The sequence below is a fragment of the Microtus oregoni genome, unplaced genomic scaffold (assembly GCF_018167655.1).
Source record: "Microtus oregoni isolate MIOR12 unplaced genomic scaffold, Mior012 000017F_ref0000208, whole genome shotgun sequence".
In the NCBI taxonomy this organism is placed as follows: Eukaryota; Metazoa; Chordata; class Mammalia; order Rodentia; family Cricetidae; genus Microtus; species Microtus oregoni.
Genome location: NW_024543076.1, coordinates 22,841,218 through 22,947,799, shown reverse-complemented (window position 1 = coordinate 22,947,799; position 106,582 = coordinate 22,841,218). Strand labels below are relative to the sequence as shown.

The 106,582-nt window shown below is 40.1% G+C and overlaps 2 protein-coding genes across 5 annotated transcripts; both read left to right on the top strand.

The window, feature by feature from the left end:
* The first annotated feature begins 960 nt into the window (after positions 1–960).
* Usp45 (ubiquitin specific peptidase 45) lies at positions 961–64,728 on the top strand. Of its 2 annotated transcripts, XM_041667522.1 has the most exons (18): positions 961–1,007; positions 4,459–4,568; positions 8,960–9,132; positions 10,725–10,828; positions 11,972–12,072; positions 24,754–24,896; positions 25,502–25,597; positions 29,257–29,387; positions 36,536–36,623; positions 43,692–43,773; positions 47,043–47,134; positions 48,915–48,971; positions 50,355–50,498; positions 52,520–53,183; positions 53,978–54,075; positions 58,534–58,620; positions 60,689–60,842; positions 62,545–64,728. In XM_041667522.1, exons 2-18 carry the CDS (start codon positions 4,469–4,471, stop codon positions 62,673–62,675), a joined length of 2,445 nt encoding a protein of 814 aa, XP_041523456.1. In that variant the 5' UTR covers positions 961–1,007; positions 4,459–4,468; the 3' UTR covers positions 62,676–64,728. The 2 variants fall into 2 exon arrangements, with proteins under 2 accessions (XP_041523456.1, XP_041523457.1); XM_041667523.1 differs by lacking the exons at positions 961–1,007; positions 4,459–4,568; positions 8,960–9,132; positions 10,725–10,828; positions 11,972–12,072 and having other exon boundaries at positions 24,865–24,896; positions 29,325–29,387.
* A 12,881-nt stretch (positions 64,729–77,609) lies between these two features.
* Positions 77,610–102,554, top strand: Pnisr (PNN interacting serine and arginine rich protein). 3 transcript variants are annotated; one of them, XM_041667530.1, is made up of 12 exons: positions 77,610–77,741; positions 84,577–84,675; positions 86,287–86,475; positions 88,252–88,436; positions 90,127–90,298; positions 91,295–91,485; positions 94,449–94,586; positions 97,325–97,424; positions 98,143–98,196; positions 99,288–99,458; positions 100,899–101,985; positions 102,221–102,554. In XM_041667530.1, exons 2-12 carry the CDS (start codon positions 84,588–84,590, stop codon positions 102,249–102,251), a joined length of 2,406 nt encoding a protein of 801 aa, XP_041523464.1. In that variant the 5' UTR covers positions 77,610–77,741; positions 84,577–84,587; the 3' UTR covers positions 102,252–102,554. The 3 variants fall into 3 exon arrangements, with proteins under 3 accessions (XP_041523464.1, XP_041523462.1, XP_041523463.1); XM_041667528.1 differs by having other exon boundaries at positions 88,213–88,436; XM_041667529.1 differs by having other exon boundaries at positions 77,611–77,741; positions 84,574–84,675; positions 88,213–88,436.
* The last annotated feature ends 4,028 nt before the right edge of the window (positions 102,555–106,582 follow it).

Here is a 106,582-nt window from a genome sequence, read left to right as displayed (position 1 = left end):
CGTCTAATTGTAAAGTGAGTCTTAAAATATGATATTTTAAAAAGGTCCTATTCTGATGCAATTTAGTTGAAAATCCTTTAGATTTGCTCTTACCTGTTCATCTTCCATTTCAAATTCAACATCAACATATGAAACTTTGTATTTATACAGACAATTTTGACTTTGAAATTATAGCACAATGCAAACTGTTTTTCCCCATGCAATATTTACTTTTTTCATCCTGGAAGAGAATCTCTTAAAAGGTAATTATGCCTCCCCACATCTAGCACCTTGACGTGCATATTTGTATTCCATTGTGTTTGTCCAATTCACGGTTTCTATAAACACAATGTAAATGAATAGCTAGCCCCTTTGGCAAGTTTTCCCATAGTAATGGATTAGAATTTTTAAGTTAACCAGCAGTCAGCTTTTGGCTCTTAGTTACAATCTTTTAACTTCTAAGCCATCAACTTGTCCTTTGTGTAAAAATGAGACTTCTAGGACCCATCAACCAGTGCTTGCAACAAAATAATTTCAAACCAACTATTTTTACTCAAAAGCAAATTGTACATCGCTGTTACAGATGATTGGACTCTGAAGAATTAAGGGTGTGATGCACTGTCTAGTTCAGGAGAGAGAACCACATGAAAAAAAATTCATATACAGTGAATGTCAGATTTAATTCTTTAGAGGTCCCAGAACGGTGATGAGACACTGGAGGCCGTTCCAAACGGTGCTCAGCGAGACAGGCCTGAAGGACCAGAGCAGCTCACCCAAGCCAGCACCTGAACTTAGGCCTGTGGCTGGCATTGTACCAGCCGGCTGCAGGGAGTCACCCCCTCATTACACCTACACCTACTCCAGTTCGCTCAGACCTCTTCGCCGAGGGAAGGACGACCGGGGACAGAGCCTAGACTCAAAGTCCCGCCCCTGGCTCCACCCAGGACGCCAGGCCCCGCCTTCACCGGGTTGCCTGTCGCGCAGGCGCAGAAGCTCCTGTGTGTGGAAGCTGCGGCCCGGCGGGCGGGGTGAGTTGGGGCCCAGGCTTTGGGGTCACTGCAATCCTTGTGCCTTCGCTGTGTTTTCGCTTGAGCAGCGAGGCTTCCTTCTAGGTGGACCAGCCTAGGAAAAGAGGTTTCCCGCGTGCCCTCGCGTCCACATTCGCAGGGGCGCCGGGCGGCTACCGGGCCGAGACCTGGTGGCTGCGGGAAGAGCCGGGGTCGGGGAGGGAGCCAGGCCAAGTTCAGTCTTCTCGCTGACGCGGGATCTCTTGTCCCCTCGCATTCCACTCTGCTAACTTGGAGTGCATCAGTGGCCTGAGGAAGAGAGCCTAACTATGGCTTTCTGGCAACACCGAATATTAGGTTAGGGTCGATCCTACCTGAGTCCACTTCTGGCTCCCGGACTTCTGCAAGTCACTTTACCTCCATCCAATTTCATGTGTCAAATGAGGGTGATGATAGTGATGATAAGAGTAGTTGGGAGAAGGAGCTTGAGTGTTTTGAGCCCAGGTATCTAAAAGGAAGATGTTTACGTTTCCTCTTCTCATGCTGGAGAATAGCAGCCCAAAACTTAAAAGAACAGTATTTGGACACGGGTTGCTTGTAGCTAGTTGAAAAGCAAAATATTAAATATGCTAGCTGTACATCCTGTGTTAGACAAAATGCAGGTGCCAAGTACTGTTTAAGTTAAAACCTGAAGCTGATGGTTCGGCCAGTAAAGGCTTTGACTGCCAAGCCTGGTGGTTGAGTCTTCAGGACCCACGTGGTGAAAGAGAGATCTTCAGGGATGCAAAGCAAAGCACATGAACACATGTACACGTGCACATCCTCACACACAAAATACATAAATAAATAGATTTTTCGAAAAAGCTGTAGCATTTGATGTTTAGAAAACGACACGAAATAACAAAATAGCCAGCACATATTTATGATGAAGAGTTAGCAATCAGGCCTGAGGCTTCTTCTGTCCTAGGTCCGGTCTCCCTGCAACCATGGCAACCTTGTTTGGCACCTGGAAACCCGGAGTTTGGGCGTGTCCTAATGCAGCAAATTTTCTATGCCTAACGTTATATTTTATTCCAAAATTACCAATTACCGTACAGATCCCAGGCTTCTGTTATCTAATGGGTTCGTTCCCCTGAGCTCAGATTTATAGCTGCTTATTCCTCGTGAGGAGGAGAGGGAGAGAGCTTGTGGAAGTTATGGTAAAGCCCCCCGTCCATTCTAATTACGTGTATGTTCATTCAAATGCTCTCTGAAATGTCCATGAGTACAACCTACAACCATGTGCTGACACCTTTGAGTCCTTCTGCTGACACCTCAGTTCCAGACACAGTTTTGATCATGGTAAATTCATGGGTGCAGGTTTGTAAATTGAAAGGTAGAAAGAGCAGATTTGCCGTCTCATTGTGGGGAGGTGGGAGAGTGGGCCATTCGGGAGATTGAAAAGGGTTTGAAATGGGTAAGTTTCCAGCAGTTGTACAGAGAGGTGTGCTGGATAAGGGTAGGCCAGTGTGCTGCATGAGAAAATGACGACTTCGTGTTCATCTCGAATTGACTTCTGCTAAAATGGGTGATGGTAGTGTTGCTTGCCTGAAGTTCAGTGTGACCATGTGATTTTTTTTCTTTAAATGCAGAAAAATATCCGCTTAGGGCATTTATTGAAGATTCTTATTTTAAAATTGTTTTTATTGAGCTATACATTTTTGTTTGCACCATGTGATTTTCTTTAGTCTGCCAGTATGAGCTCCAGGCAAGGCTTTAAGAACCAGCTCTGTGTTAGAATCTTTCTCCCTTACCCTGCTCTGCTGTAGGAAGCCTTTGCTGAGATGTGTTAATAAGACACCTGCATATACCACCCTCCACACATATACTTTTTAAAAAAGTTGTATAGGAAAGCAGTATTAAAAAAGAATAAAGAACTGTAACATATGAAGTACGAATAATGTTTGAGTCTTCATCCACAAATCCCCTGTTGAATGTACTTGAATCAGAAAGGGAAATCAGAATATGTTAGGATAAAAGACATTAGGAAAACTTTTCCTACATATGATAGTGGTATCATGTAGGAGACTTCTTTATTTTGAAACACTGTGCTTAAGTATTTAAGGACAAATTTTCATTATTTCTACAACTTATTTTCAGATACTTATCAAAAATAATCACATATATATTGTGTTGGAGATATGGCACAGTGCTTAAGAGTATTACTTGTGAGGAAGACCAGAGCTTGGTTTCCAGCACCCACACTGGGCAACTCAAAATTGCCTGTAACTCCATGCAGGGGATCCGGTGCCTTCTGCCCTTTGCAGACCTCTGCGTCAACATGCACATACCCATAGGCACACTCATTCTTTAACACTTTTTAAATTGTATGTTTCTACCGTGGTGACTACCTAGGTGTGGTGGTGCACACCCTTAATCCCAGTACCTTGGAGGCTGAGGCAGGAGGATCTCTGAGTTTAGTGCCAGCCGGGTCTACAGAGTTGAATTCTAGGACAGCCAAAGCTACACAGAGAAATCTTCTCCTGAAAAACAAAACAGCAACAACAAAAGCTGTATGTTTCTATTACTGATATTTAGATAAAACAAATATAGCAAAAATGGTAATACATGGGTAATCTAGACACTGTTTGAGAACTCATGATATGGTTCTTTTAACTTTTGTAGATTAAAAAAAATTTTCATAATGAGAACTTGGAGAGAAAATATGGCAGCTTTTAGTAGGAATTAATCTGTCAATAGTCCACTAGGTAGTGCAGCCACTGGGGCTCCTGACTACTAGGTTTTACAGTTTCCCTCCCTGGCCCACTCTTCCAGCTGCCACTGTCAGCACTGATGACAGGGTGAGGAAAGAGCCCATTATAAGAAGCTCTACGTATTTCCTTGATGAAAAATTCCCTCTGACATGTCATGTATACAGGAATGTGGTGGGGGCATGTCTTAGTTCAGGGGGAAAAAAAATACTGTCCACTGAGTGTCTTAACAACAAACATTAGTTAGTGCTGAAGGCTGGCAAGCCCAAGGTGCTGGCAGATCGGGTCTATCCTTGGCACAGCAAGGGTAGTGTAGACTTCAATTTTAAAGAGATCTATTTATCTTGCCTTTCTTCTTGCTACCGCATGTAAATGCAAGGTTCACTCTCTCATCTCCTCTTGTTCAGGCTCATCTCCGAGTACTGTCACATTGTGGATGAGATTTCAGCAGTCTATAACAGAGTACTTGGAATGTGTGATTTATGTATTGGCCTTTTTGTGGGTCTTGCAGTCCTGGGACTGGGGCCCAGTGTTTCATGTGTGCTCTACTACTGAGCTGTACTCTCAGGCCTCTGTATTAGTTTAAAGACTTATTTAACCCGATTTGTTTAGCTTGTTTTTTTTTTTCTCTGTTGATTTATAGACCAGTCGAGTTTGAATATGCATTAAATACATGAAAATTTAATTTTAAAAATTATTGTTATGTTTCTTAAACTTTTCAGTAGATAACAGATGCGGGTAAAAGATCCATCAAAAGACTTACCTGAGAAAGGCAAAAGGAATAAACGACCATTGCTACCTCATGACGAAGATTCTTCAGATGACATTGCTGGTAAATTGTGATCTCTGGTGTCTCAGAGAGAGGGTGGGGTTCTTTAGTGGATGCTTCGGTGCTTTATTTTCACAATTTTCTGCATAAAGCTGATAGCCAGCTTGTCTAGTTCCCTCCGCCCCAACCATTGCTGGTATTCATACTGGGATTTTAAGTTATAAGTATATTAAAATTGTTGTATTCTTCTTTGTCTTTTCTCAGGACTCATTAAAATTAAGTCTCTAAACTACCAGAAATGGACATGGTGAAACTCTGTTTAACTGTAGGACTCACTTGGTCTACCCTCCCCTCACTCCCTTCTTTCTCCTTTCTTTCCTTTCCTTTCTATGGTGATTTGGTTGGAATGAGCCACATTCCTAGTACCCCAGGACCTGCACGTGTTAGCTGAGTACTCTAGCACTAAGCCACATGTTTTTTTCCCCCCACATACTAACCCCATATTCACTCTTAGAGGGTAAGGCTTCCTTAGGGAGTCAACAGAGTCTGGCACATCAGTTTAAGGCAGGACCAAGCCCCTCCCCACTATATCTAGGCTGAGCAAGGTATCTCTTCAAAGAGAATGGGTTCCAAAAAGCCAGTACAAGCAGTACAGATAAATCCTGATTTCACTGTTTGTGCCCTACAGTCTGGCTCACCCATACAACTGTCACCCACATTCAGAGGGCCTACTTTGGTCCTGTACTGGTTCCCTTGCTGTCAGGTTGGAGTTGGTGGGCTTCTGTTTGCTCAGGTAGGCTGTTTCAGTGGGTGTCCCCATCATGGTCTTGACCTCTTTGCTCATATTCTCACTCCTCCCACCCTTGACTGGACTTTGGGAGCTCAGTTCAGTGCTCCGCTGCCATCCACTTATTTCTAAGGTTACCAGTGATTTCAGTTTTACAGTGAATGGCAGCATCAGAAAAATTGTGTTATTCTGGTCAGAACCCATCCCATGGATTGTGGAGAAGATTTGTAGAATAGAATGACTTTTCACTTCATAATTTTAAACTAAAGATCATATAAAGTAATGACATTTTTGTAAGCTGTTGCTCTGACTGGCTTGTCACTCATCAACTTTTCCCCAAATGTTCCTTCTTTTAATGACACAGGTCCTTGCTATTTGAATCTATATCAGAATTCCTCTTTTGTCTTGTTTTGTTTTTCTCTTGTTGAGCCATGATCTCTAGCCCTGGCTAGCTCAAACTCACTGTGTGGCTGAGGCTAATTCGGAACATCTTATGCTTCTACTTCCGGAGTGCTTAAATTATAGGCCTATGCGACTGTAACTCATTGTAGGGTAGTAAGGTTCCAACTTGGGGCCTTGTGCATGCTAGGCAAGCATTCAACTGAGCTGCATTCCTACCCTTCCAGAATTATTCTTTCATGTCTGTTTTTGTGGTTTGCCCTTGATGTAAAATTAGGAATTTTAGTGCTTCACATATTTTATTGTAAATCCCTAGTGAGGAATGACATTCATGCCTGAATAGAGTTATTGCATAGCTAGCTGCACAACCAACCTTTCTAGTTAATTTCCAGATGGTTGTGGATTTGTAAATGTGAAATGTCGTTTTGATGTGGATATCTGAGGTAGAGAAATTAAAGTGTCCAGGTATTTGGGGACAATGTAAGTATTAACTGGACCCTTGGGAAGAGAATAAAATTATTTGAAGACTTTGTACTTGTGCTTTGTTTTAGCCAATTATCGCCAATACAGTGGAAGCTTTTATAAATGATATTTAGAGACCAGACAAAAAAAATTTATCATGTGTGAATATTCGTAAGAAGAATTCTGGGGACTGGAGAGATGACCCTGATGACATCTTGACCAGATGACTGGTCAAGAGCACTGGCTGCTCTTCCAGGGGTCCTGAGTTCAAGTCTCAGCAACCACATAGTGGCTCACAGCCATATATAATAGGATCTGATGCCCTACTTTGGCATGCAGGCATATATGCAGACAGAGCACTCATACCTAAAAATATTCATAAATAAATAATTAAAGAATTCTGAAGCTGGGTGATGCTGGTTCACGCCTTTAATTCCAGCATTTGGGAGACAGAGGCAGACAGATCTCTGACTTTGAAGCCACCCTGGTCTACAGTTCCAGGAGAGACCTATACAGAGAAACCCTGTCTTGAAAAACAAAAAAAAACCCCATACCACCACCAAAAAAAAAAAAAAAAAGTTTTGTTAAATTATGTCATCATTTGTTTTTCTTTTTTTTAAAATTTATTAAAACTTTCTACCTCCTCCCCTCCTCCCATTTTCTTCCCACTTCCCCCACTCCCCCTCCCTCTCCAGTCCTAAGAGCAGTCAGGGTTTCCTGCCCTGTGGGAAGTCAAAGGTCGAGGAAGGTGAGCATCCAAACAGGCAAGGCTCCCACAAGGCCAGTCCATGTAGTAGGATCAAAACTCAGTGCCATTGTCCTTGGCTTCACAGTCAGCCCTCCTTGTCCGCCACATTCAGAGAGTCTGGTTTGATCACATGCTCTCTATCCTAACAATGATGAAAATAGCAATATAGCAAAACTAATGCACATAAAAAGATTTTATGTATCTTTCTATTTTACATACTTATTGGTACTAGCATATGAACCCAGAGCTAAGCACCAACTCGACCTCTGAGCTTCACTCCTAGTCTAAATACGTGTCTTCCTGCTCTCTCTTGCAGTAATGGGAATGACCACATGAATACACTTTAAGATAATTTTTTTTTTTTCGAGACAGGGTTTCTCTGTGGTTTTGGAGCCTGTCCTGGAACTAGCTCTTGTAGACCAGGCTGGTCTCGAACTCACAGAGATCCGCCTGCCTCTGCCTCCCGAGTGCTGGGATTAAAGGCGTGCGCCACCACCGCCCGGCTAAGATAATTTTTATTATTTTTATTTATATGTGTGTATTTGTCTGTGTCAGTGAATGTCATATGTGTATGGGTGCCTTTGGAGGCCATAAAAAGGTGTTGTGTCCCTTAGAACTGGAATTACAAGATGCTGGGAGCTTCCTGATGTGGGTGCTGAACTCCAGTCCTGTGGAAGAGCAGGAAGTGCTTAATGAACAGAAAAGACATTCAAAGTGCTTGATACATTATAGCTGTTCAGGAAATGGTCTTTTAAAAATACTCTTTGCTTCCCAAGGGAGTCTCACAATGTATCCCTGGCTGTCCTAGAACTCATTATGTAGACCAGGCTGACCTCCAGTTCACAGAGATCCACCTTCCTCTGCTTCCAGAGTGCTGAAATTAAAGGTGTGAGATACTACACCTGGCTTAGTAAATACTAATCTTAATTATATTTCTAGTTTTGAACTAATTTTAGATTGACATGAAGGTCTAAAGAAATGTATAAAGGTCTCGTTTAACCTTCCTTTGTCCTTTCCTAATGTTAGCATATGGCATTGCTATAATACAGTATCAGAATTGATGAAACTGTCCCTAACTTATTGAGCTATCACCAGAGTTACATACACTTTGTATTTGTGTTGGTGTGTGTGCTGCTTGCATTTTTATTGATTGTAGTTTTGTATATGTCAGTAAGCTGTGCTTATCACCATCTTGTATGTTACCTGTTTATATTCATACCCCTGTCTTCAACCATAGCTTGTAGCAACCACTAATCTCTTTTGTAATTACTCTATTTCAAGAATGTTATGTATATGCCTTTGTGGAACTATATATCCTTATGAGTTACTTTGTTTTTGAATTTGTGCTTTTTCTTTAGTATCACTTTAATGATATAGACCTTCCTGTATCATTGCCCTGGTTTGCTTTCTGTGCCGTGATAAACACTAGGACCGGAAGCAACTTGAGGAGGCAAGGGTTCATTTCAGTTTATAGTTTGTAGTTTGTAATCTGTCATGATGGAGGTCAGAGCAGGAACATGGAAGCAGGAACTAAAGCAGAGGCCATGGAGGAACACTGCATACTGCCTTGTTCCCTGTGGCTTGCTCAGCTTGCATTCTTATAGGACCACCGGCCCAGAGCTGGCACTGCCCGTGTGGACTGGGCATTCTCACATCAATCATTAATCAAGAAAATGCCTACAGACTTGCCTACAGGCCAATCTCGTGGAGGCAGCATCTCAGTTGAGGTTCTGTCTTTCCAGATGATTCCAGCTTGTATCAAGATAATAAACTAGGGGCTGGAGAGATGGCTCAGTGTTTAAGAGCATTGCCTACTCTTCCAAAGGTTCTGAGTTCAATTCCTGGCAACCACATGGTGGCTCACAACCATCTGTAATGAGGTCTGGTGCCCTCTTCTGGCCTGCAGGCATACACACAGACAGAATATTGTATACATAATAAATAAATATTAAAAAAAAGAATTATTAAAAAAAAGATAATAAACTAACCAGCACTCTTGCTACTGGCAGTACTTTGGCCTAGCAGAGAAAACGTTTTCATGTTGTCCGTATCATTCAGTAGGTTTAACGTGCCAGCACATCAGCTATGCTGTCAGTGTGAACCATGTGAAGAAGGCAGTGGCTGAGAACCTGTGGGCAGTTTGTGCAGAGTGTCTGAAAGAGAGAAGATTCAGTGATGGACAGCCAGTGCTTCCTTCTGATGTCTGGCTGTGCCTCAAGTGTGGTTTTCAGGTAAGAAAGGTGTTATTTATATGTGTGCCTTCTATTATTTGTAAAATTCTTACTGTGAGTTGAATGTCTGATGATATAGGCCTTGAAATAGAGTCATTTCATGTTTATATTGTCATGCCAAGATGGACTTAGAAATGTTTAAGATTAAGTAAATATATGCTATGTTTAGAAGGTAATCATGTGTAGTTCATAAATAGTTTGAAAAGGAATCTGACACACTTGTTCTTTTTTCTGGACCTTTTTTTTTTTTGCAAATTCTATTTATTATACTACCATAGAAAATGTCAAAATCAGCTTCAAATTATACATTTTAGCATGTTGGAACTTTTCCCCCCTTAAATTTAGGAAATGGATTCAACCTTTTGAATTTTTTATCCATTCCTTTTTAACTTCTTTTTTATTAACTTACTCTGTGTGTGTGTGTGCTCATGTGTGTGTGTGTGTGTGTGCGCGCGCATGCATGCCACGACACATCTGTGGGTCTCAGAGGACAGTTCTCCAGTTACCCCCGTGTGTGACCCAGGGACCAAATTCAGATGGGCAGGATTGGCAGCAGGTACCTTTATTCATGGTCCACCTCACCAGCCCTAATGATAAATTTTTCACTGAAATAAAAAGTTATGGAGCACGCTTTTAATCTCTGTCATCCGGAGACAGAGGCAGGGAGATCTCTGAGTTTGAGGTCCATAGGACAGCCAGGGCTACACAGAGATACCCTGTCTCAAATAAGATAAAATAAAATAAAATAGCAAGACGGTGGTGGTACATGCCTCCTTTAATCCCAGCATTTGGGAGTCAGAGGCAGACCAGGCAGATCTCTGTGAGTTCGAGACCAGCCTGGTCTACAATGTGAGTTCCAGGACAGCCAGGGCTGTTACACAGAGAAACCTTGTCTCAAAAAACTGATAAGTAAGTAAGTAAATAAATAAACAAATAAATAAATACAGAAATTTAGTTACTATAGAGCTAGTGATTAATTCAAGAGAAAGAAACTCTCAAAGTTAAGCCTTCTTTTTTTTTCTGTATTGTCTCCAGCTTCCTAGCTTCAGAGACTGGAGATGCTTCGGGCATTATATGTCACATGGCAGTGTGCTAAGCTCATAAGGAAGGAACAGTATATTCCTTTCTTTCTGCAGATATACAATGCCTTCCTAGACTCTAATACTCATTAGAGTATTACCCATTCTGTGTAATTCTCATTCCTTTTCTTATCTAGTGAGGGATTTTCCCACACTGGTCCTGTTTCCATGTTCAGTGCCCTTGGGGTGGAGGAGTGGGAAATATGTATTTGGGGTAGGCACCCCGGGCTAGCAGGATGCTCAGTGTCCCACAGTATATAATAGACAGGACAGCAAATGCATGCATTCCTAAATGACAGAGAAATAAATCCCCTGTGGTTATTGTACGTAAATACATAATAAACAGTAAGTTATCTACTTTACAAATAATGAAATTTGGTAAAAATTTTATCGCTCTTTGAAACTGTTCCCTCTTGTTTGAAACCAAACCTGTGCTTAAGTACAATGTAAGATTTGCTCAGTTTGAAAGAAAGGTGTGTGTGAATCATACATGTAACATTTTTTCATCTTCAGGGGTGTGGTAGAAATTCCCAAAGCCAGCACTCACTGAGGCACTTCAAGAGCTCTGGGAGCGAGTCCCATTGTGTTGTCATTAACCTGAGTACGTGGATCATATGGTAAGTTAACTTTTGCTGACACTTTATCTGGAAAAAATGCTGAGCTTTACAAGGCAAAATAAAACTAAAATAAATGTATCAATGTATACATTTTTCTCTTGTGTATAATCCGTGGTAATTTAAGAAAAATAATTTTACTTATAAACATAAAGCTTAAATTAAAAAAAAATCTTATCTTTCACATTTTCTTTGTACCATAAAAAAAGTCTGTCTGGTTGAATTTTTTGTGAGGAACTAATGCCGAATTCCAGCATCCTAAGAGAGGAAGGTACTTTAAGCACTCATGTGGGTCAGGGATTCTCTCACTTTCACAGTGATGTTTTTAAAATATTATTGGAACCAAGTCTGTTGCTGTACAACTGTAATCACAGCGCTGGGCAAAAACAGACAGGTGATTCTGAGTTCCAGGCCAGCATCCACAGTGGTCTTAACTCCAGTCCCAGGGAATCTGATGCCCTCTGTGGGTACTGCCTGCATATGGTGAACAGACATGGAGTCAGGCAAATACTCACACACACGAAATAAAAATAAAGAAGACTTAAAACAGAAACCGAAACCAGGCATGCTGATGCACACATTTAGTCCCAGCATTTGGAAGGCGGGGGCAGGTGGATCTCTCTGAGTTACAGGCTAGCCTAGTCTATGTTGCAAGTTCTAGGACAGCAAACACTAGATAGAGAGATCCTCCCTTTGTTGTTGTTTTGTCTTGTTTTTTGAGACAAGGTGTATCTACATAGTGCTGACTGTTCTGGAACTCAACCAGACTGGCTTCAGCTCACACAGATCTGTCTGCTTCTGCCTCCTGTGTACTGGATACTGCCTCAAAGAAACAAACAAACAAAAAACTGCACCAATACACCTCACACACACACACACACACACACACACACACACACACACACACACACGAATTGGTCTGTATAACTGCTCCGCCTGAAACCTTGTAACATTCTGTTACATTTAAGACATACTACAAAACTTGACTTGAACAGTGAGGATCTGTGTGAACCAGGCTTACTTGCCCACCTTCCCCGATGAGTTCCCTGTTTCTATTCAGTTTAAAGTCAGAATTGTTAAGTATATACCTTATATGTAATGATTGAAGGTGCTATCATAACATGACTTGCATTTTATATTTTTCAGGTGTTACGAATGTAACGAAAAATTATCAACACAGTGTAACAAGAAGGTTTTGGCTCAGATAGTTGACTTTCTCCAGAAACATGTTTCTAAAACACAAACAGGTAACTTAAGCAATTTGCTAAAGCAATGTGGATTAAAATATGGCTCACACTTTGCATAAAGAGTTCCTGAAGAGGGGCTGGAGAGATGGCTCAGTGGTTAAGAGCATTGCCTGCTCTTCCAGAGGTCCTGAGTTCAATTCCCAGCAACCACATGGTGGCTCACAACCATCTGTAATGAGGTCTGGTGCCCTCTTCTGGCCTGCAGGCATACACACAGACAGAATATTGTATACATAATAAATAAATAAAATAAATATTAAAAAAAAAGAGTTCCTGAAGAACACCTTTGACCCCTGCACTCAGGAGGCAGAGGCAGGTGGGTCTCTGTGTATTCGAGGACATCCCAGTCTACGAAGGGTTTTCCACGCCAACCAGGGCTCTGTATGGAGAACCTATCTCAAATACAAAACAAATCACATCTTTGATTTCACTAGACTTTTCTCAGTTGTAGTTTGAGTTAAAATACTGTCATATGTTCTTAGCCAGCAGTCCCATCTTGCTGTCATGTAAGGTGTGTATGTTTCTAATATGAGAAACAGATGCGTATAGCTAGCCCGAGTTGTACAATACAACAGCCCTAGTTTGAATTTAGTCTCCTGCATTATCAGCTATGGGCTTCCCCTCCTTTGTTTTCATATGGTAAAATTAGGGTAAGAATTCTATTTTGAGGAGTGTTGTGAAGCTTGACAGTAATGCTTTGTGAAGATTTAGAAATAATGTTTGTGAAAGTACCGGCCTGGCTCCTGACACACATTTTTGAAACTGCAGTGTACGATTGTGTGTAGCGTGGATTGCAGTGCCGTTCGGCTCCCAGCCACTCTGATGTAGGCCAGACTTCACCACTCAGGGATCAAGCTGCCAGTCGGCTTGCTGGCCCCAATTTTTAAATTTTTAAAGGTTTACTTTTATTTGGGCCTGTAAGATGGCTCAGTGGGTAAAGATGCTTTCTGCCAAGACTGATACATTTGAGTTTAGTCTCTGGGACCCTCATGGAGGGAGGAGAGTCAGTGCATTTATGGGTACACATTTCAGGGCACCTGTGTGGAGGCCAGAGGGAAACCTGTGAAAATTGGCTCTTCCTTATGTGGATCCTGGGGACCAGACTATGTCATCAGGCCTGGCAGCATGTTCTGTTACCCCCTGAATTACCTAGTTGGTTCTTTTTTTTTTTTTTTAAATATTTATTCATTTGTCATGTATACAATATTCTGTTATATTCTGCAAGCCAGAAGAGGGCACCAGACCTCATTACAGATGGTTGTGAGCCACCATGTGGTTGCCGGGAATTGAACTCAGGACCTTTGGAAGAGCAGGCAATGCTCTTAACCACTGAGCTATCTCTCCAGGCCACCTCGTTGGTTCTTGAGATGCCTTTGAATAAATGAACTACTTGGAATGTAGCACCAGCAACTGAAAGGGTTTATGAAAACATAGTTATGATAAAAAATGCTGGGGTTTAATCCCAAGGCCTTGTACAGGATAGGAAAACAGTCTACCACTAAGCGATACCCTCAGCCCTTTAGTTGTTGTACAAGACAAAAACAAACAACAACCACAAAACCCCCATAGTTTCCTATTGTGATCCAGTATGTAGTTGTCCTTGTTAGCTTCCTGTCACTCTGCAGAGGTGGTTGTGGTAAAACCAGAGGAGGAGGAAGAGGAGATAGAAGCCCAGGCTTCTGGACAGCCAAAGAAATCATTTTATTGCTTCTCTGTTTAACGTATTCCACAAGCATTTGTGGGATTCCTACTTTCTCTTAGGTATGCCAGTCATGGCTCAATGTCTGCTGACACAAGGGACCAGGGTGATGTGGCAAAAGACCTCGAGTGCTTCAGCACCTGAAGTCGGCCCAAGTGCTGTCTCTTAGAACTGCACAGTGCATTTGCTCTGTTGCCGTGAGGGCACATGCAGTCATTTGATGCCAGCAGGGAAGAGGAAACTATTGTTTTCTGCATTTCTTACTTAAGTTCCCTAAGGTTAAGAATAAAGCCATCCAGTTGTTCAGATATCTTGAATACTCAATTGCAGGAAGAATATTAGGAAGAGACTATGTTAGTTTTTCACTGCTGTGACAAAAGCCGGAGCGAGCTGGGCAGTGGCGCACACCTTTAATCCCAGAGGAGGAAGAGGCAGGCAGATCTCTGTGCGGTCGAGGTCAGTTTGGTATACAGAGAGAGTTGCAGGACAGGCAGACCTACATAGTGAGACCCTGTCTTGAAAAACCAAACCAAACCAACAACAACAAAACCCTGAGAGAAACAATTTATGGGAAGGATTTATTTTGTTCCCCTATTGTCTTAAGATGTCAGAGGTTTTGTCTATGATCAGCTTGTTCCATTGCTATGGACCTATGTTGAGTCAGAACATCATTGTAAGTTTTTTTTGTTTTCAAGACAGGGTTTCTCTGTGTAGCTTTGGCTGTCCTGGAACCGCTTCTGTAGACCAGGCTGGCCTCGAACTCACAGAGATCTGTCTGCCTCTGCCTCCCTAGTGCTTGGGATTAAAGGTGGATGCCACCAAAGCTCCAACACCTGGCCCCTTTTTTTTTTTTGAGTCAGAACATCATTGTAGTATGAGTGTGTGCCACAGCAAAGTTGTCTGCCTCATGGTGACTGGCAAGCAGAAAGAAAGAGGGAGTGAGTCAGGAGGAAACAGGGCAAGATACAGCCCACAAGGACATGTTCACAGTGGCCTTCTTCCCTACTAAAGTTTCTGTTACTGGCCCATCACAAATAGCAACACTAGTGGGTACAAGCCAGGTGCTCGAGAGTTTGGTGAGAGTTTCATTTGGATAGTTATTTTTCTGATGTTGTGATAGAATGCCATGACCAAAAGCAGCTTAGGGAAGAAAGAGTTTATCTTGGCTTATGGTTTCAGAGGGGAAGGAGTCCATCATGGGAAGGAAGCATTGACGCGAGTGGCAAGATCAGGAACCAGAGATCACATCTTCCACTGCAGACACAAAGTAGAGAGTAAAGGGCTGGAGAGATGGCTCAGCGGTTAAGAGCATTGCCTGCTCTTCCAAAGGTCCTGAGTTCAACTCCCGGCAACCACATGGTGGCTCACAACCATCTGTAATGAGGTCTGGTGCCCTCTTCTGGTCTGCAGGCATACACACAGACAGAACATTGTATACATAATAAATAAATAAATATTTAAAAAAAAAAAAAGTAGAGAGTGAAACGGAAGTGGGGCCATGCTGTGAGCTCTCAAAGCCTACCCCCCGCTGACAGACGTCCTCCAGTGACTCTGCCTCACTTCCACAGTGCCACTCACTGGGAACAAGTGTTCAGATATCTGAGCCTGTGTGGGCCATTCCCCTTCACACCACTGTGGTCCTCAGACCACAGCAGAACATGAGCTCTGAGTCAGGGGCCTGGCATTCAGGCCTGTCAGTCACTATCTGTGTGACCTCATTTTACCCTTAGCACGTGGTTGCTTTTTCCTGGGCTACTTTAGAGTCCGATGGGTAGCAAATCTGATCCTTAGGATGGAAAAGGACTGGAGGGATGCCCGGCAGTTAAGAGCACTGACTGCTTTCTGCAGAGGAACTGGGTTTGGTTCCAGCACCTATATGACAGATCATAACTATCTTGTTACTGTAGTTCCAGGAGAGCTGATGCCTTCTTTTGGCCTCTGCAGGCGCTGCACTCATGTGGTGCACATATATGAAGCAAAGCACTCATACATATTCAAAAATTAGTGACAAATAATTTTTTAAAAGACAATAACAAAACTTTAGTGGGAGTTGTAGTTGGTGTTCAGAGCCCTCCAGGTGCTCATAAGCAGGTGTGTTCATTAGAAAGAAAAGCAGTAATGGATGGTCACGGTTTTCTGCTGATCTCTCAAAGGATGGATTGTGGCCAGAGGTGATGGGAGACTAATCCTTAGTTATGTTTCAGGAACCTTGAGTAGCACCTAGGAAATGGGACTTGGAGATAGTTTGAAAGTACGCAGTCATTTACAATGAGACGGTTTTGAATTCATGGTTTCCAAAAGTTCCAGCTACGGTGTTTCTCAGTAGATTTGGTTTTGAATGAGATCCATGGCTTGTTGGAAGAAATCTGTCATACACCTGTATGAAGTTTCAATGTATTTTAAGAAAATACTTTGGAAAAAAATGTGAGAATGGCTGTTAAGGAAGAATTTAGAAGGATGGTACCTCTGATCATGCAGTTATTAAATAATAATTGTGAAGTCTCTATACAGTAAAAACGCCACATCTCATAATTCAAAAGGTTATGTGCAGCCGGGCGGTGGGGGCTCACGCCTTTAATCCCAGCACTCAGGAGGCAGAGGCAGGCGGATCTCTGTGAGTTCGAGACCAGCCTGGTCTACAGAGCTAGTTCCAGGACAGGCTCCAAAGCCACAGAGAAACCCTGTCTCAAAAAACAAAACAAAAAAAAAAAGGTTATGTGCTTGGGTAGGAGAAAAAGAGTGGTATTTTTTCTTTTTTGTCTGTTTTTAACATTGTATATTAGTTACAACATTTCTCCCTCCAAACCCTCCCTACACCCCTTCAAATTCATGGCTACTTTCTTTCATGAGTTGTTATTGAATGCATATATGTATTTGTATATACCATATATATTCCCAAGTATGACCTTTTGAGGCCATATAAGGATACTTGTATGTGTTTTCAGGGCTGACCATTTGGCACTGGACAGCCAGTTGGTGTATTCTTCCCTGGGGAGGACTTCTTCCTGCTCCCAGAGTTCCTCAGTTCTTGTCATCCTTTGTGTATGATATTAAAAAATTTTTATAGTTTTGCACTAAGAAAATAATCACCGAGAAGAAAGCTGGTACCGGCTCCGCAAGCGCACCTCAGTTATGCAAGGCCTCCTTTGTAACACTTTTATTGTTACTTAGAGGAAATCTAGGCCAGTTCCCTATGAACCTCTAAAGACAAGGAGCTCTTTGAGTCTCAAGATTTTTATGTCACTGCCTGTTTGCACTTTTAAAAATGTTTGAGGGAGCCGGGCGATGGTGATGCACGCCTTTAATCCCAGCACTCGGGAGGCAGAGGCAGGCAGATCTCTGTGAGTTCGAGACCAGCCTGGTCTATAAGAGCTAGTTCCAGGACAGGCTCCAAAGCTACAGAGAAACCCTGTCTCGAAAAACCAAAAAAAAAAAAAAAAAAAAAAAAAAAAAAAAGTTTGAGGCTCAAGGAGCTTTGGTTATGTAGCTGTCTGTCAGTCTTCATTAGAAGTGAAACTAAAAAGTTGGAATGTTCAGTGAGAAATATCAATAATTTCATGACAGTTAACTTAAATACTATCTTTTAGGAACTATAAATACTTTTCAAAGTTGAATGAGTAGTATTGTTTACACTTTTAGGGGGTGGATTGGCCCTAAAAGCCTTCTGTGCTTTGTTTGTTCCTCCCACCCTGCAGGTTCTGCCAACTTTATTCATTCTTCTACTGTTTCCAGGTGTTTGAGCTCTCTTTCTCTATTAGACAGACTCAACGTCACATAGCCCAGGGCAGCCTTGAACTCACAGAGATTCCTCTGCTTTGTCTCCCACCACTGTTTGGCCTCTAGTGGCTTAGCTCTGCACTCTGATCTTCAGGCAAGCTTTATTTGTTAAAACACAAACCAAATATCACTACAGTTTTGGCTGCCTCTAAAATGGCTAGGCAGTAGTACCCGCTGATTAGCCTGAACTGAACATAAACAGTTGTTGTTGAAGGATTAACAGAAAACCTTTGTTATTTCCATCCTCTCTAAACCCTGAATGTTAGCATCAAAGTTATTTTACTTACCAATGTTTTATTATGTTTGTGTTTCTGGTTTTTGCATGATATCCATCTGTTCAAGGTGAAGCAGTGAATGGAAGAAACCCACTTCCCGGTTACTGTCCTAGCCAGTCTGTTGGTATTATGAGGGATGTAAAGAAGTGACTTCTCGTTTGCTTGTGTATGTGGGGCTGTGATTCAGTAAGCACAGTGGGCTAATGGTTTCTTACCTCAACTCAAAGAGCCAAGGGTGTTTATTTAGAATTGCTTTCTAAGCCAAGAGCGGAAAGTTATTTAATTATAGTATGACAAAAAAAGAAAGGGTGTGTGTTTGAGGCAGAAGGAACAGGTTGCTGGTGAGGGTTTCTATAGAGTAGGAAGATGGGTTTGGTGGTACTGGGGGCTCCGATAGAGCAGGGAGAATGGGTTTGGTGGCGCTGAAGATGGTGAGAGGTGAGATCAAAGTAGGAGAAGATGTTTAAGGGCCTCCTACTTAAAGACTCTGTCCTTAGGACAGTGAAGAACCACTGGTAAGTTTTCAGTGGAGAAGTGAATGGTCAGAGTTGTATTTTGGACAGGTTATTTGACTCAATATAAGACAGGTAGAAGTGGATATTCCAGCTATTATTGATGACATTTATCACATGACTACATAAATGCGTGTTTCTAAGGCTGATGATTAACTAGGAATTAATTATTATTCACTTTGAAAGTAGGGGAATTGTGAAAACAGTTTTTCTTAAAACTTCTTTCAGCTGTAGAAATGGGCAAATTAGCATTAGTACTACATGACTGGTTTAGGTAATTGCATTAAGCAATTGAGATGAATCCAGTGCAGGTTCCCAGAAGAATGCTTACAGCTGTGTAGAGTTCACATCTGATGTTAGAATTTGTGTGTATAGTGGGGGCAAGCTCACCCTTGTCATATGCATAGTGAAAAGGTCATATAAAACAAAAAACTGAAAAACAGCAAAAAATATCCTTGCAAGATCCAACCAGAATGATGTTAAGAAGTAGACGAAAGACCTGGAAGCAATAGAAGAAGGGATAAAGTTGGCAGAGCCTGCAGGGAGGGAGGAACAAAATGCAGGGGGCTTTTAGGGCCATGGGACTATCCCACAGGAAAAGGGCGGCTATCTGTCATTATGTATTTGTCCAGCTGAGAGGAGCATCCACCACCAAGAGGAAACCTAATGTAAGCTATGAATGCTGGCTTATAATCAAGTGTCAATGTAGCTTCATCATTTCTAACAAATGAACCATCTTGGTGGCGGATGTGGATAATGGAGAGGTTTTGAGTGTGCGGGGGTGGGGTGTGTGGCTGCATTTTGCTTTCAACCTAAAATCTGATTACAGTTTTTTAAAAACTGACCCATGTACTCTGAGAAGTTCATTAAACTTCAGTAGACACTAGAATATTGTACAAACACCAAATGCAGGAATTCCTAATGGAATACTGAAGAATATTGATTTGGTTTTTGTTAACTACACAGAAGATTGAAAGTTCCATGCTCTTTCTAGAGAAATTTAGCTCAAAATGTCAGTACTGGCTCAGTGCTATTTTATTAGAATTAAAGAAAATCATGTATATCATGTTGAGTTCATTACACTAATACTTCTTGGGGTACCAAAGACCTGAAGTATGTTTGTTTTAGAAAGTTTTGTTTTGTTTTGAGACAGTCCTAGCTGTCCTGAAACTAGCTCTTGTAGACCAGAATAACCTCGGACTCACAGAGATCCTCCTATCTCTGCCTCCCACATGCTGAGATTAAAGGTGTATACCACCACCGCCCACTTTAGAAAGTGTTTTTACATCATCCCCCAACCCGTATATTTTTTGTTTTTAAAATGGAACAGTATTAAATGGTTTGATTAGGTTCCTAAGATGAGGATTAAAATACTGTGACCTAAGCCAGGCCGTGGTGGCGCACGCCTTTAATCCCAGCAATTGGGATGCAGAGACAGGCAGATCTCTGTGAGTTTGAGGCCAGTCTGGTCTTCAACTGTGTTCAACGCTCTTATGTTTCAAGCTCCTACAGAACAGCCCACTGAACTCTTAACACTCAATGGCTTTTCTAGTCCAAATTTCCAAAATCCTTCCACAGTCCTCCCAAAGCAACATGGTTAGGTCTGTCACAACCATACCCCGTAATCCTGGTACCAGTTTGTCTATGTTAGGGTTACTGTTGCTGTGAGAAAACATCATGACTAAAAGCAATTTATAGAGGGAAGGGTTTGTTTCACCCACAATTTAATAGAACAGTTCATCATCCACAGTAGTGAGGCAGGAATTCAAGCAGGGAAGGATTCTGGAGACAGGAGCTATTGCACAAGCCACGGAGGGGTGTTGCTTACTGGCTTGCTCCGCTTGCTCCCCCTGGCTTGCTCAAATTACTCTTTGTGTATGTAGACTTTAGGCTTCCAAGGTAAGGTACGGAATTATTAAAAGAGCTGTAAGAAGACAGGGCTACACAGAGAAACCCAGTCTTGAAGGATAAAAGAAAAGCAAAGGTTTGTTCTCTGGGTTGTGGCAGCACACGCCTTTAATCCCAGCTCTCAGGAGGCGAATCTCTGTAACTTCAGGTCTCTCATTCTGAACAGTAAGATCAGATCTACTGTCAGTTCCAGGACAGCCAGGCCCACCACACAGAGAAACCCTGTCTCTGTGAAGACATGAGAGTTGCTAGAGGAGGTCTGGGCTCATATGGTTCAGTACCCAATACAGCAGCCAAAACAAGCAAATAAAAAAACTAGAATGGCCGGGCGATGGTGGCGCACGCCTTTAATCCCAGCACTCGGGAGGCAGAGGCAGGCGGATCTCTGTGAGTTCGAGACCAGCCTGGTCTACAGAGCGAGTTCCAGGACAGGCTCCAAAGCCACAGAGAAACCCTGTCTCGAAAAACCAAAAAAAAAAAAAAAAAAAAAAACTAGAATGGCTGATGTCTGTTCTTTGCATTCTCATTCTATATAATTCTGTTAATGTGAGAATATATGATACTATAGCTAGAATATGCTTTTAAAATAAAATAACCTTGAAATACTAGACTTACTCTTTCTAATAATCGGTATCATTTGTTTTAATTGTGGGTTAAACAAGGTAAAAATGAACAATAATAAAAAATTTGCATGAAAAAAAAATTTGCATGATCTTTTAAGTTATTAATTTTTTGGAGCAGATTTGCAATTTTCATTATAAAACGTTCAAAAAAAATCTTAGAGTTCAGTCTTTAGGCTATTTGGTTCTGTGTTTATAAAGGAGGTAGAAGGACCATGGCACAGCTCATTTTCTAGCGTGCTATTTGCCTATTTGCCTAGGGGTTGAAACCTGGGGCCCAGGCCCCAACAGCTCATAAATAAGACATTGCAGCAAAAACACACATACCTTTAGGTATTTAATATTTGACTAATTCAGACACATACACACCCCATTTTAAACTAGAATCTTGGATCTCTGCAGACAGTTCATTAGTGAATAGATCCGCAAAATGTAGGTCCTGAAAGTTCTCTGCTGAGATAACACTATAAACTCGAGGCTTTCTGTACCAGCTCTATACTTTCTGGTCATAAATCGTAAGTATTCTATATAATATAAATAGTGGTTCATATAATACCTAGCAGACTGTAGGCATTCCATAAACTGACTGTATTATAAAAAATTTCCTATTTTTTATTTTTTTTTTAAATAAAAAAGTAGCTTTCAGAAAATATTGCTGTGTTTTCTGGTTAAATTCTCTGATGTATTTAATGCCCAAGCCTAACAGCATTGTTACATCCTGGCTATTTTCTCCTAGACTTACCGCAAAAGTGAACAGACAGACCCTTGCCACTTGTGTGAAGTGGCTATTTAACCATGAAATCCACTGTGTTTATTGCTGCTGCCCTCTGGGCATGTTCTTTCTGGCAGTGCTGTCCATATTTGGTGGCTGTGCATGGAGAGCCAGGTGGTGCTGCAAAGCATCGTACAGTGAAGCATGGCTGTCTCCAGATTTGACATTTGCCATTCCTTCCTGCTGAAGGGGAGAGGAATCTGGTTTTCCATATGTTTATGCTTTTTTTTCTTGCCTGCAGTTTTGTCCAGATGGTCTTATGAACATTGTTTACTTTGGGATGTCATCCCAGATGTTTTAAAAAGTGATGGATGAACGAGGTACAGAGATACATAAAGGGTATATCGAAAATTAAATTATGTTACTTATTTCTAGGACTATCTTTCCAAGTGGATTTGTGTATTATTTATCTCTGTGTAGTTACTTTCTGTAACTTATTTCTTCCAACCATTGTTTTTTTGTGTGAAAAGTTCAAAGAACAGGGCTGGTATGTAGTTCAGTTGATAGAGTGCTTGCCTAGGGTATAAGAGTCCTGGGTTCAGTCCCCAACACTTAAGAAAACCTGGCACGTTGATAATTGAAATCCTGAACGCTGGAGGGGAAGCAGGAGGATTTCACCCAGGTGAGCTACATGAGCCCCCGTCTCAGATATGTTACATAACAGAACAGCTCTTATTAAGGATGTTAAAGAAAGGAAAATCTTTTGAGGATTCATTGGTTCAGAGCTGCATACACCCAAATCTGTACGAATCTTAACCGTCTGTCTTTTATAGTTGTTTTCTTTGAACATGGGTCATTGATGTGAATTTAGGTTGTAAAGACATGGATTTATAATTGGAATATTACTGCTATGTCCTTGAGCAGATCACTTAGCCTGTGTGAGACAGTGCTGGACCTAAAGGCATGTGCCACCACACCTGACACAGAGACATTTAGTGGCACATCCACTTGTAAGTAGCCATCGCTTTTGTAAATGATTCCTCAGCTGGGATCTTGTAAGAAACATTGAAAAACGGGTCACCAAACAGCACCTCTGACAACAAAACAACATGGGACATAGAAATGGGATTGACTGGGAAGCGGGGATGAGCAAGGTTATGAGGATGGGGATAACAGAAACATATTAGATACATGAAAATGTCACAACAAAACTCATTATTACATAAAATTAATATATGTGAATAAAATAAATAAGAATCCATTATCAGTGAATATCCACAAGATCAGACAGCAACACTAGTAGAAATCTAGTCTTTTTATTTGTATTTGAAGGACTTGAGTATTTGTGTTCTAGGAGTCCTAGAAGTGTGGTCTACCGTGGGTGTATCAAGGGATGACTAAGTGTTTTTGTTTGTTTGTTTGTTTTTACAACAGGGTTTTATACTCCCACTTTGGTCTCTAACTCGCCGCAGAGTAGTTGAGGATGACCTTGAATTTCTGATTTTCCTGCTTCTACCTTCCAAGTGCTGGAATTACAAGCATTTGCCTCCAGCCTGGTGCTCTGTAGTATAGGGAATGAGAGGGAATGAGCCTAGGGCTTCCTCTATGCTAGGCAAACAGTCCATGAAGTAAGCTACATTCATAGTGCCCTGTATGATGATTTTGAGTCACAGTAATCTATTACGTAGATATGATCGACATGTCAGTTTGTAAATGTTAGAAACTGTTCTTCATTCTTACATTGTCATTGGACCCAAACTAATAATGCAGTTTTCAACTGGGCATGGTGTTACATACCTTTAATTCCAACCCAAAGGAGGCTGAGGCAAGTTCAAAACCACCTCATCTACATAGCAAGTTCTAGGCCAACCACAGCTACATAGAAACTATCTCTAGACCTATACAGACCCTATTTCAAAAACAAATAAAAATCAAATGCAATTTTCAGATCTATACTAGTTATCTGAATTATCAGTTACAAGGCTTGATATTTTACTTTTTGTGGTATACTGTGATCCCATTAACTGTTTTAACTTTTAAATTTTCAAACCTATAGAAAGTTGCCAATTTTACCAAAGGACGTCACTGTAAGATGGTAGTTTCCTACCTGGTTCTATCTTCTGTTAACTGGTTGTTGGCTTTTCATCAGAAGTTTTCCTTCTGAGCATGGTGTAATGATGCTTTTCTTTAGTCCCAGCACTCAGGAGACAGAGGCAGGCAGATCTCTGTGAATTTAAAACTAGCCTGGTCTACAGAGTGATTTCCAGGACAGCCAGGACTACATAGTGAGACCTGTCTCAAAATGAAAGAAAAGTTTTCCCTTGTGGAGCTAAGAGATGGCTTAGCCATTAGGAGTACTTGCTGCTCTTTCAGAGGACCTGGGTTTGTCTTTCCCTGACCCACATGGTGGCTCAGAACCATCTCTAACTCCAATCCCAGGCACCTAATGCCCTCTTTGGCCTTTGTGGGCATCAGGCTTGAGTACACAGGCATACATGTAGGCAAAATACCAAAGCACATTAAAATGTTTTTAAGTTAAAAAAATTCTTCTCACCATTTGATCTTATAATAAAAGTTATTACTAATATGACTTCATTCTGTAATCATCTATTTTACTACTCTTGCTTACTTTGATGTTCAAATTGTACACCTTGGACTGATGTGCTGTGCAGCCTGAAGCCAGTGGTTTGTTTGCCCGTTGCCCAGGCTGAATTGAACTCTCTGTGTAGCTGATGACCTTGAATCTCTGATGGCCCTACCTCCACTTCCCGAGACCCAAGTGTTCATTACCATTGTGAACCCTTGTGTATCCTTTGGCACGACAACAATTTCATAGCTCATTTCTCATTTTTCCTTCCCGAGGCTTAGAATAGCTTGTCTTAGGCACTCATTTCTTTTCCTGTGGGGAACTGTGTTTACAAGGAAGGTCTTTTCTGCTTGTTTTCACCTAGTTCCCTTAAAGCTTTTGAATGCGTCAGGAAATTACTCTGTAATGCCATGTAAAGGTGCAGATATCTACATGAGAACGAGTTCAATTCAATAGCAGTAAAATATAAAACCAAAGATACTGAGTTTGTGGTCTTGTCGTTCAGGAACACTAAATTCAAAGATCCAGTCTTAATTGATCTTAAATGATATATCTAAATTATTAAGTGACACATTTAATTTTGTTTCACAGGTGCATTTTCTAGAATCATAAAACTCTGTGAAGAAAAACGTGAAACAGGTGAAACAAAGAAGGGAAGAAAAGGCAGCTGTGTGCCGTCTGTTAAAGGAATTACAAATCTAGGAAACACTTGCTTTTTTAATGCAGTCATTCAGGTAAGAGTCATCAGAATGATCTGTACACTGTAAACAGTTATTTGAACTAGTTAATATGAGCATAGACACACTGCAGTGGAGATTGTCCAATAACTGTTAAATGTTATTCTAGAAAGTTCTTTCTGTTTTTCTTTGTTTGGGGTAGTTGTTAGTCATTATCGTATGTATACGCCACAGTGCTACTTGGATGTCTGTTGTCTTGTAGTATCATACTGACAGAAAACATAAATTGTAGTCAGTTAAATCTTTAAGATTTTAAGTGGACATGTTTTGTTGTGCTGAATAAGAGTGGAATCTTTGAGAGTATTCACATCATCACATCAGAACCACACACTGAGAACATTTCATGTCATTACCATCAGAACCACACACTAACTGAACACTGACCATTCACGTCATCACATCAGGACCACACTAACTGAACACTGACCATCACCTCATTACATCAGGACCACACTAACTGAACACTGGCCATCCATATCATCACATCAGGACCACACACTAACGTCATCACATCAGGACCACACACTAACTGAACACTGACCATCACTTCATCACATCAGGACCACACTAACTGAACGGAGGCTTGATTCTCTATTGTTTAGAACTTGGCTCAGACTCACATTCTCTTTGAACTGATGAACGAGATAAAGGAGGACGGCACCAAACTCAAGATCTCTCTTTCGTCAGCTCCACAGCTGGTGAGTAACAAGTATAACAGCTACAGAGACATAATAGCCTGTTGTCAAAATATTTCTTTTCTGTTTCTCTAAGCTACCAAATGGGACTGTAGTCTGAGGGCTTTAAAACATAATTCAAAAGTATTATAAAAATAATCAGATAAAGTTTTCAGAAATTGTAACTTTAAGGTATGCTATGGTTCAGAAATATTGTGAATCAAAAAATAGATATTGAGGCAATTTTTATTTGCAGATACTAGAGAAAACAAGTCAGAACTTTTATTGAACAAAACGCCTAGGAGTCTGGTAGCTAACAGTAACATTTATTTAAATTTAGGATTTGTTGTTGTCGCTGTTATTTAAACTTAGAGTTAAATATTTAATATCTGAAGGTTTAATTTCTTTCTTTTTGTTTGTTTACTTGAGTCAGGGTATCACTGTGTATTCCTGGCTGTTATTTTTTTTTATATTTAAAAAAAATTAATTTATTTTTTTCCTGTGCACTGGTTCTTTGCCTGCGTGTGTGTTGGGCATCAGATGCCCTTGAACTGGAACTATACACAGTTGTGAGCTGCTATATGGGTTCTGGGAATTGAACCCAGGTCCTAAGGAAGAGCAGCCAGAACTCTTTTGTTTTTCTTTTTATTTATTTATTTATTAAAGGTTTCTGCCTCCTCCCCGCCACCACCTCCCATTTCCCTCTCCCTCCCCCATCAAGTCCCCCTCCCTCGTCAGCCCGAAGAGCAATCAGGGTTCCCTGCCCTGTGGGAAGTCCAAAGACCACCCACCTCCATCCAGGTCTTGTAAGGTGAGCATCCAAACTGCCTAGGCTCCCACAAAGTCCTGGCTGTTATTGAACTCACCCTGTAGGCCTTGAACTCACAGAGATCTGCCTGCCTCTGCCTCCCGAGTGCTGAGATTAAAGGTGTGTGCCACCACCGCCTGGCCAGGTTTAAAGTATTTTTATTAATAGTTTAGTTATTTGGTGTGTATGTATGTGTGCCATGACACAGGTGCGGGTCAGAGGGTAACTTGTGGGATTCGCTCCTTTCCAGTGTGGCTCCTGAGGATTGAGTTCAGGCCATTGGGCCTGATGGCGGTGCCTTCACCTGCCACGCAGCCTTGTCACGGGCTCTTCTTGGAAAGGGAGTTGAAGGCTAGTCTGATGCGGGAATTTTCAGCTAATGTGAAAGGAACAGAATAACAAGAAGAGCAATCACTGGCATACAGAAGCTGGCCTAAAATACCCAAAGTCAAACCATGTTATTCACACAGTCAGGCAACCTCGTGCTAGGTCTCCGAGACTGGGACAAAAAAGAACAAAGTAAGTCCATTTTGTAATTTATCTATCAAGTTTACTCTGCCATCTAGAAAACCCAATACCCAGCTGGGTAGTATTGGTGCACACCTTTAATCCTAGCACTTGGGAGGCAGAGGCAGGCGAATCTCTGTGAGTTCAAGGCCAGCCAGGTCTAAAAGAGCTAGTTCCAGGACAGGCTCAATAGCGACAGCAAAACCCTGTCTCGAAAAAACAAAAAAAAAAAAAAACGAAAAAAAAAAAAGAAAGAAAAAGAAAAGAAAACCCAATACGTAATACCCACATTGGGTAACATGAGAGTAAATGGCAGCCATTGTAGCAGGCCTACCTCAGTCCTCTCTAGCTCTCTGTGGATTGGACTGAGATAGTCAGTGGTAGAATTCCTGTCTGCTGTTGGCATCTGTGCCAGAGTTAACCAAAGTCCAAAGTTGTATAGATATACACCTATACCACCCCTACTGACACACTCGTCATAGTGAGAACTTCTACTCAGGACAATAAGTAGTTGGCTTACTTTATTTAATTGTATGTATATTTTGGATGGCTTTGTGCCAGAAAGGGCTGACACTAGTAGCCAGAAGTAGTTATGGAGAGCTAGTGTAGTATTTGTGTTTGTAGTACCAGGCAATTAGGCTGAAGCAAGTTCCAGCAGTTCAAGGCAGCCTAGGCAGCATGCTGAGACCCTGTGTTTATCTTAAAAATAAATAACAAAAGGCACAGGGTGTGATTGCTCCTATATGGGATTCTAGGTACTTCGGAGGCTAAGATACAGGTGTGCTTGGGAGCTGAGCAAGACTTCAGAACTGATTTTTTTTTTTTTTAAGACAGGGCTGGGTATATAGCTCAAAGGTGAGTGAGTGCTTGCTTAGCATATGTTCAGTCTCTAACACCACACAAATAAAATAGAAAAGTAATTGCTTTTATGTATGTGCACGTGATGCAAGTAGTTACAGGAAGACAGTGTGTGGTTCACAGCTAGCTTGTGAGAGCAGTTTAGGAAGTGTGGTCCAGTGTTCTGGATCACACCTCCCAGGAGGCCGAGAGGGATTAACAAGAGAGCAAAGTTTGGTGGGGGAAAAAGACCTAAAATGGGTTAGTCCTTAACACAGTTGCTATTTACTGAGCTTTGTATCTCCTTTAAAAGAAGAAATAACATACCATTCTGTCATGTAATTCCCCATCCCTTCCTTTATTAGTAAAAGGGGGAAAGTATTAGAATTTTAAAAAATGAAATAAAAGGAGGAGGACATGACTTCTCCTAAAGTATGGAGAAGAATTTTGTAAGGGAGAATGCAGACAGAGTCCAGGCTGATCATGACCAACAGACTAAACCAGACCTTGAGGTGGGGAGGGAGAGCAGGAGAGGAGCTGCTGACTAAGGTGGCTTAACCAAGCGGTGAAGAGCTACAGGAAGTGGAAACCCAGCCCCTGGGAGGGAGAGGTTTAGGGTAAGGGGTGGAGTGAGAAGTGCCAGGAGGAGGCACAGGTGCTGAGTCGTGCTGGGAAAGCTGGCCAGCATCCTGTCTGATATGTTGTTGATAGGCACCTCAGTTAGCCATTTATCCCTAACAAATGAGACCCAACAGTAAAGTGAAGTTCTAGTAAATATAATTTGTGCTTATTTGTGAATTTGTACAAATACCAAGCAGATTTATAATTTTGCTTGTAGAAAAATTTGCAGGTTGAAACAACTGAGGATTGATGATTCCACCAGGCTTCTGATTAAGTAAAAGGCAGAAGATATTGAAAATACTGGTTTTTTTTAAGCAAGGCATTGTTATCAACCTGGGGATCACAACTTGTGTTCCATATCAGGCCCAACTAGTTGTCCTTCTCAATACACCAACTAAAAAAGAGCCAAGTTTTTGAAAATGGAAAGGAGGAAAAAAAGAGTTATTCAGTATGACCACATTTGGGAAGAAGGACCAAAGAGATCCAGCAAACCCTTAACTCCATCTTTGGGGTTCTGAAGTGAGGAAAGTGTAAATAGAAGACCTAGGATACGCAATGGCTTCAGTCCCATCCTGTTAAGTGGTCTGGCAAGGAATTAGAACTGTGTAAAATCAATTTTCCCATCTGGCTGGCACAGGTCCTGTTTCCCAGCATGAGATTACGGGGAAATTCCTAGTTCTTTGGGGTCCATTGTTCCAACTGCAATATGGTCAGATTGAGTGACTCAGTCTCTTACAGCATTTAATCCTATTTTCTCTTTTTAAATATTTTATATATGAAGGACTAAAAGTTAATACACTTGAGACAATTTAGTTACTATCAGTTAAATAAAGTATAGCTTTAAGATTCTTGATAATATTTTGTTTTAAAATTATGTGTTTCTGACAAAGCATTGATCATGTTTTCAAAGGACCCGTTAGTGGTGGAACTTTCAAGCCCTGGACCATTGACTTCAGCCTTGTTCCTGTTTCTTCACAGCATGAAGGAGGCGGAAAAAGGACCCCTTTCTCCTAAAGTTCTTTTCAATCAACTTTGCCAGAAGTGAGTGTGTCTGTATTCTTAATATGAACAATGAGGTCATAAAGTTCTGATGCATTCCCACTTAACAAGGGTTTTATTCCCGCTCTGTTGTTTTGGTTGCTGCCCAGACTGACAAGACAAAGAAGCAACATCTGTTAGCTACATCTGTGTGCTTTATGCACATGTTCCCCATCCTCTAGAAGTGAGTGTTTATCCCCATTTTCTGTGTTTTAGGAAACAGAGACTCAGAACTTAGGTAGCACCCCTAGTATGGGGGTGACAAAATGGAGAATCAAATGAAGTCTGTTCTGACTCAAGTCTATGATAAAATGTTATGTACGTCTGTATCTCCTAGGAAGTTACAGCCTTTTTTGTGGTTTGGCTAGGAGAGTTGCTTGTGCTACCTGGACATACTGTTTCTGAGGTGGAACTAAGTGGTCAGGCTGGGGAACTAAGTGGGTCAAGCAATTCTTCATAGCTTGGGGCTATAGCTGAAAGTTTTCTGTGTCCCGACGGTCTCACTGGACTGATTCTCTCCTGCCTACTGCTCCCTGCAGCTAGCTATAAAATAATCATTTAGAGGCTTAATATTAATTATAATTGCTTGGCTAACTCTACATATAAATCAGGCCATTTCCAATAATCTGTGTATTCTATGTGACTTTGTGGTGTTACCTGTTCTCTAGTACATCTTGTTCCAGCAGCTTGCCAGCTTCTTCCTGCTTTACCTACATCTCTGCTTGGATTTCCTGCCTAGCCATATTCTGCTTTGCCATAGACCAAAGCAGTTTTATTTATCAACCAATAAAAGCAACACATATTCACAGCACACAGAATACGCTATCATGGGGTTATCGCTCAACTGTAAAATCTAGAAAGGAACATAACAAATATAAGTTTCTTCTGTTGGTGCCTCCCATGTGCCAGGCAAAGTCCACCACCAAGCTACATTCTCAGACCCTTAGCTTCTTTATTTTAAAGATGGGCTTGGAGGCAAATAGATCTTATATGATTTCTCCAGGTACTAGCATTTGCATAAAAGTAAAATCTTCATATGCCTCGAAGTGAAAAGTTGCCATAAAGAGCTTACCTAAGTTGATGTTTGTAAGAAAAATAAAGCAGAGAAGCAGACGGCTGCTTTATTGAGACAGCGATGGGCCTGACCCCAATCTTTCCACGGGATGAAAGTTTAGCTCTTTTAGAGAGGCTGAGGAACATACTGTTAATCCCATCAATCAAGAATAAGACCACTACCACAATTTTTGAGCCAAATTTGAAGCAAGTTTTAATTAAATACTGGCCAGGATGATAGACTCTGGCTCCCAGAAAATGGCTACGAGTCACATTTTGCAGAGGCTTATAAAGGCAAACCCGTAAGATACCATATTTCCCATAATCAGGAGCAAGCATAAATCCTAACATACTTCTTCCCTGCCACCTCCAACCACGCAGAGGCAAGCATACATTCTGACGTACTTCCTGCCTGTACACTTTCTGCCTACATACGATCAAGCACATCCAGTGCAGTTTGGTCAAACAAACTTGTTTAGGGGAGTGAAAACATGTGTCTTGTTATCTTCCATAAACAGTAGCCTCCAGCATTTCAGGAAGTATATGTCCTTAAGGGGCTTACAGGTTAGAAGTATTTTTGTTTTATAGACCTCTTAGGCACAGTAATTAAAACTTAAAACATCTGTGCATACATGCATGTATGTATCTACCAGGAATTTACAGCATTTTTGAGGTTTTGTTATGGGAACCCACCAGAAATGAACACTCAGTTACAGTTTATAGCCAGTTAAGTCTTTATTCTTGCTGGCTGGGACTACACTCATGTATTCAGGACCTCAGTATGGCACCACACGTTTAGACCAAGGGGATTTTAAAGGCACAAACCATGTTCTGGCTTGCTTGGCAGTTGCAGGGAGGACTTTTTCAGAGAAGCAGCAGTTTAACAGAAGCTAAGTGGTTAGCTAGAGGGGGTTCTGCACAAGAAGCTAAGCTAAATTAGCCAGGGCATCTTGAGCATGGGTTCCTAGAATAGAGTTGGGTTCTCCATCAAGGAGATGAGATTCTAGTTAAAGCTGACATGGCCTCAGCAAGAACACAGGATGGAGGAGCCTTTGTGGTGTCTTGCCCTGTCACAGTTTGGCAAGCTGAGTTGCTTACTACCTGGACATACTGTTTCTGGAGGTGGATCTGAACTGAACGGTCAGTCTGGGGCTAAGCAATTTTTTTTTTGGCTTGGAACCCGATACAGCCTGATGTAGTTCCTCATGACCCAACATATCCCAATTCTGGAAGGGTAAAAAGAAAAAGGGGAAGAGTCATAGCTTTGGGGCAGCTGCTTCCTACTAGAAGAGGACTGTGATCTCAGTGGTAGAAGGGTACATTAAGGTTGCTTCCAGGTTGGATAAGGGCTAGTCAGTTACCTCTGGGCAGTAAAAGCTAGTGTAGTAGTCTTTGTTGGAGGGACTTGGTGAGACAGCTTGGGAGCCAAGTGGGTACAATTTGTTTCTGGTCCTATACAGTCTACCTCTCTGATGGCGAGAGCTGGGAAACTTCAGCCTGGCTAACTTGAGCTTGTGAGACCTAGAGATGTGGAATGAAATTGTAGGGGAGTGTTTTTGAGTATGGAAAGGTGAAGCCGGGAAACATTTATGGCCTATTCATTCTCTCTACTTCCCCAAGGACTGGGGCCAGTAAGACAGGTGGAATTTCCAGGGGATTTGGAGACAGGTTGGGTAGTCAAGAGAGAAAGAAAGACTGCAGAGGACAGAGGTTGGGATTAGCATTTGTCTTTTGGTCAGACTCACAGGACTTGGTTTTTCTTTTTAGGAATAATCCGTCAGAGGATGAGCAGTAATGAACTGCGGGGGAAGGAAAGAAGGGTGACTCAGGGAGTACAGACAGTTAGGCTCCAGTTATGGGGAAAAGAGCGTCTGTGTGGACAAGATGGCTCTGGGGATGAGGTCTTGTCGTAGAATCAGGGTGTGACAGGGCGGACTTTGTCGGCTTTGTTACTGAGAAGAGAGAAATCATTTGTCCTCTTCATGTCCACTGTAGTGGAGAATGGCTGCTTGGGTGGGAAGGAGAGCTGCTTCAAGGAGTTTCTGTATTAAAAGGGAGTTAATAATTGGGATGAAGGTTGGGTGCATTCAGAGAGGCTTGGGGACATGTGTGTGCGCACGTACGTGCACATGTGTGTGTGTGGTTTGGCAGGGTGAGTTGCTTATGCTACCAGTGCATATTGTCTCTGCAGGTGGAACTAAACAGGCTAGGACTAAACATTGTTTGTTTATTTCTGACATGGTCTTTCTATGTAGCCCTGACTGTCCTGGAACTCCTTCTGTAGACCAGACTGACCTCTAACTCACAGAGAATCCACTGGCCTCTGTGTCCCTAGTACTGGGATTAAAGGTGTGGGCCATAAATCCTGGCTTGCTAAACAATTCTTTATAGCTCAGGGCTATTGCCAAAGACAACCTGACACAATTCCTCATGACCTGAGGCTATTACCCAACGCTGCTAAAATAGTCACTCATTTCTTTTTCTGAAATGATGGGATGATTATATGTCAGGTTAGTGTATGTAACATTAAAACTGGTCCTCTTCTCCTGGACCTAATAAACTAGTTCGGTCCAGTTACTGAAGTGTGAAGGAAGCAAATTCCTTAAGTAGAGACTTGCATTTTATAGTATTTACAGACTTCACGATTTTGTTTAAACTTAAACGAGCCCCAAATGTAGAGGGTTTGCTATGCTTCAGTAATTCGGCACATACCGTTTCTTTGCTCCGTGAAGGCCAGAAAAGACTGTGAGAAGCTTAGAAATCTGACTGCTGTGTAAAGTTAGAGTTTTAGGGCATCACAGGCTTTACAAATTTGTTATAATTCTGTCCAAAATAGCTTCATTTGTTTTCATGTTTCCTTCTTTTATTAAGAAGTCAAAAATATGTTGAAATAGTTGAGTACTCCTAGACAAAAACTCAGGTTCTTGTCTGCCCTTTTCTTCAGGATTCACTACAGGGTTATACCTTTCACCTGAGATGCTTAGGGGCAGAAATGTTTTACACTTGGGTTTGTTCAGATTTTGGAACATTTTCATATATTATGAGCCCTCTTGAAGAAAGGGTTCAAGTACAAACACAAAGTTGACTTACGTTTTATATACCTTGCAAGCATAGCCTGCCAATAGGTTTATTAATTTTTTAAAATGATTTTTATTATGTATATGAGTGTTTGCCTGCATATATGCATGTGTGCCCCATGTGTGCCTGATGCCCGTGGAGGCCAGGAGAGAGAGAGAGAGAGCATTGGATCCCTCAGACCTCCAGTTGAGATGCTTGTGGGTCTTGGGATATGGGGGCTGAGAAACAAACTCGGAGTTTACAAGCAGCAAGTGGTCTTAATGCTGAGCATCTATTGGACATTCTCGGAATATTTAGGGCAACATTTTAGGCAGTTCTATAAAATGCATTTGAAGTGAAGCTAATTCATACCCTTGCTATCTTTTCTCTAGACTTCTTCCTATGCTTGAATTTCTCAGTTCATAGGCTTACTTGGTATAGTTTTTTTCCTTATTAATGTTCCCTCATTTTGTTCCCACTTCTTTCTTACCTCCTTGCTTCATCTGTTACTCCTATACTTTCTTCCTCTTACATCTCCACTCCCTGCTTATTAATTTTAAATCTTAAGTTCCTCTCACATAACCCTCTGGCTGGCCTTGGAGGTAGCTTCCTAGTGCAACATTTACTTTATGACCATGACTTGGGTGTGTGGTGTAAAGGCTCAGCTTTAGGTACTCAGGCTATCTTAGTCCTTTTGTGGCCTTGGAAACATTGTCCAGGGACTTTCTTTAAAGTTTAAGGAACTGTCCCTCATTCTTAGGCACCTTTCCAATGAATGTTCCTCTTATTTAATAGGCTGAATGTCTTCATATGTTTGGTATCTGCTAACCTTTTTAAAAGTAAGTTTAAAGGTACTTGATATTGGTACCTCAGATAGGATCCTTCAAAAATTTTATAAATTAATGTATTACATTTTCCAGTTCTCAGTAGAAGAATGAAAAGAAACCCCTAGGTTTGTTTTTTTCAGTGATTATTTAGAAGGCAACAAACAGTTTATACATTATGGAGATGGAGATAGGCAGCTTCTTTGTTCAGAAATGATCTCCACCCTATGTGTCTGTCCGTTCCCAGGGCTAAGGGAGACTCTGGAAGGATGCCTGGTTCTGTCCTAGTTGATTTCACTAACGTTGCTCGATATGGACAGCACAGGTCTGTTATGTAATCTCTCCCTCTTGTGATGCCAGCTGTAGAGGCTCAAGCAACTCTGGGATCTGTTTCTAGCCTGAGTTTCTCTGACCTACTCCCACAAACCTTTTCTAACATAACGATGCTATTTGCAGCTACTGAGCAAAAGACTAGCTGAACCGGTGTTTCCTCTTCTGTGGTAACTTCACTGCCAGCTCCCTTAGCTTTGTGGCAGGCACATCAGTGCACTGTAGGGTGGATGCTAATTATGAGACTCTGAGGAATACTATTTAAAGTACTAGATTCTGGGTCATAAAAGCCGGATTGGTATTTAGTGACATTTAACTTGTTCCTCTTCAGTCTTCTCAAGTAGAAAAATGTAGTTCATTTTTACAAAGTCTTTAACAGTGTTGTTTATATTAAATGATATTACACACACATCATAGTGAATTATTATAAATTTGTTTTTATATAAATTTCATACCATTTCAGGTGTTACATTAAAGTCTTTTATGCATTTTGTGTTGTTTTTTAGAGGGTGAAGGATGACATCTGGTTTTATTCTTTGCCATGTAGATACAAAGTTTTCTCAGCACTGTTTATTGTTGAAGTGGCTGTCTTCTCTCCAGCATAGGCCTTTGACACCCTTGTTGAAGTGTGTGTTTGTATCTGTGTTGTCTGTTCTTTTCTGTTGCTGCACATGACTGTTTTTGTGCCACTGCCTGCCATATGGCTTTGTTACTATGGCTCTGTAGAACTGATTGAAATCAGGTATTGTGATCCCAGAACTGATCTTTTGCAGACTTTAAGTTACCAAAATGAGCCAGGTGGTGGTGGCGCACGCCCTTAATCCCAGCACTCGGGAGGCAGAGGCAGGTGGATCTCTGAGTTCGAGGCCAGCCTGGTCTACAAGAGCTAGTTCCAGGACAGGCTCCAAAGCTACAGAGAAACCCTGTCTCAAAAAACCAAAAAAAAAAGTTACCAAAATGAACTAAATATTTGCTATTGGTATCTCTGTGCATAGCACTTAACTACCTCATTTAGTCACACAGGAGATCTAATTATTAACTCCTTAGAAGGAATATATTCACATAGTTATCAGTGTAAAATGTATAAGATACATTCTGTAACTGTGTGACTGTATTTCTCCTAATATAAAAAGCAAATAATATTTATATTTAGATACAGAATGTATCTTAATCTTTTTATTCTTTGAGATAAAATGATAAATCACAGAGGCTTGGGTTGCTGTTTTTCTTGCTGACTGTATGACATTACATATTATTTTAATATTTCTTCTGATCCCTTTAGTTGTACCTTTTTGTTGGGACTAACAGGTCCTCAATAATGACATGGAGACTTATGATTAATTATAAAAGCTCAGCTGATTACTGAGACTTGTTATTAACTAGCTCTTAAAATAACCCCCTTTTTAAAAATCAATCTACTTTTTGTCTTGTGGCTTTATTACTCTTACTCTGTACCACCCAGGCTGCGTCCTCTCCACCTGTCTGGTGATGCCCTCCTTTTTCTTCCCAGCTTCCTATGTGCCTGAAAATCCTGCCTAGCTATTGGCCATTCAGCTTTTTATTAAACGAATCAGAATGACACATCCTTACAGTGTACAAAAAAGATTATCCCACAACAGGTCGCTCACTTACAACTTGAGAACGCAGCACATCTCAGTGAGATTGTTGTTAGCTGTGTAAAGTACGTGTGTGACATGCCTGGTAAAGGTAAGTGCCTACCCAGTGGACTAGTTTGCACTGGAACACGAACAGCATCTTGTCTGTTTAATTGAAAAGCAGTAAACTGACCATTAATTTATTTCAAGGTGGTCTTAAATAAGCTTGACATGTCCAGTGATCTGTAAAATGACTGTTCCTTTTTTTTGCTTCTCTGTTTTAAAATCCTAGGGCTCCTCGGTTTAAAGGGTTCCAGCAACAGGATAGTCAGGAGCTGTTGCACCATTTGTTGGATGCAGTGAGGACAGAGGAGACAAAGGTCAGATTTCTTAATATGTGTCACATGTTTTCTTTAATGCAAGGATATTAATCTGGACAAATGTTTGTAATTTTAAAGAATAGTGACCAGTCATTTTTACCTATATTTTTGCCTTTCTTCAGTAACATTGTTTCTCTTGTAGCCCTCTTTTTGCTTTTTCTTAATGTCCCTCAGCTCTTAAATCAACTCAAAATAGCTCAGAGACAAAACTCATTATGGTACATATCTACTGTCTCAGCTACTCAAGAGGCTGAGGCAGGAGGATTACTCAGACCTGGGAGTTTATAGTGAGAGACCTCTTAGGAAAAGAGCCAGGCATGCTTTTAATCCCAGCACAAGGGTAGCGAAGGTCTCCTAGTCTGAGGCCAGCCTGGTCTACATAGTGAGACTCTGTCTCGGGAAGGAACAGGGGGAGGAAGACATAAAAAGAAGGGTAGAAAGGTTGTTTTAATTATTGAGGCAAGGCATATAAATACAGAAAAAAAACAACAGTCTAGAAAGCAGCCCCCGTCCCCTCATCCTCCTTTTCTCTAGTTTCTTCAACTCTTGGTCTCTTCACTTCTGTAGAAGACTGAGCGGTGTTTGCTTCTCATGCCGAAGTCAGCACAGTGCTCATCATAGTTTGCATGCTTCAGTTTCACATATGCAAACCATAAACTGACCGCTGTGAGTTTGGAGTTCTCAGAGTAAACCTCATTGCCCTGTACTGGGTTAGGCTCCACTCATGGGCTGGGGAGTAGAACCTCAGCTGCGTGAGTCCGGAAAGGTCTCCGAAAAGAACAGCTGCTAATGGAGGCTCCTCAGGCAGTGCTATTCCAGTCCTGTACTTTGGCGCATTGCTTGTCTATCGGCTTTAATATGGCATCAGTGAAACTGAACTTCCTGGGGGCCTCTTATGTAGATAGAATATAGATAGTATATCAAGAGGGTACAGAATATTAAAGATGTCAGATACACAACACAGCTTCTACATTGCTGCACCTGTGATGTATTTGAAAGTACACATGTTAGAACGTAATCACTAAAGTCCCGTGTTGATGGTATTTGGAAATGGGATCTTCGGGGGTAATTGGAGTTAAATAAGGTGTGAGAATGAGGAGGAACCCAAGCCAGCACACTTGCTCTTGTCGCACCCTAAGGTGCCTCCCATGTCAAACACAAGAGACCTCGTAGGATGCTGTTGTTCTCTTTTCTCCCTTGACTTTGAAAAGATGGGTCTTCTCTATAGCGTAGGCTGGTCTTAAACTTGAGGCTAATTTCATGTATTTTGTTACAGAAACAGAAAATGGACTAACACTCTTTTCTCCCTTTCTTACTATACCAGTCATTGCTAAGTGTTTAGAGCAGTTGGAACCCTCCTTTAGCTTCAGAATTATTGTCTGGATATATAGTATGGGCCACTCAGTTATAGATAATAAGGTAAAAACTTCTCCTCAAAGTGAGTACACTTTTCAGTCTATGTAGTAATATGAAATATAGTGGTCAAGTATAAACAAAGCGTTTCCGTGCTTGCAGCAGGTGTTACTGGGCAAGGTAGGATCCCTTCCTCCCTCCTTCACTCACCCACGGCCTACAGAAACTGAACAAGCGCTCTTAAAAGCCCAGTTTCTTTGAACTGTGTTAATGGCCAGATTTTAGTGGGGCGAGGTAGGGTTCTAATATTTTATTAAAAGTTATTTCAGCACAACAAAGAACGAGTTGATGTTTGTGTTCTACAGAGCAGTGTGTGCTGTAATTGTGCCCTTTGCTGACTGCCTCACTGACTGCGCTCAGCCTTCAGACCTTCAGAATCCCTTCTTCTTCAGTTCCCTTATGTGTGTTTTCACTTTTGAACCTGCTTACCATCTGTTAAGATTTTTGTCATGATTTGGCGTGGATAGTCTAGTAATTCTAGCACTCTGGAGCCAAGAGGATGGAGGGTAGTAAGTTCTGGCAAGCCTAGGCTATGTAGTAAGACCCTGTTTCAAAAACCAACAATACAAAAGAAAGATTGTATCCTCTCTAACACCTTTCCTAAGTCGGAGAAAGGTACTGTTGTTTTGTTTCCCTCTTTATACCTGGATGGAGTTCTCTCAGTCCTGTTGAACAGGTTTATTACAGCTCCCAGTGAGAATCTGAGTGGGAAAGCCACGTCACCCATTATGTAGGTTATTCCTGGTTTCCTGGGGATCTGCAGCTGTTTTGAATGTTATCATTTGAATAAGTCAGTGGTTAACTACCACATCATATTATACCTATTTTATAAAAAGATAAATTAAGAAATTTATAGTTAAAATTTGGAGACATTAACATTCCCATGAGCTAAAATTTGATCATACTTTCTTACAGCTAGATAGCTTTTATTCTGCAGAAGTATGTTTATTATCTGATGATAGTCATACATCATTGCAAATTAAATTTTTCCATGCATTGTTTTTCTCCATCATACAGTATCATAAAAACTCAGGAAGTATATGCTGCTCTTATTCTGCCATTTGAGGGCCATCGCTAGTTTGACAAGATTGACATGTCATGTCTGTGGATGTACTTAGCCTCACAAGCGGATCAGCCGTGCTGGTTGGTTGCGGTGAGGCTGCAGACAGGAGCGGCATTGTTTTGCCTGGGAAGGAGCAGATGCTAAGTGTGCTGTGGTGCACACGTGCCGCTGCCTGGGCTTTCTTGATGGAAGAAAGGCTGCAGCGTTATGTCTTCCACCAGATCGTGGAGAAATGACTTACAACTACTGACCTCTCATACTGTCTCTGTAAAGGGTTTGCTTGTGACTCTAAGGTTGAGGAATATACTATTACTAAAGTGAATACAGTGCTAAAGGGAACATGTGGTCAAATCATACATATTTGTGTACGTACAGAATTTATAATTATATTTACTATAAGTAGTTCCTTTATGGGCAGCCTTTTCACCTTCAGATCATGTTTTCTTTGCTTTTGTTCCCTTCTAATTTGAGCTTTCGCTAAGATTTATGATGGAGGAAGGCCATTCTTTTTTTTTTTTTTTTAAATATTTATTTACTTATTATGTATACAATATTCAGCTTGTGTGTATGCCTGCAGGCCAGAAGAGGGCACCAGACCTCATCACAGATGGTTGTGAGCCACCATGTGGTTGCTGGGAATCGAACTCAGGACCTTTGGAAGAGCAGGCAGTGCTCTCAACCGCTGAGCCATCTCTCCAGCCCCCCATTCTTTATTTTTAATAAAGAAACTGCCTTGGCCCATTTTATTGGTTAGAACATAGGTGGGTGGAGTAAACAGAACAGAATGCTGGGAGGAAGAGGAAGTGAGCTCAGAGACGCATTCTGTAGTAATAGGAGTGGCGGGGCTGCATCCCCAGCACCCCGGCCGCCTGGCTAGCTTATGCCCCGAAATAACAACACACAAATTGTATTCACTTAAACATTGCTTGGCCCATTAGCTCTAGCCCTTACAGGCTAATTTTCATATCCCGATCAACCCATCTCTAATAATCTGTGTAGCATCAGTCTTACCGGGAAAGATTCTAGCCTACGTCCATCCTGGGTCTGAGCTTCATGTGTCTGCCTCAGAGAGCAGAGCTATCGCGTCTGCCCTGGAGAGGGGAACATGGCATCTCTGAGCTCACTTCCTCTTCCTCCCAGCATTCTGTTGCCCAAGTTTATTAAGTTTCTCTCGAACGCTTTTAACCTCTTGATCCATAGAAGCAGATGAAAAAGAAACCTTATCTCTTGTCTTCTTTTGATAATCAGTACTACCAGACGTTTTACAAACTTTCTTATAAGGTGGATACTTTAAAAGTCCCAGGCGGCTAGGTTGAGTAAGCTCTTCCAAAATAAGCCTTTCAGATCTTGAAGGATTGCAGACATAGTCAGAATTTTCACTCGGACTAACACTGGACAACTCTTCTCCTAAATTCTGTAAACTTTTTATTTTTATTTATTTTATTTTTTTTTAATTTGTTTTTTTTTCTTTTTTTATTGAGAAAAGGAGAAAAAAAAACAAGTTTCCACCTCCTCCCAGCCTCCCATTTCCCTCCCCCTCCTCCCCCCCTACGCCCCCTCCTCCCACCCTTCTCCCCCTCCCCCCACTCCTTTCCCCCTCCCTCTCCAGTCCAAAGAGCAGTCAGGGTTTTCTGCCCTGTGGTAAGACCTAGGACCTCCCACCTCCGTCCATATCTAGGAAGGTGAACATCCAAACTGGCTGGGCTCCCACAAAGCCATTTATTTTAAAGATACCTCGTTTTAATCCAGTGTTGAGTAAGAGTATGTTAAAGGCAGAAGTCTCAGCTGCACTCTGTCACATGTGTGTGTAAGCAGCTCCATCCCTGGCCTTCCCTTTTCCACTAACGTGAACATTTAGGTGAATGTGTGTGTGTGTGTGTGTGTGTGTGTGTATGCACACGTGCATCTTATGAGTTTATTATAGATGTGTAGGTGGGAGCGTAAGAGGGGAGAGCCGTGCTGACAGAATGAGGCCTGGAATCAGCAGTGCTAGCCAGGTGGCCTTTTCATGCCCCCAGTACTGTAGCTTGAACGTAGGGCCTTGTGTTTGTCAGGCAAGCACTATACCAAGTGAGTTACTTCCTCAGCTCTCTCGAGTCAGGTTTTAGACCTTTACTATACTGCATAAAATTGGAATCTTTTAAAAATGAATTCTATGCCTTTAAAACAGGTTTGGTGATAATCTGTGAAATATCTAGGCTTTTATTCTTTCTTTTCCTTCCCTCCTTTCCTCCTTCTGGCACGGTAATGATTTTCTGCCTCTCCTATAATTAATTTTAAAAATTGTATTTTCCTAGAAAATTACCTACTATATTTTTTTCAAATGTAATTATATTAGAAAGTATTCTCTTGGGGTTATTTAAATTTTATTTAACTTTCTTAGTGACTTATTTAAGTATGATATTAAACTTCCCTTTATTGTATTAAGATTAGCTAGTACTTTTACTTATCCTATACTGAAGGAATTAGCTTTGGTTTCATGTATTATTTCTCTCCAGTTTCTGTTTTCATTTCCTTTGAAGCTTTTCCTTCTACTTTTATTTGGTTTTAGCATCCCTTCTCTAACTTCATGGTTAGTTTGACTACTTAGTCCATTTGCTTTTATTGTTTTCACTTTATTTAAATATTTAAGGTATGAAATTTCTTCTGAACATTGAGAAATATCTTAGATCCTGATATGCAGTATTTTTATTTTCTGTTAAAGTGTACCACATAGTGTCTCTATGGCATTTTTTTTTAAAATAGAGAAATCTGTGTCATTTTCACAGTGTAAAAGCCATTTTAGGGTTTGGAGAGATGGCTCAGCATTTAAGAGCACTGGCTATTCTGGTAGAGCCAAAGATGGGTTCCCAGCTCTCATACTGGGGTGTTCACAAAGACCTGTAACTCCAGCCTCAAGAGATCCAGTGCTCTCCTCCAGATTTTTGGGTTCCTGCAAATCACACATACCTTATACATAGTTGCAAATAAATGAATAATAAATCTTCTTTAAAGTCTGTTTCAGGCAATAGAGTTGGGTTTCAGTGCGTGTGTGTGTGTGTGTGTGTGTGTGTGTGCATGTTCTCATATGTGAGTGCATGTACATTTTGCATGGAGCCCTAAAGTTGGCTTTGGTATTTTCTTTAAAATAGTTCCTCACCCTGTATTTTGAAGCACTGTCCCTTACTGAACCCAGAAATCGTCCTCTCAGCTAGTCTAGCTAGGCAGCTTGCTAGAGGAGTCCCTGCCTACATCTTTCCTACTCTGGGATCCCAGGCAGGCCCCCACACCCACCTTGGCTTTGTGGGAGGCAGGGTTTCTGGAGGTTCATATTTCTGGCCCTTGTGCTTACATGGCAAGTGCTTTAGCACCGAGCTGTCTCCCAACCCTTCTGCCTCTCAGACAGTAGTTAGAGAGTAAAACCTGTGAGCAATATGTAGAAAACTGTCTGTGGAAAGATGACAAGCTTCCCTTTACCCTATGTAACATCACAAATTACATTTGATAAAATTCACCTTAATTAGAGGCCCAACTAACTGAAGGCCAATAATTTGTTGACTTAAATGAATATTTATTATTGTAATATATTCTTTCATTCTGTTTCGAAATGTCTTTTTTGGAAGATTTAGACTTGCCTAACATAGAAGATGGAGAAATAAGGGCTATGAGTGTGTGACTCGGTGGTAGAACTCTTACGTAGCATGTGTGGGCCCCAGCTTCAGAGCTCAGCATCACGTATGAACACATGCACACACAGGTGTGGAAATAGAAACCTCGTAACTTGCTGTAAGCAGCTGAAGACATGGTCATTGTTGACGACTACGTGTAATGATGACCATAATTGTGATTTGGGAAATTCTTGGTAGATGTTAGTTGACAGTCTGGACTTTAGGGTCCGTGTGTGTGCACTTTCTCTGGAGAGACTGCAGCGACTAGTCTCATATAGCTTCTTATATATTAAGGTTTCTTCATAGACAAGAAATTCCATGTGATCCGATCTTTTTTGCCTTTTTCATATTTATATCTTGATAAAGAATGCCAGTTTAGATAGAAGGAGAAGGGGCAGAGGGATCTTATTCTGAACTGAGGAGAAGCTGAACTAACTGGGGTACTTGCTTTTGTAGCTGGTAAGAATGCTTTAAATCTGAGAGGAAACCTAAACACAAAGCTGCCGCTCATTTAGGAAACTTTGCCATTAGGGAGCTTGTAGAGCTTTGCCTTTGCCTTTGTTTTTGAAGTTGTTGTAGAAGCAGGGTTTCCCTCTAGTCCAGACTGGTTTTTCCTCACAGTCCTGCCCCTTCCTCCCATTGCCGAGATTACGGGCATGCACTATCATCTCCAGCTAGAGGGTTTGTTTTTTTGTGAAGTTTTATAACTGAAAGATAGAATACACTTCATGTTTCTAAATGTGTATAACGTAGGGAAATCTCAATCTCACAGAAATCTTTCAAAACAAATAAAACTTCGTATCCCAACAGTAAGTACCTATTTAAGATTCAAATATCTTATTTTCATGGTAGGAACCCTAGTGTATCTTGCTATTTGAAAGTCCTTTTTATTGAGAATGAGATCTTCATTGACCACCACTAGGTTCTCTTATCTTTGTTTTACAGAGGATACAAGCAAGCATTCTAAAAGCATTTAACAACCCAACTACTAAGACTGCTGATGATGAAACTAGAAAACAAGTCAAAGGTATGTCGACTCTGTTAAAGGTACCTTACAGATAGCCAGGCAGCACTGGTGCATGCCTTTAGTACCAGCACTCAGGAGGCAGAGGCAGGCCGATCTCTGTGAGTTCAAGGCTAGTCTGGTCTACAGAGCAAGTTCTAGGACAGGTTCCAAAAGGTACAGAGAAACCCTGTCCCAAAAAAACAAAAAGAAAAGTACGTTATAAAGCAATATAATAAAGGTTTCATCATCCCAGAAGACTCAAGGAACATTGCAGAGGGCAGCATCTAAGAGCTGAGGGGGGCAGGGAAGGGGAGAGTGTTGGAGAACACTTTCCTCTGGACGTGGCCTACCTTGCACCCCGGAACTCTCAGCAGCTGTGATTTCCCAGTCCCTGAACAAACGTGTTGTGAAGAGTGGAAGGATCAGAAAGCTCACGCTTCCCTGAGAGGAGAAATGCTGCTCGTGGTTGCTAGAGGGAGACTCTTTTTCAGAGTCTAGCCACTGGTAAGATGCCATGCATCTGTAAATGCCAGTCTGTACTCATGCTCCTGCAGGGATGAGTAAAAGGGGATCAGTGGGAATGGGGGTCACAAAAGACAGTGGTTCCCTCTTTTCCAGAATCTAATGTTCAAAGGTAAGGCCCCATGAATGTCTTGATTTGTTGATAATGCTGGTCCTGTGTGGTCCTGCTGTAATAACTACAGTTGGTGTGAATTGATGATTACGGTAGTTGCATCCTATCTAGGAAATAGCATTCTATAGCGCTTTACCCTTCTTCTGGCTCTTACGTACTTCCTGCCCCTCTTCCGCAGTGTTCCGGGCCTTAGAGAGAATGACTGCTGTAGGTGACTTGTTTGGGGATGGGCCCACACTAGATCTGTTCTCTGCATCCTGGGGCAATCATGAGTGTGCACTCACCACTATTCATTTAGGGAGGGCTTCTCTGATTTAGGCTGGGAGACACTTGTCTGAAGAACGCAGTTTGCTGCTCTGTCTAGTTCACTACCAGAAACATTTCCCCATTTGAGTCTACATCCCTGTACCTACATTGTTCACCTACATCGATGCTTTCAGTATCAGCCATTGGTTTGCCACCTCTGTAGAGAGGGTATTGAGTTCAATTCAGAGGGCAGTTCCATTACCTTGTTTTTTTTTTTTTTTTTTTTTTTTTTTTGGTTTTTCGAGACAGGGTTTCTCTGTGGCTTTGGAGCCTGTCCTGGAACTCGCTCTGTAGACCAGGCTGGTCTCGAACTCACAGAGATCCGCCTGCCTCTGCCTCCCGAGTGCTGGGATTAAAGGCATGCGCCACCATCGCCCGGCCCATTACCTTGTTTTAAGTAGACAAAATGACTCTGTGCTTTAAAGACATTGAAGATTCATTGTTTATTTAAGAGACTACAAATAGCAGCACATCCTGCCTGCTCCAGCGTTTGCTATATGCCTGTCAATGTCAGCCAAGCTGGTGATTTCTAGACATACAGTTTGAGTGTGTATCCTGTGACACCCAATTCCTACTGTAGTATGTTCTGCTTTGGAATACTATATTAGCATGACGTTGTCATTATAAAGGACACTTACCTCTGAATTTTATTTTGTAGTATTAAACTGTTTATAATACATGACTATAATTGATAAGTAAGTGCTCTAATGTTCTATTGTAGTTTCAGGTTTAAGACTTACTTTCTCAGCCAGGTGTAGTGGCACATGCCTTTAATCCCAGCACTTGGGAGGCAGAGGCAGGTGAATCTCTCTGAGTTCAAGACTAGCCTGGTCTACATAGTAAGTTCCAGAACAGCCAGAGCTACATAGTGATTCCCTATCTCGGAAGTGGGGGCAGCTGGAGGACATGTCTCCAGTGTGTGCCTTGTTGCTGTGTGCTGTGATGCTGCCATATAGTGCATGTTGGCAGCAGCAGCCCTGGTTTCTTTCCATCTGTCAGTTCTCTTTTTAATCCCTTGTTCGATTTTTCTTAATGACACATTGTATTTCTTAATAGTTTCTATAAAAAATGTCTTTTGGTGTTAAAGAATATCTTCTCTGTTATTAAGTGCTTTGAATGATGCTTTTAATAATTTTCAACACTTTCTCTGAAGGTAGAAGCTTGCACAGGATAGGAGTTTGAAAGCAAGATGAACAGAACAGTTTTGTTAATATACTTTCTGTCTCCGAAAACTTTAAACATCTGTCCAAGCAGAAAGATTAGCACAATGCCTCTTCTTGTGTGTGTGTCACCTAACTTAGCTACATCCATAGCATATTGTTTGGTCAGTTTCCTCCAATACCTGGCTATTTTAAAGTAAACCATTAGCACAGTTTCTTTTGATCTGTAAGGACTTCATAAACACAATAATTTCAGCTTTTAAAAGCAATCACCAGGCACATGTATGTACGTGTTCACGTGAGTTATTAATTGCCATGGTCACTTTTCACACTGTGCTTCACATACCTGTTTCTTACATCCCCTTTTCATAGCCATGGCTCTGGAATCTTTAGCCTCAAAAACTGTTATTTTCCCTAGTCTGTCTACCTCTACACTAGGAACAGAGGCATCCAAAAAGCTTAGTGGGAGCAGCTGGGGTGTGATATAAGTTAGTAGTTATTGTTTGCTGCAAGGAGCCGCTTGTTCGTCATGGCCACTCAGAACCGAAATAATCACACGGAAACTGTATTATTTAAATCACTGCTTGCCCCATTAGCTCTAGCTTCTTATTGGCTAATTCTTACATCTTAGTTTAACCCATTTCTATTAATCTGTGTATCGCCATGAGGTTGTGGCCTACCAGCAAAGTTTCAGCACGTCTGTCTCCAGCTGCAGCTCCATGGCATCTCTCTGACTCTGCCTTCTTTCTCCCTGCATTCAGCTTAGTTTTCCCCACCTAGCTCTGTTCTCCCCTATAGCTCTGCTATAGGCCCAAATCAGTTCCTTTATCATTAATGGTAATCCCAGCATACAGAGGGGAATCCCACATCAATTGCTCCACTTATTTTACCTCTTAAAAGTAGTTTGGGCTGACAAGATGACTTAGCAAATAAAGGTGTGTGCTGCCAACCCTGATAACATGAGTTCAGTCCCTGAAACCTGCATGAGGTTTATTCTTACAGATCATGGTACTTAATAAATACAAAATTATAAAGGAGAAAGATGCAGCATAATATAATAAATATATTATTGGATATAATATGGAAGCTATACTTTATCCAGATAATTTTTGAATAAACAAATAATGGCATGTAACTGTTGGATCAGTGTTTTGTGAATTTTTTAATTAAAAAGTGGGTGCTCTTTACAGCCTATGGAAAAGAAGGCGTGAAGATGAACTTCATAGATCGGATCTTTATTGGTGAATTAACGAGCACAGTCATGTGTGAAGAATGTGCAAATGTATGTACCTAGAGTTCACTTCATGGGCTACACCTCAATCGCAATGTTTCTGTTGTGTTTTATTTCTCCAGTATCACAGTGATTATTGATAGCTGTTTGATAAACTGATAGACTTACTTTCAGTAACAATTATTTTTCAATAACAATTCAGATTCCCAACCTCACTTCACAGACAACTAAAGCTACTTCAGGGACATTAGTGGTGTCCTAGAAGTGACAGTTTTATGTAAGTGAACTGCTTTTCTTTATTAAGACTCAAGTGCTTGCTCAAGCTCAAATGCTAAAGCTTCTGGCACACAAGACCTGTTATTGAGGAAAGCAGAAATGCCTGTTATGGCGGCAGCCAGCACAGTTAACTTCCCTGTAGCGATCAGATAGGTAAAGACCACAGCAACTCAGGTAATCCTGAGGAGAGTGCATTTCTCATGTGGCCAGCTTGCTGTTCACTTTCTCTGACTTACAACAGCAAGTGGTAATGGCAGCAAAGAGGTGTTCTTCTACATGCAGTGTTGAAAGTCATTAAAAAGACCTGTGACAGGTGGCTACTAGTAATTCTTGTAAAATACTAAAAAGTAACTTCTAAAAAGTAAGCCCCTTTTTAAGTTTTTCTACATAAACATGTTTGTTTTTATGACTTACCCGAGTCTATTCTTACTTCACTTCCTTTGACTCCCCTCCCTGTTTTGCTGTGTATATGTATCCCAGGCTAGCTTTGAACTGGAGTTCTCCCCTATCGGCCTCGCAGGCGGTAAAAATGCAGGTATATGCCACCATGCCTGATAAGCCAGCCAGCCAGCCACCTCAATATAATCGGATATATGACCTTCTAGTTTAGGTTGAGGAGAGAAAGACATTTCTGTGCAAACGAGTAACAGTCACAGTGCGGTGCCCTAAATTGTGGTGATTAAGAAGACTGTCACACTTGATTTAGTTTGTGTGTGTACTCTTGACTCAATCTTTGAATTTAGTATTCTTATTTTAATACTGTCTATAAGAACATAAAACATGCCGGGTGGTGGCGGCGCATGCCTTTAATCCCAGCACTCGGGAGGCAGAGGCACCAGCCTGGTCTACAAGAGCTAGTTCCAGGACAGGCTCCAAAACCACAGAGAAACCCTGTCTTGAAAAACCAAAAAAAAAAAAAAAAAAAGAACATAAAACATTCATGCATTTTTGTAGATTTTTCAACTGCTTGATAAGAAATATTTCTAAATATGTGACTGGTTGATAGGTTAAACAATCAGATTTTAATAGAGAGTCTGAATGTTCAGGTTTTTCTGCCCTCCCTAGTTTTATAAAACTAGGATTATTGTATCTCCTTTTGCCTACGACATGAAAACATAGAGTATGACTATGTTCTTTTACTAAGATTTATAGAACTTTGGGTACAGACATTGATTTCTCTCTTACATAGATATCTTCGAAAGCAGAATTGTCCTAAGAAATTGGTCAAACATTGTCATCTCTGCTCTCTCTCTCTCTCTCTCTCTCTCTTTCTCTCTCTCTTTCTCTCTCTCTCTTTCTCTCTCTCTTTCTCAGGGTTTCTCTGTGTATCCGTCCTGGCTGTCTTTAAACTCACAGAGACCACCTGCCTCTACCTCCCAAGTGCTGGGGTTAAAGGCGTGCTCAGCTTTCTGCTTTTTCCTAATACTTCATATTTTGTCTTAACTTGAGACTTGAAGTCACCTGGGAAGTTAGATTTATTTTGCTCATTGACAACAGTGTGTATCTATGCTAGAATCATAACTGACGTTCTCAATCTGCTTTTTCTTTTTTCAAGGTCTCCACCATGAAGGACCCCTTCATTGATATTTCCCTTCCTATCATAGAGGAAAGGGTAAGGAGAAGAAGCCAGGAAACTCCCGTGAAGGGCGTGCATTCATTCTTCAAGCATCTGTTGAGCTTATTGTCTGTATCTCAGAGTCATGTTTACACAGAACTGGGTTTGTGTGGTGTATTTGATTGTCAGGTTGTGTACATGTGCATGAAGTGTACGTGTCTCCTTACTGAAATTAGATCTCTAATGGACCACCAGCTCCTGAATAATGACACAGAGAGTTTTTATTAATTATGAAAGCTTGGTCTTAGCTTAAGATTGTTTCCAACTAGCTCTTAAAACTTAAATTCACCCATTTATATTAATCTACATTCTGCCGCGTGGCTCGTTTCCCTCTTCAGGACAATCTTTGCCGGGCGGTGGTGGCGCACGCCTTTAATCCCAGCACTTGGGAGGCAGAGGCAGGCGGATCTCTGTGAGTTCAAGACCAGCCTGGTCTACAAGAGCTAGTTCCAGGACAGGCTCCAAAGCCACAGAGAAACCCTGTCTCGAAAAAAAAACCAAAAAAAAAAAAAAAAGTGAGGACAATCTTTGCCTAGAAGTCCTGCCTGTCCTCTTCCTGCCTAGCTATTAGCCATTCAGCTCCTTACTAAACCAATCAGAGTGGCTTAGACGGGTGAGGTAAAACAGAGACACATCTTTATACAGTATGCAAAAAGATTATTCCAACATTTGTATCTTGAAATTGTTAAGAAAATTACCTTTTTAAGTGGGTTGGAGAGAAGGCTCAGCAGTTAAATTACTGGCTGCTTTTCCAGAGGACCTGGGTTCAATTCTAAGTACCCACATGACTTGTGAGCTTACGATTGTCTTGTCTTAGTTAGGGTTTTTATTGCTATGAAGAGACACCATGACTATGGCAACTCTTATAAAGAAAACATTTAACTGAAGTGATTCACTTACTGTTTCAGAATTTCAGTCCATTATCATGATAGCAGAGAACATGGCAGCATGCAGGCACACGTGGTACTGGAGGAATATCTGAGAGTCCTACATCTTGCAGGCAACAGGAAGTTGACTGAGACCCTGAGCATAGAAAACCTCAAGGCCCACCCCCACAGTGACACACTTCCTCCAGCAAGACCATACCTCCTCCAACAAAGCCATACTTCCTAATAATGTCACTCTTTATGAGATTATGGGGGCCATTCAAACTACCACGCTCTTCAACTCCAGTTCCATGTCTAGGACATCCATCGCCCTCTTCAGGCCTCTATGGGTAATGCATGCAAGTGGTCCACAGACATACATGCCAACAGAACACTCATTCTAATAAAGTAATTTAACAATTATTTCAAAAAAAGAAAATTACCCTTTGACATTTCTAGTAAGTTAGGAATTTTGAAAATAATTTATTTGCTTAAAATTTTTTATGTTACATAGGTTTCAAAACCTGTACTTTTGGGAAAAATGAATAAATGCAGAAGTTTACAGGAGACAGACCGAGATCATAACAATGGCACTGTTACTGTAGAAAATACCCATCACTCCAGAACTGCCAAGAAGCATTCCTCACCTAAAGAGAAGGCAAGTGAGACTATGGGGGGGTATGTTTTTAGTACTTTTATTTTGAAAAGTCTCGAGCATGTTAACAGATAGAAACAGTAGTATCTAAAAGATACTCCCCCTCCTTTTTCTCAGCTTTACAACAACCAGTTCATGACTGATCGTGTTTTTACCATATATATATATATATCACTTCCTCTTTCCCCAGCCCAGGTTATTCTGAAGGAAATCTCAAAAATATTATGTACTTCAAAGTATACCACTAAAAGTTATTTTTGGGGAGCCCAGGATGAAGTCCTGCAAGTGCTCAAACATTCAGCAACACCCAGAACAACAAAGCAAAAGATGAAGATGCTATCTATAAACATTACCAAAGTACCAGCATATATTTTGAAATCATCAGTTGACTCATTAGTAATATCAAACATGCTTTAAAGTTTGGATTTATGATCTAAAAGTAGGGTCAACAGATTACATTTGATTAGCACACTTTTAATCTATTTATAATCTACAGATTCATTCCTTGAATCTATCCACTGAAGCAGTATAATCCTTTTAATAGTTTCCCACATTCAACAGCAATTCATTTTGCTACTGAGTTTCGATGGCTCTGGAAGGTTCTCTCTTCGTTACCTTTTCTCTACTGCAGTTAGATTTAGAGGCCAAATTTTAGTTAATTTCATTTTCAGCAAGACAGCTTCCATCCAGACATGGTTGTACATGCTTATATTTCTAGCACTCAAGAGACTGAAGCAGAAGGACCCCAAGTTGAGCTTCATAGTGATTCCAGCCTGGGCTGAACTACAGTAGCAAGATTTGTCTCTGAAACTGTAAACAAAACAAATTGGGGTAAATGGACAGAAGGAGGAGATGGATTTTTACATGGTTGTCGATATTCCCACCAAGTAGGGATATATAGTTTTTGGTGTCTCTTTCCATATTGCTAGCTCTTCAAGCATCTTGCCAATACCTTATTTTTCTAGAGACATGTCTGGTTGTTAACTATTCTATTAAAATAGAACTCACTCTGAATTTGTATTTTATTTAAGGAGACTGCTTTTTATATGAAATAATTTGTACTGACTTGGCAAACCTTTAGAAGTCTTATCAGAGACAAAACTATAAAAGACAGAATGTGTGGTTTTCTCTTGTTATTTTTATCTTACTTGTTATCTGTCCATCTGTTTGTCTGTCTGGACTGTTTTTTCTTCTTCTTCTGAGACAGAGTCTTGTATTATAATTCTGGCTAGCCTGAACCTCACTATTTAACTCAGGCTGGCCTGAAACTTGCTTCAACCTCCTACATTATGGGATTGCAGGTATAATCTTTAAATAAAGTCTGTCATTTCTACCTCATAAGATTCTTAGCGTGGCTAATCTACTTGAACATGTTCCTTTTCTAACAGTGGAGAACAGGAGTGATTTGACAGGAACCTTGTGGGTTGGAAGTGACGAAGGTACTTCAGGTTCTGATGCGCTTTCCTAAAGCGCTGGCTAGTAAAATTGAGTGTGTAATGACTTTTAGCTTTTGGTGCTTTGTTTTGGTTTTGTTTGTTTGTTTTGTTGTTGTGAGACAAGGTCTCCCTATATAGTCCTGGCTGTCCTGGAACTTGCTCTGTAGATCAGGCTGGCCTCAAACTCACAGAGATCCTTCTTTCTCTTTGCCTCCCAAATCCTAGGATTAAAGGTGTGCACCACCACTGCCTGGCTATTATTCATCTTTTACTATGGGCTCTTTACTAGACCAAATACATAATGGTGGATATGATGTCTTATGTCTACATGAAAGGTTTAAGTCTCCCTTGTATCCCTTCTACAGAAGTGCCCTTTCCTTCCTCACACACGGCAGCCCCTGTTGTTAGTCTCCTGGGTAACAGTTTAGCTTTAAATTAGAGCAAGTTAGTCTATCATCTGCTGATTCTCGTTAAGGTAGATTTTGAAATGGATCTCAGAGAATTGTTTCTTTAATAATCATGGAAAATTAAATAGAACTTAGTGGCATTTGTTTTCCATAAGGTCACAAGATTTCTGTCAACTTACAGAATCCACTGAGTCATGACAGAAAACCTTTAAGAGAATTGCCACCTGGAGAAGAGAGAACTCTTGTAAAGCATCAGAAGGATGAAAACTTTGAAGGGAGCCGGTTTGCCAGCATCGTGAGTACCGAGTCGTCACTGAACGAGAGCCCCACTGACGGCAGTGAGAAGGAAGCCGGCCTTTCCGAAAGCAGTGTCGATGCCGACAGCGAAGCCTCTGAATCCGAGAGCACGTCCCAGCAAACCGTGCTGTTCCGACCCGGTGGCGATCCCTGTGGGCATCCAGATCAGCACCCGCACCTCTCATTGGCAAGTGAATTGCCACACACCACAGAGACTCACAGTGTTGACGAGGAAATGGCTGAAGCGGTTGCTGAACTTCATTTGGGCAGCCCTGTGATTGGAAATAGAGATTTTGACAGGGAAAAACATCCACTAAATGTCCCCAATAATTTGTGTTTTTCAGAGGGAAAACATATGAGGTTTCATAGCGCCCAAAATGCTTTTCAGACTCTTTCTCAGAGCTATGTAACGACTTCTAAAGAGTGCTCTGTGCAGTCCTGTCTCTACCAGTTCACGTCCATGGAGCTGCTAATGGGCAACAATAAGCTGCTGTGTGAGGGCTGCACCGAGAAGAGGCAGCAGTGCCAGAAGGAAGCCAGCTCTGCAGGTGAGCCTCTCCTTGCTTTGCTCCTGCTTCCCGGTGGAGGGTAGCCGGCAAGTGGCCCATAGTTCCCTAACCGGGCCACTCCAAGAACCTGTGTGCATTGAGCCACTGTCACAGGCCTTGTCCCACTTACCCATGTCTCTGCACTCAGGACACTGGCCAGGCAAAGTAGATTCCCAGTAGACGTGGCAGTCACTAAGGAGAAAGAAGTATCTGAGTCTTGAAAATACAAACCGATGTATTCTCATCTGAGGGATTTGAAACTTTTCCAAAATGCCCTTAAAATTTACAGTTGACTCTCTAGTGGGATTTGAGATTACTGGCCTTTTCAAAGGCCCTCAATCGCCTATAAACATGTTTATGCCATGAATCTAGTGTTTGCTTGGTTAAAGAGGGTGTTCTCACTTGATGAATTTTCACTACATGACTAACATAAATGACTGGAAAGACTACTGTCAGTGACGGCTGCGCTATTGCGCAGGATGAGAGAGGGCTTAGAAGGTAAAGTGTTTGCTGAAACAAGCATGTCGACCCAACTTCTGGTCCTTGCCCCCGTGTGAAAGCCAAGGGACGCATCCTGAAGCCCGAGCACGTGGGAGGCAGAGGCAGGCGGATCTCTGTGTGTTCAAGGCCAGCCTGGTCTTCAAGAGCTAGTTCCAGGACAGACCCCAAAGCTACAAAGAAACCCTGTCTCGAAAAACCAATAAAAAAGGGTGCACACTAGCACAGATGTCTATCACATTCTAAGTAATATGTTCAATGGAATTTTACAAGTAACTTGTTTATATTTTATGCAGAAAAGAAAGAAGGAGGAGTTTATACTAATGCCAGGAAGCAACTACTTATATCAGCTGTACCAGCTATCCTAATTCTTCATCTTAAAAGATTCCACCAGGTAAGAGTCCATTTACTAACACTATAGTCAGTTTCCGTATATGTTTGCAGAGCCCTGAGTCCTATGGGAAATGGTTCAGCATTTCCTTGAATCAAAAGAATTGTCATGTGAGATGACCTGCACTGGTGGTGGTTGGGCTTGATTAACAGTTTTGAAAAGTATTGCAAGATTTAAGTGGTAGGAACTTCAGTGACGTCTCTAAGTGGCGTGTGGTCACAGGTGTGTTTAATGGAGACTAAATGTTATCAAGAAGAACTAAAGGAGCAAAAAGGCAAAGCCCACACGGCTTTCTGAGCTGTCATGACCAGGCTGAGATTGTGTTTGGGCTGGGCAGTGTTGACTAGGGACCCAGGAAGGCTTCAAGGGAGGCTCTACAAGATTGCTGGATGGGGTGGGGGTGGGGGGAGGGACACAGGACGGGACACCTAGATGTTTTTAGTGTCTAAGAAAAGATGGCTTACTCTCATTGTTTATCATTTTAACTTTGTATCTTGTTCAGTGGGGTTTTGTTTTTCTTTCTGGTGTTTGGTTTGAACACAGGGTATTGTGTTTGCAAGGCAGACATGCTCTGCCACTGATCTACATAGCTTGCTATGTTTTTCTTTTCTATTTTAAGTTAAAAGCATGGTCTTGGGAAGTTGCCCAAGCCAGTCTGAAATTTTCTGGGTAGCCTGGGAAGGCCTTGAAATTGCAATCTTTTTGCTCTGGCTCGTAGGCAGCTGGATTATAGGCTGTGCCGTCAACCCTGACTACTTTCAATTTCTCTGGAAGAAGAAATAAATATAGACTCCTAAGTATCTTCTTTTGTTTTTGTTGTTTTGAGACAGGATTTCTCTGAGTAGCCCAGGCTGTCCTGGAACTCGCTTTGTAGACCACCCTGGCCTCAAACTCAGAGATCTGCCTGACTCTGCCCCCCAAGTACTGGGATTGAAGGCCGAATCCACCACTGCCAGCACTAACTTCTTTTTTTAAATTAGAGGGTTTTTTTTGTTTGTTTATTTTATATTTTAAAATAAAATTAATGCTTTCAGCGGTAGTGGCGCATGCCTTTAATCCCAGCACTTGGGAGGCAGGAGGAGCTCTGAGAGTTTGAGGCCATCCTGGTCTACAAGAGCTGGTTCCAGGACAGGCTCCAAAGCTACAGTGAAACCCTGTCTCGAAAAACCAATCAATCAATAAATTAATTAATTAAAATAAAATAAAGTTAGTAATCGAGGACTAAGGAAATCATTCAGTTGGTAATGTGGTTGTAAAGGAAGGAGAAGGGGAGGGAGGGAAAAGGAAAGAGTTAGATATTTGTTAGTGATTAAAGCTCACGCCTTGAATCTCATCACTGAGGTGGGGAAAGTGGGGGGAAATCTTCGTCAATTCAAGGACAGCCAAAGCTGTCTCCAAAGGTATTGGAGAGATACCTTGTCTCAAACAAAAACAAAAGAACCAAAACACAACCAAAAAAAGCTCCTGATTCTCCAGAGCCAGAGTTACCGGAATAGGCATTTCATTCCAGTGTTGGTATAGTTGACCTCCACAGACTGTGAGCAGAGAAGGGCTTGCCGAGTGCAGAGACTAACTTGTTTTGTGTTTGGTACATTTATCCTCTTTAGGAACAACTTAAAAAAACTTGTGTGCTTCAGGGGGGCTATTTATGAATACTTCAATCCTTTTTTGTTCTGAAGCTAAATGTAACCTCAACAAAGCCACAGCCTTGTTCCCAAGGGTTGGGAATGGTGGGGACGAGTTCCTAATAATATCTAACATTTTGTTTCATAATATCCCTAAAATCTTGTTTCTCTGTATTAAATTAGAGCTATATTTCAGAACCAGTCACAGCACTTAAAAGCAAACCTCTATTCAAGATCTTTGTCATAGACATAGCAAATAGATTATATAACTACGCGACAGCTTTTAAAGAGAGATATTGACCCCAATAGATAGGTATTGAGCGCTAGAAGAGAGAATACAAACTTCAGTAAAGTACGAAATAGCTTCTCAACAGCCTCAGACAGACTAGGGAAAACACACAGTTATTCACTAGTGTGAATAATCTCAATGCTGGTATTGGTTGCTTATATAGGTCACTTGATGAAAAAAGAGGCAAAGAAATTGAATATAGGTTGAATTCCTGGATACGATTTCATGATTACGTATTGGCTGTCATGTGAATCCTTTTATCATGATCATCTGGGGACTGTGGAAATGGCTTAGTCCATAAAGGCCTAACATGTAAAGGAAGCACCTGAGTTTGATCCTTAGAATCCATGTTTAAAAAAGAACTCGACATGATGGCATATGTTTGAAATGTCATCTGAGGGGAGGCAGAGACAAGCTGATCATCCAGGGAGTCTAATTGGTGAGTTCTAGGCCAGTAAGACACTATCTCAAAAAGCAAAGTGATGGCCAGGTGGTGGTAGTGCAGACCTTTAGTCCTAAACACTCCCGAGATAAAGGTAGCAAGCAGATCTTTGAGTTCAAGGCCAGCCTGGTCTACAGAGTGAGTTCCTGGACAGTTAGGGTAAAACAGAGAAACCCTGTCTCAAAAAAACAAACAAACAGAAAAGCAAAGTGGTTACAGTTGAGGAAATGACATCCAAGAAATGACATCAGAAGTTGTCCTCCTATCTCCTTGTGTATTCCCAGTACATGTACACATGCCTGTTCATGTCTACATGGAGGAGCACACCTACATGAAGGAGCACACTTACAGGAAGGAGCACACCTACGTGAAGGAGCACACCTACATGAAGGAGCACACTTACAGGAAGGAGCACACACACCTACATATCACCTGGGCAACATTAGTTTATATATATATATATATATATATATATATATATATATATATATATATTGTTTGTTTGTTTGTTTTTTCGAGACAGGGTTTCTCTGTGGTTTTGGAGCCTGTCCTGGAACTAGCTCTTGTAGACCAGGCTGGTCTCAAACTCACAGAGATCCGCCTGCCTCTGCCTCCCAAGTGCTGGGATTAAAGGCGTGCGCCACCACCGCACGGTTTAGTTGGTATATTTTTAACTAATTTTTTTTTTTTTAAAGAAAACTCAGAATACAGTGTGACAGATACAGTGTGAATTGTTTGCTTGGTATGCAGTGAGGAGACCGGTGATGTCGGGGACCCTGCACAAAAGGTGGCATCTGCTAACGCTTGTCCGTGCACACTGCAGACTTAGTATTTTTCTTTTGTAAATTATAGTTTTACCTGTGTTATTTGTGTGTGAGCACACATGCACAGCTCTAAAGAACCACTTTAGAGTTGGTTCTCTCCTTACACCGTGGGTTCCAGGGATTAAACTAAGGTCATCACACAGTAATTGCCTTCTCCTGCTGAACCATCTCACCAGCCCTCCACTAGTTTTTATTACCACATAATAGAGAACACACATTTTTCAAGGTTAGCTTTGGAAAGTAAGAATAGAAAAAGAGGTAGAACTGATGAACATGAAAGTTCATTGTAACATTTACTTTTATTGAAAAATATTGCAAGTGTTCTGTAGCATGAATAATAAAACCCAGAGACAGATATAGGGGTTAAAGCTGAAGGTCAGAGAAACAGAGACCTTTACCTCTACCGGTGCTCGGGCCAAAGGGGTGATCCTCAGTCTGCCTAGACTGCACTGTGTCTCCACCACACTCCAGCAAGTGTCTCTTCCTCTTTATAGTCCTCTCTCAGCCAGCCATATCACTCTTGTCTCCACCTCCCCAGTGCTGGGATTAAAGGTGTGTGACTCCCAAACACTGGGATTAAATTTGTGAGCCACTATTATCTAGATCTGTCTCTGTGCAGATCTGTAGTGCAGAGAATAGCCTTGAACTCACAGAGATCCCTCTGCCTCTTTCTCCCCAGTCCTGGGATTAAATGTGTATGCCACCTCTCCCTGGCCTCTAGTGGCTTATCTTTGCACTCTGATCTTCAGGCAAGCTTTATTTATTAAAATACAAATAAAATATCACTGCAGTGTTTGAGTTCTTTCATAGTGAGTGAATTTCATTGAATTTTAGAAATGAAAAGAACCTAATAAGATCCATTTGTACCCATTTTCTGACTTGACCTAGATGATTGCCTACAGTCAAGTTCATTTTTAACTAGTCACTGAGTTAGGTTCCTTGACCCTTTGCTGACCACATTTTCATGATAGTATGTGTCAGGATTAGCTTTTAGCATATTAAACTTATTTTTCCATTAATTGTTGTAAAAACTACAAAGTAATTATTTACCTTATTCATGGCAAAAAAGATCCCCTGTGAACAAATAACCTTTCTAATAACAATAGATGACATTTAATTTTTAATATGTGAAACTTGATATGACTATTATTAATCATATTGATCATACTTTATTTATATCTATGAGAATAATAACTTCTAGAATTCTACTTTTGGTTTTAATTTACATAGTACTTTAAACTTAAGATTGTTTTACTAAAAATATTATTTTGTCTTTTTCAGGCTGGCTTGAGTCTTCGTAAAGTGAACAGACACGTAGATTTTCCACTCACCCTTGACTTAGCACCGTTCTGTGCTGCAGCCTGTAAGGTATGACATATTAAGACATGTTGAGGTTTTGCTATTGGCTTTTTACCTTCACCCACCACCCAGCTCTCAAATAAGTCATACATGGATGCTTATTCTTAGTTATGAATGTCTGGCTTTAGCTTGGCTTGTTTCTTGCCAGCCTTTTTTTTTTTTAAACAAACTCTTTTTAAGATGTATTTATTTATTTGTCTGTTTGCTTATTTCTTATATATACAGTGTTTTGCCCTCATGTATGCCTGTTGGTCACAAGAGGGCACTACATTGTAAATGGTTGTGAGCTATCAATGTGGTTGCTGAGAATTGAACTCAGGACGTCTGGAAGAGCAGCCAGTGCTCTTAATCTCTGAACCATCTCTCCAGCTCTCTTGCCAGTTTTTCTTAACTTAAATTATCCATGACTACCTTTTACCTCTGGGCTTTTCCCTTTTCTTACTTGTGTATATGTTATTTTCACTCCTAATCCCTGGCTCGCTGGGTGGCTGGCCCTTGACATCCTCCTCCCCTTGTTCTCTCATTGTTCCTCCTCTTCCTCATTTTCTCCTCCAATTTATCCTCTCTGCGCGTCAGCCCCACCTATCCTTGCTCCTGTCTTCCAGCAAGAGTGAGGCAGGGACAAGCAGATCTCTGTGAGTTCAAGGCCAGCCTGGTTTACAGAGCACCTTCCAGGACCGGCTCCAAAAGCTACAAAGAAATCCTAACTCAAGCCGGGCGATGGTGGCGCACGCCTTTAATCCCAGCACTCCGGAGGCAGAGGCAGGTGGATCTCTCTGAGTTCGAGGACAGCCTGGTCTACAAGAGCTAGTTCCAGGACAGGCTCCAAAGCCACAGAGAAACCCTATCTCGAAAAACCAAAAAAAAAAAAAAAAAAAAAAGAAAGAAATCCTAACTCAAAAAACTGAAAAAAAGAATTGAGACTTTTTAAGCTCAGTGTTTAGGTTTTGAGAACATTGTGTTTTTGAAGTACCCATTCTAAAGAATGCCTGACGTATTTAAAGTAGACAGAACAGTACAGTGAACCTCCACCATCCATTCCTAAAAGGCTCAGGCTGTGGCCAGTCCTCATTCATATGCCCTTCTACCTTGTCTTCTGGTACTGCTTTCCTCTTTTACAGGTCAGCTGTCCTTTCATTGTGCACGTCTAAAATATAATAATTACTCTGTGTTCTTTTTCTGTTTTTGTTTTGTTGTGCTTATCTTTTGAGATATGATCTTGCCCAGACTGGTTCTGAACTCATGAGCCCCCTACCCTAGCCTTACAAGTGTTGCTGGGGTTACAGGCTTGTACCACCCTCACTACCATATATTTTCCTATGTAGATTGCTTTCTTTTTGTGGGTGGGGGTGGCAAGTGAACCCAAGCCATCTCACATGCACTGGGTTCCTCGCCCTCTCCCATTTTAACACAACCACAGTGTCATTTAATATATCCTTCATATATTAGTGTTTATGTTTCCTGCTGTCTCATAAATGTGATTTTTTCTCATAAATGAATTGTATACTAACTCATTTTAAAAATCAATACAGTAATTAAAATGAATTAGTTTACAAATAAATCAAAGATTCCTATAATACTATTTTAATGCATAATTTCTTCTTTCTCCTTTTGGAATCTTTCTTGTATTTTGCCATGATTTAGGTTTTGATGATTATCTCTCTATCATTATTGTTTTCTACATACAAACAGTTGTAATTAAAATAGATTGGATAAATTTGGGGTTGATAATCTCCCCTCTGTTTTGTTTTCTAATGCTGTTCCATAGTGGGCTTTCTGTTTATTGAGAAGCATAAGTATCTCAGTATGTCAGTATGTTTTGTTTTGGTTTGGTTTTTGTCGTTTGTGTTTATTTCTTCGAGACAGGGTTTCTCTGTGTAACAGTCCTGACTGTCCTGGAAGTCAGTCTGTAGACCAGGCTGGCCTCAAACTCACTGGGATCCAACTGCCCCTGCCTCCTAAGTGCATGCACCACCACCGCCCAGCTTCTCAGTATGGTTTTAAGAATGTTTCTCTTATGCATTTACTTTCCCATGCAGTGTTTAACTGAATTTTACTAAATCTATTTTTTTGAAAGAATATAAGTGTGGGAGAGAAAGTTCTTTATGGTCTCTACGGTATAGTGGAACACAGCGGCTCAATGAGAGGAGGCCATTACACTGCCTACGTGAAAGTGAGAGTGCCCTCCAGGAGACTGTCTGAATATATTACCGGGAGGAAAACTGTACCAGGTAAGTATCCTAAGTAGAGTTTGTTCTTTCTTTCTTTTTTTTTTTTTTTTTTTTTTTTGGTTTGTCAAGACAGAGTTTCCCTTGTACGTATATTTTAGTCTTCCAAATGGAAGAATTCTTTTTTTTTTAAGAAGTAAGTTATAGATTCATTTTATTAATCTTAAGTCTGCTTAGATAATCTTTAAGACTCTTAATAATCACAAAGTAGTATCCTTTTAGGTAGTATGAACTGACAGGTGATTTTTTTTTTAAAGTAGTTCAGAGAGGGGCTGGAGAGATGGCTCAATGGTTAAGAGCATTGCCTGCTCTTCCAAAGGTCATGAGTTCAATTCCCGGCAACCACATGGTGGCTCACAACCATCTGTAATGAGGTCTGCTGCCCTCTTCTGGTCTGCAGACATACACACAGACAGAATATTGTATACTGTATACATAATAAATAAATAAATGGATAAATAAATAAGGAAATAAAGTAGTTCAGAGAGATCGTAGTTTTATGGTTTGTTTGTTTTTAAACAGTGTGTGTGTGTGTGTGTGTCAGGCCTGGGGACTTCTGGGTGACCTTCATTTCTGCCTCCCATCTCCCCATAGGGCTGTTGGGATGACTCATATACAACACTGTTCTCTGGCTTTTTTTGTTCTGGCTTTGGGATCAAATTCAGATCAGCAGCTTGTGTGGATGGTGCTTCTGACCACTGGGCCACTCCATCAGCAGCACTACCCAGTCTTCTGAAGCTGTACGAGGTCCTCAAAAGAGAGGGGTGTGGAAATTTGCTAGCTGTGCTCAAAGGCCATTAGATTTGCTTCCCCATTCCCTGTATTTTTAAGGTGTGTTTTTATGGGTATTTGTGTGTGAGTATGCAGGTGTGTGCATGTGCAACTGTGAATGCAGTTGCTTATGCAGTTCAGAAGAGGTATGCCCTGGGGAAGAGTTATAGAGGTGGTTGTGATTTGCCTAGCATGGGTGCTGAGAACCAAACTCCGATCCCCTGCAAGAGCAGTACATGACCAGTGCATGCTGAGCCATCTCTCTCACTTCCCCGTTATTAGTTTTTGCTGTTGGTCAGTTGGTTGTTGTTTTTGTTTTGACATAGGGTCTCACCACACAGTCTGACCTGGAACTCACTGTAATAGGTCAGGCTGACCTCACAGAGATCCACCTCCTTCTGTCTCCCTCATGCTGGGATTAAAGGCATGCACACCACACCCTTTATTAGTTTTTTAAATGTATTTATTATTTATGTGTCTGTGTGTTTACTATATGTACATGTGCATATGTTTGGAGGCCAAAGAATAGTTTTGTATAGCTCAGTTTTTCCTTCCACCTTTGTGTGGGTTCCAGGGATCAAACTGGTGGCCAGGGTGGTACAGCAAGCACCTTTCCTTACTATGTCATCTCTCAAGCTCCTCCTTCTTCCTTGTTGGTGAAAGTGAATCTTTTCTCTGGGAAATTAAGTATTAGAAGTATTTTACTAAATATTTAAATTAAAATTTTGTTAACTGGAAGTAATTATTAGTATAATTTATTAGACACATTGGTGCCTTGGAACCATTAGTTCATTTTGGGTAATACTTAATCTAAGAAAAAAACTCTTAAAACAAGATGTTAGAAATAAATATATTTTATGATGTATGTGTTGCTGCTTACAATTTAGAGGATGTAAACACACTAACTGTAAAACTGTTCTTTTTGTTCTGCTAGGTTTGAAAGAACCTGATAGTGAATTGGGAGGCCATTGGGTCCATGTCAGCGACACTTATGTGCAGGTGGTTCCAGAGTCAAGAGCACTCAGTGCACAAGCTTATCTTCTTTTTTATGAAAGAATATTATAATCATCTGTCAACTGTTATTTATCTCATTTTTATTTTAGTGCTGCAATGGTAACCATATATGTAATGTGCCTTTGTGGTCTTAGGAATAGTGCATCCTTCCAGTGTTATTGAACTTTTCTATCACATGATGAATCCTTTGAAAACAAATTAATGTCACAGGCGGTGGTGGCACACGCCTTTGATCCCAGCAGAGGCAGGCTGATCTCCGTGAGTATGAGGCCAGCCTGGTCTACAGAGTGACGTTCAGAATAGGCAGTACCACACAGAGAAACCCTGTCTCAAAAAATTAGACAAAAGAAATAAGTTAATGCTTTCAAATCTATATTCTTAAATGTTAAAATATATTTCATGTTAATTTTCATGTCCTTGGAGATCCCTTTCTCAAAAAACAAATCTTTTTTTGATAGTAGTAGAAAGGTCCCCTTTATGCTGTGACTCGCCATTAGACATTCAGAGAGGGTGGTAAACGGACTCATCCTTTGATGTGCTGTTTCCTAAATGTAACACAGCCTTCCTGCGTGCATGTACTGCATCTGGTGTTACAGTTCGCTTTCTGTTTTAGCCTTTTAAAATCTTGCCCATTTTGAATCACACTTCACATTTTTATGTGCTTGTTGTTTTCTAGTAAAATATTGAAGTCAGTCTATAACTCTGACAGGAAAACTGTTCATCCTTGTACCCACTCCACTGGAATCATCTCAGGGCTTTGCAGCGGTGTCTGTGTGTTACTGTACAGGAATACTATACAGTTATACTATAACAGTCGGAATTAGTGCCTAATGCAACATGATCACTTTTTCATAGTTCATCAGATTCGCTCATATAAAAAGGAGCCACTGGAATTTTGGTAGTGTGAGTTTACAAGTAATGTATCGATTAGCTTATTGCTTAGAAAATTTGAAAATATTAAAGCATTTCATAATCATGTGTGGTCTGTTAAAGATAATTTATAAGTGACTGGCTAAGGCCAAAATGAAATTATAGGTAACTGTAGCACATAGAACTGGTAAATAGAAATTGATAATCCATGTAGGACATAGGATACTTTAAGGAATTATCTTTGATTATAAATCAACAAATTCTATTTATAAATGGTAGAAAATCATATTCTTATCATTAGCAAGGGAAAATAATACATTTTCTACTTCTATACTTCAGTAAATATTAAACAGGGTGTTGTCTTCATCAGCATCATTTAAAGTGCAGGTGGATAGTTGGGATGTAGTTCTGTGACTGAGCACTCACCTGGCCTGTGCAAGACGCTGGTTCAATCCCTGGGAACACAAAGATTCAGGTGGGCTTGGCTTTTACTTTAATGGGGCACAGAGTTGCTACTTCTGTTTTCTTTAAATGATTAAGGAATAACACAGGTTAGTTCCCCTTCTAGAACTCAAATGATTAAACTGTGAAAACTTAGCATGAGAAATATTACTACCCAAAATTTAATAATCACTGAGGGGTTTACTGACACATGGTATTGAACCAAAGTGTAAGGGAACGGTTCAATATCCTAAGCATCGGTGCCAGTGGGTAATGCCATGGACAAATGTCAGGAGAGACCTTTCACCAGGATCGAGCCTTTCTGACGGGTGCAGCATTATATAGTCCCCAGTCTTGATGTGTGGGTGGGTGGAACTGATTTGTCTAATGCAGAAATTTTAAAAATATATAAATAAATTCTATTTTTAAGTTGTGGAGGAAATTCTAATGGTGATTCTATTGACTTTTCATATTAGAGATGGGTCCCAGGGTCCCAGGGTCTATGTTAGCCATGTGGCTTGGTACTGTTATTAGTGAGGCATTCTCGTTTTGCTTCCTCTATGTCTGATTTCCTCTGTGACAGTGCAGACCGTTTTTCCTCTTCCCACAATTCTCATGTTCCTGTTGCCCTACTCCTATTTCCTGCCTGATTGCCCCACTAACATAGGTAATGAATCAAATGGACTTAGCAGGCATCTATAGAAAATTTCACCCAAATAGAAAAGAATATACCTCCTCGGTATCTCACGTAACCTTCTCGAAAATTGATCACATACTTGGTAACAAAGCAAACTTCCACAGATATAAAAAAAAGTGTAGTAACCACCTGTGTCTTATCGAATCACCATGGAATAAAGTTAGAATATAACAACAATTCAACCCCCAGAAAACCTACAAACTCATGGAAACTGAACAGTCAACTACTGAACCACCCCTGGGTCAGGGAAGAAATAAAGAAAGAAATTAAAGTCTTCCTTAAATTCAATGAAAATAAAGATACAAAATACCCAATCCTATAGGACACTATGAAAGCAGTGCTAAGAAAAAAGTTCATAGCGCTAAATTCACAAATTAAAAAAAGATGGAGAAAACTCACATTAGAGACTTAACAGCACAGGTAAAAGCTCTAAAAAAGAAGAAGAAGAAGAAGAAGAAGAAGAAGAAGAAGAAGAAGAAGAAGAAGAAGAAGCTGACTCACCAAGGAGGAGAAGAAGACTGGAAAAATCAAATTGAGGGTTGAAGTCAACAAAATAGAAACATGGAAAACAATCCAAAGAGTCAATGAAGGAAACAGTGCTAGTTCTTTGAGTAAAATCAACAAAATTGACAAACCCCTATCCAAACTAGTTAAAAGGAAGAGAGAGAACATACAAAATAATGAGATCAGAAATGAAAACGGAGCCATAACAACAGACACTGAGGAAATTCAGAGAATCATTGGGTCTTGTTAAAAAGCCTATATGTGACAAAGTTGGAAAATGTAAAAGAGATGGACTTGTTTTTAGATAAAATCCAAATACCCAAATTAAATCAAGACCAGGTGAGCAGCACATAATGCCTGTCTGCACTCTATGTGCTACCATACAGTTTGTGAGCTAGGAGCAAGGGGCTAGAGGTTAAAATACACAAACACACAGACAGAGAGACAGAGATATGCACCTCTACTCACTGGTAAGAAGCCCTTTATACAATAGCACCCTGGAGGCTTAGCACCCAACAGTCAAGTGGGCCAACAGGTGAAAACCTTATCCTCTGATCCTCAAGGCCAAGGCAACCTCTTTTGGCTACAGAAAGAAGAGCTGGAGAGATAGCTAAGTGGTTAAGAGCATTGGCTGCCCTTCCAAAGGTCAGAAGTTCGATTCCTGACAACCACATCTGCTCACAACCATCTGCAGTGAGGTCTGGTGCCCTCTACTGACAACAGAAGGGAAAGGCAGGAGAGATAGCTCAGTGGTTAAGAGCATTGCTGGACCTGGGTCCCAGGGTCCCAGGGGTCCCAGGGTCCCAGGGGTCCCAGGGTCCCAGGGTCAGTTGTGTCCTCTTAAGAGGCCTTTTCAGTATTTTTTGTTTCATTAAAAATCCATTGACATGGAGTAGACCGACACCAGAACAAGGAGTTAGAAAAACATTTTATTTGTTCAAGTTGGCATCTTGGTCATAGCAACTGTTTTCCCCGATCCCATGTAAATAGTTACTTTTTTTTTCCCTAGAAAAAACCCTACTAAGAAATATACTGCAGGGAGGGGAGAGATATACTGTGGTGGCGATATAATAGATGAGAGAAAAATTTTAAAAAATAGCAGTGGTGAAGCGCCTTTAATTCTGGCCTTTAATGGGAGGCAGAGACAGGTCAGTCTCTGAGTTCAAGGTCAACATGGTCTACAGAGTGAGTTTCAGGATAAGAGAAACCTTGTCTTGAAGAGAAGGGGGGGAGAGAGGGAGGGAGGGAGAGATCTAGACAGATACTCATACCTAGCATATAACAGTATTTTATCACCCTTTAAAATGGGAGAACCTAAATCTGTAATGTTTTATACATTATTCTAGCAGTGACAGGCAAATAAAATAGTTTTATTGTTAACCCAGTGCTAATTGAGGAGATGCTAAAGTGTATTTTTTTTAAGATCTAAATTAGATTGTTTTTCTTGCCATCTAAAAATGGAAGTGAGTGGTTTGATTTTGATACCTAGAAATTTCTTATCAAGCTTTTGTAATAGAGAAAGGTTACTCAAGGTCACTTGAATTTGTGTTTTTATTTTGATGCTTCCATAGCACATTTGTAGGAATTTTAAATTGTGAGGCTACTGTAATACCAACAGTTTCCAGATTACCTCAGGAAACAGAGCAAATAAACAGGAATGTTTACAGGGCAACTCAGCTACTTAGTGTTTTGGCACAGTGAATTTGAGAAATAAAGGAAAGATGTTTTTAATATAAAAACTGGTTTACAGGGTACCTTAGCCCCAATTCTCCCCTCTTTTTTTCCATACTTAAAATGGTAAAATTTTGATGATGTGCCAATTATGTGAATGTAACATAAATAAATATACATCTATATTTAAGATATGTTGTTTAATGTTTCAAAAAATTATATGATGATCACCTATTTAAGTGGTCAAGGAAGTGATTGTTATTATCAGCTCAGAGTAATATATCAACAGCTAAATTACTGTATTTAAAAACATTTAGCTTGCATGTCTGACTAATTAGTGATTTTATGTAATAGTTGAATAAAATTTCCTGATGATTTAGATGTGAAATGTCACCACACATTGAATTTTTGTAGCACAAAATAACACCCTGCCTACGTTCATGAAGTTATACTCAGCTTATTTTTCTGCATGACATCTGATCAAATAAACCTAAACCCAATAGGTGCAATAAAATCAAGCTATTAGATAGCATTTATTGCATTATTGGAAAAGTGGTTTCTGTATTAAAACGTTTTTGTTCATGTAGAAATCATCAATTCAAATGTGTTCAAAAGATAGATGATTATTTTCAAGTATCAATAATAAACTCATGGTATCATTCCTACTCTCATGTATTTTTACAGTATTCAAAAAAATCTACATAACTTACTTAGCATCATTTTGGCATTACTGTATGTATAAACATCATAATAAATATTAAATTCTTATGTTAATAATTTGGTCTTGGAGGTTTTGCATTATATGTTATTGAGTGTTATATAAACATTGTGTTTATAATTTAGTCTCCTTGGCTTGCTATAACAAAATATAATTTGAGGAATTGGTGAACAACAAAAATTTATTTCCTACACTTTTAGAGGTCAGGACACAGAGTCACTGTCCAAATGACGTCGTCCACTTCAAATTTTCTGATAATGCCACCTCAAGTGTTTGTTTACTTGATCAAAAGGAGAAAGGAGCTTTATAACTTCTCTTACGAAGGTCCTCAGTACATTTTTTGTTTGTTTATTTTTGTTTGTTGAGATGGGGTTTCTCTGTGAGCTTTGGAGCCCGTCCTGGAATTCACCCTGTAGACCAGGCTGGCCTTGAACTCACAGAGACAAAGCTCTTAACCACTGAGCCATCTCTCCAGCCCCAGTCATGGAACTTTCTGAGGTTATGATGAAAGTTATATACTTTCATTTTATTCAATCGCTTAACAAAAGTTTGTTGATTCCTGCTCTCTGGCATTAGGGATATATCAGTTAATGCAAGAAATCTCTCAAGAAGTGAGGAGTAATGAGAAAATATGTAATGTTGCAATGTCTTAGTTACAGTTTCTGTTGCTGTAAAGAAAGGTCATGGCCAAAAGCTACTTGGGGAAGAAAGGGTTTATTTAGTTAGCACTTCCATATCACAGAGGAATAGGATGGTAACTTGGAAGCAGGAGCTGATGCAGAGACCATGGAGGAGTGCTGCTCACTAGCTTGCTCTCCATGGCTTGCTAAATTGGCTTTCTTAAAGCACCTAAGACCAGCCCAGGGGTGGCACTACTCACAATGGGCTGGGCCCTCCCACATCAGTCACTAATTTGAACATGCCCACTAGGCTTGCCTACAGTCCTATATTAGAGAGGCATTTTCCACTTGAGGCTTATTCCTCTCCCCTGACTCTAGCATGTGTTGAGTTGACATAAAACCAGCCATCACATAAAGAAAAAAATCTCAAACAATATTGCTTACAAGCTGTAGGGAATAACCAAAGAGAAAGTCAAAGAGAGAAGAGTTAGTCTTAATTTTAGGGTCCCCTCTTGTAACAGAAAGTGAGAAAAGAAATCTTGATATTTGTATCAAACATTTGCTGAATATTTGTAGTTTTAGAAGTTTGTGGGTTTCCTAAAAGCATTTTCGTACATTTCAAGGATTACTCCCAAGTAGAAATACCTAAAACGTTTGCAAATAATTGTGATATTTCATTTGTATTTTGAAATATTTGAATTTGAAGTTCAAAGTAAAACAGCCACATTGATCAGCCTTATAAACCAGGCAGTGGTGACACACCTTTAATCCCAGCACTAGAGAGGAGTATAAGACGAGAGGAGACAGCTCTCTCACACAGTCTCATTCTGAGGTTTCTGAAGGTAGGATTGCCATTTTGACTGAGGTAGAGATAAGAGCCTTCAGGTTGACCTCCAATTTCTATCTCTGTTTTTTTATTAATCGTGCTACAAATAATCCTGTATTATTTTTTTAAATTTAAAATTTTTAAAAATTTTTAATTTTATGTGCATTGATGTTTTGCTTGTGTGTGTGTCTGTGGGAGGGATCCCCTGGAACAGTTACAGGTAGTTCTGAGCCACCATGTGGCAGCTGGGAATTAAATCAGGGTCCTCTCCAAAAGCAGCCAGTAAGTGCTCTTAACTGCTAAGCTGTAACAGGGTCCCAAAACTCAGACCCTGAGACCTTAGCATAGCTGAGTCCATGATGGAAGTGCCATTCAGGCTGTAAAATTCAGCACATAGACAGCACCACCCGTTGACTGAGTTTTCTGTCCTGCCTGTTTCCCGCAGTTGTTAAGTCCCAAAGAAATCACACAGAGGTCTACATTAGTTATAAACTGGCACATTAGCTCAGGCTTCTTATTAATTCTTATAACTTATATTAGCCCATTATTCTTTTTTTTTTTTTTGGATTTTTTTCGAGACAGGGTTTCTCCGTACCTTTTGGTTCCTGTCCTGGAACTAGCTCTTGTAGATCAGGCTGGCCTCGAACTCACAGAGATCCGCCTGCCTCTGCCTCCCGAGTGCTAGGATAAAAGGCGTGCGCCACCACCGCCTGGCTAGCCCTTTATTCTTATGTGTTAGACACATGGCTCAGTACCTTTTTTTGGTGAGGCAGTCATATCTTGCTTCTTCTGTGGCTGGGCAAGGACTGCCAAAGAATGGGCTTCCTTTTTCCCAGAATTTTCCTGTTCTCATTGACCCGTCACTACTTCCTGTCTGCTTGTCCCGCCTATACTTCCTGCCTAGCTACTGATCAATCAGTGTTTATTTAAAATATAATTGACAGAATACAGACAATTGTCCCACACCACTTCCCCCTCTTTTTTTTTAATAAAAAGAACTCTGAATCTAATATACTTTGTTTAGCTTTTCTCCTGACCATTATCCATAATAACTTGTAACCAACATTCTAAACAAAGAAAAATATCCATAGTAGTTTTCCAGGCTACTTCCTGCTGGTTGGGGGCACTGATAATCTTATGGGGACCTAAAGAAAATTTAGAATTATGATCAAGTCCTGACTGGAGTATCCTGTGAGGCTTGATCATCTCAGGCAGCATCTATTCTCTTCCTTTTTTATTTTAAGGACTTTAACCTTTTTATTTTCTCTCCCAAGCCTGCATATGTTTTTAACACACTGTAAAACATTTAGAGGTTTTCTTCATCTTTGAATCTCTCTTTACTGTCTCTCTCTCTCTTTTTCTGACCACATGAGTCTATAATTTGCTAAGCAATATGGGTAGGATTAAAGCAGTGGCTTTGATGGCTGGATCCAGCCCATCCTTAGCTTCCTGAGGCTCCAGCCTCATGGCAGAGGTACTGGCTGTTGCCATGCCAATCAGTTTATAACTAATGTAGATCTCTGATTTCTTTGGGACCTAACGACTGCAGGAACCAGGCAGGACAGAAACCCAGACAACAAATGGTGCCCAACGTGGGGACGACTGTATCCACATAAAGCCTGACAGAGCTTGGGAAGTAATTATAGACAGAAAAGAATAGACTTAAGTACAGCTTATTGATAGCAGCATTTTCTCAGGTGGGCTCTGTTTGCTAGAGGCAAATGCGTCTCATTTAAGAGAGGCTTCCTGGAGCCGGGTGGTGGTGGTGCACGCCTTTAATCCCAGCACTGGGGAGGCAGAGGCAGGCGGATCTCTGAGAGTTCGAGGCCAGCCTGGTCTACAAGAGGTAGTTCCGGGACAGGCACCAAAGCTACAGAGAAACCCTGTCTTGAAAAACCAAAAAAAAAAAAAAAAAAAAAAAAAGAGAGAGAGAGAGAGAGAGAGAGAGAGAGAGAGAGAGAGAGAGGCTTCCTGACTCAGCTTTAGCTGCAAAACCTTGCAGCTCTTTTAAGAGGTCCTGCCATGAAACACTTAAATGGTGTTGATGAAAACCTGACTATATGCTTTTTGGTGGTGGCAGGGACCTTGAAACACCATAGGGTTGTGTGAATAACCACCTGCCAAAACAAAAACAAAGTCCTAATTCATTGAAGGCTGTAGTTCTGGGAAAGTCTCTAAATGTACTAACCTTGCTTTTTGGCTTCTGTAGTTCTGCTTCTGAATGGGCATCCTCAATATGAACATAGAACATGTGCACAGGGAGTGGAAATAGATAAAACATTGTACTTTATAAGCACTGTATCCAAAGTGGAAAATTCAATGTCTAATAAAACAAGTGGAAAAATGGAATGTCTAATAAAATATTTAAACTGGCAAAAAAAAGTATGTAAAAAAAATCAGGTCATAATATTTATGCTTCAAAACTTACCCTGAGCCGGGAGGTGGTGGTACATGCCTTTAATCCCAGCACTCGGGAGGCAGAGGCAGGCAGATCTCTGTGAGTTCGAGGCCAGCCTGGTCTACAAGAGCTAGTTCCAGGACAGGAACCAAAAAGCTACGGAAAAACCCTGTCTCGAAAATCCAAACAACCAAAACTCACCCTGAGAAAGGCTCCAGGCTACTCTGGGATCCTGAATATCCAATTTAGTCATCAGCCAGCTAATAAAGACTTTCTATCGGTTTAAGCCCATGTCTGGTAAATACCAAACAATAGAAGAATCATTCCTCCAGCCCCAATGATCCTGTAATCCTGTCTTTCTTTTTTCTTTCTTTTTCTTTTTTTTTTTAACTTTTTGATTTTTTTTGTGACAGGGTTTTTTTTTTTTTTTTTTCATGTAGCCCTGTCTGTCCTGGGACTAGCTCTGTAAACCAGGACACCTGACTTAATCCTGTATTTGTTAGGACAGACGATTTAAACTGCATTAATATTACCAAATCCAGTTGCCTAAAACAACCAAAGTTGCACCTGTGTAGTGGTGCGCATCTTTAATCCCAGCACTCGGAAGGCACAGGCTGGCGGATCTCTGTGAGTTTAAGGCCAGCCTGGTCTACAAATCAAATTCCAGTACAGCCAGGGCTATTACAGAGAAACCAGGTCTCAAAACCACTCCCCACATCCTCACCCCTCCCCTCCCAAAACACCAACCAAAGCTGTTTGTTATTCAGAACCCACTGCATTCCCACAATCCACAGAGGAAACTATCACCCTGAAGGGAAGAGAAGATCTTTACCTGAAGTGTGCCATTCAGCTCACTAGCTAGTAGTCATGTGACCCTGTAGACTTTAAGGGGGAGAATGGGACTTGTAAGATTACTAGAAGTCTCTGTCTCAAGACATACTTCTGGTCACCAGGTTCTCAGCTTTTCTTACACACCTGGCAACACAATGACTCCCTTTCCAAAAGTCATAATCTAGGCGGTTTTAATCCCCTAAAACCAGTTTTCTGAAAGTGTGTTTGATTAGGTTTAGGTGTTGTCTCTGGTGCTCTGAAGACCCAGGAGCCAAAATGTTATAATCCCCACAACTTCAGGAACAGTGTTGGAACGGGAACCAGTAAGCATTCTCACTTAGGAAGAAGGGGGTTGGATAGTGCAGTGTCATTTACTATGGGCGTGGAATAAATTCATTGACTTTTCTGACTATAAATTCCAAGGAAAGATTGCTTGCAGTTAACATCTTTGGCCACATCTGAGTGCTTTTGCAAAATATGACTTACAAGTTGAACAGATTTTTGAAAAGATTATTTCTTTGTTGATCAGAAGATGTTTTCTCTTTTTGGTATACAATTGTGATGTCTATTCTTGGTTGTCAACTTGACTACATCTAAAATGAACTATAATCCAGAAATGGAGGGCATGCCTATGAGATTTTTTTTTGGCTTGGTTTTAAGTGGGTGAATCCAGTTCTAGTCCAGACTTCTGAGGCAGGAAGACACACACCTTTGATATGCATCTTGAGGTGTGATGACACACCTTTAATCTGGGCCACACCTTCTGCTGAAAGCCTATAAAGACTTGGAAGGAAAAAGCTTTTGATCTCTGCCTGCTTGCTCTCACCTTGCTAGCAAGTTCATTCCTTCACTGGCATTAGAGCCTACTTCTTCAAGATCACAGCATCTACAGCAGACCAGCTGAGACATCCACGGACTGAGAAACTTCTGGATTCTTTTCTTTTTTTCTTTTTTTAAATATTTATTTATTATGTATACAATGTTCTGTCTGTGTGTATGCTTGCAGGCCAGAAGAGGGCACCAGACCACATTAAAGATGTGGTGTGAGCCACCATGTGGTTGCTGGGAATTGAACTCAGGACCTTTGGAAGAGCAGGCAATGCTCTTAAGCACTGAGCCATCTCTCCAGCCCCGAAACTTCTGGATTCTTGAACTTTCCATTCATAGCCAGTCATTGTTGGACTGACTGGATTACGGTCCCTAAGTCATTCTAATATATTTATATATAGTGTGTGTGAAGTAATATATATATATATATATATATATATATTATATATTATATATATCCATTTTATAAGTTCTAATTCTCTAGAGAACCCTGACTAATACAATAATGGCACATTCTTTGAGACATGCTTTCTCGTTTCTTCTATTTTTTTTTATGTGTATGGGTGTGTTGCCTATAAGTGCATCTATGTACTTGCATGCCTAATACCTAGGGAAGCCAGAAGAGGACATCAGCTCCCCTGGACCTGGAGTTAGAGAGGTGTTATGTGGGTGCTGGGAATTAAACCTAAGTCCTCTGGAAGATCAGCCAGTGCTCTTAACTGCTGAGTCATCTCTCCAGCTCTAATTTGAACATTTTAAATATAAATGGTCATTAGAAGTCATCCTGTAACAAAGATCATAATAGTGTGGACTTCACAAATACTTTGGAAATATTTTCAATGATTAAAAATGTTAGAAACTTAATTTATTTTTTAGAGTAGAAAAAAATTCCTAAGGGTATAAAATTGTGCCTTTGTTAATCTCTTTAAACAATATAGCATAATAACTGCTTTCTTCCTCCCAGAATTTAGTTCTGTCTTCTCTACCTACCTATGTTCTGCCCTATCAGGCCAAGGCAGCTTTTTTTTTTTTAATTTATTTACCAATACAAGCAACACACAGAGGGGACTTCACACCATGTATGCATGTGGATCTTGTGTGTGCCTGGTGCCCATGGAACATGGAAGAAAATGTCAGAGCTAGATCTGGAGTTATAGATGGTTGTGAGCAGTCATGAGGGGTACTGAGAACTGATTCCCTGTCCTCTGCTAGAGAAACAAATGCTCTTAACTATTGAGCCATCTCTCTGGCCCCTCTTATTTTTTGTGTATGTGTGTGGTTATATGTGGTTGTTTATGCATCTGTGCACATGTGAAGGGAAAAAACATTCTTGAGCATTCTTCAGGTACCCCTCTACCTTTGTGTTTGAGACAGAGTCTCTTACTGGTGTAGAACTCAGTGGGATCTGCCCATCGCTCCTAGTGCTGGGATTACAAATTCATACACATACTTACTTTTTTTTTTTAAAGCATTGATTCTAGGGATCAAACTCAAGTTAATTATCTCACTTTACCAATGAATGATGTTATCTTCATAGAGGCATAAAAAAACAAAAATAACTTAATCTTATTTTTATTTATTTTGTTTTGTTTCTTTTTCCCAAGACAGGGTTTCTCTGCGTAACAGCTCTGGCTGTCCTAGAATTCACTTTGTAGAGCTGGCTGTCCTCAAACTCACTGAGATCCACCTGCCTCTGCCACTCAAGTGCTAGGATTAAAGGCGTGCGCCACCACTGACCATTAGCAATTTAATCTTACAGTTCCCTGTCAATCATTAACAGCAGATTGTCAGGTAATACCGACAAGATGCTGGTACTTGATAATTACAGTACACAATCACCAGATTACAGATCTTGTATGTGACAGCTGTTTAGACCTTTAATACAACAGCACATACTCTAATAAAATAGTGTTTGAAATCACACACAAGAGAAATGTCTGGCAAGGTGTGCCTGTCATCCCAGCACTCTTGGCGAGACAAGAGGATTATGAATTTCAGCGCAGCTGGGGCTATATAGTGAGACCCAGTCTTAAAAGTATTCATATTAAATCAAATCAAAATCAAAACACACACACACACAGGAACGTGTCTGTTTTCTCCATCAGGTTGTATTATTATATGGAAATCCTAGACAAGAGTACTTAGGAAAAGGAAAGGAACTGTGAAACTCAGTTTCAATTTTGATACAGCGATGGCTCAGAGTATTAGACTGAAAAGGAGCAAAATGAGGAGGCATTTAATAATCTCTTTGGCTATCCAAAATGATTAGCTGATACTAGACTAGTGTCATTAGTCAAAATATTCTATCACTTGACAATGTAAGTTTTTCTATGTGCTAAGTTATATGCTAGGTAGGCCCTTGGAGGGCAAAAGTTCTCACCCAAACATTGGTTTCAGTTTTATTAGGGAAATAGCAAATGATTACAAGGTGATTATAGGGAGCAGGAATTTATGATAGCCTTGCTAATCTAATCAGATTTCATTGAGAAAATCTACTTCTCTGGTCAGAATGTTTCTCAGGGATGATGTTGATACATGATTTTAGTTCCAGCAATGGGGCTGGGAACAAGTGGATCTTTGTGGCTTTTGAGGCTGGTCTATGCATAGTGAGTTCCAGGACAGCCAGGGTCACGTACAGAGACCCTGTTTCCAAAAAACAAAGTAAATAAATAATAAACAAATAAATGAATAAATAGAATGCTTCTTGGTAAATAAACTTGCAAAATACAGATTATCACAGAGGTAACTTTGATGTTGTATATATGTTTTACTTTTGTTCCATAAAGTGAGTTTTTAAACATTACATTGAATTAGCTGTGTGGTGGTGGTGGTGAATGCTTTTAATTCCAACACTTGGGAGGCAGAAGCAGATGGTTCCCTGAGTTCGAGGCCAACCTCTGCTGAGGAATATTAGTTATGCTAAGTGGAAACAAAGAGTCAACTATGGCTTTTTTTTTTTTTTAATCTAGTACTAACCTCATGAACTCACATCATAATATTGTAAGGTGATTGGTAGTTTTTGGTAGTTTTCGTCATAGAACTCCCCACTTCAATTATATATTGAAGACTAAATTTGAGGGCAGAAAGTGTTTATCTAGGAGGACTTTATTCTAATAATACAGGCTACTCTTGGGTTTCAAAAGCTTAAGAATGACAGAGTTTCTTGCAAAGGCCATCTCTAGTCTCACATCTACCTATATTTTCTTTACCCAGCCAACTACAGTCTTCTTTCTACAGTAATTTCATGTTTCTTGTGCACAATTCCCAACTCAAAGACTTAGATTTTTAGTGTATTTTGTGGATGCAAAAAAAGCAAAACAAATACATCTCTCACCTTAAAGGGAATAAGAGCTTATTGTGGAGCTATATTTGAATGCCCATGGCCCAGGGAATGGAGATTTGGGTTCTACCAAATTCTGGGTATAACATGGAAGTAGTTTCATGATATTTTTATAGTTTTAAAGAACAAAGACAGCCATAAGTCAAGTCAAGCTTCAAATACATTGGTGTACAATACCGAGAAAGTTCCAAGATGGGAGACATCTTTATATGGCTGAAGATACTACCTGATAACATTCTTAGTTGTTGAGTTGGTTCTTGAGTTAGCTGACTAGGAGTCAGCTAAGTTGAAAGGTTCCAAAAGATTTTTATCTGTTAGTCACAGAATGTTAGATCCAACGTAAACATTGGACAGGAGGGGCTATTCACTGGGCAAAGTTAGGCCTAGAACATGTAATTAGCCAGCCTCTGGACCTGTATGTAACATTCCAATCTCTCCACATTACTGCAGTGCTAATCAATCTTTGCAGACACAGCCTCCTTCCTGAAATTGCTTCACAACTCTTTCTTCAGGCACACTTAAATTTCTTGAAAGGCATTTCCCAAAGTTTAGGTTAAAAATACTCTAAGCATTCTGGTTTCTTTTGTAACGAAACTGGTAGGCTGGAAAACTGACATTTTAGATATATGAACACTGTTCACGCTAAAACTTCTTTTACCTCTTTTCTGAAGGCCACCTTGTAGTTGAGGTGAAGAGGACCCTGTAGGAACTGCTTCCCATTTACTTTTAGTAGCTGACCGAAGTTGAACTGAGTGAGAGAAAGTTCCCACGAGGGGGCGCCATGTTACTTAACAAAGAGACCTAGGCAAACTCCCTGCTTCCAGAACTCAGTGGGACTCCAGCCTGATGCCAGCTTGTCTGAAGTGGGCCTGGCACAATCAATTTCAAGTTGGCTGGCTTTGACTTTGGTGTCCCTCCGTGGTCTGAAAGCGGAGAAGCGAATTCAACGTTTTTCCTTAAACAGAAATGTTCGTAGGAGAGAACACATTTTCTATTGGAGGGTCTCCTTGTTAAAGTTAAGAACTTCAAGGCGCCCTTTGTACGGAACACTAAGTTCTCGGCTCTGTGCTGGCTGTGCAGATGAAAATGTGTCGGGTATGACGCAGGCTTACCCACGAAAATTCAGCGCAGAAATCGAGGAGGGTTTGCCCATAAAAAAAATGGCGCGGACGCGTCAAGCCGGTATAATCACAAGCTCACAAGCCGGGCTGTGGGCGTGTACGACTTCAGACCAAAAGCGGATGTTATTATTCACTTCCGGGTGAGCCCTCTCCGGCGCCATCTTGTCTTGTTCATGAAGAAGTAGAAGCATCGAAAGGGTTGGAGAGAATTACAGGAACGGTGGCGACAGCGGTATTCCGGAATCGGAGCGGGTAAGTGTTGAGCACTTTACACGGAGGCTCTCGCCGGACTATTAAGAGCCTCCCGGTTGGTGTGGCGAAGGTAGCGAGACTTAAGCAGGCTGCGGACGCTGCTTGGCGCGACCGCCGGAATCTCATTCCGAGAAGCCCCGGTGCCCGCCTGAGCTCGCCAATCGGAGCGCCGCTCTCGCCGAAGAAATGAGTGTTTTTGGTGAAAGAGCGTGTTCACGATCGCTTCTTGGAACTGAGAGTTTTCTCCGGGAAGGCAGGGGACTAATTGTTGGGCTCCTGACCGGCCGTTAAGCACTGCGCGTGCGCAGTGCAAACACTTGCGGGGCCAGCAGCGCAGAGGGGCGGAGGAGGCGGGGGCCGGGACCTGGAACTTCTACCCGGCGACTCCGGACTACGCAGGCCCGGGGAAGGCGGTTGCGTCTTGTTAAAGTATCATTTTGTTGCCTGGCTTGCTTTTGTGTTTTTACCCAGTGATGGATATTTTGTGTTAAGCATCACAAAGGAGGCTAACAGTATCCTGTGTTTCAGTTGTTTCGTTCTTTTGTGGATCATGCTATCGAAGAAAATTGGGCCTCTGAGCAGATTTTGACTGTGCATGATTAAATTAACAGTCTAAATCTTTAATATTTCACTAATCTTTTCTTTTCTTGACCCTAAATAAAACAAAATAGTATTGAGAGCTCTTGAGTACAGCAAGTCAAAACTACAAAACTAAACCAGATTTTATTTGTGTGTTGTTTTTTTTTTTTTTTGAGCACCAAGAGAGGATGTAGTAAGTGAGTTCTAGGATGTGTGTGTGTTTATGTATGTATATATCGACATATATCTATATATCCTTTTTTTTTCTTTTCTGGAACTCGCCCTGTAGACCAGGCTGGCCCCGAACTCACAGAGATCAGTCTGTTTCTGCCTCTCTAGTGCTGGGATTAAAGGCGTGCGCCAGCACCGCCGGCTAGGATCTTCTTAAGAGGCATTATTTAAAACATATGTAAACTTTATATTTTAGGAAATTCTTCTGTATTTTATGGCCCCGACTGGCTTGGAACCCAGAGATCCACTTGTCTTTGCTTTGGAATGCTGGGATTAAAGGCATTTAGCGCCACATCAAGCCTTAGAATTAACTGTCGAAAAATTGAGCAGATAGTTCATAACTTCCCCCAGCTGTTACATTTCCCTCAGCAGCATATGCTTGCATGAAACTTTTGTTAGAATTTGGAACAGTGTTGCTACATTATTAACTGATGACTTACTCCTGTATTCTTAGTTTAAAAAATCTCTAAAAACATTAAAAACAATAAGGTTTGTTTGTTTGTTTGTATGTGGAGAGGGTATCTGTGGAGGCCTGAAGAGAGTGTCAGATCCCCTGGCATTGGAGTTACAGATGGCTGCCATGTGGGTGCTGGGAACTGAACCTAGTTTCTTCTCTGCAAGAGCAGCCAGTGCTCTTAACTGCTAAGGCATTTTTCTAGCCATTATATATTTTTTTTAAAAGAAAGGTTATTATTTTATGTCTGGATGTCAGTATTATATTTTGTTATCGAATTCTGCTTTTGACCATTGCTGAGTCTTTCCGATGTCTACTGTTCCCCTCCAGTTCTTTATTTGATTCTTTCGTTTCTTTGTTACTCTGTCACTAAGGCTGATCTGGAATGCTCAGCAATCTTCCTGCCTCAGCTTCTTGAATGTTGAGATTACAGATATGTGCTATCACAGAGCTTTGTTTTTTTTTATTTCAGTTGGGGCAAAGACAGGGTCTTATAGCCTCCAACTCAAAATCTTCTTGCCTTTGCTTCTTTACCTCCTTAGTGATAAGATTCAAAATTGCCAGCTATAAACGGTTTTAGAACATTACATTTTAATTAGATTTTAATTATTGTCACACAATCTATAAGTGACTTTTGTAAATATTAGTGAACATCATTTGAACAAGTCACTTTGGGAAACTCAAAACAGTTGAAGGGCTTTTTTTCCTTTTAAGATCTATTTTTATATGTGTCTGCACTAGTGCACAAATGCCATACATGCGTGTGTCTGTTTGTGTCTGTGTTTGTATGTGCATATTCGTGTGAGTGTCTGTGGAGGTCAGAAGATGATGGGTTCCCCTGAATCTGGAATTTCAGGAAGTAGAAGTTGTTTCATGTGTGCTGGGATTGAACTTGGGTCCTCTGTCAGAGTAACCAGCCCTTCTTTAACCAATGAGCCATTTCTTCAGCTCTGGGTTTGGTTGGTTTTGCTTGTTTCTCACTTGCAGTTCTAATAGTAAAGAAAGAATAAATGATGATGGTTCTGGTTGTTAGTATTTACGGGTCACTGTAACAGATTACTAGACGGCTTAAAAATAACTGAAATATACTCTTTCATGGTTCTAAAGGGAAAAAGAGTGAAAGCAAAGTTTGAGAGGCATCTTCCTTGCTTCTGGATGGCACCTGTCTTTCTGTTCCTTAGCTTGTAAACTTGTCCAGTCTTTGGCATCGTAGGCATAGGACATTTCTCCATATGGATGCTTATGTCTGTCCTCACTAGGGATTTGGTTAGTTCTTACCCTAATCAAATGTGACCTCATCCTAAATTGACTACTGTATCTGCCCAGACTGGGTTTCCCAATAAGGAAAGATATCACGGATTAGGACTTCAGCCTGTCTTTGGGAAGACTACAGGTTGGTCCATAATTGGTGTTTTCCAGCCGTGTGATACTTTTGATGATCAGATGCGATCCTTGGTTAGTAGCTTTTCTCTTCTTCCCAGATTAAAGTTGTTTTTTTTTTTTTTTAAACATCACAATTAACTTGACCCTGTGAAGGGAAATATTGTCAACAAAGTCTTGTTGCATGAATCATCAGTAGTCAGACTTTTCCAAACTTGAAAAGTTGATAATCTATGAAAATAATTCTAACAGGAGACTGAATAAGTTGATTCAATCTTTTAAAAGAATAGTTGCATTTATTTTATTTTTGTATGATTGTGAGTATATGTGTGGACACATGTACCATGACATTTTGTGGAGATCAGAGGGCTGCTTGCAGGAATTGGGTCTCATTTAGCGTTACGTGGGTTTCAGGGATTAACTTCAGGCAGATTGCCAGGCAGAGTGGGAAGTGCCTGTACCTACTGAGCCATCTCATGGTTTTCAGAATTTTTTCCCTCTAGGGGGATATGAGGGTGTTGGGGCTGATTATATAGGCCTTATATATGCTGGACAGGTTTCACTACTTAGCTGTAGTCCCTAGGCAATAGAAATCAAATTGTGATATTAAAGAAATAAGTAGTAATATTAAAATGTACTTTTCATGGTTAAAGTTATGTATTTAGCGGGTAATGTAAATGAATGAGTAAAATACCTAACCGTTTAGTATAGTCAATTTGGACACACAGCGAGGCTGACCTTGAACTCAGAGATTTTTCCCTTTAGTGCTGGCTCCCATACCTGGCATCATAATCTTTGTGCTTTGACTTTTTTTTTTTTTTTTGCTTTTTCGAGACAGGGTTTCTCTGTGGTTTTGGAGCCTGTCCTGGACTAGCTCTTGTAGACCAGGCTGGTCTCGAATTTACAGAGATCCGCCTGCCTCTGCCTCCCAAGTTCTGGGATTAAAGGCGTGCGCCACCACCTCCCGGTTCTGTGCTTTTGACTCTTGTATGAAAGGAGTCATAGTATTCTGTTTTAGAGGTTTATATTTGTCCGTTAGGATAAAGATTTTATGGTGAACATGAAGAAATAGAGAATAGGGCTTCCAATTTTTGTCATCAAATCAGTCTTGCTCTTTTGTTAAGTAATTGGTAAACCCCTTTAGTAAGTGTTGTGATGGCTTAAAACATACAAAAGTGTGTATTACATGCTTGATTGGTTCATTCTGTTTTTCTAATTGAACTTTTGCCTAAATTCTGTTCATTTTGCTTATTTTTCTCTAGACTCCATTGGTTTCTTGAGATAGAGAGTCCTTGTGTAACTCTGGCTGTTCTGGAACTAGCTCTGTAGACAAGTCTGGCCTCCAGCTCACGGAAATCAACCTGTCTCTGCCTCCCAAGTGTGGGATTAAAGGTGCCACTACCTCCTGGCTTTCTATAGACTTTTGAGTGAAATCAAAGTTAAGTTTTTATGACCAGCAAGTTGTCCCCTTAGAATTAGATTTTTAAATTTATTCTATAGCCTCTAAGAAAATGAACAAAGGCTCCGTGGTGTATCTTCTGTCTAGGTGACTTCTGCGTGATTTTTTTACTTCCTGTATAAGCCTTTATGGATTTTGCGTCTCACTTTCCCTTGATTCCTTTTGTCTTAAGGTTTATGTATTTCTAAAACGTATACATTCATGCACACAATAAAATAGTCTAAAGAATACAAAAGGTATGAAGTAGACGTTCCCTGATAACTTTTTTCTTGCTTCCTTGAACTTTCAGGAGTCTTATATACATGCTATAATATAAAAAACAAGCTTCAAGTGGTAGTTTTCATGCTGTAATTTTCTTTCATTGAGTTTGTGTGTCAGTACATGTCAGTGTATAAAGCTCTTCTCATTTTAATTGCTAAGTAGAGTCCATTTTAATTTATTTACTTTTAGTTAAATTTCACTAAAAGTACATGTTTACCAGTAGAACATTTGCCAAGATTTTTAAAATAGTTTTCTTGTGAATATATTCATCCATGGTTGGGGCCTCTAACCAGAAGGCTGTGTTTATAATTTTACTAATGCTGGATTGTTTTCAAAAAAGACCCAGGTAGTTGGTGGGCAGCCTTTAACTCATTCAATAGTTATTTGAAACTAAATCAGGATTCTTTTGGTTTTGTTAAAACATTTTAGTTGGGGGCTGGAAGAATGGTTTGGAGGTCAAGAGCTTTTCTTACAGAATACAGAGGTTCAATTCTCAGCATCTACATGACAGCTCCCAACTGTCTGTAACTCTGGTTCCTGGGGATCTGTCAGCCTCACACAGACATACATGTAGACAAAACACCAAAATAAAAATAAATAAATAATTAAAAGAAAACATTTTAGTGACTCCTGATACTTGGACTTTTCTTATCATCTTTGCTCCTCTACCCCATATTTTACATTGATTTTTCTCAATCTAAATCATTAAACACCATTCCTGAATAGTAGCTCTTGAGAAAAGCTTGGGAAGACTGTGTGTGTGTGTGTGTGTGTGTATACATGTGTGCATGCACACAGGTACTGGGATCAACTCAGGAGGTCAGGCCTGGCAATACATCTCCTTACCCACAGAGCCGTCTTGGTGGCCTCTGTTACTGTTTCTAAAGATTTATTTTTATTTATTTTTAGATGTTTTTATTTTATGTGTATGGATGTTTTTCATGCATGTACTTATGTGTGCCACTTGTGTGCCCATAGATGTCAGAAGAAGGCTCTAGATCCTCTGGAGCTGGAATTAGGGATAATTGTGAACCGAGGGAAGAGCAACAAGTGCTCCTAGCTGCTGAGACATCTCTGCAGCCCCTAAAAATTTTGAAATTATGTGTTAGGTATGTATCTATGGGTGTGTGTAGCTGTTCTTTGAGGTCAGCGGTGTCAGAGCTCTGGAGCTGGAATTAAAGGTGATTTATGAGCACACTCCATGTGGGTGCTGGAACCAAACATGGGTTCTCTGCAAGATCAGTTTGCACTCCTCATTACTGAACCATTTTTGCCCTCGTTGCTAGTGTTTTTCATGGGTGGCTGTGGTAGGGTGCAGGGGCATGGTTTGAGACAGGGTCTCATTGTGTGGTTCTGGTTGGCCTAGAGCTCACAAATACCATAATTTTTCAGCCTCCTGAATGCTGGGGTTAAAGATGTGTTCTACCACCAAGCAGTGGTGGCGCACGCCTTTAATCCCAGCATCTGTGAGGCAGAGGCAGGAGATCTCAGTGAGTTTGAGGCCAGCCTGGTCTACAAAAGCTAGTTCTAGGACAGCCAGGGCTGTTAATACAGAGAAACCCTGTCTCGGAAAAACAACAACAAAAAAGTGTTCCACCATGCTCAATTTGTTGTTGGTTCTTGAACAGAGTTAGTTAGACAGTGTTTGATAAAGTATTATATATATTGGACTTGTAGGAATTACATGCTTTATGAGTTTTCAGGCTTGTTTACAGAAAAGTGAGTGGTATAAGGATCTGCCATCCCCTTACTCATAACTTAGAGTATCCCACCTTCTTTTCATGATGTTTAAATGTTAAGGGTCTTAGAAACTGTCTTACATTCTGACTTTGTCTGATTACTGTTTCTAATACTGTTTTATGTCATTCTTGAATACCTAATAATTTTTTTGTGTTGGAAGCTCAGTTCATTAAACATCTGTTGTGAGACGACTTAGTGCTTTAGAGAATATAATACTAGATATTGTAAATCATATCTTATGTGGGTGACACTGGAAGTCTTTAAATTTATAATTTCATCAACTTACGAAGTTTTCTTAATCAGGTATTACATTTGTTATAATGTGTTTATTGTTATTATTTGCTGTAATACAAGAACAAGTTTTCTTCATCTGCTACAGCTATTTGTTACTATTTTAAAGGAGCTTGGGGATTGAATGAATCACTTTATAATTAAAATAATTGGATTTCTAGAGATATTGGGAAATTATATATACACACACATTATATAATTATATATTTGCCTTTGAGCATGGCTGATTAAAACTGTACTTTTAACTAAACTCTGATACTAGCATTAACTTAAACTTTTCTGTTCTTGCTTTTCAACCTAAATCTAGTCATCTCTGGCAATATTTTGAATAGAGTTGTAGCTCTTTCATTGCGTAGAAATATCATCATGCAATTTCTGTTGCATAAATTTTGAAAATGTAAAAAGTCCCAGCTTTAACTGTGCTTGCTTTGTTTAAGTAGAGACTTGAAGGATGTGGGATCAAGGAGGACAACCTTGGCAGCAATGGCCCTTGAACCAGCAACAGTGGATGCAGTCATTTCAGCACCAGCAGGATCCAAGTAAGGAAAATGCTCCGTTTGGAATTGGGATGGTTGGACATTTGGAAATGGGTGGGATGTAGATGATCACATTCACATTGGCTTATTGAATCCTTCATGGAAAGAGCTAGCTGTGCAGTCCAGTAGTGAGTGCATTCCTGCTGTTGGCTCTCTTTTATTACTCTTTGCTCTTTAGGTCTTTTGTGGGGCCTACCACTCAGTTCCCCAATAAATCATGCACAGAGGTTTGTTATTACTTATAAATGCCTGGCCTTAGCTTCTCTTATTTCTAACCAGCTTAACTTAAATTAGTCTGACTACATTTTGCCTCTGGGCTTTTCCTTTTCTTCTGTATATTGTACTTTCACCCTTACTCAGTGGCTGGCTGAGCCTGGCCTCTAGCATCCTCCTCTCCTCATTCTCTTGCTCATCTTTTCCTTCTTCCAGAGTTCTCTATTTATTCTCTCTTCCTGCCAGCTGCACCTATCCTTTCTCCTGCCTTACTATTGGTGGTTCAGCTCTTTATTAGACCATCAGTTGTTTTAGACAAAGAATCCCAGCTTCACAGAGTTAAATGCAGCACAAACAAAAGCAGCACACTTTACATTGTTAAACAAATGTTCCAGAGCATAAACAAATATAACCCACCTTAAAGTAATACTTTACAGCACATTGTTCTTAAAAATGCTTTCTTGAAGTACAGAAAGTTTTGTGACAGTTTTACACTTTTAAACTGATAGCGTTTTAGCACCTAACTTAGTTATGGCTAGTTTTGTTTCATCATTTTTTTTTTATTTGACATTTCCTTAGGAAGATATTCTTTCTTTTTTTGAGCAGCCTTATAATGTAGTACAGACTGGACTAGAATGTTCTATATAGCCCAGGCTAGCCTCAGACTCACAGTGCTCCTATTTCCACCTCCCAAGTTTTAGATTACATATGTATATAACATCCAGCTTGTTTTTTTCTTTTAAATAGCTATGTAGCGTTTTTAATTTTTTATTATTATTATTATTATATGTTCATTGGTGTGAGAGTCAAATGCCCTGGAACTGGAGTTACAGACAGTTGTGAGCTGCCATGTGGGTGCTGGGAATTGAACTCAGGACCTCTGGAAGAGCAGCTAGTGCTCTTAACCGCTGAGCCATCTCTCCAGCCCGCTATGTAGCATTTTAATGTAGGATTTTATTCTAATATAAACCAATAGTGATAGCAACAGCAAGACTTCTGGATTTGTTGTTGTTGTTGTTTAAACCTTTCCAGGCTTAAAAGAGTTCATTTGAATGGTCCACTCTGCCTCAGAAGGCAGAGAGGGATCAATTACTCACTAAGCAGACTGGCTATGGAGACTAGCATTATCGGGGAACTCTGGGTTTGATTGAGAGACCCTCCCTCAAAGAATAGTGTGAATGAGATAAAGGAAGAGATTACCATCGGACCTCCAAATGTACATAAATCCATACACATGTGGATATACATAGGTGTATACCACACAAATATATATATATATATATATATATATATATATGAAAAGAAGAAAAATAATGGAATATTGCAATGCTTGTTTTACATAGATGTGCTATTCTTTTAACTTCTTCATTCTGAATGCTAAGTTCTGTTAATTTACTTTAGGCCAGATTGACTGGGCTGCTTTGGCCCAAGCTTGGATTGCACAAAGAGAAGCTTCAGGACAGCAAAGCATCGTAGAACAGCCACCAGGAATGATGCCAAATGGACAGGATATGCCTACAATGGAATCTGGTCCAAATAATCATGGGAATTTTCAAGGGGATTCAAACTTTAACAGAATGTGGCAACCAGGTTTGTTATTTATGTTTCCAAATTTTAGGATGTTTTAGAATAAAATGAGGATTAGTAGTATATTGTTTTCCTTGTTTACTTCTATGGCTTCTTGAAATTAATGGTCTTTAAAAAATAGACTTGTCAAAATTTGATTTTGACATTTTTGTGGTTAAATTATTTTGTACACAGTCTGATGGCATTGTGGCACTCAGTTTGATTTTTTTCTTGGTTCTTCATTCCTAGGCTGACAGGGGCTGGGAACACTCTGGAAACTTCACTTGGCATCTAGGGAAAAGAGAGCACTCTTTGTCTCTCTCTTGCAACCTCTGGCCTTTTCAGAAGCAGCACTGGCAGAGTAAAACATGTCTAGCCTCTAATTACAGAAAAGTTGTGCCACTGTGTGACAAACAAGCCTGTCGGCTATGCTCTGCCCCCATCGCCCACCTACCTTTCTCCTCTCTCCCTTTTTCAGATAGTCATGATTTTCCATAAATTCTTGGCTGTTTGGTTTTATTTATTTTTTAAGCTTCACAGTATAATTTAGATTCCTTAATGCTAATTCAGTTTTCTATGATTGTGTTAATATTTTTAATAACCACATCACACTATTTGTAGAGATTTCACATTTGAATATCATAGCCTCCGTTTGCTATTATTTATTCATTTTTAAAATGTATTTATTTATTATGTGTGTTGGTGTTTTACCTGCAAGTATGTCTGTATCCCCTGTACTAGATCCCCTGGAAGTAGAGTTACAGACAGTTGTGAGCTGCCATGTGGGTGCTGGGAATTGAACCCAGGTCCTCTGGAAGAACAGCCAATGCTCAATGCTCCTAACCACTGAACCATCACTTCAGCCCTTCACTTATTATTTCTATTATTAACTGGTGAGAATAGAAAACATAGGATATATTTTCAACATTATTTTTAAAAGAGAAACAAATATTCTCATCTTTGATAATGTGAGATGGTTGATTTTTGTCTTCTAAAAGGCTAAATTTTCCCAATTTTGAAAATATTTTAGTTCTCAAGTTAAAGTTTACTCATTCTGGCATCTTTGATTCCCCTTTCACTCCTGCTACATTTAGTTTGACCCTAATGTTTTTTTTTTGTTGTTTTTGTTTTTTTTTTTGTGACACTAGGAACTTACTAACCTCGGTGCCTCAGTTTCCCCTTCTAAAACAGATGATACCAGAATTTCTCCCTACCTCACAGGGTTGTTGTGAGGATAAATGATGTATTCATGAAAAAGGAGTAATATAAAATTTGAAGTATTTTTATGTTGTTGCCATTGAACAGTAACTGAGAAGTTGATCCACGAGTTGCTTTGGAATTTGTTAAATTTGTTAAAAATACTCTTTGGAGCGGAGTGTGGTCTCACATGCCTCTAGTTCCAGTACTAGAAAGGCAGAGGCAGAAGGGGCTCATGTTTAACTCCTGTCTTGGCTATGTAGAAAGTCCCAGATTAACTTGGTCTGCATAGCAGGATTCTTGTCTCAAATATCAAAACAAAATAGTAACGTTGGGCATTTTGTTTAGAGTGTGAATTAGAATGGAGTTAACTTATTTGAATTATGTATGAGATAGTGTTTCATTCGTTCCTTATTTTTAAGATAATACAAAAGGAATTTGACAAAAATGTCATAAATTGCTTTTTAAAATCTGTTGTTTCTGTAGCTTTCTTGAGATCTTAAAAAATTCATTGATTTTGTTATAACTGCCTGTTGAATGTCTTTATGCCTAAATCCTGAATAGAATGGGGAATGCATCAGCAACCCCCACACCCCCCTCCAGATCAGCCATGGATGCCACCAACACCAGGCCCAATGGACATTGTTCCTCCTTCTGAAGACAGCAACAGTCAGGACAGTGGGGAATTTGCCCCTGACAACAGACATATGTTTAACCAGAACAATCACAACTTTGGTGGACCACCCGATAATTTTGCAGTGGGGCCGGTGAACCAGTTTGACTATCAGGTGAAAGATATTTTGTTACTTTACTATCATAGACATGCACGTAACTCATTCTTTGGAAATGTCTCGTCAAGAATTCCTAAGATGTGTGTCATTTTCAGGATTGTACGAATAAGCACATAAACAGGGTCAGAATTTATCAGCGTTTATCAAAATCATTAGATTTTTAGTTTATTAGGAAAATGGTACAAGCAAATAGGGAAAAATTAGGATAAAGTGAAAAGTGTATAAGTGCCAAATAGTTATATGATGTCTTGTCTTCCAGTTTCAATATGATATGTTTAAATATTATAGTTGAGTGCATTATATGTTAATAGATTATGAGTGAGACACAAAGCACAGTGAACGTAGATTATTCCTAACTGCCATGCCTTCTGTGTAAAATTATTATTGTTTTTCTCGTTTTTTTTCCCCATTTATAGAACATATTAATGGAATTGTGTTCATGGCTTCCTCTGTGGCATTCAGCTCATTTCTAGGGACGTAGAACTCTATGGAGAATAGTGTTATTGTATGGGCTTTATTTTCTTAATCTGCTTTGCTAGGGTCTACCCTTAAGAATCTAAATGTCAACATGAGATTGTGGCGCACGCCTTTAATCTCAGCACTTGGGAGTCAGAGGCAGGTGATCTCATGTTAGTTCGAGGCCAGCCTGGTTTACAGAACTAGTTCCAGGACAGCCAGGGCTACACAAAGAAACCTTGTCTCGAAAAACAAACAAAACGTTTAGATGTCATTGTGACAAAACAAGTTTTTATGTACTACACTGTCAAAATAAAATTTTAGAAACTGCTTATTTAAGCATTAATTGTAAGGTGAATTTGATAATATGTTCACCTTGAGACGGTAGTCCTCTCATTAATGCATGATTAGATTCTTGTGAATTCACTCTTGGAATTCACGTGTGACGAGCTTTGCTCCATTATGAAGGGATGTGGTGACAGGAGCCCTAGTTGAGCCTAATGAAGCCTGTGTGAACAAGGCTGAGCCTGTTGGCAACTTTCTCCTAAAAGGCCTCTCTAAAAGTAGCAGAGCTTCGAAATAGTCATTTACTGTAATAGATAATTCAGTATCATTTGGGGGTTACAAAAAACAAATCTTGCACCACTTTAGAAACAGCCTGAATTCACTAGCAGTGGGAAGTTGAAATTGACAACAACTACAGAATTATTATGTAGCTTTTGGTTAAATAAAATTGACTAAGTGTGGTGGTACCTCCTGTCACCCCAGCGCCTACCTCTGAGACTCTTTGAGTTTCAGACCAGTCTTGGGCACATTGCAAGTTCAAAGCTAGCCAGGGCTATGTAGCGAGAGCTTTCCTTTGAGAGAGGGGGTAGGGGAAGAAGAATGTTGAGGTCTTTGTGGTGATAGGGTGTATAAATGAATTTAGACTGCAAAGGTTCATATACATAAATAGAACTGTGTATGTGTACACGTGCCTTTCTGTAGTTAAATAATCTATAAGCTGGGTTATAGAAAGCTTTGTATTTGCATAGGCAGAAAATCTTTATCTTTCCTGAGAAAAATAAGCTTAGGTTCTTGGGGTTACAGAAATACTGTCGGATGTTAGAACCATGGAATTCTTGGATTTGCTGCACACATGGATTTCTACTGTCCCATTTCATAACACGTGTGTGTCCCAGAGGGGTATATGTACTAAACTGAAGAAAATTAAAATGCAATACTCTTTCAGCATGGGGCTGCTTTTGGTCCACCGCAAGGTGGATTTCATCCTCCTTATTGGCAACCAGGACCTCCAGGACCTCCGGCACCTGCACAGAACCGAAGAGAGCGGCCACCATCATTCAGGGACCGGCAACGTTCACCAATTGCTCTTCCTGTGAAGCAGGAGCCTCCACAAATTGGTAGCTATTTAAATATGTCCCGTGAACCACACTAGCATGATAACTTTATCACTGTAAAAACCTTTTTTTGGTTTCCTAAGTTGTTCTAGTATCTCTTTAATGTGGTAGAAATAATGGTATTTAAAAGCCCTATCATAGTCACGAATCTGAAACAAAAAACGAGAGAGCTACTGATCTAAATGTAAAAAGCATTGCATAGTCTTGTTTTTTTTTTTTTCAAATTATTTGCCTTAAACAGTAGTTTGTAATTAAAGATATAAATTTTTGCTAACCTTCAGAGTTGATAGTTCAGTGTTCTCTGTCTTGGGTCTCCTTCTAGTCTTAGTTATGAGATATATTTCTGTCACATTGGTTTCCTTTAACTATTTACTTCCTATGAGTATTTTAACAACAACAAAATCAATTTTTAATTACCATTAATGTTAGTAATGACAAGTTATATATTTAACCCATGTTTTATATCGAAAGTTTCAAATCACCTACCATTTAATGGGCCAGGAAATAGAACTTTTAACACCTTAGGAAGATTCTAACTTTACTGCTTTTTAAATTTAACTAGATGAATTCTTAGTATGAAAATGAACTATATCTTTGTCTGACTCTGGTCTCTTGTCATATTTAAGCAAGCAGCTTAGTGTAAGAATTTGGGTCTGAATTAAGCCTTCATCACTGGATGAAGGCTTTTTGACCCCGAGCAAACACTTGGCTTTATCTCATTGAACTTTAATCTCCTCAGCTACAAAAGAGGTTGAACAGTAGTAGTGATCTCAGGACTTTTGCATGCCTTAAATGAGGTGACACTTTAACACTCTCTTGTGTCCTGGCAGAAAGCTTTAGAACGCGCTCCCTCCTGCTATTCAAAGGAATAGCTCTTAAGGAACAGCATTAAAGGAATTTTATATGGGCCCATTGCAATTATAGAAGTTCAAAACTTTATTCGATTATTAGAGTTTTACTTAACTGACCTGTGAATTTTTTTTTCTTTACATGAAACAGATGCAGTAAAACGCAGGACTCTTCCAGCCTGGATTCGTGAAGGCCTTGAGAAAATGGAACGTGAAAAGCAGAAGAAATTAGAGAAAGAAAGAATGGAACAGCAGCGTTCACAATTGTCAAAAAAAGAAAAGAAGGCCTCAGAAGATGCTGAAGGAGGAGATGGCCCTCGTTTACCTCAGAGAAGTAAATTTGTAAGTGGATCCTGACATGAAACTGATAATTTTGACTATGTGAAAAGTGGCCTAAGCCTTCAGAAAGAGATTCATTTTCTTGAACATTCTTGGGACAAGTATATTGACGTTTGGGGTTTGTTGATGTTATTTTGTGTTTGTTTCACTGAGATAGGGTGGCCTCAAACACTTTCATTGACTGCTCTTGAACTCACTACCCTTCAGTTTCCAAAGTGCAAGTGTGATTCTTAAGATGTTGGGGGGTGGTCTGTTCCCCCCCCCACCACCAGAGGTGGCAGAGTCACCATCAGCGGGAAGCCACGCGGGGGAATTCCTAATGCACGGCAGATGTGAGCAGAACCATGAACACAGAAAGTAGCCATAAAACATTTATTGAGGGGGAGAGGGAGAGAGAGAGAGAGAAGAGAGAAGAGAGAGAGAGAGAGAGAGAGAGAGAGAGACACGTGTGCATGCCAAGGGAACAGGAAGGGAAGAAGGGGCGAGATGGCAGCGGCAGTAAGGTCAGAGGTAATGGGAGTGGGCGTGGCTTGTCCCCCAAAGAGACCGGAGAGCACAACAGCAAGAATTATATGTGTGTGCCATTATGTCTAGTGGGGTTTATATTTTACATGTATGTTGTTGAGGGTAGGTGAAAGGAAAAAGGGAGGAGGCAATAAGTTTTTTAAAAGTTTATCCTGTAAGGATATACCCTGTAATTCTGGTTGGTTTTTATGTTAATGTACAATTTTATATTTTCTTTATTATGGTGCAGCCAACTCCCTAACAGTGGGTCATACAAAACAAAAAAAAACAGTGTTAAATAGCATAGAGAAATGTACCTTTGAATAGCTTTTTAATGCATATGTTTTAATTGATATTTAGGCAGATAATTTATACATTCCCCCCCCCTGAGACAGGGTTTCTCTGTGTAACAGCTCTAGCGGTCCTGGAACTTGCTTTGTGGACCAGGCTGGCCTTGAACTCACAGAGATCCGCCTCCTCAGTGCTGGAATTAAAGGCGTGCACCACCGCTGTCTGATCTTAATACATATAACTGAGCCTTTAGTAGTTTTCATCCTTTTTGACAGTTAAAGGGCTTTACATCCTTTTAATATTTATTCATCGGTTATGTGGCATGAGTGGCTAACTAATTTTTCTGTTCTTTAGTGATTCCTGATATGACAGCCAAATCTGGACCCGTGTAGATGTGAGGAAATGAGCTGTCATTTCAAGGCTGATTACTGCCTCGGGAATAAGAGCCAGATAACTACATTGTGCTCACATTTGTTTTGTTTATAAACATCATAAATTTAATTTTTTCCAAAATACCCACACCAAAGCTTTTGTTCTGAATGTTATAAAAACAAGAAATGTCAGGAAAAAGGGAAATAGCTCTGTGTTCTTGGTTGGTTGGTTGGTTTTGGTTTGATTATTGTCAGCTTGTTTTAGAGCAGAGGATCTCAATTTTCCTAATGCTGTGACCCTTTAATACAGTTCCTTATGTTATGTTGATCCCAGCCATAAAATTATTTTTGTTGTTACTTCATGACTGTAATTTTGCTACTGTTAAGATAATAATGCTAAATATCTGTATTTTCCAATGGTCTTAGATGACCCCTGCTTGGTCCCTGAAGGGGTTGCTATCCATAGGTTCAGAACCAGTTTTAGAGATTGTTTTTCCTTTGTCTTCCTAAATATGTTGGGTTTGTGTTGCATAAGTTTTCTCTGGTCCTAGTATTCTACAGATTAGATGATCATTTAGACGATCATCTGCCTTTTAACTTAGTACAGTATAGTTGCTAAGAGTGACCATATGGTTTCTTGGTACTAAAATCACACAGATACAGTTTCTCAATCTGAAATAGACCAGATTTCTTATTTGTCTGTCCATTGTGTAGTCAAAAAGACGAAATTTAGGTGGAACAGTGACTGAGTGGTGAAGAGCACTGTTTGCTCTTCCAGGAAACCCAGGCTGGATTCCAAGTACCCACATGGCAACCCATCCATCTATAACTCCAACCCCAGGAGATCCAGTGCCTTCTCCTGACCTCTATGGGCACATAAAGGCACAAGACCCATACACATAGTATAAAAATGAACTTTTTTTTAAAAAAGACTTTTGTAATTTAAAAAAAGAGAAAGAACTCAGTTTCAGGCACAGCAAACTGAGATTTTTGGATCTGGCCAGAGATTTATTATTATTAAATCATGTTAAGTAAATAAAAATTGGTTAGTTATATAGTACTGTAAAAATGAAACTGTGGTTTATTTATCCAAAGTTCTACCAGCCATTTGTTTCAGGAAGACATTCACTGAATTAGTCATCTCTGCATATGATGCAGTCCTTATTATTTACAAAATAGGTCAAAGTTCATAATGGAGAAACCAATTGAAATGAAAAGTAACTGCTTTTCATAGACCTTTTTATAGTCAGGCATGGTGGCACACACTTTTAATTAATCCCAGCACTCAGGAGGCAGAGGCAGGCAGATCTCTGAGTTCAAGGCCAGCCTGGTCTATAGCCAGGGATACACAGAGAAATTCTGTCTCGAAAAAGTAACAACAAAGAGACAGAAATCTTTAATACATAAATAAATAAATAAACAAACAAACAAATAAATAAAAAAAAGGTAACAACAAAGGACAGACTTGTTATCTTAATCCCTAGGTCACACTTTGAATTACTAATACTATGCTCTCAGTATTTCCAGGGATGAGGCTGGATCATGAGTCTGAAGCTGGTTTCTCAAGGGGGAAAAATGTTGAAAAAGAACAGCAATTAATGTAATTTAAAGAGGTTGAAGGTAAACGTCAGCAATAGGCTGCATTTTTAGCTCTTTAAAGCTAACACCAAAAAATAATAAAAACAGTAATTTAGGAAGCAGCTGCTCTTAGTTTGCCTGCTCAGCTTTATATTATAGTGATAAATGTGTGTTCTCTTTATATTATAGTGATAAATGTGTGTTCTCATGCTGCTTTCATAGGATAGTGATGAAGAAGATGAGGATGCTGAAAACACTGAGGCTGTGAGCAGTGGGAAAGTCACCAGAAGTCCATCTCCAGCTCCTCCAGAAGAGCACAGTGAGCCGGAGATGACCGAAGAAGAGAAGGAGTATCAGATGGTAAGTGCTGCTTCCTACCATGTGTAATTGTTTGTTGTTTGTTTACAGTAAACTGTTGAGAAGTCTGAAGCAATTGTGAAGTGCCCTCTTGCCACTCAGCAAGAGGGCAACATGCCTAGTGCTGAGAACCTAGTCGAATACCTGGAGCTAGTAAAGTCATGGATCTTGGGTGAGAACCTACAGCTGCTACTTTACTAAGCCAGCATAACCCCTAACAGCATTCTACGTACTTATCCTTATGCCTATAGATGAGTATAGTTCTCACCCTAGTCAAAGAAACTCCTCTTTGCAACAGATAGAGACCAAAACTTGGTAAAAATAGAACAAGAGATTGTATGATGATGCTTAGTTACAACGATAGATGTACAATACAGTTCCCACATCTGTGGCCCAGAAATCGTTGTGGGGGAGAGGACAGAATGGTTGTAAGAGCCAGAGGAACCAAAAGTTTGCTGTGAGATTGTATCTCCTAGAAATGTCAAAGTGGCTTTACCCATGAAGTCTTGTCACCATGGCTACCTAAACAAGACCTGAACAAGGCTAACACCAATAGACATGGTAACATGGAAATGGGAAAGCTCAAGGGGCCTCACCCTTAGACAAAGAACTACATGCAGGTAAGAAATGCTGAGAGCAGGAGAAACGATCTTCCTTAGGGAAGAGCCCCCTAATTGGGTATCCAATATAAAGTCTATTTCAAGTCTATATTAATAACAGCAATATAATTAAATAGCACTTAACTGGGCCAGCAAGTTGGCTCAGTGGATCAAAACGCAGTCATGTAAGTCCTTAGTAAGGACTCATGCTGGAAGGAGAGAAGTGGTTTCAAAATTTGTCTTCTGACGTCTGCACATGTGCCTAACATATACACAGAATAACAAAAATATGAAGCTTGAGGACATTTATTGATTCATTTTTTTAATAGTTTTTTCTTAATGGAAATGTTGAGAATGATTAAAAGACATGGTCTAGGAAGCAGTAGGGAATTGTCTTAGTTACTTTCCTATTGCTTTGATAAGACACCATGACCAAGGCAACAAAAAGAAGTTTATTGGGGACTTAGAGTTTCAGAGCATTAGAATCCATTATGGTGGGGAGCATGATGGCACTCAGGCATGGTGTTTATATCTTGATCCATGAGGGAGAGAGAGAGAGACAGACAGAGACAGACAGAACTGGGAAACCTCCCACCCGTCCTACACGGATCCCTCTTGTGACACATCTCCAGCACGGCCACACCTAATCTTTCCCAAACAGTCCCATTAACTGGGCACCAGGCATTCAAATATGTGAGTCTATGGGGGCCATTCTTACTCAAACTCCCACAGGGATTGAGCAGAGTTAAACATTCTGTGTGTGTCTGGGAGAAAGAGAATTACTAAAGCCTTTTTTCTCTGAAGTGCATTATCACTTGATAAGATTGGAATTTGTCCATAATCTCTGGAACATGGCAATTCACTCTGCTTCCATTTCTATAAATAAGTGATCGTGGGTACAGAAAGTCTGAGGGATGGAGAGTCAGAACTAGTTGTTGATAGTCACACCACAGCTACATTCCATGTTTTGCTCAGATACACTGTACTTTCTATTCTATACTATGTTTCGATATTATTACAGTTTATCAGTATATTTATTAGGCTGGGGAAAAAGGAATCTTTGGCGAAATAGAGTACCATTATTCTTTGTGTTTTGTTTTTCTTATTTCCCCCTACAGAATTTTAGTTTAACCTTGAAATGTGATTTAAGAATCTAGTATTATATTCTTAGCAATATTGTTAAGTGAAAGGTTACTCCTTTCAACTTAAAACTCCTATAGACATTTGTGTGTGTGCGCGCAGAGGCACATGTGTTCGGGGAGTGGTAGGTGTGCATGTGTATGTGCAGGTGGCCAGGCGTGCACATGTGGAAGCCAGAGGTTTATGGTAGGTAGGTGTCTCTAATACTCGCTCTCTATCCTTATTTTTTTTTTCTTCAAGTCAGGGTTTCTCTGTGTTACAGCTCTAGCTATCCTGGAACTTACTTTGTGGATCAGACTGATCTTGAACTCTGAGAGACCCCTGCCTTTGCCTCTGGAGTGCTGGGATTAAAGGCATGCACCACCATTGCCCTGCTCTATTTTATTATTTAATTATCTTTGAGTCAAGTGTTCTCACTGAACCTGACACCAGTTGGTTAGATTTCTTGGCCACCGAGTCCCGAAGATGCCTGCTGTCTCTACTTCTTAGAGCCAGTATTGCAGGTGCATGCTGCCATGCCTGCTTTTTATGTGGATGCTGGGGTCCACACTCAAGCCCTGTGCTTCCACAGTATCTGCTCTACCCCCGGCTCATCTGCCCAGCCACAGAAATTTCCCGTTATATAAGCTTTGACTTCTTGTTTTTAGCAAAAGAATTTATGGCATCTACAGAAGTTTATAGTTTTTATTATTATTATTATTATTTAGAAATAAGGTCTTGCTGTGTGGCCCACGCCATAGCTCCCAATCCTCTTGTCTCTATGCTGAGATTACAGGTTTGCACCAGTACACCAAGCACAAGTGGGTAGTCATTCTTTGATACTTGTGAATTTGAAGTTCTTTTTTTCAAGTGTTAATGTTTTTCAAGATGGTCTATTCTCAGTAATGATTGATCTGATTTTAAAATATCTTAATTTAAAAGGCTTTTCATTTTAATTATTTTGAAAATAATCAAATGTATTGAAATTAAATTGGAAGCCCTATATAAAATATTATTCTTTAGATGTTGCTGACAAAAATGCTTCTAACTGAAATTCTTCTGGACGTCACAGATGAAGAAATTTATTATGTAGCCAAAGATGCACACCGGAAAGCAACGAAAGGTACATTGTGGGTGTTCTTGTTTTTGTTTTTGTAGGGGAATTTTGATTTCATTGGTTATTTTGGACTTTTTTGTTGTCCTCTGGATTTCCATCAACTACTTAAATATTCTCTCCTTGCATGTGTTAACTCTTTGGGAAAGATTCAGTTTGAAGCTGTCATGTTGGAACGCTAGAGTGCTTTGTGTTAGCAGACCTACCTAAGCACAGATAGCATTCATCCTGTAGTCCTCTAACACAGTGTGGAAAATTCCTCAAGCTCAGTATATTTCACTGGTTTTGTTTTTGTTTTTTTAAAAATAGATACCGTGGTATCAATATATAACTTTTTAAATGAATTTTGAATTACATCAAAACTTCAGAGTTTTCAGTTTATCAGTTAAAGTTCTTATCACACTAGTGGCAACCACCTTCCTATATGATTTTAATAACACCTGAAAAACATACAGAAAATATATTATGTGCCATAGGTCATAGAAAGAAATACAGATATACTTACCAACCTTTTTCTTCATTGTAAGCCAATTTCAGCTCACATCAGAATTGTAATTTCAAAGCCAGACATGCTACTGGTTTAAAATGAATGTTATGTTTTTAATGTTTCTTCTCTCCCCAAAAAGCAGCAATAGTGGTAGATTTAACAATACCGTAGACTCTCATGACTATGAAATCGTGGCTATTTGTGTTAACATGTTGTTCCTGTTGTTGATGTGATACAAAGCTCCTGCAAAACAGCTGGCACAGTCCAGTGCACTGGCCTCCCTCACTGGCCTCGGTAAGTGTCTCTGTGTGCGTGTGAGAGGGCTAGAGGGAGACTCACTGCTCTTGTCTTTCTGCTTGTTCTGTGGGAAATGCACTGTTCCTGCTTAGTGGGCGAAACTTAGATGTCAGGTTTGCTTCAGCCTAAAAAAGCTTTATCCACTTTATTTGACTAAAGCATTCATAGTAGAATGATTATAAATGCAATAGTTAATGTAGTTAGTTCATTTGAGTGAGTTGAGTGGAGGATTTCTTCATTAATTGCTCCAGTGTGTAATATATAATACGTAATTATATGTGTTATATATTACATACACATAGTCTGTACTTAATAGGTAGTGGTTTAAACCTTGGTGGTGTCTAAACTGCCTTTCAAAATAACAGCATACATACTTAGGAATTTGCCTAGAGAGTGATGGATTTAATGATTTACCTGAATTGTTTTGGAGCAACTCAGTTTTCAGCTTAGGAAATGGGTTTGTGTTACAGCAGTAGTGATGTGTTCATAATTTGCTATTTGCATGGTATTAAGATTAAAGCTTAAATTTGCCTTTTCCACATGTTAATTTGTGTAAGGAACAAGAGAAATGGGTAGAATGAAATGCCCGTGTAGTTTTGATATACTTCTGGGTGGGGAGTAGTTCACATCATTTCTATACCAGTGAGAATTACAGTATTCTGATTTATTAGAGAAAATTTGCTTAGCACCCTACCTGAACCCAGGAAACTTTGAACAATAAAATAATTAATTTTACAAATATTTTCAGAATCATCCTCAACATTATTCCAGTAGTTGGATTGACTAAACTTGAGTAAGGCTTCATTATTGCCATGTTAAGTGCTTTGTTGGTTTGTGTGGACAATAAAAGAAAGCTATTATTATGATTCCTTGGTGGTGAGAAATCGTCCAAAGAATAAGATATTACTATCACCATTGTCTGAGGATTCTGAGAATTTAATCTTTGAATTTATGCCTCTCCCTACCCGGAATAAGCACATTTTTCCAGGAAAAGGCAATGAAAAAATAAAATTTCTTCTTGGAGCTTTAAAAGTTTTTAGTGGATAATGTGATGTTTTCATATGCTAGAATGAGTTTTATGCACACAGGTGGCCTGGGTGGTTATGGCTCAGGAGACAGTGAAGATGAGAGGAGCGACAGAGGCTCTGAGTCATCTGATACTGACGATGAGGAATTACGGCACCGAATCCGGCAAAAACAGGAAGCTTTTTGGAGAAAAGAAAAAGAACAGCAGCTATTACAAGATAAACAGATGGAAGGTAATCCTAGATTTGTGTAGCTTTTGTGTAGTTTCATATGTGCTTTTTTTGAATGGATTATGCATATTAGTGATTTGAGTCATTAAGGATAGAAATAAAAGCACTTCCCCCTGGAATCATGTAAACAAGAGCAAGTTCCGATTTGAAATCTCTGCTTCATGTTCACTGTGTGTTCTGTCTCTGTTGTGTGAGTCCAAATCTGTCTGTCTCTGTACCTGTGTCTGTCCTTGTGAGACTGATTATCTGTGTCTCTGTCTTTCCCTAGCAAAAGACTTTGCTCTGTAGTTATTGAACAGCACAGAAAATATCCGCTGGGAAAAGAATGGGATACAGAAATTAACAGCCTTTGACAAGGGACCAAGTCACTGGTTCCAACTGATCCCAATGGACCTAGAAAACAAACATCATCTCCTCCTCTGGCCCCCCAGCTGAGGACCAAACCTAGGGCCTTGCACTTGCTAGGCAAGTGCTGTACCACCGAACTAAATCCCCAACCCCACATTTATCAGCTTTTGTGATCAATTTTAGGAAGTTGCTTTCAACTCTGCGTTTGCAGTTTTCAGCAAATGATGCACATGCATAGTCTGGGTCAGGAGAATAGTAGAAGAGTAGTCATTTAAGATTACAGCTCTGTATTAGCTTAGGTTGTGAAAGTTCATTGCATGGGCAATCCAAGGCAAGTAAAGTTGATTGTTCTATTTTCCGTTTAAAAGCAGGTTAACCAAATAGTCTGAGTCTGAGTATACAGCAGTCTTATGTCCTAAATGACCTCAGGGTGTGTTATTAACCTTGGCTGTGAGGTCCAGCAAAAGCTCCAGTCTCTGAGAATGTAAGAGATAGCTTTATAATATTGTAGCACCACAGTTTTAGTTTTACACCAAGTAGAGATATTGTAGGATAGAACTGGAGGCTTCATTTTAAGTGGTATGATAACAGCTGAGATTAAGATCATACTGTATTTTTTATTTTGTTTCAGTTTGTTGTAGGAGCCATTCATCCCTGTGATCATAAACCAGGCTCTTTAGATATCTTTATTTTGTACTGGACAAAGGGGAAACCTCTGCATTTTGATCCTCTTACTGTACTGTCTAGAATAGTAAATGGCGAACATGTGGCTTTTGAGAACTTGAAATGTAGCTAGCCTTTAACTGAAGTATTGATATAGGAAGATGGCGCTAGACTTCAAAGATTTTCTGTGGAAAAAAAGTCTCAGTTCTTTTTGATTTAGTGTTTGAAATATTAATACTTTTGACATATTAGGTCCATGAAATGTGGAACTTTATTTTTACCATTTTAATGTAGCTGTGGGAAAGTTTTTAATTATTTGGGCGGTCTGTACCCTAATTCTATTAAAAATGAAACTATTATTATAATTTGTTAGTATGGTAGTTTTTCATTTCTTACTTAGCTTTTTTGTGTCTTTTTGTCTTTCTGTTTCAGAAGAAAAGCAGCAAACAGAAAGGGTTACAAAAGAGATGAATGAATTTATTCACAGAGAGTCAAATAGTTTATCACTGCTAGAAGCAAATGAAGCAGACGGTGATGTGGTTAACGAAAAGAAAAGAACTCCAAATGAAGCTCCATCAGCGTTAGAGCCCAAAAGAGAGCATAAAGGGAAAGAGAAAGAACGAAGGAGTAGGTCAGGGAGCAGTAGTAGCGGCAGCTCCAGTAGCAATAGCAGGACTAGCAGCAGTAGCAGCTCCGTCTCCAGTTCTTCATACAGCTCCAGCTCAGGCAGCAGCTGCACGTCCTCTCGCTCCTCTTCTCCTAAAAGAAAAAAGAGACATAGTAGGAGCAGGTCTCCCACAATGAAAGCTAGGCGGAGCAGGAGCAGGAGCTACTCTCGCAGAGTTAAAATAGACAGCAGTAGGACTAGAGTGAAGCTGCGAGACAGGAGGAGATCTAATAGAAGTAGCATTGAAAGAGAAAGACGAAGAAACCGGAGTCCTTCCCGAGACAGACGTAGAAGCAGAAGTCGCTCAAGGGATAGACGAGCCAATCGTTCCAGTCGCAGTAGGAGTCGAGATAGGCGTAAAATTGAGGATCCACGTGGAAATCTTAGTGGGAGCAGTCATAAGCATAAAGGTGAGGCTAAAGAACAAGACAGGAAAAAGGAGAGGAGTCGAAGTGTAGATAAAGACAGGAGAAAAAAAGACAAAGAAAGGGACCGTGAACAGGATAAACGAAAAGAGAAACAGAAAAGGGAAGAAAAAGATTTTAAATTCAGTAGTCAGGATGATCGGCTAAAAAGGAAGCGAGAAAGTGAGAGAATCTTCTGTAGGAGTGGTTCTATATCTGTTAAAGTCATAAGACATGACTCTAGACAGGACAGTAAGAAAAGTGCTACCAAAGACAGTAAAAAGCATTCAGGTTCTGATTCTAGTGGAAGGAGCAGTTCTGAATCCCCTGGAAGTAGCAAAGAAAAGAAGGCTAAGAAGCCTAAACATAGTCGATCGCGCTCCATGGAGAAATCTCAAAGGTCTGGTAAGAAGGCAAGCCGCAAACACAAGTCTAAGTCCCGATCAAGGTAGTATACTTTTTAAAGTATTTTGTCTGCTTTTTTTTTTTTTAAGTTTTTTGAATTTATTCAAAGTTGAAAGTGTCCTTTCTCTCTCTCTCTTTATAAACTCAGTTTGGTATTTGTTAAATATTTTTAAATAATGTTAGAAATCCTATATAACAGTATTTATTTATATTGCAGATTTTAAGTATAAATACATTTTTATTTTTAAATTTTGTCTTTTCCCATTTTTTTTTTCCAGATCAACAACCCCTCCCCGTCGTAAGCGCTGAGGAATGATGTGGCAAGAGCCATGACGCTGTTTTAAAAATTCCATGAGTTTTAAGGGCTTGTCTCATTATAGAGGCACATTGTGGCTGTGTAGGTGAAACCAGATTTTTTTTTAAATTGTGTAAATAGGTGTCTTTTTCCAAATGCTGCTCCAAGTTAATAGGATTTCTTTGTATTACATTTTTTCAAGAAATAGTACATAATAAGACTATAAATATGCCATTCTCTTTCAGCTGTATTGTTCTTAAAATTATTCCTGAATGTACTGTGATGTCAATAAAGCTCTTCAGTTCATTTTTGTTAAACTCTTGCACATTAATTTTATGATTTTAACCTAAGGAACGTACTTTTATTAAAAAGGCAGCTGAAGTTTTGTACAACAGGTTTTAAAAGTTCCTCACATCTTCCCCAAAGAAAATGGTTTTAACCTAATAGTTTGTCAGAGTTTGTAAATTATGCCCATGGACTTTTGTCAAATTCCAGTTTTAAGGCTGTGGGAAAGGGCCAGAAAACAACCTTACTTTTCATTTGAAGGCATCTGATCAGCTTTCTAAACTATATTTTTGGGGGGCAGGGCTCAAGTAATATATTCTCTATGTGTATAAAATGTGATTCACTCCTGTAAAATGAAATTGCTGAAAACAATCAGGCCATTGCACCAGTAGAGTTCTTTGTAATGAATATTTGACACCAATAGTCAAGTCTGGAACTATATAGTCACTTCTGTTTTACATGCATAACACCTTGGGGTTACCATAGAAATAGGACTTAGGATTCACTATATCTATATTTTTGAACTGTAATATGGCCTCAGCTTAATGGAGGAATACTGTATTATGCAGGATTGTGTTGATTACGTAGCATTAAAATGGTCTGATTTTGTCAGTTTCCAAAAATTAGGACCCATGAGTGGTCTGTGTGAGCCACGGCTTCATGAGTAGTGGGCATTCTGACAGGCACTCAGCTGCCTTGGGGTGTGAGTTTTTAAGACGATACACTTAAGCAGTGATAGACGGATCTCTGGAAACAATGCTTTTAAATTACAGCTGGAAAGAGGAGTGCATGTGCAGAATGCAGAGGAGGTTTGAAGTATTATGCTTTCCTACCAGCAATAGTTCACTTTCAAAATAATGCCAGATTTTTGCCAAGATCAGTGTTTCCTCAAAGTGAAGACAGACATAGACTTGTTTGTGTACGCTTGTACCTCGACATAGCATCTTAATTTTGAGCAGTTATGCATTTATCTAAAGGAATAAATCTGTGAATAAATGCATGTTTACCACAATGGCTGTTTACAGTGCATTTAGTTCCAATATTTATAGTTGCCATTTCACAGAATAAATAGTTTGGAGTTTTATATAGTTTACTCATCAGTAACACCTGGAGACAAAATGTGCAATATTTTTATGTAGGTAAGCTAACACAGTGTACCTAATTGAAGAATTCTGATTAATTTGTAACAGATAAGTTGTATAAAATTTTCATATCTTAAAGTGTTTTAGATCAATCTTCAAGTGAAATATTATTTTCAAAATAAAATTCTACTGAAAAATTTTGCTGGCTATGATACATACATTTTTAGACATACAAATGAGAGCCAAAAGGAATTTGCCAGTTTTATTTAATAATTTGCATGCTTTTTATCAGGTACACCTGTTGTATTTGTCAGATTTTTGTGGAAAATCCATTGTTTCTTTTACATGTGACATAGTGTTTATATGAGTGGGAAAATAATTGTAGAGTAGAGCTTGCATAATTAAGGATGTGAATGCTAAGTCATACATGAAAGCTAATTAGATGTAACTTTGGGTATGGATCCTTTAAAAAGTGACACTTTCAAAAAATGAATACCTTCAATTTTTGAGACATTGAGTCTGGATTGGTTAATCAGAGTTGTTTTTAAGAGATTCTCTTGAAAGGCTGGAAAGATGGCTCAGTGGTTAAACACTTGCTGCAGCTTTTAAAGAGGACCCAGCTTTGTTTCCCAGCACCCATTCTAGGCCGTTCACAGTCTGCTATAAGTCTAGGCCCGGGGGTAAGACACCTTCTCTAGCCCATACGTGACACACATACATAGCATAGATTAGGAAGAGACGTGGATTGATTCTCTTCAGGGCTATGGATTGCCTTAGCAGGTAAAGGTACTTGTCATAAATCTTGGTGACCTGAGTTTAATGCTCAGACCCCAGTGGTAGAAAGAGAGAACCAACTCTGAAAAGCTGTTCTATCAACCCTTGTTCATAGCTTAAAGTGTTTTAGATCAATCTTCAAGTCAAATACTGTTTTCACTTTAATGATACTACTGTTGTGAGTATTAATATTTTTAAAGCTGAGATGATACTGTTCATTAACCCTCCCACACTTGCATTGTGTGTGCTGCACATCACAGTAATCCTTCTAAGAGATTCTCTCTAGTGTAGGAATCAGTTGTTGTGGAATACCCCCTGAAAATAATGTAATTTGGAAAAGAAAATTAGAAGATTTGTTTCAGGCCCCACATAAATACTGGCATTTTCATTAATGTGTATGTCTTCTGCCTTTGTAGACTATCTTGTTGATTGATTTTTCTTTTCTTTCTTTGGTTTTTCAAGAAAGCGTTTCTCAGTATTTCTCAGGCTATCTTACCAGGCTGGTCTCAAACTCGGAGACCCACTTGCCTCTGCCTCCCGCGTGCTAGGATTAAAGGCATGCGCTACTAACTGCCCAATTTAAAAAAAAATATATTTAATGTATTGAATTTTGTTTTTGTTTACTGGGTTCCTCCCACCCCCCAAGATGGGGTTTCTCTGTATAGCTTTGCAGCCTGTCCTGGATGTAGACCAGGTTGGGCTTGCCCTCACAGAGATCCCTCTGCCTTTGCCTCCTGAGTGCTGGGATTAAAGACATGTGCTGCCACCACCCGGACATACTGAAATTTCTAAACTGAACTAATAATAAATATATACTCTGTGCCCTAGGTGGGGAGTTACCGGTGGTTGGTGATGAGTCATACTGTGGGTGCTGAAAACTGAATGTGGGTCCTCCTCAACCATTTCTCCAGTTTCCCCTTCAAGTTCAGTTTTAAATAGAATTGCTATGAGAGTTTTTCAGAGTTATCAAGTGATAAGGATTTTAAATCTTTATGAGTAAATACGAAAACCCATTCAACTGAGTGGATGTAGTAGTAGATTGTGAAAGAATAAAACTTTTATAGACATTAATAGACATTTTTATAAAAAAAACTATAGAAAACACATTAAGGAATGCTAAATAGGTATTGACTTTTCTAGAATATGTATAAGCTAGTTTACAGTTTGTTCTTAGGTTAGACTAGAGTTACTCTAGGAAATCTCTAACAGTGACCACATACGGCAGTAGAGTCAACGTGGTTTCATTTCTGACACAGCTCAGGCTTAACTTACAGAAAGCTTTCTGTTGATGTGTTGGGGTTTAGAAAGCTCTTTGCTTCCTCTAGTATTTAAGGCACTCACTGGGTGCCTTTGTTGAAGTGAGACTGGGAAGGCTGTGAAGCTGTGTGGTGTACATTTAATGTAAGTAGGTTTACGGGAAGTCCTTAGAATCTAAACCATGTTTGCACTATTGATTTTCCTTGGATCTGTCAATCCAACAAAAACATAAGACATGTTAACTTTTGTGTATCACTTTCCGCCCTCATCTGGAGACATGACTTCTCCAGACACAGGGCTCTGAATGTGCTCCAGCAGCTGCAAAGCCTGCTGCAGCTAGCATGATAGTTAGCTCAGGATATGTAAATGAGAACTTACTAAATCTCACTGATTCAAAGAATGACACTGCCTGTTGCAAATGTAGAATGATGCCCTAAGTTTTAGGAATTTACTCTTTTTATGAGGAAGGGCTCTGTTTTTTTAAACTGCCTGGTTTGTTTTCTGTTGCTATGATCAAACATCAGCCAAAAAGCAATTTGAGAAAAGGATTTAGAGATTCCAGTCCATCATTGAGGGAAGCCAGGGCAGGATCTATAAGTGAGAGCTGCTTACTTATTGGGCTTTCTGATACAACCCAGGACCACTTGCCCGAGGGCTGGACCCTCCCACGTTAGTCAATCAAGAAAATGCCCCACTTCCATACCCACTGACCACTCTAATGAAGGCAATTCAAGTGAGGCGCCACATTCCCTGGTGACTCTTAAAGTGTTAAAGTTGACAAAAAATAACTAGCATGTGCAGTCAGAAGGAAAATGTTATGTACTGATCTGTTTGTCTAAAGTAGTGTTTTCTGCTACATAGGGCGTATCCTATACAGAATATAAAGTCAGTTTCAAAAAATGTACTTTAAATTTGGACTTCTGTTCTCTGTGATACCTGAGAGAAAG

Coding starts and splice junctions, on each gene's coding strand:
- Usp45 (XM_041667522.1), top strand. CDS start 4,469: ATGCGGGTAAAAGATCCATCAAAAGACTTACCTGAGAAAGGCAAAAGG. Junction 48,972..50,354: donor TTCCTATCATAGAGGAAAGG/GTAAGGAGAAGA, acceptor TATGTTACATAG/GTTTCAAAACCTGTACTTTT. Junction 60,843..62,544: donor CGGGAGGAAAACTGTACCAG/GTAAGTATCCTA, acceptor TTGTTCTGCTAG/GTTTGAAAGAACCTGATAGT.
- Pnisr (XM_041667528.1), top strand. CDS start 84,588: ATGTGGGATCAAGGAGGACAACCTTGGCAGCAATGGCCCTTGAACCAG. Junction 86,476..88,212: donor TAACAGAATGTGGCAACCAG/GTTTGTTATTTA, acceptor AATCCTGAATAG/AATGGGGAATGCATCAGCAA. Junction 90,299..91,294: donor GCAGGAGCCTCCACAAATTG/GTAGCTATTTAA, acceptor TACATGAAACAG/ATGCAGTAAAACGCAGGACT.